Source organism: Dromiciops gliroides, chromosome 2 (genome assembly GCF_019393635.1).
Source record: "Dromiciops gliroides isolate mDroGli1 chromosome 2, mDroGli1.pri, whole genome shotgun sequence".
Classification (NCBI taxonomy): Eukaryota; Metazoa; Chordata; class Mammalia; order Microbiotheria; family Microbiotheriidae; genus Dromiciops; species Dromiciops gliroides.
In genome coordinates, this window is record NC_057862.1 from 321,660,859 (window position 1) to 321,805,037 (window position 144,179).

Consider the following 144,179-nt stretch of genomic DNA (forward strand, 5'->3'; position numbering starts at 1 on the left):
GTTAATTTTCTTGGACAGTGACTTGTATTTGGCCTTTTTGCCCTTGGAAGTGGAATGCTCTGGATAAATGAACCCTGCACATTTTTTCCTTCTATTTTTGTAAGTAATTTGGGCATTGCCTGAATTCCCCCCCCCCCCAATTCTGTACCTAACGATGGTTGCACTATTATACTGTAACTTTAAAGATTAACATCTATTAACTATTAAAGTGGTTTTCTTGAAAAGGTATTAAAAATGGATCTGAGGAAATTTATCCCCTTTTTGAAAAGGCTCATATATGTATGGGGAATGAACACTAATTTTAGAGAGGAGTGCAGCCATGTTAGTATGGGAGTTGCCTTTTTCTAAAACTTAATGTTTTAAAGTTTCAACTTTGAGGTCTAGACAGGGACCATGGATCCTTCTTAACCTAATCCACATCATTCAAGGAAGAAAGGAAACAAGCACTTATTAAGCACCTACTATGTGCCAGGCAATGTGCTAAGCACTTAACAAATATCTCATTTGATCCTCTTAACAACCTCAGGGATGTAGGTGCTATTATTGTTTCCATTTTGTAGCTAAAGTAACAGGTTATAACTTGCTCAGGCTCGAACAGCTAGTATGTATCTGAGGAGCCTAGATTTTAGCTTTGTTCTTTACTCCAGGCCCACTGTGCCAACTACCTGCCCCCCATGTTGGTAGGTAGCTTTTCCCATAAAGATCAAGGCTTTTTTTAGCAAGTACATAAAAGGAGCAGGTCCTGAAGTTGATCTCCAAGATTCTTTTAAGCTCCCATTATCTTTTGTGGTTGGGTTGGGTTGGGTTGGGTTGGGTTATGGCCTCTCTGAATTAGCCAGTAAATTCTACTCTAATCCTAGTTAGAGCAAATTAAACATTTTCATCCAATACAAGTTTGTTAGCTATTTAAAGTAGTGAAATAACTTCATAGCTCTTTGATGACAAGCCTGATTTTTTTTTTCCTTTTTTTTTGCTGGGTAATTGGGGTTAAGTGACTTGCCCAGGGTCACACAGCTAGTAAGTGTTAAGTGTCTGAGGCCGGATTTGAACTCAGGTCCTCCTGAATCCAGGGCTGGTGCTCTATCCACTGCGCCACCTAGCTGCCCTGATTTTTTTTTTCCTTTTAAACTATCAGATTTGTAACTTCAAATTAAAAATTTGTGAGAGGTGTTGGCAGGTAGATTTAGTAATTTTTTGTTTGGCTGTGGTCAAAGAATTTAAAATGTTCAAGCTGTTATATTTGGAGCCTCCTTGTACTTACTTACATTGTTCTCTGGGTAGCAGAAAATCTTGCTGGGACAATTTTTAGTGACCTCTTATAGAGCATGTGTTCTGCAGATACAGCCTTTTGGGAGCCTCCAAAATAGGAAGAGAATTTTGTGTATAAGTAGACTTAAAGTATAAAAATGTTTATGGAAGGAGTAATGAACATCAAGGATGCAGTATTGGGGAAAAAATAGGCTGAACAAGTGTCGTGAGAAAAAATGGATAGCTCTAGGGTCGCATTTATATTGAAAGGTTAAAAGACAAAGCCTTTCCTTGACTAGATTCTCCATTGAAGATTTTTTGAAGCATATAAGAATTGTACACAATAAGAAGGTATAGGTGGGTTGTGACATATACTGAATATAAGTGCATACCTCTGATTGAATTCTTCAGAGGATCTGTGCAGAGGACTGTTTTGGAGTTACAGGTATATTTTGGCCTCATTCCTTCCTGTGTATTGTCTTTGTTGAGTTAGGAATCAAACCTGCATTCAGGCAGGTCCCACATTACTAGTTTGCATATGGGCTGTTGATACATTTCTTAACCTGGGGAGAGGGTCCATGAACTTGTATTTAAAAAAAATTTTTTTTTGATAACTTTAAATATTGATTTCCTTTGTAATCCTAGATATTGCATTTTGAGAAGGTGTTTTGAGACTTCACTAGACTGCCAAAAGGGTCTTTGACAAAAAAGAACCTCTGGTATATAGCATTTAATCTGCTCGTTATTTTGATACTGAGGTAATGTATAAGTCTATGGGCTTTATTCTCTATTCACAAAGTAAAGGCATTGCTGTTACTGTTAACCTTTGGGCAAGTCAATGATTTTTTTTTCTTCTGGCAATGGTTAGGAAGAAGATAGAACTTTCACTAGAGGAAAATGTTCCCTTATGGAGAAAAAAGTCAGTGAATAGGAAATACATTGAGTTGTTAAACTTAAGTTTAAAGTCTAAATGAAATGAGTAACAGATCAATCACAAGGGCATATCTTTGCCATTTAAACCAAGGTGGCCTCTGTATGTGGCCAGCATTTGGAATGATTCTTGGTTGAGAACATTTAGGCAAGAATAAATGATAGCCCAAGCAGTAGGAATCAGATAGAATGATTAAACATAGCATTTGGTGCCTAGTAATATATGCCATTAACTGAAAGGACTCCAACATTGGTTACCACGTAACTGATTTTTCTGATCTTAATCCTTTTATAGGTTAGACTCTATAGAATACCAGTTATTTCACTCACTATTGATTGGGAACCCCGATGATTGGAGTTTATCAACTAGCTTTTGATAAACGCTTTATTCAGTTTGTCCAACTTAGAAGTGGTTTTGTTGTCATCTTTTCTCAAGACAGTGCTTGCTTATGTTGATTATAGGAATAGGAAGGAAAATATTGGAGGTTTAAACCAGGGAGAGGACAGGTTGATACCTGGGTCAAGGTTTGTTTCCCTACTAAATTCTTATTGTTAGGATGAAGTTCAATATTGTTTTGAACTTATTATTTAGACTTTTTCTACATGAAATTGAGGATAGGACTGTTAAAACATGTAATTACTTGAATTTCTGGCGTAAACAGGAATCAAAATGCTATAAAACTTTGAGCAATTGATTATGGAAGCACTAGATTTCCACACAGCTATTTCTGAGGATATAGGTTTGACTTAGGTATGTTGTTAGGTCTTCAAATGAGGTAGAAATATTTCTGATTAAGAAGAAATTGAGTTGATTAAATCACTAGCTACTGAAACATCACTTTTATAAAGGAGAACAAGACTTTCCTTTTCTGTCCCTCAGTAGTAAAAGAGAGCATTTCTCATGTTTCTCAAGACAGTGCTATCAGGCCTCTTCCTTTGAGAGACCATTTTCACTTTTCTGGAAAGCAAACTCATTAATAACTTCATGGCAAATTTATCTTCACATTTCCCCCTTTCATTCTATTCTCATTGATTCTCCCTATCTTCCATGCTATCCCATATTTATCCTAGGCTTCCACTTTCCAAATTCCTTTCCTTTGCAACCTCTTTAATCCTAAGGCTTGAGCCCCAGAGCAAAATCCAACCAATGCTCATCTATATACATTGTTACTTGTGCCTGACCAGCTGAAGAAAGCAAAATTCTCAAATTGCTTAAGGAAAAGGACAGGATTGTGGGAACATGAATTTTGTGAAGTTTGACTTTAGCTTTGTCTCTTGTTTTCCAGAGTCCCTCTTCTGTGAATTGAGACCTATGCAAATTTTAGCTGATTGATCATTGTTACAGCCACTCCCATCTCCTTGGTTTACAGATTCCTAGGAAGCAGAGGAGAGTATTGCTAAAAGCTACTCTCTTGGTAACAGTTATTTTGCATCCTAGTCTCCACCCCACTGTTGGTGATAGTTAAGATTTTTGGGAAATCCAATATAGCTATTAAACAGAGAGTTGGGAACACTGGGAAATGCCAGTTCATGAACTTATGCAAGACTCTACAGTTCGCGGTTCACCAGATGAATGGAACTAGGAATGTGCCATCTTGTAAATCCTCCTGTCCATGACAGTTGGCTCCCTATGTTGCTGAAGAAATCTACTTTGGACACCACACATGTAAGGAAGAGAAAAGTAAAGGAGAAATTCTGGATCTAGATAGTCCCTACCTCTGAATATGGCCTTTTTCTGAGACTCAGCTCATGTTTGGACAGGTGAAGCTGCCTTTATTTTCCCAGGTTTGGAAGATAGTCTAACTCAGCTTTGGTGAACCATTTTGAGCCCAGCCATTGTGATGTATATTCTATCAACTATGTCCTGAAATAGGGAAATTCACCCTGAGATTTTTGGAACTGGAAGAGACTCCAGCTTATCTTTGTCTCTGAAGCACACAAGTCAACCAGCTTTTCCTTTTGGCAGATTTCAGAGAAGACCATTTTTACCCCTCTACCAACTCTTCAAAGCTCATGTTCCACAGTCACTCAAACTTTACCTCAGCTTTCCCTATCTTTCCGCCCCACTCTCCCCAAAATGCTCAAAGACTAGGGTTTAGTTCAGATTCTGACTTACGTCAGGCTACTTTAGTGCTAGCAAAGTATGGATCTTATACATTCTTGGATGCTTGAATTATGTGAGAAACTGCCCATCTCTTGGTTTTACATTTGCTATACAGACTCAGAACATGAGGGAGAGGGGACTTTGGGACAGAGAATATTAGACTCAGAGTCCTCTAATCTCACGAATGAGGAAATAAGGTGCAGAGAAAAAGCAAAAACGAAGACTAGAAAGTCATTGCTCTTTAGTCACGACTCAGTCATTCTAGATAGATGTATCTCCTACTCAGTTCCATGGCAGGATTTTTCCAATTTCAGTTTAGTTTATTTTAATAGTTTGTGATCTTTATAGATGGCAAATAGCCTATGAAGTTTTACTCCTGCTTCTAAGATAAATAATGTTCTCAGAAGTTTTGGGGAGAGAACATGATTTTACAATGTAGTCCAGTCAAAATTTTTTTTTTTTGGTGAGGCAATTGGGGTTAAGTGACTTGTCCAGGGTCACACAGCTAGTAGGTGTTAAGGGTCCAAGGTCGGATTTGAACTTAGGTCCTCCTGACTCCAGGGCTAGTGCTCTATCCACCCCGCCACCTAGCTGCTCCAGTCCAGACAATTTTAAGGGATGTCTTTGAATCTGTGGAAAGGGCTGAGGAGGTTTGGCCCTGGATCTGGGAAACTCAACCTTAGTAACTGGACAACTATGGTGCTTTTGGAATTGATTTTTGGTAACTGCCCTGATAAAGCTCCTTGGGAAATCTCAATTCCATTGATCTGTTGATCATTGTACTGCATTTGGGCAGGTGTTCATACTTTTTTTAGTTACTATACGACGCCCAAGTTTTTGGTTGCTTAATCCTGATGCGGTGACCCTGGATTTTAGAAAGTTATGCCAGCAGTGTACAAAGTTCTTTTAAATACTGCCAAGCTGAAGAAGCTTTGAGTGTGAGTTTAGTGATGGACTATATGGCTGATGTCAGTGGACCATCATCACTCAGTGTATAAAGCCTCATCACCAGAAGGTTAGCCATCAGGTAATAATTTTTTTTTTTTGCAATAGCAGCTCATGAATATGATCTTCAAAAGCATGGGGGTAGGTGGAAGGAGTGCTGACAGGATGGGATCATAGACCTTTTGGAAATGTTAAAGAATAGATTTACATGGACTACCGTAATAAAATATATTTTGCTTCTTTCTTTCAAGTAATTTTCTTCACTAAATCTAAGACTCCTGTGAGGTCTTTATAGATGAAGAGTTGAGTTTCAGAGAGGAGAAATAATTTGCTCTTCACATGGGAAGTTAGTGGCAGAGCTGTCTAACTCAGGGTTTCCTGGTCTTGGGCCCTGAGCCAAGAGGGAATCTTGAGCCACCCATTGGTTTCTGAATTGCTACAGAAGTGTGAAACCCTCTTTATAAAAAGCCTCAATTCAGAAAAGGGCTCTCATGTCATCTAGCCAAGAGAAGAGTTGGGAAATATATCTAGAAAGGTGATTTAGGAAGCCTGGCCTTTTAGCATCAGGAAGAGGAGAGGTAGAGGATGGAACTTGTAGAGTGGGGCAGGGAACTACTTCTTATCCTGAAGCTGAGCTGAAGAAAGTTCTTTTCTGAGGTTGACTTTATATAACATTCTCAGTTGGCTGGTGGTTTGAATCATTTTGTGGGGTTTTAGGAGCAAAGAAAGAATGGGGAACTGAGAGCCAATTCACTATTTGGCTTGTATTTTAATATTCCTGGAAGAAATAACTTTTTCTTTCCAGCAAAGGAAAAGGTGTTCTTTTCAAAATCTCTTACCCTCTAATCCCCTTTTTCCTTGCTGCCAGATTGATTTTCCTAAAGCACCTGTCTTGCCTAAATACCTTTAGTGGTTTCCCTATTACCCAGAGTCCAAATTTTGTATGTAGCCTTGGCATTCAAAGTCCTTCATTGATAATCTGCCTTCTGTCTACCTTTCTGCCTTATCTCACACTACTCCCTTTACCTGCCCTATGAACAACTCTTATTGGTGATTTCATCCTGCCCTTTCCTGCCTCCATACTTCTGTGCATACTCTCTTCCCCTAACCCTTCTACCCCTGTTTCCCCATATGCTTGGGAAAGGTGTGTTGAAATCCTTTTCTTCAAGGCTCAGTTTAGATACCAGCTGCTCCAAGAAGCTGTTGCTGACTTCTCAATCTCCAGCTATATTATCTCTTCCTTCCTAAGCTATATTATCTCCTTTCTTGTAGAGCTGTCATATCAAAATTGGTATTATAGTTATTTGTTATAAAAGACTGTCGAGTCTTGTTTCATCTTTGTATCTCCAGAAACTAGAACATAGGGAATTTCACATATTAGGTGCCTAATAAATGTGTTGATTTGATCTGTCATATGTTTAATTTTGCAACCAATATAAGGGCAAAGGAAAAACAGAGGCCTCCTGCTTATATCAGACTAAAAAAAATGATGAATTTGCACTGTTAAAGGCAGGAGCAGGGTTTGCCAGTTATAAAGGCAGAGCTTCTGGACCAAGAGAATAGGAGGGTATGGGATTGGAAGCCATGACTTGTAAAGTTTTGTTCATCACATTTTGGCTTTGGGAATTGGGTGCTACTCTCACTCAATTCCTCTTGTCCATCCCTGGAGTTGTATATGCTGCCATAAATCATAATCATAGCTCTCAATTGCTATAGTGCTTTAAGGTTTACAAAATGCTTTCCCTATAACATTGTCGGGAGGTAGTTGGTACAAAAATTATTATCTCCATTTTATAGATGAGGAAAATCATATAAAAGACATTCTTGAAGGAAACAAATCATCTGTTTTAACCTTTTATAGATGGGAAAAGAGGTCGAGGGAAGAAATGACTTGATGAGGGTCACTTAGCAAATTAATAGCAGAACTAGTACTAGAACCCGACTTTTCCAGGGGTCTTTTTTTCTACATCATGCTGATTCTCAGCTGAACTATACAATACAAAAACATGTTCCACATATTTGACCGTGGACAAACCATTTAACCTCTTTGTGCTCTAAAGCTCTCTCTAAGACTTGGTAGAGGGAATACCCTCATCTAGGAGTTTCCTCAATGAAATCTGGTTTAGTCCCTATGATTGTGTATGTATGAGTTTATAAACGAGTCTTTACTCACTTTCTGCTTTTAAGAGTAATTAAGAATAAAAAGATTAAAGGATGATAGAAGTATCTCTCTGACCCCTTGATAGGATTAGTGCAGTAAAGACTCATTGAATTATGGAAGAGACTTTGATGTTATTCTATCCACATCCCTGTGGTTATTCAGGAGTAGAACTCTTTAAGTAAGCCCCCTCTAATCAGTATCTCACAAGTTCTTTAAAGAGCCCTAGGAAGAAGAGTTCAGACAACTTCCAGAGGAAACTAGTGTAGCCCTCACAGGTATAAACCTTAAATCCTGAGCAGAACAACTTCTGACTTTAATTTTTGCCTCATGAAGAGGACATGGTACCCCAGAGGCATGTTTTATAAATTTGATACACCTTGTCCTTGGTTGGAGGGCTGTTGACTGAACTGTTAATCAGAGTGCCAAAGGGACAAAGGCAACTTGCTAAATAAAGGGAGAAAGAATGATGAAAATTTGGACTTCTGAAGAATGTTTAGGCTTTTCCCTCCTACGCTAACTTAACTCTGTGTGTGTGTGTGTGTGTGTGTGTGTGTGTGTGTGTGTGTGTGTGTGTGTAAGTTGTAAATGATTGGCAGTCATTTTAACCATTCCCTTATTACCCCGAAGACAACACTATTTCCTCTTCCCTTTTTAGACTTCTATTTTTGACATTAATCAAAACAGGATCAATTGATACCCAGATATCAGTAGTCCTTTACTTGCTGCATTTATCTCCATATCTTAGAATAATAGACTCAATGTTAGAAATTGGAAGGAGTCTAAGAATATAGAACAGAGAGCATTAGAGCCAAAAGAGAGCTTGGAATATAGGAATTAGGAAGTTTTGTTTAACAGCTTCTTGTGGATCCCCAAGTTTGTGCTATAAAATAGTTGAAACTAAAGAAAGCCAGGACAACAAGAAGGTGACACAATGATTCAGAGAGCAGGAAAGGGAAAAGCCATTATGCTCAGAATCTGTATGCAGCTTGCAAATGTCTTTCATTCCTAGATTAGTTAGCTAGTGCTATACTGTAGCTAGCTAATGGCCTTCTGGAGAATATAATTTTCATCAGAGGGTTGTCTGAAGGGTGTATTTTTGGCTTGCCATTTTTTCTGCTCTGACTTCTCGACCCAATGTTCTGATGGAAAATTTCCAGAGCAATGAAATCTCAAAATGCGGGGGAAAGAGAGAGAAGCTCCAAGGCCCATTCCCGTTCCCCCTGGAAATAAATCAGCATCTCCAGGCGTAGGTTTGCCTGACAAAATGAGATGCTCAAATTGATGAAATAGTCGATGCCAACAGAGAAAGAAAGGGAGGAGGGAAAGGGGAGGAAAAAGAGGTAGGGGAGGGAGAGAGAGTGATGAAGAGAGAATAACAAAAAGGGAAGAACTAATGATTCAGGGCACCATCTGAAGAAGCCTTAATGATCCCCCAAATTATTGGGAAGTAATTTTTACTTTCAACTTGCTGTCCCCAAGAATGATCAAATATTTTAATACTTTAAATAACCACACATCTCCAGCATCAAGCAGTGCCTGACCATTAGCAGTCTTATATTTCACAAAGCTTTTCTTTACGGCTTAAAATCAGAATCATAGAGTTTTGGGCTGGAAGGAACTTATGAAGAGAGAACAGGGCTGTTAGAGTTGGAAGGGATCTCAAGGTGTAGAATAGAGAATGGGTAGGATATGGGTGGGGGGAACCTTAGGACATAGAGGATTAGGCCAGAAGGATCAAAGGATGAACAGCTATCATATAATGTACATAGAATATAAGATGCCAGAGTTTGGAGAGTTCTTGGAGTTGAAGTCCTTATCGAAATACCCTCATTTTATGGAGAAAGAAGTAGATGGTGGTGGGGAGGGTCTTCACCTAAGATGAGGTAATGGCAGAATTGAAATTAGAATTAAGCTTAAACAGGGCCAAGTGATACCAGTTGTAAAAGAGTAAAAAAAATAAAGGTTTGGCAAAGATGTATCATCTTGGGTGACTGAGGATCCATAGAATTCTAGAATCTTCAGACTAGGGTTTGGGGAATAGTGAGAGGTCATTTTGCTTATCTCTCCTCCCCTCCCCCCCCCTTGAAGTGGTGGGGGAGGGTGTAATTTTCTTTAAAATTTATGGGAAGCTAAGATACTATTCTTAATTCCTTCGTAGCCACTCTACTATCTTCAGGATTTTCATGAATCCTATTGCAGAAAATGTAATTTTCCCACATACTTAATACAGATGATTTAAAAAAGCAATACATCAGAAGAGGAAACTTTACTTATAGCCATCCTATTGGAAAGTGTAAGGGTTCATTCTTTTGACTGATGGCCTTGGAGCCCCAGAAGGTAGCAGAAAGAACTCTCATTTAAAACTCTTTAAATTGGTTTGTGAGAACAGAGGCAAGGTTACTTTTGGTGAAGAAACACAATTATATTGTTAAATATTCAGTTGCTCCCTTTTCAGAAAATTTTTGTAAGGTCTCCACAATTTATTTTAGTAATGAATTAAAACTGGTGAATATCTTGGAGTATGAGTTGATGTGATCTAAAGTTGCCCTCCATTTTTTGGAATACACTGGCCAGGTAGATTAACCCACTGAAGTAGCAGTTAAGAGGCTATGAGATTCCTTCTGGCCTACTGTCAAACCAACTGCTAGTAAGATGGAGTTAACTCTAGTGCTGAAAGCTCATTGTTAGTAGATTGCAGCAAAAGTATCTTAAGTTGGAATAGGGAGTTTTCAGCTTCTAGTACATTGGACAAGTTTGGGGGAAGATTTTTTGTAATCTTAAAATGTAAATCTAAATACCATGATATATGATATATAAAAAGAAGGGACCAATTGAAATTTTTTCTCAGCTACTTTTGGGGGAGTCTGTTATATTTGGAAAATGAGATGATTGGTTGAAGGAACTGGGGCTATGATAGCTATCTTTCAATATTTATAAGGTTGTCCTGGGGAAGAGGGAGTAGCCGTGTTCTGTTTGACCTCAGAGGTCAGAATCAGGAATACTAAGCACAACTTAATGCCAGGAAAGCCTTTCTCATAATTAGAGTTATCCAGAAGGGAAATGAGCTGCATCAAGAAATGGTGCATTTTTCCTCATTGGAGGTCTTCAAGCAGAGACTAGATAATGACTTGTGTGGTGTCATGTAGTGAGCTTTTTTGCTTATGGGTTGGACTAGATGGCTCCTGAGGTCTCTTCAAACTACAAAATTCTATGATCTTGTGTTTTTGTAATGTCTCTGTCCAATTTGATGAGCCAAATTTGGGTAAAGCCCCTATGTTTGTAGTGATAATGATATGGCAACTCTTGGGGCCATGTTTTTTTTTTTTTTTTAAGTGAGGCAATTGGGGTTAAGTGACTTGCCCAGGGTCACACAGCTAGCAAGTGTTAAGTGTCTGAGGCTGGATTTGAACTCAGGTACTCCTGACTCCCGGGCCGGTGCTCTATCCACTGCGCCACCTAGCTGCCCCCAAAGTATTTTAAGAAGGTTAACCCCTTAAAATGTGGCACTCAGGCCTGGATACAGAGAAGACAGATTTCCACATGGGGTCTGTCCAATGAAGAGAAGGATTCTCATTTCCTAGCTGCCCCGGGGCCATATTTTAAAAGGGATTTTCTCAGGATACTTTGCTCCCTTTTCCATCCAGGTCTTTTCCAGGACCTATTCAGAAGCTTGGGGCACATATAAAAAATGTAGGCTTAAGGATATGTCTTATTTCTTTGTAGAATCTCATACCATCTACATCTCCATCCCCTGAGATGTTTTACTGCTTAAATGGAGTGGGGAATGTGGATATTATCTGGTGATAGTTCTGTACTAGAACATAATTAATCCCTTTCACTCTCCCCTGGAGCAGTGGAGATTGTTGACTTCAGGTAATTGTAATCCTCTTTGCTACAGAGCTTCTAAAGACTTGCTCAGAAACAAGGAGTGAATTGCAGTTAAGTATTCTTAGAACCAAAGTAGATCTGGAAGTGGTTTTATAGCATAGAACAGTGCTTTTCAATCCCTGGGTTGAGAGGTGGAGACAGAATTATTGCAGATTCACATGGTACCCTACAACTAAGCAACTAACCTTTTATAGATTGAATAATGCCTTGCACATATACATTACTATTTTTTAAATACATATACAGAAATGCTATTGTAATTAATAAAATATAAATTCATTTAAAAGTGTTTTTAAATTCATAGTAGTTTTTGTCAATATATATTTTCTCAATCACTGGATTGTAATAGTACAACTAATTCTATGGGGATAAAATATTTTTTTAAATAAATTCCGGGAATTTGAAAAAAGTTGGGAATCACTTCATATCTGACATAAAGTGTCAGAGGTAGAAGAGACCTTAGAACATAGAATCATTGATCATTAAGAGCTGGAAGGGATTTTTAAGGCCATCTAGTCCGACCCTCTCATTTTACACATGGGGCAACAGGGCCAGAGATGGAAAGTTAATTGCTCAAGGTCACACCTTGGTAAAGCCTGAACTAGAACCCATGTTAACAAAATCTGAGAGGGCTCTTTCCCCAGTTTACTATACTTGCCTGCCACTCCTGCTTTCAGAAAACAGTCTCTTTAAATACAATTCACACCTCTCCAAAGATTTTTTTTTTTTAAGCAAGTTTTGTCATGGCTTAGGACTGTTGAACTGTTGTCTCTGGAAATCTAGCGGAGAGGAAATTATAGGAAGTCGTCCTTTCTCATCAAAACTGGCATAAGGTTGGGTGGTGGTGGAGGAAAATGGAACTCTGAATAAATTAGAAAGACAATCACTTTCCATGTAACTCAAAACCTAGCACCCAACTCAAAGATCCCTCAGATTGTTTGCCAGCGTCCTCAAGTAAGGATGTTAATACTGTAATTATAACAACACTGTCTCCTTTCAGTACCATTGCATTGCAATTAAGGAAGGGACCTACTTTCCATTCGGGAGGAGCTGCTGTCTGGATGAAATCATGTACTCTCTGGCAGCTGCCTATTCTGCAACTTAACATATAGCTGAACAATGCTAAAACATCCCCATTGCGAATGATGCTTGTCAAAGGCAAGGAATTGTCTCCAATGTACATCTTTCTTCCTCCTGAGAGCTGCATGTCTGCAACTTAGCAGTAGAATAGTAATTTTTTCCACAGTGAAAGGAACCTTGGAAATCAGCTCTCCTAACATCATTTTACAGATGACGACCAGAATGATCTACCCTTCTACCCATTGTTCCTAGTTCTGAACTGTCATCTAGCCAAGCAAGTGTATTTGCTCTCTCACATGGCTTTACTTCTAATACTTTGACAGTTATCACTTGATGCTTAGATCTTTTCTTCTCTGGATTAAACATCCCTAGTTACTCATGGTCTGGTTTCTGGTCCCCTCACCATCCTGCTCACCCTCCTCAGGACACAACCCAGTTAGTCAATGTACCCCTTAAAATGTGGCACTCGGGCCTGGATACAGAGAGGACAGATTTCCACATGGGGTCTGTCCAATGAAGAGAAGGATTCTCATTTCCCTGGTTCTAGATACTACACTTGTATAAATGCAGCCCACAATCCCATTAGCATTTTTGGGGGCCATATCACACTGCTGACTCGTGTTCAGTTCGAGATCCACTCAACCCCTCAAATGTGATTAAGCATTCTTGCCCATCCCTACAGATTCAACGAAAAGTAGAGTTAAGATCAAAGTATACAGCTATGTCCTTTCCTTATTTCTACTCCATTCCACTATCTTCTATACATGATACCCCGAGGGAAGTTAGGAAAGAACATACCCTTGATATTCAATAAAGCTAGCCAATCCAGTTTTGTTGACCTGAATGTTTTAACGCTGATCATGACTGATCTTCCTATTGGGATCTATTATAATGGTGAAGACCAATGAAATCATACAATTGGCTTTGCTAAGGAATGATTTACCAACACTTTGAGGACTGTGGCTATACACAGGAGTGTGCTCTGGAGCCAGGTCATATGTGGCTTTTAACAGCCAATTGTTAAATTTTCAGTGTGAGCATTTACATCTTGGAAATTGCCAAATGCTACAAATCAGGGTTTGGTATATGGTTTTGTTGATTGTCTAGACTTAAGAAAGGAATAGAGAAAAATAGTGCAGATTAAACTTAAATGTGTTGTGCGTTCATCTTTTTCCTTCTTGAAGAGCATGTTGTTAAACATTTACTAGCATTCCACTGACTACACATATGGACCGGTTTTAAAACAAACAAAAAACAACCCCATGGGTTTGACCTGATTTACTTCTCCCTGACCTTATTTTTGCATGTAGACATGCTGTGGTGTTCACATAACACAAGATGAAGTAAAGATTTAGCAAATAAGCTGCCTAGAAAAAACGGTTTTTGGCTCAACTTAACTAGTTTGGTCATCTACATCAGGGAAATGAATATAGCAGTTGATGTATCTCCCAAAAGCCTGAATACTTGGCCCTGGAATAATGCTCCCCTGTGGGTGCTATAGAACTTTGAAAAAACTTTTGAGATCTCCATCCCCATTGCTTCCTTTGATAACACAGAGGAACAAAACGTCCTGACAGATTGGACCCAGAAAAAGAAGTATTATTAATTATTAATTAATATTAATTATTAATTAATATTAATATTAATTAATATCAATAAATGGATATTAAAACTGGAAACAAAACCTAGAATTCTCAAATGTTAGGGCTGTTAGAGATGTTAGTTGCTATCCAGTCCTACTATATTTTTTTTTAAAGAAGGAAACAGACCCAGAGAGAGGGGAAGTGACTTTCCCAAGGTTACTCAGGTAGTCAAGCAAAAGGGTTTGAAAATGAAAAAGAAGCAGGAGCCAGGATTAAAGGTAAAATGAAATGTCCAGTCTGATAAGTTTTCATCAGACAATCCCAAGCATCCAGGTTTATTTTTTCTTGGCAGCCACTTCAGCGAAATAGTCCATGAAAGAGTCCAGTAGAATTCCCTCTGCTTTCTTAAAACAAGAAGCTGTTTCAGGTGATTTGTGTATCTGTGGATACAACCAACTCACATCTTTCCTGCTGGGCCCAATAATTCAACAAGTTAACTGGTGGTAGTCGTAACTTTTGCTGCTGTTTCAAGATCCAGGCAAATATCCCCCAAATTCTTGTTATTTCTGCCTTGAGATTCCAAGAGGCTCAGGATGGAAAGGGGGAGATGCGAGGAAGTATTATTTGGCTTCTAAGAATTCTAATGAAATGTCAGAGGTCAACTGGTATTCTCCCTTTACTCTGGGAGATTCCAGCTCCCTTTTCCCTATGGTCCAGACTTCAGACATAATGAATTTGGTGTCATGATGTGAAAGGGAACAGGGAAGGGCTTTTCTTTTTTTCCTTTCTCTTTTCCTTCTCTTTCCTTTTTTCTTTCTTTTTTCATTTTTAAATAAAATGAATGTAGTGCTGACGAAAGGGGCCAAAATAGCAGCTCAGCAGACAGATATCCCATTGCAGCACTAGAAGCATTGATTGCAATCTTTCTCCCATGCTTCTGATTCAAGGACCAGGGTGCAGGCAAGGAAGTAAGAAAGTCTTGGTTGAGAGTAGGAGTTGCAGATTGCTTTTGGAGCCTCTTGCCCCACTGGCTCAGACCTAACTTGGTTTATGCTCTAGGAGAAGGGGTTCAAGGTCTAAACCACTTGAACGATGGCAAGAGTAGAATTTCTCTTAGGTTTCAATATCTGTGTCTACGTAGGCTAAATGAAACCAAGGACAGGCAAATATTCAGAATCTTTTTGCATGTTCAGATAGACAAAAATTTTGCTGCATAGTCTATTTTTCTATTCTTATTGCAAGTCTGTTTTTCTGCTTAAATTTCTCAGTCACTTGACTCAACCCTCATAGTCCATGAAGATCTAGAAGTTCTGTTGCAGTTGATGGGAGAAATTCCCCAGAGGAAAGCTGATCGATCTTAGGAATGAGCCAGTTTCCTATGACGTCCTCCCATTTTGAGTAGGTTTTAAGGTCCCTATGCTCTTCATTGCTTGGGACTATTGTTTCTGCCTCTTGAGCCCTCAAGACACAAAGTCCTACACAGACTGATTGTCAACCACCAATCAAACTCGCTGCTGCTCTCATTAGAAGCCAAGATAGTAAAGTGCAAAGGAAAACATTGTACCCCAGCATCCAGGCCCTGACAGCCAGGCTGGAGCCCCTACTGCTTGAGGGCAAGAAGGCTGCAAAGACTGGTGCTATGCATTCTCTGCCAGACCTATTTCAGGTCTGGCAGTGCCAGGGGGTCAGATGGCTTCTATCCTTTAAGCCCTCACTTCCCACCATAGAACATCCCTGTGAGGATAACCCGTCTTTGGGCAGCAGTGCCCCCGAACTCTTTCCCTCTTGTAGAGAGAAATTCAAGTCTGACTTTCTTAGATATTAAAGCTAAATAAAACACCAGACTAAATGGAACCAAACAGAAAACCCCTGCCCCAAACCCAAACTGACTTATAAAAATATAATTGGGTTGTTTTTCCCAATTTCCATATTATTACTGATCTATGAAATGTCAGAAAATAATGACTGGCCTTTCTCTGCCAGGCCAGGGGCAATTTCCCCACTGCCCTTTCCTCTTTAAAGCTAATCTTCATAGAATGCCTATGTCATAAGCCTATTTCTTTCCAGAGACTTCATGCATACACCTCCTTGCAATCCAAAGAGACTTGAAGAAAACATAGACATTTACAAAAAATGGCATCCTTTTACACTCATTCTAGCCGCATTTTTTTTGGAAAACATTATTTTTAAATCATAAAAAATTGCATATTGGCCACATTTCTAAGGAGAAAGTTGTGACCATTACTTTTGTGTTTGTTTCCCTGGGGAGGATGGTGGGTGGGGTTATATGAGTATGAAACTCAGAGACACAGACAGGCCTTCTGCAGTCTTTAGCTATAGGGCACAAGGAACAAGTGACCTTGATCCCCAAATTTTCCCATGATCCTGGACTTCTCCATTCATTTTCTTCTTTTCATTCTAACACCTCCTATCCCCCACCCTGAGCAACCTTCCAAAGCAGAGGTAAATGACTTTGGGACATGACAGTTAGTCTACCGAAGTCCATTTGGAAATAAGAATGACCTTGGGAAGGGTAATGGGAAAGGTCATTTGCAGCTGTTTCCACGTTTGGAAAATTGTCAGTCACTCCAGTGACTTTAAAATCTAAGCAGTTAATAGGCTAAAAATTGAAAAGATCTTTTTGCATAATTAAGCATGAATATATAGCTTATATATTACACTGCTTTCCTGGGGCAAATGGTGCCCCCTTCTCAACTGGAAAACTAACAACTCCCCACAGTCCCTGGACTCTAGTTTGTAAAACTTTTCTTCTATCCCCACTCTTTCTTGCCAGTTCCTATATAGGAAAAAAATCTTCCCACCCTCCCTCCCCACCCCCCACCCCCCACCATCCCTCCCCATGTTTAAATAGATATTGCCACATTCGGAAATTCATGCATTTCTGCATTGCTATTGCACATGTTCTGGGAGAGCCCTCCCTCTCCCTCTGCTTCCCTTGGGTCTCTTCTCCTTGTGCTGTGCCCTCTGTGCCCTCCCATTCACTGGTTGTGGACGTCCTCCCTGCGGACAATCTTGTAGATGATCCAGTAGAAAATGTTGAAGATGAGGAAGGCCATGGGGAAACCGATCCGGGACATCTTGTCGATCTTCTTGGCCCTTTGGATGAAAAGCTTGCGCATCTCCTCTGGGGACTTGGAAGGGGGGGGTGGAGGGTTGCCTGTGTTGTTGTTGTTGGCACCCTTGACGGAGATGCCATCCTTGGCCTGTAGACAAGCTGGGCCCATCCCGTAAGCAGAGAAATTGAACCTCCCCTCCCCGGCTTCATCCTCCTGAAACAGATTCAGCATAGGGCTCTACTTAAAATAAGACAGTGGCAACTCACCCTCCCTGTAAGGCTCTCCCTGAGGGCCTGGTTCTGCCCCTTTTTCTCCCTTTCCCCACTCCCCTGATACCGGGCCACCTGAAAGCCCAGGAAGAGGTCAGCCTTACAGAGGGGCTTGGATGATATTTGGCACAGATACAAATCAGGAGATAGTATGGTCCATGGAAGATAATTCAATTGATTTTCCTAGGATTTGAGCAATTTGGTCATATCCCCTGTTTTGCCTCTGGCTCCCACTTCCCTCCCTGCCCCCTCCCTGCCCCCCTCTCCCATAGCCTACCTTTCAGTTTCACATTACTTTCCCTGTCCCTCCCCAATCCTCCTTACCCTTTGGCACTAGCCGAGTGACACAGACTTTAGTTGTTCCATCTCCCTTGTGACCACAACTTTTTTTTTTTTTAACTTTGTTTTTTTTTTTTTTTTTTAGTGAGGCAATTGGGGTTAAGTGACTTGCCCAGGGTCACACAACTAGTAAGTGTTAAGTGTCTGAGGCCGGATTTGAACTCAGGTACTCCTGACTCCAGGGCCGGTGCTCTATCCGCGTGACCACAACTTTTTAAGGGACCAGCATCACCCCTGAACATGGCCCATGACTTTATATAACATCCACCCTGCCTATGTGCCGTCATCATTCCTGACCTATTTCTTTCTCTGAGAGCAGGATGCCCTCACTGGAAAAAAAAAATGAGTCCCAAACAAATCTTGGACTCTTGAGATCAATTGACATTTTTTTTTTTTTTTTAGTGAGGCAATTGGTGTTAAGCGACTTGCCCAGGGTCACACAGCTAGTAAGTGTTAAGTGTCTGAGGCCGGATTTGAACTCAGGTCCTCCTGAATCCAGGGCCGGTGCTCTATCCACTGCGCCACCTAGCTGCCCCATCAATTGACATTTAAGAACTACCATAATTTGGTTGTAACCTATCCCTCCTGATTTATCTCTTGCTGATAACCTACATGAAGCTTTTGCTTCCAATGGGCCGGTCTCTTCAAACATCATGTGTGTTACTCCTATGAAGAATGTCTTTCCCTCTTTTCTCTTCCTGTGAAAATCTTACCTATCCTTTTTGGTCTGATTCTAGGGTAGCCCCCTATGGGGCAGTGTTCCTAGTGAACTTGGCTCTCATGGTGATATCTTCTTCTTTTGAACTTTAATAACACTTATAGCAAGGTCCACATATTGTTCCCTGTAGGATCATAGACTCCATTTGTGTGTCCTATGATTATTGTGTGTCACACAGCAATAGCAATAATTTCAGCTCACATTTATATAGTATACAAAGTGTTTTACACACATTTCATCATCCCGTTTGATCATTACAACAGCATTGTGGAGGGGGCATGGCAACATTATTATCTTCAGTGAGGAAACTGAGGCCCAGGGAAATGAGTTGCTCAAGGCTCCATTTTATATGAAAAACAACTTTGAAGGAATCAGGCCAAGGATGATTATGTTCATTTGACAGAAAAGAAAACCGAGGCCAGACAGGAGTGACTCATATTATGAAATGACATTATGGATCAACAGATCATCTAAATCTAAGTAGTTAGCTAGAAATTAAGAAATTTTTTTGCATATTGATTAGAACTTGTCTTCTGTGTACAAATGCTTTCTATGGTATTATATATGATATAATATCAGATTATAATACATATATCAATATGTATGTGTATACACACATATATGTGATATCTATATCTATTCTATGAGATCCTATTTTACCCAATTCTGGGTGAAAAGGTGAGAATATAGATTTGTTTCACCCATTACTGTCCCAAAGTACTTCCATACAACACTCATTCGGCTATGCTGATAATAATGTGATGTGTGTGTGTGTGTGTGTGTGTGTGTGTGTGTGTGTGTTCAGGGATTATGTAGAGCCTAGAGAGTGTGGTTTGAGAATGTTGTCCCTATTCCCTTGCATTATTACAAGGGGGTCTCAGGCTTTCTGTGTACCTTGGAAGCAAGCTAATAGTAGGTATGTATTGGCAATGTTAGGTACTTGTTTACATGGCTAGGCACAAGGACTAAAGACAGGAATGATGTAAAATTTTCATTAGAAGTGTTTTTGTGTGACCAAGGGCAAGGGATATCCTATTGTACTAGTCACTGAAATATCTTTCTCTGACTCAGCATATGACCAGGGTCATAACTAGGGTGAGATGATCAGAACTTTGCCGTAGGGTGCTAAATTTAGAGAGTACTGACAACATTGCAGCAGCATTGGAAAAAAATAGGGTTTAGCACTGAGTTAGCAATAATAATTAGTTAAAATAGGAAGCTACCAGATGGTGAGTTTAGGTGTGATCTTCCCCTTGCCTCTGTGATGGCATTCCCAGCAGCAGCTTTTGTTTCAGAGACATCATCACTCCCCTCTTGACAATACCCCACCTTCCCTGCCAGTACTATAGCTTGTCTCCTTGCCAAATACCATGGTATTTGTAGTAGGAAGAGGAATTCCTAGTTTTGACTCTTTGTATGAATGATGGATGTGAGAAGGACACATTTGTACTGGGGCAGATCATCATTCTAAATCTGAGATCTAAGAGTTTTTAAATGAAGAATTTCAGAGTTGGAAGGGACTTCAGAGGTCATATGATCAAACCCTTTTCTAATCAAGAATTCTCTGACAATGTAACCAGCAAATAGCTGGATTTGCTTGAAGATATCAAATCTATGAGATGATCAGGGCAAGGATTATTATCCCCATTTGACAGATGAGATGACTGAGGCCAGAGAAAGGAAGTGGCTGAGTGAAGGACAGTCCACTACTTCCTGAAGGGGCCTACTTGACTTTTGGTTAGCTCTAATTGTTTGGAAATTTTTCCTTATATTGAGTCTAAATCTCTGAGTTCTAACCACTTTTACTAGTTCTGCCCACAGGGACCAAGAAGATCAAGTCTAATCCCTTTTCTGCATGATAACCCTTCGAATACTTGGACAGGAATGTTACTTCCCTAAGCCTTCTCTTCTCCAGGCTATGTACTCCAAGTTCCTTTAACTGATCTTCATGTGGCATGGCCATAAGGCGCTTCATCATCCTGCAGTAGTCTGAATATCATATTTCTTTTAAGGCAGCCTAAGATTACAACAGCTTTTTTGATTGCCAAGTCTCAATGTTGTATCATATCGGGATGGCAGTCCATTAAAAGCCCCAGATGGTTTTTATAGCTGCATCTTCATCATCTTTTAATTGAGAAATTGATTTTTTGAACCTAACCACAAGATTTTACACTTATCCTTATTTTGGTAGAAAAACTAATTCTCTCTTTTTTTGGGATGTCATCTTTCAACTTATTAATTTCTCCCTTAAATACCAGTATGAAGGATTTATATTTTATTATAAAGACTCTGAGCTAATTCAAGTTTTTGATCCAAGCAAGTGACATGGTTAGACCTCTGCCTTACTTAGGAAAGTTATTTTGTCTGTTGTGTAAAGGGTCTATTAGAAAGTGGGAAGAGCCTGAAGGCAGGGAGACAAATTAGGAGTCCCATGAAATTTGGTTTCTTATTGCCTTTGGGGATACAATGAAGACAACTCTGCCAATTTCTTTATTTGATTCTCTGAGGAGAATCTATAAATCTTCTTTGCATTGACTTATGCCTCTGTGAGAATATTATTATGGATATAGTTCCCTATGAATACACATGCTTGGGGATGAGGGCCTTAACTAGAATTTAGACAGTGTGAATCAAGAGAAGAGGATGTGAGACAATGTGGAAGTAAAATAAATAAAACTAGGTCATTAATTGGTGAAAGATAGGGTCAAAGAAGGCCTAATTCTAAAGTTTGGAACTTTAAGTAATTGGATGGATGGTATTCCTCACAACTGAAATAGAGAATTTTGAAAGAGAAATGGATTTAGAGAAGAAAAAGATGAATTCACTTTTTTTTTGGGGGGTGGGGTGGGACAATGGGGGTTAAGTGATTTGCCCAGGGTCACACAGCTATTAAGTGTCAAGTGTCCACCTAGCTGCCCCCAAGATGAATTCACTTTTGAACATATTGAGTTTGAGATGTCAATGGGACCTGTTTGGGTAAATATCAATTTACAATCATCTGAATAAAAATTACAATGAAACTTATGGGAGTAGTTGAAATTGCCAAGAAATATAGTGGAGAGAAGAGGTCTAGGATAAAGCTTTGGAGGACACCTACGTCCAGTGCTGGGCAGTAGATGGATAGAGAGAGCATTTATTAAACAATTATCATATTCCAGGCACTATGATCTAGTAGCCAGTGAGTTGATATATTACCAGGGGAACTGAACTGCATTCAAAATAATATTCTCACTATGAATTAAACTTAAAGAAATGGAGAAGGCACAAGTCAATGCAAGGATGACTTACAGGTTTTCCTAAGAAAAACAAATAAAGAAATAGGCCTAATTGTTTCCATTGTTTGCCCCAAGGCAATAAAAACACAATTTCATGGGACATTTGATCATCATTGCAGTACTCATAATGAGTGTAAGCAAAAAAAAAAAACCCATCATGAATATAATTGTAGCTTTTACACTAACATCTGTTTTAGAGGATGGAGAAATATAGAAATCCTTATGAAGAACTTGACAAGATTCTCTAAATTTAAGTCAACACATAAGTCACTAGTTGATGACTTCAGCGAGAAAGTGGATCCAGGGGAAGAGGGCAAAAATTGCTTTGTAAAATATGGTTGATGATTAGGAAATGAAGGCATGAAAGGCCCACTCATATATTATAAACACTTTTGTCTAGAACGGGGCTAGAAGGTGCTGGACATGGTAAGCACTGAACAGCTTCGCAATAAATGAAATCGACTCTATCCTGACTGACAAGAAGTCACTTGTTTATTGGTATCAGAATCATCTGTCTTTGATACTGGTTGTATCAAAGGTGAAAATAAATGCCAAATCAGAAGAAAGGAGGAAGATAAGAAGACCGAATGCAGAGCTATTCAAACAGGTTTTTTTAAAAAAGAGGCCTAATGTATTCCTGGAATACATACCTAGGATGTGATAGAGAATCTTCCAAGACTGGCTAAATCAGATGGCCTTGATGATTAGGCTTTGAATACACCAAGGTACTTAAGGTCTTTAATAAAGATCCTATTTTCATCATTGTTTCCAATTGAAGTCAAGGACTTCAAATGAAAGTGTGATATATGGGCTAGAGTGCTGTACTTGAAATCCAGAAGACCTGGGTTTGAATTCAGCCCTGGAGACTAGCTGTGTGACCTTGGACAGGTTACTTAACCTCTCTCAGGCTCAGTTTCCTCACACTTGTAAAATAAGGGGTTAAATTTGATATAGTCTGAGGTTCATTTTAGCTCTGTGACACTATGGTAAATATTTTGGTTGACGATGAGTTTTTGGATTTCTGAACCACAGCTTAAAATATAGCAATTACGGGCCTTTGACTAGGGAGTCTTAAAATTTAATCAAAAGGGCTTTAAAAAAATGGAAGGGGGAAGAAGAAAACCACTTACATATATGTTCCAAGATAGCTATTATGAAGACTAACGTCAACATGAAAGCTAGCCTTTGGGTCAAGAAGACCTGGGCTCAAGTATCAGCTGTTTCACAAACTGGCTGTGGGACCTTGACTAAGTCACTTAACCTTTTGGTTTCATAGGCAGCTATCTAAACTAGTGAAGCTCTGCACCAGTTCCTCACTGGGAATTGCCTACACGGATGAAATCATAGGTATAGTGAATCAAAAGGAAAGAACACATACGAATCAACCATATACAGCGTAGGATGAAGACTAGCAATAGAGAATGCACCCATTTCCCAGAAGACAAAACCCAAGAATAGCAGCAATAAGGAGAAATAGAGAGAGGGAGAGGACAAGTGTTTATTAAGCACCTACCATATACCAGGCAGATAGATAATGCAGAAGATAGAGTGCCAGGCTTGAAGTCAGGAAGACCTGAGTTCAAATCCACCCTAAGACACTTGCTGGCTGTGTGACCCTGGCCAAGCCACTTAACCCTGTTTGCCTTAGCTTTCTCATCTGTAACATGAGCTGGAGAAGGAAATAGAAAACCTTTCCAGTGTCTTTGCCAAGAAAACCCAAATGGGGTCACGAAGAATCAGATATGACTGAAATGACTGAACAATGACATGTACCAGGTACTGTGCTAAGTGATTTTTATTAATATTGATCTTGTTTGATTCTTATAACAACCCAATGAGGTAGGTACTATTACTATGCTCGTTTTACAGTTGAGAAAACCAAGACGGACAGAGGTTAAATGACTTCTAAGATCACATAACTAATTAGTGTCTGAGACTGGATATGAATTCAGATCTTCCTGGGTTCACAAACTCAGAGCATAGAGAGCATAAAGAAAACAAAGAATGAATAAAAATTAAAAAGAAAAAGTGTTTAATCTCTATCTACTGAGCCACTGAGTTGCCATAAATCCCATTACTTAAGATGTCTATACACAAATGTATAAAATATGAGTAACAAGAAAAGTGAACTATAGCTCTGAATGCAAGGAAGGCCATTTGACTAATAGGAATCATTGAAATTTGGTGAAATTTGATAAGCTTTGATAAAATTCATGTCTCTGAATACTACATTCTAAAGGACAATAGGATAGGCAAAGGTAGGACCATGAAACATATTAAGAACATATAGTCATACAGGGAAAGACATTCAGGAATCAGAGTGGGGAAGAATGATGAAAATAGCATTTAGATGAAGAGCCAAGGAGCAAGGGATATTGTCATTGGCATATATTGCACAGAAAGAAGAAATTGACAAGGTGTTCAGGTAATAGTTTTTCACAAACCAAGACAATACATAGCATTAATGGTGGACTCCAACTGTGTGGACATCATCTAAAACTCTCTCTCTGTCTTAATGATAATTTCACCCATCAAAAGGTAGAGTAAGCAGCAAGGTGAATTACTATTTTGGACCCTATTCTGACCAACAAAAAGGAACTAGTTGATGGTGTGAAAATGAAAGGAATCTCAAAATGGGGAAAAGTGATCTAGTCTAGATTGTGTTTGGGAAATGGCCCAGTGCTTTTGATGACCTTTTTTACATTAATATTCCCCCACTTTGCCTACTGGGTAATGGAATTTTCAGTCACCACAATTCTCTAAGATCATTTACTAAGTTATGGATGGGTTTGGATCAGTGTTGATAGATGGAGTCCCCATAGGGGTATGCTAGAGTCAACTCATATTGGCTCACATGATCCGATTGTTAAATTTTCAATGTGAGCACTTACACTTGGGAAATTGGCGAATATTATAACCTGGGTCTTTTTATTGTATTGTTGATTGTCTAGACTTGAGAAAGGGATGGAGAAAATGTTAATAATACAGGTTAAACTTTAAAAAGTGTTTTTAAAAATCTGGTTGTTAAATATTTATCAGCATGTCCCTGGTCCCCACCCTGAAGAAATCACAGATAATTGAAATACTGAAATAATCTCCCAGTGATGTTATATGACTAAACTAGAGAAGAATCAACATTGCAGAGTAATAGAAAGAGTTAAAGGTTCAGATTCTGCCCCAGAAACTTTGAGACCATGGGCAATCAATAACCTCTCTGAATCTGTAAAATAAGGCTAATATATATGTCTAGTATGTGCCTCACAGAGGTTATGAGGATCAAATATGATGTTTGTTAAGTGCTTTGGAAACTAAGAAATCTACAGAAAGATGTTATTATTATAATTTTTATGAGTGTAATTAGCCTGTAGCATATTGTCACTGATCACTTGTATACAAGAAGTAGCATGAAACACACACACACACACACACACACACACACACACACACGTGCATATCAGGGAGCCTTTCCTGATTGCCACCCTCACCCTGGCTCCCACTCAAACTGCTAGTGCCCATCTTCCCTAACTACCTTATATCTATATATCTATCTAACTAACTAACTAACTGACTGACCGACCAACTAACTGACCGACTGACTGATGGTATACATAGACATATATACACATGTACACATATATAGATATACATGCACATGTACACAAACATGTATGTGTAATGACTGTAGTAATCATCATTTTATTGCACAGATTAATCATTCTTGAATGTACAAGCTCCAGAGGAGCAATTGGGTCTTTAAATATACACAAATATTTTTGTCAAATGAATTTTTACCCTTACACCCAGTTACATCCTAAGCAGTTAAAAGCATGAGAAAAAATTAAGAGCTATTAGTTATGTATTAACTACATAAATGACATACAAACCAAACTGAAAAACTGACATACAAACCAAAAAGTATGGGGGAGGGGAGAAGGGCAGTGATTGAAAAGAGCTGGAAACCCCCCTCCCCCCACCTATCATTTTATATACTAATAGCTCCAATCCATTTAAATGTTAATGTTAAACTTAGACCTTAAAATATAGGATATGGGTACAGTTTGATCTTGTTGGTCAAAACATTTACCTAAGATGTAGGTCCTTCAGAATAATTATGTATATGTATATATATATATTCATTTTATATTTATGCAGTATATATTTTTACATGTACTTGTCTTCCCCACTGGAATATTGTGAGAAGAGAGTTTCATTCTTTGTGCCTGTATCCTTCATACCTAGCATGTTGCCTGACACACAGTAGGCATTTAAATGCTTGCTGATTAATTGAATTAATGCAGACTTATGGAACTGAAATCAGCATGGGGCCTGCTTTTCCCTATACTCACCAGTAGGTGGCAGGTAACCCACACTAAACTCGATGACCAGCAAGAAAAGCTAAGGGAAATAGCCAAGTCCCATCTAGAAGAAAGTGTGTTTTTCTAGACTCTTTACAGATTAGAAGAGGGGAGGAGACTCCTACAGGGAGGCCCATTGAAAGTACTCAGTCTAAAAGGCAACAGCCTAACTGTCAGGGAGGTAGAGAAACAAGTCAGATAATCTCTCACAGTTATATGGCACTTTATTTTTCAAAAAGCCCCAAAGCCCTGAAATGGAAGAAGTTAAAGTATGATTTCCATTTTACAGATGGGGAACCTGAGGTTGAGATGGAGAAGCAATTGCTGAGGCTCGCACGGCTAGCAAGCCCCAGCCAAGTCTTTCAATCTTTCCATCACATTATTTGGCACCTCTGTAAATTAAATGGTTTTCTATATGTGTAGTTGCAAACTGAGAATGATTTTAAAGCCATTTATTCAATATTTATTTTGAAGCCATTACTGCTATGAGAAGTAACTCGGCATAGTGGAGAGACTTGGAGTCAGGGAGACCTGAAATTGAATCCTGCCTCAGATACTTCCCAGCTTTGTGACCCTGGGTAGGTCAAATAAATTTTCAGCCTCAGTTTCCTCATCTGTAAAATAGGGATAATAATGCTGCTACCTACTTCATAGAGTTGTTGTGAGGATTAAATGAGTTAACATATATAAAGTTCTCTGCAAACCTTAAAACACTATATAGATTCTATTATTATCATATTAGGATAATAACATCTGTCTCATAGGGTTGTTGGGGATCAAATGAAATAATGTATGTAAAACACTATATAAATTTGAACTATTATTATAATACATTCCTGTGATAGTAATTCCTATCTAATTCTAGGAAGGAAAAACTTTTTTTTTTGCCAAAGCAATCCATCCAACACTCTGTAATTGATAACCTCATCATGGCATAGAGGTGACTCTGGATTCCATAAGGCTTGCCAGTGAGATCAGACTCTTTTGTAGGTTCTACCAAGCTAGAAAGGCTTCAGGTCTAATTCTAGTAACAGATTGAGCTTAGCTCAATGTAGAAAGGTCCATCACCAATAAGGTGGCAATTAGCTAATGAATTCTATAGCTCTAGCAACATATGGAACAGATAGAAATACCAAATGGTCCTTGTGCCATAGCAACTTCTTTTTATCTTCTGCAGAATGGCAAACAAGAGGGTAGAGGGTGGTAAGAGTCATACCGCTTTTATATTATCTGTGAACATTAATTTAACTCTAAAGATATGATCTTTTCCCAATGATCACGTTAGCATTCAACTAGAGGAAATGAACCATATCAACACTGACATTTTTTGTTACAGATGTAATCAGAAGACATAAGGAAGTTGCTGCTAAAGGGAAGGATGCCTCACAGATTCTCTTTTGAAGAAACAGATAAAAGAGCTTGTGGAATGGGTTTCATCACGCTCTCAGAGGCAACAAGAAACATTTCCTAGGAAGGTTGGTCATCTTGCCTTGTAATGCTTGCGATTCACATAAGCAAAAACATTACCATGAAGATAATTACAGCTCATGTGCCAACAGCCATAGTGGAGTGTAGAGGCAGAGAAATCAGAAAAATTCAATATGATTCCCTTAAGGAAGTTAACACATATATAGATATGTAAAGATCAATGAATTAAGGCAAAGGTGTATTGAAAAATATAGTTTGGGATGAAGAAAAAAGAGGGTAAAAATATTTACATTACCCCCAAGCCTCACATTTATTTATCATGGCACTTTCTTTAGAAGAGAGTCTGGGGGTAGCTAGGTGGTGTAGTAGAGAAAGCACCGGCCCTGGATTCAGGAGGACCTGAGTTCAAATATGGCCTCAGATACTTGACATGTACTAGCTATGTGACCCTGGGCAAGTCACTTAACCCTCATTGTCATGCCCCCACCCCTCCCCCCTGCCAAAGAAGAGAGTTGGAAGATTTTAGGTATAGGCTTGCCACTAAACAATATCACAAAAAGTGAAATTGACTACATCTTAATGGACAGAATTTTGTAAATATACTTTGTGTACATGTTGTTTCCCTCTAGAACAATATAAACTTCTTGAGGGAAGGGATTATTTCAATTTTGTCATTCTATCTATCCTCCTAGCAATATATGACATATAGTAAGATGTTTAATAAATGTAGCTAGGTGGTATAATGGATAGAGTACCAGGCCTGGAGTTAGGAAGACTCATGTTCCTGAGTTCAAATCTGGCCTAAGATGCTTAGTAGGTGTGTGAACCTGGGCAAGTCACTTAACCCTGTTTGCCTCAGTTTCCTCATCTGTGAAATGAGCTGGAGAAGGAAATAACAAACCATTCCAGTATCTTTGGCAAGAAAACCCCAAATGGGATCATGAAGAGTCAGACATGACTGGAAAATGACTGAACATGTTCATAAATGCTAATTGAATTGAATTGAATATGCTATTTGGTAGAGAGTCCTAAAATGTTAGAGCTAGAAAATACCTTATCAATCAACCAGTTCAACTTTCTTACCTTATGGAGAAGGAAAACTATACTCCACAGCCTCAGAAAGTGGATTAAGTATGGGATCATTCATAATAGGGATAAACAACATATCACACAGTTTAGTAAAATGAGTGATATTCATAATTGTGAACCTAAGTCGTCAAGAAAGTGTCACATAAAAAAAGAAAGTGTCACATAATAATATATTAAGAGCTGGAAGGGACTTTAGACGCCATCTAGTCCAACCCCCTCAGTCTATGGATGAGGAATCTGAGCCCCAGAAATGTTAAATAATTTAACCAAGATCACAATAGCAACAAAAGTTATGTTTAGAATTCCAATCAGGGCTAGATTTGAATCAAGGTTCCTTGACTCCAAAACTGGCAGCCTTTCCACTGTACCATATTACCTCCTCCCTAGTTCATGTCCTTATTGCTTCTTTCTAGGACTTTTGCAGTAGTTTCCTAATTGATCTCCCACCCTTCTGTCTTGCTTTTTAACCCACCTTCTGTATAGCTAGTAAACTGATACCATATTACATGATGTTTGACATCCTTGTTTAAAAAGACAGAAAGTACATGACTCTTTTTAAAAGAAAATTTTCTATTTGATAGTTAAAACAAAACTAGTTTTGCTGTAACATCTATACAATTCACGATGGCAAAATTTTCTTCCCCTCCCCATTGTAAAGGGTCTCTAGGAAGCTCTGCAGAATGGCAGAGGTCTAACCCTTGCTTTCCTCTCTATCCAATACATATGTATGAATGGTGTGTGTGGGGAGTCTTATCTGACTTTAAAGCACCAGATTGTGCCAGACTAAATTTTCTAGCCAAATGGATGTCCTAGCACAGCATACTGATGGCATTAGCAACATCAATCCATTTTCTTAGATTCTCTTACTGGCCTATTTTAATGCCTGACATTCCATTGTTAGCAATTCATTCTTTTGGGTTAACATCTTGCCCCTGTATTTGGTAGTTCTCATTTTCTTTTTTTCTGTCATTTTGGGTGCCCTTTTAATATTTTCTGGGCAAACTGGGTCTCATGTCAGAGAGACAACAAAGAACAGCCGACATGGCTTTTAGTTCTGTCTTTGGCATTTCTCCTTCTTGAGCTTCACTTTTGTCATCTGTAAAATGGAAGAGTTGGGACTAGATGACTCCTTCCTTCTCTAATATTCTATGATTTTGTGCTGCCATGCTTAGTCCTAATGGAATAGGCCACCCTCAGAGTTGATGCATATCAGGTTACTTTCTATTGCCCTCCCTGGAGCAGTGACCTGAGTCTTACCTTGTGGTGTCTCCTTTTCCTCCTGAACCTGAGTAGCTCTTTGTGCTGCCTGGACACGAAGTTGACGGCAGCATACTCCAACAGTGCTGAGAACACGAAAAGCAGACACACCGCCATCCAGATGTCAATGGCTTTCACATAGGAGACCTAGTGCAGTGAGGTTGGGTACAGAAGTGGGGGAAAGAAAGAGGAGTAGAATGTTCTTTTTAGCATAATGGCATCTCCCCATACCTTTCTCTGGGTGAGATGGGGGTAAAGGTATGGGTGTGTGGAATGGGATGGAGAATAGTGGAGAGAGAGAGAGAGAGAGAGAGAGAGAGAGAGAGAGAGAGAGAGAGAGAGAGAGAGAGAGAGAGAGCGCCAATGGTATGGAGAAAAAGGTTGGATCAAATGGCTTTTTCTATTGGGTTATTGGATTGAGTGGAATGTTGGATCAAGCTGAGTGAAGTAACTATTGGAAGAGTGAATTGAGCAGAACACTGTGTCTAGCAGAAAGGTGAATTGAGGGGAATGATGGATTAGGCAGAATATTGGCTTGGGTAGAGTGTTGTAGCTAACAGAATATTGGAGTGAGCAGAATGTTAGATTGGAGAGGTGTTAAATCAAGTGAATTTTTTTTTTTTACTTAGTGGAATGCCAGGTCAAAGGGAATATTGGATCAAGTGGAATATTGTACCTAGTAGGCTGTTAGGTGTAATAGAGTATTGCATTTGGTGGAATTGTGAATAGTGAAATGTTGCATTGAGTGGGTAGTTGTGTGAAATTGAAGGCTCTTTGCCTTCCCTCCACTCTAGATTGGCATAGGAGATGGTGCAAAGGATAAGAATGGGTAGGATCCCCCTGTCAATGATTATGTGATCCAGTGATATTGACTTCTTTGCTGTTCCTTGCACATGACACTCCTGACTCCAGGCATTTCCATCATCTCTTCTCTGTGCCTGGGATTCTCTCCCTCCTCATCTTCACTTACTGGTTTCCCTGGCTTCCTTCAAACTCTACCTTCTACAAGAAGTCTTTCCTAGTCTGCCTTAATGCCTTTTCTCTGAGATTATTTCTAATTTATCCTATAGATATCTTACTTGTATATAGTTGGTTGCATGTTATCTCCTCTCATTAGATTATGAACTCCTTGAGGTAAGGAACTGCTTTTGCCTTTCTCTGTATCCATAGTATTTAGCAGAGTATTTGGCACATAGTAGGCCTTTCATAAATGTTTGTTGACTACGTTTCTCAAGAATTCTATGGCCAGAATGGGGAGTGAGATTTATTTGTTTTTACCTTGGGCAAGGATGCTCGAGAGCCAGAGCTCTGGGTGGTCATGGTGAGCACTGTGGTGATGCCTAAGCCCACCCGAGCAGGTGCTGCATCCATGTTGATCCAGAAAGAGATCCAGGAGAGGATGACAATGAGCAGGCTGGGGATATACATCTGGATCAAGTAGTAGCCCATCTGTCGTTCTAGGTGGAATCGAGCCTCTATGCAGGTGAATTTACCTGAAAGAAATTGTGGTGAGAGCATTATTATCTATCTAGGTAGGTGTCTTTTTTGTGGGGCAATGAGGGTTAAGTGACTTGCCCAGGGTCACACAACTGGTAAGTGTGTCTGAGGCCAGATTTGAACTCAGGTCCTCCTGAATTCAGAGCCGGTGCTTTATCCACTGCGCCACCTAGTTGCCCTAGGTAGGTGTCTTCTAATGGTAAGACCCTTGGTCTAGGGGGCAGTAGACTTAGGTTCTAATCCAGATTTTGCCACTGACTAATTATATAATTATATGATCTTGGACTCTTCTGGCATTTACATTCTACATAAAACTTGCCCATTCATTATTGATACATACAGTTGCATATATATATATTGAAATGTATATGCTTTCTCTCTTTATAAATATATCCTCTCTCTATGTATATATACATATGTACATACACACACACACACACACACACACACATATATATATATATATATATATATATATATATATATATAGAGAGAGAGAGAGAGAGAGAGAGAGAGAGAGAGAGAGAGAGGTGGTGCAGTAGATAGAGTACTGGGCCTGAAGTCAGGAAGACTTATCTTTCTGAGTGCAAATGTGACCTCAGACACTTACTAGCTGTGTGACCCTGGGCAAGTCACTTAACCCTGTTTGTCTCAGTTTCCTCATCTGTGAAATGAGCTGAAAACCCCAAATGAGAATTGGAAATCAAAGGAATGCCTATGAATTGGGGAATGGCTAAACAAGCTGTGGTATATGATGGTGATAGAATATTATTGTGCTATAAGAAATGACAAGTAGGATGATTTTAGAAAGCCCTGGAAAGACTTTTATAAACTGATGAAGTTCATGAAGTTATGAAGTGAGCAGAACCAGGAGAGCATTGTGCACAGAGACAGCAATATTGTTCAATGAAGAACTATGAATGACTTAACTGTTCTCAACAATACAATGATCCAAAGACAATCCCAAAGGACTATTGATGAAACATACTATCCACCTTCAAAGAAAGAATTGATATTGATGAAACACAGACTGAAGCATGTAATTTTTCACTTTCTTTCATTTTTTTTCTTTTATTCAAGTTTTCTTGTAGAAAACGACTAATATGGTAATGTTTTATATAATCATACTTACCGCTTCAGGGAGAGGGGAGGGGAGGGAAGGAAGAAGGATAAAAATTGGAACTCAAAACTATAAATACAAGTGTTTATTACTTTAAAAATAATTTGATACAAGGGGCAGCTAGGTGGCGCAGTGGATAGAGCACCGGCCCTGGAATCAGGAGGACCTGAGTTCAAATCCGGCCTCAGACACTTAATACTTACTAGCTGTGTGACCCTGGGCAAGTCACTTAACCCCAATTGCTCCACCAAAAAAAAATTGATACTATATTAAAAAACAAAAAAGAAATACTTTTGATGAAAAAATTAAATTCCCAAATTGATACTGTATTAAAAAACAAATTAAAAAGAAATGCTTTTGATGAAAAAAAATATTCCCAAATGGAGTTAGGATTAGTGTTGGGGTTAGGGTTAGGGTTAGAGTTGGACACGACTGAAATGACTGAACATCAAAATATGTATGTATATGTACATCTATATACACACATACATACATACGTATGCTTTTAAAGTACTTAAATAGTTTGTACCCTCAAGTAGGTGAAATATGATCACCTGAAATCTTGCCTCTATTGGTAATCGACTCAGCCAACTATATTTTCATATATCCTGCAGAGGGCAGCATTAGTTGGAGCCCAAGCATTTTTCTTCACTCTGAAAATGCAGGCTGGATGAATGGGGTTTCACGCTCATTTGGTTCTAGGAACACACATTCTCAGTCCTTTGTAAGGAGCTGCCTAGCGCATCGGAAAAGAGCTATGTGTGTGAAGCTATGCTTCAGGCTTCTTGAAAGATGTTGGTGGTTTACCTGACTCTTCCAGTCTATATAAATCTTCTAGGTGTGATCTAACAGCAGGGAACCAGCGCTGATGACTCTGCCTCTCTGAGGGCCTGGGAAAGGCACCCTGTGTGGTTTCTTTGAGAATATCACTGGCAGGAGCCTTTCATGTTCACCTTTTACTATCCAGGCACACGCGCCCATTAGTTATGTGTTGCGGCTTCGTATTCTCAACAGGAAACTGAACTAATGACATCTCCAGTCTTTCCCAGTTCTTAAATTCTATGATCCTTGGGAGGGGGTGAGGGAAAAGAAGGACAGTATTATTACTGGAGGAGTAAAATGAGAGACAGAACAGCGAATAAACTTGCTTGAGGTCACAGAGGAAAATTTTTGTATTTTCTCTGATGAGCTCAGATCTGGACATGTGGTATAAAGTGAATAAGACCTTGTTGAATGAGGGGAGTAAGAATTCAAAGCATGAGCTCTGGGGCTCTTCAGGAAATGGCCCAGGAGAGCCTTTCTGACTTACCTGTGTTATAATGTTTGGTGCAGTATCGCAAATCCTTTTCTTCTTTCAGGATAAACTGGGGCAAGGTTAAGTCATCTGCCACTTGCACCGCACCTTGCTCTTGCCACTGGAAGATGAGGTCATTCATGGTGTAACCAACTGTGGTCAGATGAGAGAAAGTGGGGATTACTCTAGGTGAAGCACTAGGCTAAAGCAACCCAGGTTTGGGGAAAACACCCCAGGACTGAATCAGGATCCAAAGACATTGGGGCAGGCTTAGGAGCATTGGCCAAATCTAATCTGATGAAATTTAATAGAACTGAATGTTAAGTGCCTCACTTGAATCCAAGTGTAAGGGTCAGGCTGGGGAAGAAGTGTCTTAACAGTGGTGCAGATGAAAAAAAAAAGATTCATATGGGGGTTCTAGTGGCTTCGAGCTCTTCAGTCAGGGGCATACCCTGGTGGCCAAAAAAGCTAATATGATTTTAGGTTACATTTATAAAGTACACAATGAGGGAAATGATAGTTCAACTGTCCTCTGCTGTGATCAAAGTCATGGTAGTTTTTTCCATCTTTGCTCAGTTGTCCATCTAAAGTCTGAATACTGGAATATTGTGTTCAGTTCTGGGCATGCTATTTTATTTTTTATTTTATTTTTTTGGTAGGGCAATGAGGGTTAAGTGACTTGCCCAGGGTCACACAGCTAGTAAGTGTCAAGTGTCTGAGGCCAGATTTGAACTCAGGTACTCCTGAATCTAAGGCTGGTGTTTTATCCATTATGCCACCTACTGCCCCCTAGGCATGCTATTTTAGAGAGGATACCCACAGTGGGGTGACCAAGACCAAAACAAATGAGGATCACTTTTAGGGGTTGGGGGTTTTTAGCCTGTAGAAGAGAAGACTCAGGAAGAACATGGTCATTGCCTTCCAGTATTTGAAGGGCTATGAGGTGAAAGATTGGTTTCGCTTGGCCCTGGAGGGGAGAGCTGGGAACAGTGACTAGAAGTTGTAGGGAGACTCACGATAACTAAATAAAACTTCTTGATTATAAGGGCCATTTGAAAGTGGAATGGCCCTCCTCAGGAGATGTTCTCCATAAGAATGTTAGGGATATTTCTTAGAGAGTTCTTGTTCAGGGATTTTCTGGGTTCCTTTCTAGCTCTGAGAGTCTGTGACCCTGATGGCAATTTCTCTGGTTTAAGTTTCAGTAATGTAGAAACTACAAAAACTTTTTTGTGTGAAATATAATCTCGGGTAGCTAGGTGGCACAGTGGATAGTGCACCAGCCCTGGATTCAGGAGGACCTAAATTCAAATCTGAAGTCAGACACTTGACACTTACTAGCTGTGTGACCCTGGGCAAGTCACTTAACCCCAATTGCCTCACCAAAAAAAAAAAAAAAGAAAGAAAGAAAGAAAGAAAGAAAGAAAGAAAGAAAGAAAGAAAGAAAAGAAAGATAATCTCTATGATTCTGGTCTTGGTTTAGTCCAATCCTGATTTCTAGAGCAGGATTGGGTAAGAGATGAGCAGAAGGTGAGTCTCCCTTCTACTTCTCTCCCACTAAGATTTTTGGGTTAAGTCTGAGCTGTCTATAGGTTCTCATGGCATCTCTCTCTAGCTCCTGTGGAGTAGAGGGAGGGAAATGGAATTAAAGGACCCAGGCCCAGGGGGCTTACAGCTCTCCAGTTGCATAATGCACGTCTGGACATCCATGGGAAAATTCTTCAAATCCATGGGGCAAGCCAGAGTCAGAGTAATCCTAAGGAGAGAAGGAAACAGAAATAAATGTTGGATTCACTATGCTAATGAGATACTTGGTACCTCAGAGAAACTAGGCAGTGGATGCCATAGGAACTAAATATGCATCCAAAGAATTTGGTCAAGTCCTCATATCACTTGCATCTCACTCCAGATTAGTTCATTGCTCTTCTTATCTTTCCATATTAGTGACTGGCATTTTTTCAATATTAGATTTTTATTTATATCTTTTGTTTTTATATCATGTATATTTTCCAATGCACCCCTCAACCCTCTCAGAGAGTTATTCCTTATAATAAAGAATAAAAAGGGGAAACTAATAAGTATATTCAAAAAGTTAGACCATATCTGTACTATTCCACATCCATAGTGCTTCACCTCTGCAAAGAAGGTGGTGGAGATGCCATCTTGTAACTCTTTGAGAAAGCTAGGACCCTGGGAAAGTCACTTAACCCCAATTGCCTTAAATATCCTGGGCCATCCAGTATATCTTGCCAGTATATCACCTCCTGATAGCATGGTCCTCTTCGAGAACAAGGGACAAACAGCAGCAACAACAATAACAAGGCGGTGCAGTGGATAGACTACTGGGCCTGGAGTCAGGAGAATCTGAGTTCAAATCTGGCCACAGACACTTTACTAGCTGTGTGAATCTGGGCAAGCTAATTAACCTGTTTCCCTGTTTCTTCAACTTTTAAATGGGGATAGTAATAGCACCTACCTCCCAGGGTTGTCAGGAGGATTAAATGAGGTAATATTTTAGCACAATGCCTGGCACATAGTGAGTGGTTCATAAATGCTTATTTCCTTCCATTTGGGGACAAGCTTGGCCATTTTAATTTATCAGCATTTCATTCCATTTGTTTTGTTCTTTTCATTAACATCATAGTAGCCATTGTATATATTGTTTTCCTGGTTCTGTTTACTTCACTTTTCATCAGTTTATATAAGTCTTTGCATACTTCTCTGTATTTTTTATGTTTGTTTCTCATAGCATAGTAATATTCCATTGTATTCACATATTACAATTTGATTACTCATTTCCCAGTTGGTGATTATTTACTTTCATTTCCAGCTTTGCTACCACAAAAAGATCTGCTATAAATATTCTGGTGTATCAGAGCCTTTCTTTTTGTCATTTGACCTCCTTGGGGTATATGTCTGGCAGAAGATTTTCTGGTTCAAAGGATATGGACATTTTAGTCAATTTATTCACATATTCCAACTTGTTTTTTAGAATAGCTGGATCAATTCACAGCTCCTCTGACAGTGCATTACCCGTGAATGGCCTTCATTTAAAAAAGTACCTTTTAAGTTATGCCTTGAACTCAGTATGTGACAATGGGCAAGACTCTTTGCTGGGCTTCAGTTTCCTCTTGGGTAAAATGAGGGAGTTAGATTAGATGGTCTCCAACATTCATTCCAGCTCTGGGCGATCATGCATTACATTCTTAGGTGACCTCCAGCTTTAACATTCTATGTTCCATAGTCCAAGTTTCTTTTCAGTTTTGAGAATGTATGGGCATCTGTAACACGGGGATGCTAATAGTATTTATCTCACATGGTTGTTGTGTAGATAAATTGAGCTAATTCACAGAGTGTTTTGTGCATTTTAAAAGGCTATATATGAATACAAGTTATTTCTCTTTGAATAATTACTATTATCTATATCACAACTTCTTTTGTTATCTTTTGGGTAAAGATTTCAAGATGATGCTGATAAAGGCATCTATTTGCTGAACTTATTATTATAAGTGTGGTAAGACAATAGAGTCCTCTCAGCAATTCGAAATTGGAATAAGGTGGCAATGCCCTGTCATGGATAGAAGACTTGGCTTTGATTTTGGGCTCTGACTTCCTGTCTATATGAGACATCAGACAAATCACTTTCTGTCTTTGAATCTCAGTTTTCTCATCTATAAAATCGTTATAATAATATTTGCACTACTTCTCTCACAAGGTTATTATGAAGAAGGTGCTTTGGAAACCTGAAAGTAACACATACAGTTTAGCTGTGTTAAGAATCTCGCTCTCTCACCAAGTGGTTGTGTGATCTTGGCACAAGCTCTTAACTCCTAACTCCCTTAGTCTTCTCTATAAAATGAAAGGTTTGAACTATGTGATTTCTGATATCTCTTTTCTAACTCTGAGTTCTTCCAGTTCTGATATTTAACCTTTCATGTTTTAATGTCCCTCCAGTTCCGACATTCTGTTTTATATGTTCTTTCCAGATCTGACATTCTCTGTCCTAAGATTTTCTTTTGAGGGGTGGCAGGGTGACTGGCCACCTCAGCTAGAGAAGGAATATCAGGAGATATAATTCTCATCCGGTAGCCGGGAGCGGGGTAGTTTGGTGGTTCTGTTCCTTCCCTCTGCATCTGGATGCTTCCTGTTTGAAGCTCCAGGGAATCATAAGTGAGAGGGAGAAGAGAGGAGGGGGTTGTCAACCTCCTGTCCCCTGAGGACAAGTCCAGCTGGGGAGCTCTGAGCATCTGGAGTCCCTAGACAGCTGGGGCAGGTGCTGTTCCTTCTCCCTCCCTTCATTCCTATCCCAGCCTGTCAACAGCTTCCCAAGAAGAGCATTTGACTTGCCTCAGGTTTGCAAGCACAGCTTATAGCAGAGGATGGAGGTAGAGTCAGTGTGTTGGATCATATATATGTGTGCTCTGCCTATCTTGTCTTCATACCTTGTGTACACACACACACACACACACACACACACACACACACACCTTGCACACATATACATCTTTCGTGTGCACACACCTCACACACCTCTCACATACACCTTGCATGCATATATGTTGCAGACACGCCTTGCATGCACACACACTTCGCACACACCTTGCAATACCTTGCACACACTACACCTTGCACACATCTTACAACACACACACACACACACACACACACACACACACACACACACACACACACACACACACACACACCCTTTGCATGAGCTATCCCTGCCTCCACACCACCACTTCTTCCATAGTTTCTTTCCAAGCTCAACTCAAGTAGCACTTTCTCCAGGAAGCTTTTCCTCTTCTGTCACTACTACCTCCCTGCCAAAATGACCTTGAAGTTTGAATATGTCCCCCTGGTACAATGGAAGCTCCTTGGGGGAGCAGAATATTTTATTTCTCTCTCTGTCTTTTTAGCCTCAACACTTCCCATAGTGTCTGACATGTCATAGGTGGTCAATAAATGTCTATTGATTGATGAAATATACACATGTGCACATCTATACCACATAATACGTACGTACCGTTCCATGTGCTCTTCAAAGAAATGGAGTCAGTTTGGAAGCTGGTCCAAAGAGACCCTGCCATCTTCATGTAAAGGAGGGGGTGGCTTCTTGCCAGAACCCTTGTGTTACACAAGAAGAGAATGGGGCCTAGTGTTCACCGCTACTTTACCTTACCTCTCCCCCTCTGGCAATGGTGCAGCATCCACTGACATCACACTATTCTGAGGTTTGGAAGGGGACTGAGTGATAGGGTGGGAGACAGAGAGAGAAAAGTGTCCTGATTCAGTTCCTAGGATTGGAGCTCCAAAGTGGAGCAGCTGTCGGAAGAGGTTAACGTACTGTTTCTGGACAGCCTTGCCCATCTCCCTGTCCCTCTGTTTTTAACCCGCTGTGCTTGGGGTTTGGCCTTTAAGGGAATGTGCAACAAGGAAGTCCTGAGGGGAGACCAGTGAATCTGGATAGGTTTGGATTGTGTGTGTGTGTGTGTGTGTGTGTGTGTGTGTGTGTGTGTAGGGGAGGAAATCTTCCTGGCTGATTGCATTTAGTTTTAGCCACCCTTGGGGTGAGTTTATCAAATCTCAGGAAAATTGGGAGGTCAGTGAAGTTAATCTTTCTGTGCCCTTTTCTTGCCCTCTCAGGTCTCCTTGATGAGCTCTAGATTTAAAGTCAGGGCTTGAGTTCAAGTGCCTATTCTTCTACTTAATATTTATGGGTTACTACCTATGTGACTATTGCCCCTTTCATGCCTCAGTTTCTTTATCTACAAAATAATAACAGCTACCTAGCATTTATATGGGCAGCCAGGGGGCTCAGTGGTTAGAGTGCAGGAGGCCTGGAGTCAAGAAGACTCATCTTTCTGAGTGCAAATCTGACCTCAGACACTTACTAGCTGTGTGACCCTAGGCAAGTAAGTCACTTAACTCTGTTTGCCTCAGTTTCCTCATTTGTAAAATGAGCTGGAGAAAAAAATGGCAAACTATTCTATTATCTTTTCCAAGAAAACCCTGGACATGCTGGACATGACTGAACCACGAGAAGCATTTATATAGTGCTTTAGGTTTTGCAAAGCTCTACATATGTTTTCTCATTTGATTCTTACAACAACCTTATTTTCATCATCATCATCATCATCATTCCTATCTTACAGATGAGGAAACTGAGAGAGACAAGTGACTTGTCCAGGATCACAGCTACTAAGTATCTGGGGAAGGATTTGAACTCAGATCTTCCTAACTTCAAGTCCAACACTTTATCCACTGGACAACCTAGCTGTTTCAGCTGGTGGTTTAAACCAGATGGTCTCTAAGGTTCTTTCCAGCTCTAAATCCTATGGGACATAAGTTGTAGTTGCTAGAGTTGGAATTCAAACCCAAGTCTTTGGACTCCAAATCCTCACCTCTTTCTCTTGTTGCTCACTAGGTCACACAGTCAGTAAATGACAAAATCTGTTTCTCTTTATTTTAAATTTTTTTTATTATTATTATTTTTTTTAGTGAGGCAATTGGGGTTAAGTGACTTGCTCAGGGTCACACAGCTAGTAAGTGTTAAGTGTCTGAGGCCAGATTTGAACTCAGGTATTCCTGACTCCGGGGCTGGTGCTCTATCTACTGCGCCACCTAGCTGCCCCTCTGTTTCTCTTTATTCTAAGTCCAGTGTTTTTTCTGTTGTCATGAATGTAACCAGCAGCCTGAACTTATATCCCGATTTCTCTAATCCGTGAAGAATGATACCACACAAAACACTTATTAGCTGTGTGACTCTGGGCAAGTCACTTAACCCCAGTTGCCTTAAACATCTGGGGCCATCTCTAGTGGTCCTGTTATATATCTTACCACTGGACCTAGATGACTCTGGAGGAAAGAGTGAGGTTGGTGACCTTAAAAATTCCTTCCTCACTTAAATACAATTCAGTTCAAATCATGACATCACTCTGATGTCATGGTCCTCTGAGAATGAAGGACAAACAACAACCACACAACAATGTCACTGGGTCACCAGACCCCCACTCCCCTCCTTGTTGATCCTGGTTCCTGTCTAATGAAATGTATGTATCACCCCGGCCGCATACAATGAACAGGTAACAGCCTCTATGCCAATGTAGACCCCACAGTCTGAGGTGTAACAATAAGAGAAAGGAAGAGCTCTCTCTATGACTCCAGTAAATCAACCTGTCTCCTTCCCTCCCTGAAGAGAAACTTTATTGCTGACAGTTCCCTTTCTGTGAGAAGCCACAACGTGGCCACAACAGCCCTGTCTTTTCCCCAGACTATCCTTCACAAATTACTGAAATCATTGTCCTAAGGTACAACTGTGACTGAGGCATTGGGAATTTTTCTATGCCTCTTCATTGGCCATAGGGAAAAATGGAAATTCCTGAGCTTTGCATTCAAGGCTCTTTGTGATGTGGCTCCAGTAGAGCTTTCTGAGCTTTTCTCTTTAGGAGAATGAATTAGGGAAGGGATTATGCGATGAAAAAGTAATACTGATAGCTAGCATTTATTCAGCACTTTAAAGTTTGCAAAGTGTAGGGGACGGCTAGGTGGCGCAGTGGATAAAGCCCTGGATTCAGGAGTACCTGAGTTCAAATCTGGCCTCAGACACTTGACACTTACCAGCTCTGTGACCCTGGGCAAGTCATTTAACCCCCATTGCCCTGCAAAAAAAAAAAGTTTGCAAAGTGCTTTGCAAATATTATTTCATTTTATCTTCACAACAATCCTGAGAGGTAGGTGCTGTTATTATGCTAATTTTATAGATGAGATTGAGAAAGATGAAATGACTTGCCCAGGGTCATACAGCTAGTATGTGTCTGAGGGAGGATTTGAACTCAGGTTTCCTGACTCTAGGTCTAATTCTCTGTCCACTGATTCATTTAGTTGCTTGCAGAACCTTTGATTGTCAGCATCACCATAGTGCTATTCCCAATTCATGTGAGTATGGTTAAGTCCTTTCTTTGAACAAAATGCATCATTTTCCTATGAACCTTCCCCTCTTTCTAAATTTCCTTTTTTTGTTGGTGATCCCATAATCCTACCTTTGTTCGGTTATCTTCCATCTTGGATTTAACTACTGGAGGTGATGGGAAATCAGTTGGTCCTACAAAGGAACTTGATTGGGGTGGGGAGGATATCCCTGGCACCTCACCTGATACTGTATAGAACATTGCCATTCCTGGAGATGCGCAGGAGCTTGTTGTCAGTGGTGATCTCATGGAAATGGGCTCCCTTCTCATTGGCAAAGAACAAGTCTGGCTTCCAGATAGAGTCCAACATGGATGGGTCCAGGTCCAGGGAATCATCAGGGTACTCATTGTAGGCCAATCGAGGGTCATTCCACTGCTGACGCAAGAAGATGTTGACCCTATAGTCCTACAAAGAAGGAGAAAGCAAGAACCTGGTAAATTGCCACTCCCTACTGTGATGAAATAATGGGATTTAGCAGATACTCAAAGACCCACCTGGAGATAAATCTAAACTGATTGAATCAAGTGAGAGTGATTGACTGCTGATTAGCCTACTTCAAAGTTAACTAGATTGTAATCACACCTGGCTAGCCCTTAATGGATTTGGAAGATGCCAACCAATCAGCTTGAAGCAGTGTGTAAGGACCACCTCTATTCCAGACCTATAAAAAGCTTCCACAATCAGTTTGCTAAAGAGTTCCTGATTAAAGCAGACTCTTGGAAGAAGACTTGAGGAAGAACCCAACCAGGCTGGAACTCTAGGCTACATAGGCTTTTTCTTAACTTTCTGAACTCCTTGTGAATACCTGTATGCTTTAATAAATGTTTAATGCCCAAAGACTAGTGCTGAAGCTTCTAATTTAAGGTGATCACACAATATAGATTTTAAACATCACAGTTTGGCGACCACAAAGGGACTGCTGAACCCCTCAACCTTCTGATCTTCACATTGGGTAAGAAAATGCTTCATTTTTGTGGACTTTCTATTTTGATTTATCTTTACCTGCTTTTGCCTTTAACTAATAACTTTATAAAGCATTGGTATTATGAAAGAGAAAATAAAGGGGTTGAAGAAAAACAAGAGAAACTTTATCATCATGATATTTCAAGAATCTGCTTCTATTGCCATGAACTGGGACTTATTTTGCTGAAATGCAGAAGTAGACAGCAAGATATTAATATGAGATGTGGAGATTTTAGATATCGAAATCAAAAATGCTCTAAATGCACTCAGAGAAATAATGTCAGTTCAAATGTTACATAAAGGTTTCCTTTTTATGCTATTGTATCTACATTTTGAAATTAATAGTATAAGTTTGTTTTCATAGAGATTTTCATTCTTTTAAGATTGTGGGTTTTTTTACAACTGATTATTTGATCAAATTATATAAAGTATTTCCTTGGTAAATTGATTACTATGACAAGTGTAAATTAATTATAGAAATACTATTTTTACAAAAAATATTATTTGGAATCATTGTATGTTGTAACTTATATTCTGAGGCAAAGCAAATTCACATTTTTTGTGATCATTATTATCCTCAAATTTTAAATCCATATGAGACTTGGATTATGGGAATTTACCATTTAAGACATTAATTGCCTTCACTCATGAGAGGAATACATACAAGAGCAGGCACTGAACTCTCACAGAAGGGGAGACATGTATGAAGTCCAGGTACTGAAATGACTGATGGCTGGAAGTTTTCATCCCACCCATCTCATTCTACACCTGGCTTCTATTCCCCCTACAATATGCCTGATGCCATGGATGTCTCAATCCATGCATCTGATTAAGCCTGACTCAGTTTCCTCCAATATGTTCAGTGGCATGGATGTATATCCCATCCACCTATTTTAAGCCTGGCATACTGCATGGGTTGTATATATTGCTCAAGTGTGGGAATGCTCATATCCCATCAGTTCTCTATTCTTATATGGTAATCCCCATAATTATCGAGTCTCATAATGGCATAGGGATAATTAGGCAGATGATACAAAAAGTGATGAAATGAAGATTTAAAAAAAATCTTGTCTTCTCAATTCATGTTTTTAAGAACTTTCATTGTTTGATTTGATTATTAGCAAAGCTCTTTAAAGTTGTGTTAAGCTCAATTTTGTAGGAAACTTTTCAGAGCTGATTACCAGCATCTACACATTTGAAACACCTGAAAAGACTTCCATTCCATGACTACACCCAGAGGACATCCCAAGAATCATCTGAGAAAAGACTTTCAAAGACTTAATTATTTTTTTACTGTTTCATCAAGGAACACCTATTCCTAGAAGAAACAAAGGGGGGAAATGTGATAAAATAATGGGATTTAGCAGATACTCAAAGACCCACCTGGAGATAAATCTAAACTGATTAAATCAAGTGAGAGTGATTGACTGCTGATTAGCCTACTGCAAAGTTAACTAGATTATAATCACACCTGGCTAGCCCTTAATGGATTTGGAAGATGCCAACCAATCAGCTTGAAGCAGTGTGTAAGGACCACCTCTATTCCAGACCTATAAAAAGCTTCCACAATCAGTTTGCTAAAGAGTTCCTGATTAAAGCAGACTCTTGGAGGAAGACTTGAGGAAGAACCCAACCAGGCTGGAACTCTAGGCTACATAGACTTTTTCTTAACTTTCTGAACTCCTTGTGAATACCTGTATGCTTTAATAAATGTTTAATGCCCAAAGACTAGTGCTGAAGCTTCTAATTTAAGGCGATCACACAATTTAGATTTTAAACATCACACTACAAAGGATGTCTGCCACCTCAGATCAGTGCACTGATACAGAGTTATTTTCATCCACAGTCACTATTTCTTGTGCTTTCTATAACTTTCATACTTTCTAGAATCAGGGAATTGAATATCTGAGCTGGAAAAGACTTTGGAATATATATATATATATATATATATATATATATATATATATATATATATATATATATATATATATATATATATATATATGTATTTGGTGGGGCAGTGAGGGTTAAGTGACTTGCCCAAGGTTACATAGCTAGTAAATGTCAAGTGTCTGAGGCCGGATTTGAACTCAGGTCCTCTGAATCCAGGGCCAGTGCTCTATCCACTGCACCATCGAGCTGCCCCCACATAGGAAATATCTTATCAAAGATGGATGAGAATTTAGGAATAATCTATTCCTAGGCTCCTAATTTTTAGGTGGGGAGAACTTGAGACCTGGAGAGGTAATCTGACTTGCTAAAAGCCACCCAGAGAATTATTGTCAGAGCTGATTTCCTGTTCTCCAGTTTAGTACCATTCCTAGTATCTTATATTGTTTTATTTATCTGGAAAATTTACAGAGAAACATGACATTGCTATATTCTCTTTCTAAGTTCTTAATAGGTTCCCCTTTCCCTGGTTATAGGTGTATAATTTTGAAGCAAAACAGAACCAAACCTCCAAACTCCTCCCTGAGCCTGCTGCGTCCTTGGGTGAGTCTGCAAAAATGTCAATAGATTCATAAAATGTGCCCAGGTATTTCATAGGATTGTTCTATTATTTAATTGAAGCCTCTCCCACCAGCCCTATAGAAAATGACATTTAGTCTCATAATCTCATGTCTTATAAGTCCCCTGGTAGGGGAGAACTACAGAATAGGACTGCATGTTATTTTCCTGAGCTTTCTTCTAATGGAAGTAGATGGCTTCTAATCTGACCCCTTCTGACCAGTGGGTTAGAAATATTGTCTCCCCCCACTCCTCCCGTGTCTTTTCTATGCTGCAGGACTAGGACACTCAGAAGTGGTGTCAGAAGGAAGGGAATGTGGATGTTTGGTCAGTAAAAAGCCTTTGGCTCCCAAAGCACAATTGTATTCCTGATGATTTGGGGAGTGTCAGGTCAAAGTCATTCCTTTGCCTCTGGCAGAAGGGGGTGTGCAGAGATCAGTGATGTTCTTTCCTCCCCTCCCCTCCAGAAATGTCCTCTCTTTTCACCAGTGACCAAAATCCCACCCATCCTTCAGAGCCAAGCTTAAGCCCTCCTTCCTCTTTTCCTCACTTCTCCACCCAGAGACACTTCTCCTTCCTCAGATCACTAAGGATGTGGGTGGTTTGTGCGGACTCCTTCACTTAACCACTCAGTGCTAACTTAGTTTTTTCAGCTATAAAAGTGAAGTAATATATCTATCATCCAGGATTATTGTGAGGATCAAATGAGTTATGTGTAAAAGGATCTGTAAACCTTACAAAGCTATATAAATGCTACTATGTATTCTCTAGATGTTTCTTGTATTTAAATATTGTCTTGTTAACTACATTGTAAACAATTTTAGGCTATGGACCACATCATTTACTTCCATTTCCCCAATGGTTTCCTACACAGGAGGAAGCATGTAGAATGTACTTGAAAAATACTTGTTAATTTATTGTTTAGTGTGAATTAATTTATCGTTACCTTTCTCTTGCTTCTTCTGCTACTTGGGTTGTTGTTGTTAAGTTGAATAGCATTTATAAGTAGAATAACTCCATAGCATAGTGCATGGAGAGCCTCACTCAGAACTTACAAGACCCAGATTCAAATCCCTCCCCTGACACAAACTGCTTGTATGACCTGGGACAAGTCAATCCCTCATTGGCTAGGCGATTCCCTAAGACTACTCATGCATCAAAGGTGTATTGGTGGTGGGAGTTTCCTCTCCAGGGAGTTCCCTGTGCTACTGAAATCATAGATCCAGATCCTTTCCATAATATTCTACATTGTTTGTTTTCTTCAAATACTTCTTCAATACTTCAACTTAGATCCCTCCTACACCAGACTGAGGCACCAGAGTAAGACCTGAATGGACTAATAGCAATCATATGAGGTTACATTTATATTGTGTTTTGAAGTTTATAGAGCATTTTGTTTTCATTGCTTAATTGGGTCTTCATAACAATTATGTAATGCATGTGGTATAAATCTTATGATCTCCATCTTCTAGATGACGAAATTGAGGTTCGGAATATTGAATTGGTGAAGTTGGTGAGAGTTGGAGCTGGTATTCTGACTCCAAGTCCCTTTATACTGTCCAGGAGTATTCATATTTTTACATTTATCTTACCTTGTTCCTCAAATTCAGTCAATTGTCATCTTCTGTCAATTTTTCCTCAATGGTATCTCTTGCATTTGCCACCCCCTACTCCTTCCATTCCTATGCTGCCACTCTAGTTCAGAACTTCATCATTTCTTGCCTGGACTATTGGAAGCAGCCTTCTACTTGGCCTCCTTGCCTTCAATTTATCCCTTCTCCAGTGCATTCTTCATGTAGCTAACAAATTTATCTTTTTTTTTTTTTTGCAGGGCAATGAGGGTCAAGTGACTTGCCTAGGGTCACACAGCTAGTAAGTGTCAAGTGTCTGAGGCCAGACTTGAAGTCAGGTCCTCCTGAATCCAGGGCCGGTTTTTTATCCACTGCACCACCTAGCTGCCCCTCCAAATTAGTCTTCTTAACGAAGTTTTGAGTATTTCAATATTCCAATTTTATATAGGACAAAATCCAACTTCTCTAATCTACCATTCAAGGTCTTCTACAACCTAGTTCCAATCTAGCCAGCCAAATTCTTGAATATATAAAAGGATTTAAAAATGAGCACTTGGATATGGATTTGGGTGATCCTTAAAAGAATTTATGAGTTAGTTCACCGTGAACAGGACAGTGCTAGATCAATTTCATTTACTTATTTAAAAGGGTGATGAGATTGGTAGATCAGGGTAATCCTGCAGATATTAATATATCTGGATTTTATCATAGCATTTGATAAAATCTTTTACAATATCCTTGTGGATAAGATGCAGAGATGTGGGCAGGATGGCAGTACCATTAGGTGCATTTAGAATTGGCTAAATGCCTGTACCCACAGTGTTATGATTAATGCATTATTGTTAACCAGGAGGGAGGTTTCTAGTAGAGTGCCACAGGGACATATACTTAGCTTTGGTTCAATTTTATAAATGACTTGGATTAGGGCATGGATGGCATTCTTCTTAAATTTGCAAATAACTTGAAATGAAGGCTAGCTAACATAATGGATGACAGTATCAGAATGCATAAAGATCTTGACAGGCTAAAATGATGGCTGAACCCAATATGCTGATGCTTTATATGGATAAATGTAAACTCCTATACTTAGATTAAAAAAATAAGCTGTGCAACTATAAGGTGGCAGAAGTATAGTTGGACTGTAGTTTGTCTGAAAAATAAATGCAATTATCTTTACATATGAGTTGTGTGGCATCTTTTTTAAAAAAAAAAAGGGATTCAGGAGAGGACTTGTGTCTTGTAGCCATAAAATCCTCACGAGAAAACACATTTTGATGGTATCATTGAAGAAAATATGAGATAGGAACAGGCAGGCTTTTGTGAATGATTTTTTTAGAGCAGACTATATCTTCAGTTCCACAAATGCCTGAAAAGTATAAAATCCTGCTGTCTTTGTCATTGATTATTTCAACTTATTAAAACTTATTGACTCTGTAGACCAGAAAACATCCTGAAAGGTTTATCTCCAGCTAAGTGTCTCTCATGAGCATGTCAACATCATACGAGATTCCTTGACAGATGCAAAGATAGAGTGGGCAGAGGCATCTGATGATCATCTGATGATCAATTTCAAATAGGAAACACAAAGATGTTTGCTACTATAATTCAGGATGTTCTGTACATAGTCCAAGTGGAAGAAGGGTTCTTTATTGATAATGGGATACTCAAGATGTTTCTATTTGTGGGCAATATTGTCTTAATTGCATTAAGACCTGTAGAGCTTCCTCAGTGAGACTCATGGTCAAAAAAGATCTAAAACACAAACACAAAACCTATTGATTAGACTAGGCATGCAATTTAATGGGCAGCTTATTGATGGCATCTATCAGGGTATGATACCCAGTCATTAACACCCCCCCAACTATTATTTTCATATCAATATTCTTTTATTGATCGTGGACCCAAAGAGTAAAAGAGAAATCCTTGGGAGGAGTATGCTTCAGTATATCATCAATGATGACTTAAATGCAAGAAATAGTGTAAAGAATATCTAGGAGATGTAATATTAGAAAAAGAATTGGACCAATTATGTAATAAAAGCAAAGGAAAATAGAAGCAGAGTACCAGTACTGCGGTTGGTATCTATGGAATGTCAAGAGCCTAGAGGAAGGCCTTTATGTGGAAGATTGATTGGAAGTTGAGGACAAGACTTGCCCAAGATGAGGAGACATGGATGGGTTAAGATCTGCACTACTGGGGAGAATACTCACAATGACGAGATCACACATCCACTGAGGCTCTGAAACACTAAAGTATGTTCTAGGGACCTTTTAAGCTCTAAGAGTTTATGATTATGTAAATGTCTGCCACCAATTTACCCCTCCCTTGTCAGGAAAGATCAGTGTAATTGATGTAATTGGCAGGAAACTAAATGTTGTTTTGCTTATTCAGCCATCGGCCGTTGTCTGTTTTCCAACATATTGGGTCATGTTTGGGCTGTGTGCTCAGGCTCACGGAGCCTTGTAGGCTGAGGTGGATGTGGGTATTTTCCCAGTGCCCTCCCTCTTCTCTCCTCCCTCCCACTCCCTGCCCTCCTTGTCACAGGAGGCTGACCATTCTCTGCTGCACTAGCAATCTGAGGCTTCCTGCAGAGTGCCAGCTGCCAAAGCCTTCAGAAGGAAAGGCAGCTGATGGGTCAACAGTGGTGAGGGTGAGATGACTAGAAGGGGGTGGTTGTTGGTGTGGGGGTGGAGAGGACTTAGGTTTTGGTGCCCAAGAACGTGGAAATGGGACCTGAACCAGCTTGTGTTGCCCAAGAGCTAAACATAAGAACAGGGGGTTTGTCTCTGCTGAGGGACTGACCAGGCCAGCCCACAATTATCTCCTTCTTCTGTAATTCCTAGTATAGAATATTATGTGGCATTACAAGGGGCTTCAGAGACTATCTTTTCCAAAGCCTCCTTAATTTCACTGAGGAAAAAACCTGAAGCATATGGGAACTCACAGATGGGAAATGGTTTGCCCAAGGTCACACAATAACTTAGAATCACAGCTGGAACAAGAATCCAGGTTGCTGGATTCCTAACTCAATAACTACTATCTCTATAGAATTTTCTGGTTTAGAAAATCCTTTCTTCATAACAGTCCTGTGTGGGAGGTCAAGTATTATTATGGCCAACTTACAAATGAGGAAACTGAGGTTGGAGAGGATGAGTGACTTGCTTGGGGCCACACATGTAGTAAATGGTAGAGAATGAATTTGAATCGAAGTCTCCTGACTCCCTGTCCAAGGCTCATTCTACCATTCTATCCAATTTTGGGTTGCCTGAAACATGATTTATCGGACCTTGGTATTTCCTCCCATTTCCCTACCCCCAAATCTCTCAGAAATGGTTTTTTTGTTACTTTGTGGGCTTCCTTCCTTTAGAGGCTCTAGATTCTGAGCTTCATCTTATCCTTCATAAGGTCAGTTGGCAGGTCCCTAGGAGAAGAATTTTGGGTCAGAGAAAGATCTTCAAGGGACCCCTGAAATCATATTATGTAGGTCAGCTACATACTTTATTTGTATTTGAGAATGGTGCTGATGCTAACTATCAGTCAAGTATTGTTAAAGTAGAACTTTTGTGGCCTTAGGGAATCTCAAATCAAACTCTAGAATGTCAGTGCAGGACATAGGACATGAATCTCAGGACTGGAAGGAAGTAGTCAGAACAAGGTTGAACATCTAATTGGAAGACATCTTATGACATGGAACACAGAAGATATTTCATGACCTGAAACAGATATCACCAGAGCTAGAACATAGAAGCTTAGACCTGGAAGGGACCTCCTAGAATCTAAAATGTGAAAGAGGTGGAAAGGATGATAGAATATAGATTTTCAAACTGGAAAGGACCTCTAAGGTTATCAACTTTTAGAACTCTTCACCTTCACTAGCATTTTGTAGAGGAGGATATTAGGTTCAGAGATATTGAACGACTCGCCTAAGGTCACACAGCCTCAGTTTTTTTTTTTTTTTTTTTGCAGGGCAATGAGGGTTAAGTGACTTGCCCGGAGTCACACAGCTAGTAAGTGTCAAGTGTCTGAGGCCAGATTTGAACTCAGGTCCTCCTGAATTCAGGGCCGGTGCTTTATCCACTGCACCATCTAGCTGCCCCACAGCCTCAGTTTTCAACTCTCAGGTAGGTTGTCTTTGCAATACACTGTGCCATTATATTGATGATAGCTCTATGTGTATTGCTTCCTTGAAGGGACCTAGACTAGATTACCTAGTAATGTCCCCATACAGTCTAAGGATTCTGCTGTCATCCACAATGTTCCCCATTGAGGAATGGCTGGGATTTGTGTGAAGGATCTTGGGGTGGTAGAAACAGGGTTATAGGAATGAGAAGAGTACATCCTGGAGAGGGGTCTTTAACCTGTGGCACTCTGGTGAAACTTATGCACTTCTTTTTCAGAATAACATTTAAAAAAACACAAAATTAAATACATAGGATTACAAAGGAACACAATTATATTGAAATACAATTATAAAAATATTTAAAACATTTATGAAACCCCGTAAGTTGGATTCCTAATTAAGAACTTCTGGGGTAGCTAGGTGGCATGGTATATCCACCAGCTCTGGATTCAGGAGGACCTCATTTCCCTGAAAAAAAAAAGAGAACTCCTGTAACAGCATCTAGGACTGGGGGTGGAGGAGAAAAAAATAAGTAGGGATGGTTGAAAATCAATTAGTCAATCAATCAATCAGTCTGCAAGAAAACAGATGGTTCTTAAGTGATGAAGGCAAAAGAAGGAATTTAAAGAAATATAAGTAGAATATAGTCTTAGTAGAAGGCGGGAGTTTATACAAAGGCACTGAGATGGGATGAATGTGAGGAACAGCAAACGGGCAGGTATAGCTGGATCATGGAACTTGCAAAGGAGAATAAGAGATGGAGTGTTTCTGTGGGTCTATAGTGGGCTGAGGGTCCCAAATTCACTTTTGAGATTGTGACCAATTTAAAACCTTCATAGAATCACAGCATTTCAGAGCTATTGGAGGGAGTATCAGGGGCCACATCCCCCAACCCATATCTGAAGTATGAATCTTTTTTACAGTATCCCAATAAGTCAGCCTCAACTGGAAGACCTCCATTGGGTGGGAAGTCACTAATTCTTTGGCACCTTATTTTATTTTTAGATTGCTTTAATTGTTAAAAGGTTGTTATGCCAAACTGAAATCTCTCCTGTAACTTCCCAGTCATTGTTCCTGATTCTACCAATTAGGGAACACTCAAGGGCCAACAGGGCCCATCAAGTCAACAAGCATTTAAGTACCTACTATGTGTCAGGTACTGTGCTAAGAGCTAGGCATACAAAGAAAGGCAAACCAATAAATAAACCATGTAACAGTTCCTACTCTCTTGTCAGACCCAGAGGGTTTCTGTATTCTTTATTCTCTCTCTCTCTCTTTTGTGGGGGCAATGAGGATTAAGTGACTTGCTCAGGGTCACACAGCTAGTAAATGCCAAGTGTCTGAGGCCAGATTTGAATTCAGGTCCTCCTGAATCCAGGGCCGGTGCTTTATCCACTGTGCCACCTAGCTGCCCCCAACAGTTCCTACTCTCAAGAAGCTTATAGTCTAATAGAGGACAAAACATGGAAATAACCATGTCCAAACAAGATATATCCAGGATAAGTTGGAGATGATCTCAGGAGGAAGGATCTCAGGTTAAGGAAAAGCTCCTTGTAGAAGGTGGGATTTTAGCTGAGACTTGAAGGAAGCCAGGGAATCAAGGAGGCAGAGGTATTGAAGGAGTATAAATCTAGGCCCTCTGCTACAGGAGAACCCTTCAGATATTTGAATACAACAATCAATCCCTCTCCTCCTCGAGCCTTCAAGGATTTGGAGTTATACAGTACCTTAAAAACTATCGAGTCCAATTCTCTCATTTTTTTGTGTGTGCAGGGCAATGAGGGTTAAGTGACTTGCCTAGGGTCGCACAGCTAGTAAATGACAAGTGTCTGAGGCCGGATTTAAACTCAGGTCCTCCTGAATCCAGGGCCAGTGCTTTATCCACTGTGCCACCTAGCTGCCCTCCAATTCTCTCATTTTACAGATGAGAAAATTGAGGCACAACGGATTAAATGACTTGTCCAGGGTCACACAGCTAGTAAGGCAAAATTGGAAATCTGGTCTTTTTGATTCCAAGTCTGGTGTTCCCATCCACTTTCCCATGCCTGTCTATCTTCTTTCCACAAAAGAAAGAGATAGCCACTGTTTATCAGAGGCTGGTGGAAGGGAGCTTAGAGGATGAAGGGGGTGATGGCTTTTCCCAGCATGGACTTTCAGTAAACTCTTCTAAGAATTCCTTTTCATGCATGTCTGGGAATCTGAGGCCTGGAGGGAGGTATGGCCTCACTAGTCAAGGCCTGTCGGATGTGTCCATGCAGCCCATCCACCCCTCTGCCTGTCTAGGCCCTCCTCAACCTGCTGCCTAGCAGCGGTCAGAGTCCTCTGACTTTCTCATGCTCAGTGTCAGGTGGGACTACGCCTTCTTGCTGAAGTTGTTTTTTGTGATTCTGCCTCGGAGAGTGGCTGGGGATTGAGCTGTCCAGGAGTGGATGCCAGGAACTGATTCTATAGGGTGACAGGGAGCTGTCATAGGCAACGCTGATTTGGCTTGGAAGTAACATAGCTCTCATTGCCGAATTTGTGCCAGGAGATTTCCCTGCTCCCCCTCCTACCTAGTTCCTCCTTCTGATAGAAGGTGTCTGGAAAGGATGTAGCCACTCCATCAGCTAAAATCACATTTTGATGGTGTCTTTGTAAATTTTTTTTTTTTTTTGCGGGGCAATGAGGGTTAAGTGACTTGCCCAGGGTCACACAGCTAGTAAGTGTCAAGTGTCTGAGGTCAGATTTGAACTCAGGTTCTCCTGAATCCAGGGTCAGTGCTTTATCCACTGTGCCACCTAGCTGCCCCTTGTAAATCTTTTTTAAAAAATAGCATTTAAATTTTTTCCCCAATTATATGTAAAAATCATTTTTCAACATTCATTTTTGTAAGCTTTTGAGTTCCAAATTTTTCTCCCTTCCCCTCTTCCCTCCCCCACCAAGACAGCAAGCAATCTGATATAGGTTATATATGTACAATCATGTTAAACTTACTTCCACATTAATCATGTTGTGAAAGAAGAGTCAGAACAAAAGGGGAAAACCACAAGAAAGAAAAAACAAACAAAACCCCTCCCAAAAGTGAAAATAGTATGTTTCTATATGAATTCAGACTTCATAGTTCTTTCTCTGGATGTGGAGAGCATTTTATATCATGAGTCTTATGGAATTGTCTTGGATCTTTGTATTGTTGAGAAGAGCTAAGCCTATCACAGTTGATCATCACACAATGTTGCTGTTACTCTGTATAATGTTTTCCTGGTTCTGTTCACTTCACTCAGCATCAGTTCATGGAAGTCTTTCCAGGTTAAAATCATAACATCCGGGAGGCAGCTATGTGGCTCAGTGGATAGAACATCAGCCCTGGAGTCAGGAGGACATGAGTTCAAATCTGGCATCAGACACTTAACACTTACTAGCTATGTGACCCTGGGCAAGTCACTTAACCCTAATTGCCTCACCAAAAAAAAAATCACAACATCTACACAAAACCTTTCCTGATCTCTCTTAATCCCAGAGCCTTCCTTTTGTTGATTATTTCCAATTAATCCTAATATTAATTAATTATTCAAATCATCAATCAAACAGTATTTAAACACCAATAAAGCAAATGTCTCAAACACTAGCAGTATGTTTCTGGGAAAGTCATATAACCTCTCTAAACTTCATTTGTAAAATGGTGATAATAATAGCACCTACCTCACGGGATTGTTATGAAGATTAAAGGAGATAATACATGTAAAAAGTTTTGCAAATCTTAAAGCACCATGTAAACAGTCATGATGCTGATGATGTATTAAGCACCTACTAACACTATGGTAAGCAGTAAGGATACAAAGACAAAAATTTAAAAGTCCTTGACCTTAAGAAACTCACATTCTGTTGAGGGAGACAATTAAAAGGGAGACACAGAAAAGACTATACAAAATAAGTTTATTCAAAACACATACAAATAAATATAAGGGTAATTTATTTGGGAAGGGGAAAGTCACTAGCAGGATCAGGAAAGGCCTCATGCAGGAGGTGATGTTTGAATTGAAATTTGACAGAAATTAGGGATTTAAGAGGCAGAGAGGAGGAGGGAGGGCACTTCAGGAAGGCAGGACAGTCTGTGCAAAGGTATGAAGATGGGACATAGAATGTCATAGGTGAGGAACAGTGAGCAGGTCATTCTGACTGGATTGCAGAGCACAGGAAAGGTATTAATGTATAGTACATCTGGAAAGGTATACTACTTCACTAGTTGATCTCATCAGTTCCCATAGATTGAATTATCATCTCTATGCTGATATTCTCATCTCTTATCCAGCCTTAATTTCTCTCCTTACCTCTAGTCTCACTGACTATTGGACATAATTCTAGTTCCTTCTCTGCTGATTATTTCCAATTTATTTTCTATTTGTATTTGTATATGTTGTTGTTGAGTTGTTTTGTTCATGTATGACCCTTCTTGATCCCATTTTGGGGTTTTCTTGGCAGAGACACTACAGTGGTTTTCCCTTTCCTTCTTCAGCTCATTTTACAAATGAGGAAACTGAAGTACACAGTGCAAAGTGACTTGCCCAGGGTCACACAGCTAGTAAATGTCTGAGACCAGATTTGAACTCATGAAGATGAGTCCTTCTGGTTTCAAGCCCAATGCTCTATCCACTCCACCACCTCACTGCCCTGTTTTACATAATTATTTGCATTTTGTCTTCTCCATTTGACTGTGAGTTCCTTGAAGGAAGGGATTATTTTTCTCTAGTAATTTGGCTATTAAAGGGAGGAAAAATAATGGGATAATAGATTGAAAGGATGGTAGGGTAAAGAGAGAGGGAACATGGAAATGTTTGTAGGCAGTAGGGAGGCAGTTAGTAGATGGAGGGAGATTGAAGAATAGAGAGAGAGGTGCATGGTTGTGGGAACAGTCTTCCTGAGGAGAATGGAGAGAACTGGTTGAAATGAAAATATGGACCACCTCTTTATCAGATGCTGCAATAAAGGACGCTAGTAGAAGAGATTATTACTAGTGACATGGCCAATTTTCTCAGTCCTTTGCTAAGACATCAGAAGAGTATTTTTCAGAAGCATCAAGGAGAGAAGGCTTGTATGGATTCTTCCAGCACCATTCAGCAGCATGTAAGTAAGAGCAGAGGAGGCAGAGGATGAGAATACTCAGCTGTAGGTATCTCATGTGTGAGAGTACAAGTCTGCAGAACTGTTGAGTTGGTTAGTGACAGTCAAGTCTGGGAAGGGAGGAAAGTAAAGTGGAATAGGGGTGATGGCCTGGGAAAGTACTTAAGAGCACAGGGAATGGAGGTCAAGGTAAGGATTAGGAAAAGGTTTAGGAACAAATGAGGCACAGGGGAATACAGAATGATAAGAGATTATTGTAGGAGAAAGGAATCATAGAATTCTTGATTGTGGAAGTGAAATGTTGATGGGTAATGGTGAGATCAATTGTGCGATCTTTGTGCTTGATGTAGAATGAAGGTGTAGTTTATGGGAGGTGAAGAAATGGAGGAACTGGAAGGTTAGGATATTGGAGGAAATATCAATGTGTGCCTTGAAATCCCCTAGTGGAAGGAAAGAGGTTGTGATGAAGAGGATAACTGTGAGCCAGGTACTGAAACCCTTGGGAAAGAGGGAGAATGACCGGAGGGCCACTAGATAGAAAGGTCTAGAGTGGAATCCTAAAGAAGAACAAGTTGCTGAATGATGGCAACAGAGGGAGGGGCTATGAACTGGAATGGGAAGAAAAGAGTATTAAAATTCCATATAGGACCATCAGGTTGGAGGGCGTAAAAGATCCATTGGTGCTACAAAAGATGGCTAGGGATGCAGTGTCTTTGGTGGGGGTGGGAGTGGGGAACTCAAGTCCCTATGATTACTAGAAAATTGAAAGAGTATGAAAGGAAGAGATCTCAGAAGAAAAATGTGTTGAGGATAGAATAAGGATTTAAGAGAGCAGAATGGAAATGGAGTGTGAGAGGAAGCTGGATTGAAACATGGGAGGGATAGGACTGTGATGGATGGGGATGAAAGAATAATAGTTGTGTCGGGGGAGTGGAGGAGTTTTTGATGGTCAGTCAGGGATTCTGTATCACTGGGAATGGAAAAATAAGGTGGGATTTTGCCAGTTGTTTTGCTCATTAACTTCAAAGCTTACACCACATTTCCCTCACAGTAACTCTGAGGCAGAAAGTACAATTGTTATTGTCACCATTTTACAGATAAGAAAACTAAGACTCAGAGAGTTTTAATAAATTATTCAAGGTTATACAGCTAATAAATAGTAGAACTCAGATTTGAGCCTTGGGTCTCCTGGTTCCAGGTCCAGGTCCCCTTTCATCACTCCATTCAATGAAAAACTATTGAGTGTATATGCTACACAAAGTCCAGTGCTATATCTAGCTTTGTTGTTGCTTGTTGTTGTTCAGTTATTTCAGATGTATCCAACTCTTCATGGCTCCATTTAGAGTTTTCTCAGCAAAGACATTGGAGTTTTTTGCTATTTCCTTCTCCAGTTCATTTCACAGATGAGGAACTGAGGCAAATGGGGTTAAGTGACTGGACCAGGGTCACACAGCTAGGAAGTGTCTAAGGCTGAATTTGAACTCATAAAGATGAATCTTCCTGAATTCAAGCCCAGCACTCTATCCACTCTGCCACCTAGCTTCCCCTCATGGTAATTATATAACAACAACAACAACAACATCTTAGTGTATGCATTGATTTAGAGTTTTCAAATTCCTCTCACATATTATCTTATTTGATTTTCAAATTATCTCTGAGTAGGAAAATGTTTGACAAATGGACAATCTGAGGCCTAGAGAGGTAACATGATTAGTCCAAGGTCACAATGTGAGATATTGGAAGAACTGGGACTAGATGTCAAGTATTTTAGGTTATTGCTCATAGACTCATAGAACTTTGGAAATGAAAGACTTTTGAATAAGGATGTGACATGGTGATACTTGTACCTCCAAAATATTGGCAGCTATGTAGGAGCAGGCAATAAGCATTTATTTGGCACCTTCTGTGTGCCAGACACTGTGTTAAACAGAAATACAAGCAAAATGAATCAGTTCTTGCCTTCAAGGAGCCCTGGAAAGAACTCATTAACGAGAGAAGAGAGCCAGTATGGCAGAGTGATATTACAGGGTGTGAAGGCTGTAGGCACTGAGGAAAGTTGCAGAGTGAGAAGGTAACAAAGCCATGGTGGTTTACAACCACGGAGTCAACCTCGACTCTTTTCTTTAGTACTCACTCCATTCCCATCCAACCCATTCCCATAGTCATCCATTTGTTAAGTCACGCCATTGTCCTGCATGTTACTGTCCTGCTTGAAAATCTTCAGTGTCTCTCTGTTGTCTCCAGGATAAAATATAAACTCCATAACCTGGCCTTTAAACCTCTGTGCAATCTGACTCAAATTTTCTATTCTGATTTCATATCACACTCATTCTCATACTCTAAATTCCAGCCAATCTAGAATCTGTTACTACTGTTTTCAGCAATCAACATGCTGTCCTTTGCCTCTGTGCACTTTCATGAGCTAGCCACATGGCTGAAATGAACATTTATTTCCACAAGCCAATCAATCAATCATCAACCAACTAATTAACCAATCAATAATCATTTATGAAATGCCTTCTATGTGCCAGACACCATGCTAGAGGTTGGCAAAACAATGAGAGTCTATTCCTTTTTTTTTTTTTTTTGGTGGGGCAGTGAGGGTTAAGTGACTTGTCCAGGGTCACACAGCTAGTAAGTGTCAAGTGTCTGAGGCCAAATTTGAACTCAGGTCCTCCTGACTCCAGGGCTGGTGCTTTATCTACTGAGCCACCTAGCTGCCTCATGCCTGAGGTGAGTCTTGAAGAAAGTGGGAGATTCTCTGAGGAAGAGGTGAAAAGGGAAAACATTCTAGGAATGGAGAAAGGAATGCTGTGTATAAGGAACAGTACAGGGGCAGGTTTGGAGTCAAAAATAATGAATTTTGTTTGGAGTTGAGTTTTAGATGTCTATAGTTCATCATGCTCAGCTCTGCCTTCTACATCCTTATCTTCCTCCAAGGCCCTGCTTAGAAGCCACCTATTATTCTGGAGCCTTCCTCGATCCATCTCTCTAATTGTTAGTACTTGCTCACTCTAAAAATTATTTACTTATTTGTGTTTATGTTGCATCCCCCCAGGAAAATGTAAGTCCTAGAAGTCAGGGACTCTTTTTGTTTTGACTTTATGTTCCAAGGGCTTAGCACAATGCATTGCACATTCTAATTATATGACTAATTACATTACACAAACAGTGCTGCCTCAGAGGTGGACGAGGGAGCAGATCTGAATAGTTCTACACATTCCAGGCCTAGGTTCTCTGCTTTTACTGAAATAATGTAATACCCCTTCAGTGGCCTGAGTGCAGCAGACAAAAATTGAAGCAGCCGTGCCCAACAGGAGAACAGAGGTCTAGTCTTGCCCAGTAGATGATGTATGCTACAGTTTATATGGCTTATTTGTATTTTGTCTGACAGATATCGTAGGTACTTAAAGAATACTTGTTGTATTGAATTGAAGAGACCTGAGAACATTGAACATGGAATTTCAGAATTGGGAGGGCCCTAAGAACATAGTACCTAGAATGTTAGAGGTGTAAGGGATTTTAGAAGATATATAGGCCTAATCTGTCAAGTAACAGAGGTCTAGATTGTGAGGGTAAAGATTTTGGTGGGACTTGACTTGTGATTTTATTGATGGAAGGAATTCCTAATTTTCAAACTTCCTCTACCAATGTAGATAGGTACTGGCTTGACAACTTATGGTTTTAGAGAGATGTCTAGAGTACTGAGATTTTAAGTGTAAGGTGCTGGCTCTCTTAAATGTGAATAGTTTTAACCTGCTGTCTAGGGGAGGGGGGACGGAGGGGAGGGAGGGAGAAAAATCTGAAATTGGAAAGCTTGTATGAACAAAGATTGAGAATTATCTTTACATGTAATGGGAAAAATAAATTTAAAAAATTTGAACAGTTTTGTTTGCGGAAGTAGGTGGACACACAGATAGCTCTGATGACTCGAGAGATAGGACGTTAGTTTAAAGTACTGAGGAGCTCTTAGACAGAACAGCTCCCATGTAAAAATAAAGTATTCACTGAGGCAAAGATGGATCATTTCCCAGATGTAATTTCTGCATAATTACTATAAAATCTTTGAGTTTGAAAGCTGGGAAACCTGTAACTAGAACTTTCTTATGACTATGAGAATATTATATGTGGTTTATTGGCATTGTGTCTGACTGAAATGTGAATTTTGTTTTTTGCCCTGAAATAACGGTGTCACTTCACACCAGGAGGCCCTGCTTTAAGGTGAGGAATCAATGAATTATTATTGGTTTCCAAAGATGATGGAGAAGAAAGAAGAGCAGATGAAGCAGTTGCTTTGACCTGACCTCAGCTGGGATCATTTGAGAGGAGGAAGACAGATTTTGTAGCTGCTGCTGGGAACTGTTCTGACTGGAAGAAAATAGGCTTTGCAGTTGCTGCTGGGAACTGATTTGTTTCAAGGAAAACACTGCTATTTGAAAGAGCTGATTAAAGTAAATAGTACTTTTAATTTTTAATTTTTATCAATTGTATGTAAAGATATTTTTTGAGTTCCCAATTTTTCTCCCACTCTCCCATCCCTCCCCACTCCTGAGGCCAGCAAGCAATTTGATATAGGTTAAACATTACTATCATGTTGAACATATTTCCACAAGTAATAGTACTTTTACTGGAATCTGGTTGGAAGGAAAGGAAGTCTTTTATGATCCGCACATCTATCTCGTATTCAACTATCTTGTATTTGTTTGGTATTTATACTGTATAGACTTATACATGTATGTAGGCTCTCCCAATAAAATGTAAGCTTCTTAAGAATAGACTCTCATTGTTTTGCTTTTGTATCCCCAATCTCTAGCATAATCCTCTGCTATGTGAAGACTGGGCTGAGAAAGGAAAGGCTAGGCTTCTTTACTTTTACTGCCACCTACATTTTGAAAGATGGAAATTACTCAGGGATTTATCTAATTTGCTCTTTACTTTCATTCATGGTTTGGGGTAGGGAGAGGAACCCCAAAGAGCCTATTGAGTAGACTTGAATAGCTCTGTATATTCCTGACTTAGGGGAACTGTTTTACCAAGAGCACTAATGCTGCCTTAGAACTTGGCTAAGCCAGCAGATCTGAATAGTGTTGTGTGTTCTAGGCCTAGGTCCTCTGCTTTCAGTAAAAGAATGTGATGCTACTAGCAACTGTGCCCAATAGGAGAGCAGAGAGAACCAGAAGAGGTATGGCTTTTCCCAGAATCTGATGCATATTAAATATGATTCCTTAAAGGTATCAAAGACTCAAGGTAATTGTGAGTTGCCCTGGGCACACTAACTTTCCTACTCATGTGGTTCCTTGCTAGTTTTCTACAAGTTTTTGCCCTCCTTCTTCTGGTAGAGGTTAGCACACTGCATTGATGGGATGCTGTGGCCCAGGTGTATGGGTGGGTTGTTCTGATTTTTCTTTTTTTTGCCTTGTCATTTAGTGTTTCATGATTAAGAATTAATGATATCATCCTGGCTTATTTGTTTAAATAGGAAACACACCGGTGGAGGCTAAAGATCTATAGTTGTGAGTTGTATACAAGTATTTCCACCATATCAGGGATACTTCTAGAACCTTGAGAGTGAGTTTAGTAGTATGGCTGCCTCTTTTGGGAACCATCCCAACCTGCCAATGTTAGTCCTGGTGGGTTATGTAAGCCTACTTCAGTTTAGAGAAAGAGAAGACTTGAGGTTTGAAGGCACAACTTTTAATACATAATTGATTTGCCCAGGGTGACTCAGCAAGTATATATTAGAAGTGGAACTTGGATCTAGATCTGCCTGACTCCCAAAACAGCTTTCCATCCATTGTAACACACTACCCTTCATACAATGAAATTGGAAGAACTGGCATTTGAATCCAAGTCATCTGACTCCAAGTTCAGTATTCTTTCTATTATTCCATGCTGACTCTGAATATGTGCTTGTGATATTCAATTTGATAAATATATTAATTAATTACCTACTGTGTGCAGAGAATAGTGCCAGGTGCTAATGTAGATAAAAGGTTTACTTAATACATGGTCCCTGACTTAATGGAGCTCTCAATCTAGTAAAGGGATATAATACATTCATAGATGCATAGATACATATGTACAAATTGCTAGAATACAAAATTATATATGAAGTGCTTAAGACAGATGTAGACAAAGAGCTGTGTGAAAAGGGAACACTAGTATCACAGAATCATTGAATTTCGGAGCTAGAAGTGACCTTTGAAGTCATCTGGTTTATAGCCTACCTGGAGCTTATTATAAATGACTAGTATTTATTTAAAGAATTAATGAATGAGGAAATCCATTTTACCAGTTGACTGGCATCCATGTTTTCCAATTAACACGTTAAAACACTGAAACATCACATTACACTTTCTGGTTGGGTGCTCAATCTCTTTATATAGTGGCTTTTTTGCAGACCTTGAAAGACCAGTGTTTATATACCCAGAAGGAGGGATATGGGCAGCTGGTCAAATTCTTTTCATATTACAAACTCAGCCAGAATCCTGCAAATCATCCTGAGCCCCTCTGTGGCCAAAGCACTATTTGAAATGTGGGAAAAACATATTGTTTTTGTGCCTTCTATGTTCTCCAAAGCTAGTTGCTAGATGTCCACAATGAAGCTTGGTGAAGGAGCCTTTAGAAGGTGTTGTGACTAGGTGGTTCATTGGTTGAAGAGAGGGCCCAATGAGGGGAAGGGGTCATAGGTTTAGCCATAGTTGGTCTAGTTAGCTTAACTGTGTTTTCTAGCTTCAGATTATGCCCTTGAACATCTGCATTACCCCTGCTTCTCACACAGCATCATAGAACTATAGGCTATCAAGGCTGGGAAGGAATTTAGAAGGTGTCTAGCCCAAGCCATACCTAATCAGGAAGTGCCTCTACAATATCTTTGACTCTGTAACGATTGGAATGACGCCACCTGCTGGAGACTTACTGTAGAAGAGTTCCGCCCATGAAACGAAGGTCTTTGAGGGCAAGACCAGGAGTCTTTTCTTTGGCGTTCTGACACGGACTAGTGGGAGGAGGAAGGAAGAGACTGGCGCTCACTCTCGCGCTCTTTCCTGAGGACTCTGGTGGAGAGCGGAGCTAGAAATGTGCTCTCCCTTTAATAGATAGGAATCTAGGCCTTTCTCTCTCTTTACCAAATTCTTATTCTCCTTAATAAATGCTTAAAAGCATAACTCTTGCTAAAGCTTATAATTTATTGGCGACCACTCATTAGATATTTTAGACAGTTTAGTTAGAATTTTAGCCCTTAACAACTCCAATATCTTTGAAGATGGTAACCCAGCCTCTGCTTGAACAACTACCATAATCGAGGTTCTATTAGCACTGAAGGCTGTACTTTCAGACAGCTCTCATCATTAGGAAGATTTTCCTCCCAGCAAGGCAACATTCATTACTCCTAGTTCTATCTTTTAGGGGCAAGGTAAAACAAGGTAAAGATAAAGTAGAACAAGTCTGAATCCTTTTTCATATTATTTTAAACCAACTCTGCATAAAGGGAGGTCTGTAGGTAAGAATAACTCTGTACCCCATAAGAGTAGGAAAGGGTGGGAATTTCAGAGGATGTGGGGACCCCACGTCCAGGAGCTGGCTTTCATTCTTTCCCCCAGCCCTCAGATTTCAGTCAGCTGCCACCTGTCCTTGGGCTTCTGACAAGTCTATCCGGGTAGACTCTATTCCTTTAGCCAACAAGCATTTACAGAACTTCTTCCTATAGAGTGAAGAAAGATATTCCAGGGGTAGGATGGGAAGGAAAAAGAAGAAACAGACAGGTGTCTAGGAAGTCATCATCTCATTGGAGAAATATCTAAATAAAGAAACATGAAATAACTTAAGAACAATGACAAGTATTATGTTTACAGGGGATGGGGGCAGGGACAAAACAATAATCAGAATATTAGGAGCATGAGCACTGAGGGTACCAAGAGTAACGGAGAAATCAAGGTGGGGGCATGTTTATCCCATGCTTATCACCTTCCTGGAGGTGAACCATGTCTGAAATGTATTGATAGAGAGGAAAGGGGTTTCTTATGTATAATAAGATCATGGCATTTTGGAGTTGAAAGGGACCTTAGAGAGGATTTACTTGGACCCCTTTATTTTATAGAAGAATTTGAAGCATATATAAGCAAGCAGCTTTCCCAAAGTCACACAGTAAGTGACAGAGCTAGGACTAGAACCCAGGTCTCCTGATATCTTGTCAGTCCTGTATGTTATACCATATAGCATATTGCCTTGTACAGGAGGGATGACAGACAAATTATCAGGGATGGAAATAAGGCTTTCAGGTCCACTTTCCCCATAAAATTGAAAACCCCTCTGTCTGCGGGATTACCTTTAATGAATGCAGAAAAAAACCACAGCACCTCCATAGCTCTGCTCATCTTCAATTCCTCTGTCTTACGATGGTTCTTTCCTAGGCCATGGCCTCCTTTGGGCCCCATATAAATTGGTTCTATCTGTTATCAATATTTCCTAATTTCCCCTGAAGAAATTCTGAGTCTTATACAATAATGTGCAATTTCCATTTTTAATAACATTTCAGCTATTGGGAATGATTGTCTAGCCTTAGCTATTGTATACCTTTCAAAGGTAATCTCTCTCCATTCTTAGATTTTTGTTTTCTCTTTGTTATTCAGGGAACTACCTCTTTCCTGGAAGTTCCTACTCAACGTGAGAGAAGGGGAGGGAGAAGTCAGGATGGGATTCAGAGCCATATTCACATATGAGTCCAGCCAAGCTACATCTGGTGCTGGTTCTCACGGGGGTCTACCGCCACCCCACCCCCAATGTCTTGAACAACTTGAACCAACCCTTTCCTGACTTCTGTGGGGACAGAAACAGACAATGAAGTCTGCTAGCAGGGGGCCTTTCTTTCTCAAGGACAGAAAGGATTAACCTCATCTCCCAAAGAGAAGCACAAACTTAGATTCTGGTCTAACTAAAGGCAGTTAAATGGCACAGTGGATAGAACACTGGGCATGGAGTCAGGAAGACCTGAGTTCATATCCAGTCTATGTGAGTAGGTTCTCTTTCTTTTCCCCTGATCAATGGATAATCCAGAGACAGAACCCCTATATGCTCCCTCATTCTAATTACACACACACGTAGAACTCTGTCATCAATCTCCAGTAAAACTGGGAGAGAGTAGTCAAGCTGGGGACCCCCTCCCTCATGTCAAGAATAACTCTGAAGGGCTACCCCTATACACAGAGTTATTCTTGGATGGGGGCTGGGACTGCTTTGTGGGTGTGGATGTGCATGGGAATGAATGAAAAGGGATTTACTAAGTGCCAAACCTTGTGCTAAACACTGGGATCATACATAGAAAAGCAACAGGGCTCCTGTTCTCTAGTAGCTCACATTCTGTTAGGGGAAAACAAAGCACATGGGAGGCTTCAGCTTCACATCAGATGGGAAGGCCCTGTGGTCTTGCAGTGTGAGGTACTTAGCAATACATCATCTTTAGTGTCATTTCCATTAATAAACTGTATCCATTTCTGATGTTGATCCATTTGATGGTGCCAAGGGCTTGGCTGGGGAGCACTTCCTTTCAGTCCCAGTGACTTCTGAGGAGGTGGGAGATGCAGCATCTGCAGAAGCAGTTGCCATATTCATCTCCAAAATCCCCTGTTCAGGAGTTCTTGGCCTGGGGTACACGATCTTGTTTTTTTTCTTTTTAAAATATATTTTGATAACTATATCAATAGAATCAGTTTCTTTTGCAATCCTAAATATTTTGCATTCAAATATATGCATTCAAAAACATTATTCAGAGAAGGGGTCCAGAGGCTGTAGCAGACTGTCACTCCCAAATGATCAAGAAACCCCTGGCCTCGCTGATTTTTGTGGGAGTGGATTGGGAGCATGACCAATGGTTTAGGGGAAGCTGTCCCCATGCTTCTTGGGCTTACTTGCCCACTGGTAGCAGCTGGTGGATAGTTACTATTATTAGTGGTGGTGGGGATGGTGGGTCCCTTCTTCCCAGGGGTTGCTTCCTTGGATGGTGGCTTTGGGTGACATACACAGAAAAGCAGCAGGGCTTGCTTGGAAGCAGGCTTGGTGACCTGGAGAGAGGCGCTAAGGTATGGGAGGGTGTTTAGAAGCTGCCCTGCCTGTGTCCCTGAGTCAGAATCTCTGCTAAAGAATGACAAGAAGCAGGACAGTTAGGAAGGCTCTGGGGCTATTGATTCTTAGGGCCTCTACCCCAAATCAGTGTTGGAAATATAGGATGTCCCAAAAGTCTTAGTCCAGTTTTAAGCTTTAAGAGCTGAAATTGGGGGCAGCTAGGTGTTGCAGTGGATAGAGCACTGGCCATGGATTCAGGAGGACCTGAGTTCAAATCTGGCCTCAGATACTTGACACTTACTAGCTGTGTGACCCTGGGCAAGTCACTTAGCCCCAATTGCCCCGCAAAAAAAAAAGAGTTGAAATTATTAGAAGGGAGGATAATAGCTTAAAACTGCAGTAAGACTTTTGGGATACCCTATACTGAGTCTCTATACTTGCTGTGATGGGGACACTGAAGAAACTTGCTTCTTTGCATATAGGCACATCTGTTCCAATATAGATTGAGAAAGACACAACCACTTGTAATAACAATAATAATGATGATAATAATAATAATGATAATGATAATAACTAGTGTTTATATAGTACTTTACAAATATTAACTCATTTTATCCTGAAAATCCTGGAGGTAAATGCTTTTACCCCCCCCCTTTTTTAGTTGAGGAAACTGAAGCAAACAGTTTAAGAGACTCTCCGAGGGTCTGAGGGTAGATTCAAGTTTTGATCTTTCTGGCTCCAGGTCCAGTCCCTGGCTGCCTCACAGTTGTTACTGTTCTTTTGTTTTGGAATCCTCAGTACCTAACAAAGGGCCTTGCACTTGATAGAAGGGACTTGGTAAATGCTTCTTTTTGTTTTGTTTTGTTTTTGTTTTTGCGGGGTAACGAGGGTTAAGTGACTTGCCCAGGGTCACACAGCTAGAAAGTGTCAAGTGTCTGAGGCTGGATTTGAACTCAGGTCTTTCTGAATCCAGGTCCGGTGCTTTATCCACTGCACCACCTAGCTGCCCCCAATAAATGCTTCTTGGATTGGGTTGAGAAGAAGGCTATGAGGACTGAAATAACTATCTTCATTATGACTTGGCTAAGCTACACTGAACAAGGCAGTGCCCTCACTGGAAGAGACTTGTGAGACATTCAGATCTTAAGCAATACACTTTCATGTTTAGAAAAGGCAAAAGAATAAGTTCTCACTAGGGCAGGGTTTGTTTAAATGGCCTGAACTTGTTCCTTGAACTTGGGCATTTAGAGACAGGACAATTTGTAAATAGACTGATTTTTCCACATGGGCTGTACTAGTCAATGGTTTGCTGATTCAGCAGTGTGTGTGTGTGTGTGTGTGTGTGTGTGTGTGTGTGTGTGTGTGTGTGTGTTCGTGCATGCGCACACACCCGTGCCTGTAGGGCATGGTGATGATACAAGATTATCTCTAACCCTAGCATCATGGACTGGAACCATTGACAATTTACAGCTATTTTCACTGATCACTTAGATCAATGCTGAAACTCCATGCTTACAAACAAACAGGATATTTCTATCAATGGAGCTGAATATTGTATCACCTTCCTGAGCTTTCAGTCCAGCTCCCCAGCCATAAGGTCATAGAATTCAGAGAGATTTACAGAGTCAGAAATGGAATCTTAGAGAGAAAAGAGCACTTGTCCAGGACCACACGGAGAATGAGGAGCAAACCAAGGATTGTGCCTAGGTCTTCTGACTTCAGAGTCAATATTCTTTCCTTATACTGTTAGCTTTTTCACATGACCAGTTATTTAATCATGTCTATACATTCCTGTACTTTGGAATTTTAATATTTGAACCAAAGTATATATAGGACTTTATGTTTTCCTCCCTGTAGCCCATTGTACCACCTTGTCAAGATCTTGGTGAAGGTCTCTTTTATTATCTGGTGTGTTAGCTATTCCTCCAAGTTTCATTGCATTTACATGGCTGATAAATAAATATACCATCTATCCCTTTATTCAAGTTATTGATGAAAGTGTTGAACTGGTCAAGATCAATGAGATCATCCTATTGGATTCCATTCTCCAATAACTTCTGATTCTCTGTCTCCTTTGGGAGACCAAATTGGAGGCTGCATGGTAGAAGTGAGACATACTGTATATATTGGGAAACAGAAAGAACTTTATATAACTCACCATAGTTGTTTCAGCGATGGAGCCAAAGCTGTTGATGAAAATGTTGCAGCTCACATTGACTGGGGGACCTGAAAGGCAAGAAGGATTGAAATTAATGTTCCACCCCATGGTTGCCAACCCAAAATGATGACTCCCCAACCATGTGGAGCCTTACAGGGCAGGGCTCCTTAGCTCAGCAATCAAGGCCCTCCAGGATCTTGTATCCAACTCTCTAACATTCTTTGTTCTCTGTTCTAAGATATCTTCCCATTTAAAAATTCTCTATTGTTTATTCTAGAGTACCTTCTATTTTTGACAGTCTATAATGTTCTATATTGTAACTCATGTTCTAGATCTGATTTTTTATTCTATGGCTTATGGTCTGTTCCAGTGAGAGTTCCCCTGACATTCTATGAGCTTTGACTCTATGACTTTTTTTCTCAATTGTAAGCTCCATGTTTTTTTTTTAATCTCTCAGTTTTTTGTCTTTTTTTTTTTTTGGTGAGGCAATTGGGGTTAAGTGACTTGCCCAGGGTCACACAGCTAGTAAGTGTCAAGGATCTGAGGCCGGATTTGAACTCAGGTCCTCCTGAATCCAGGGCCTGTGCTTTATCCACTGTACCACCTAGCTGCCCCAATCTCTCAGTTTTAAACATAAGAGTTCTGCAGTAGAGTAGATGCTAATATCATTAAATTTGTTGGCTTGTTGACCGTCCCTCAGATTGGGACCTTCTCCTTAGGAGGTTTTGGGATTCCTCTTCTTCTTGAGTACCTGCAATTCTTCCCTGCTGCTTTCTTGATGTGCATCAATTTTTTCTTTTGGTCCTGGAGAAAGTGCCAGGTACAGAGCACCAGAGGCTAAATTGGGATGTGTATTCATTAACACAAGATGATTCATTACCCCACCATATGGTCCCTTACCCAAACTCCATCATCTGCCTTGTAATTTGTGGCTGAAATGTAGTCACGCTGCAGAATTTGGAGGCCATCTTGGGAATCATGATGTACTCCTGCTGAACTTATGAACTGCAGTGGACTGCTTGCAATGGGGTTGATGGGAATTACCTAAAGAGGAACTGGGGGTGACTCTTAAGAATTGTCAACAGTAACTATGAAAGGACTAACACTTGTAAACCTTTTATATCCTCAGGGGTACAGGTAAAAGGGAGTTGGGCTAGGGATACAAGAAAAGTCTCTGTCTTAGCTCAAGCATTAGTCAGGGAGAGAAAACACACATACTTAAATCAATAAACTTTTATTAATTACTTACTATGTACTAGGTAACATGCAAAGTGCTAGGGATTCAAAGAAAAAGCATAAACAGTCTCTGCCTTAGAGGATCTTACATTCTAATGGGGAAGACAACAGGTACAAATAGAAGAATATATAAGATACAAAGTAGAGACAAGTTAACTTTAGAAGGGAAGGTACTAGCAACTGGGGTGAGGATGGGGAGCAGCAAACTCCTCCTGCAGAAAGTGCCACTTGAGCTGAGTCTTTAAGGAAGCCACACATTCTAATAGGTAGACATAAGTATAACTTTCAAGGCATGGGTGGAAGCCAGTGCAGTCATGGAGATGGGAGATGGAGGAAGTATCCTTTGTGAGGAATAGCAATGAGGTCACCACAACTGGATTGTAGAGTGTAAAGAGGGGATGAATGTGTAAGAAGCCTAGAAAGACAGGAAGGGGCCAGACTATGAAAAACTTGAAATGTCAAACAGAGAAGTTTACATTTTAGCTTAATGGTAATAGAGATAGTGAAGTGGTGCAGTGGATAGGGTCCTGGGCCTGGAGACTGGAAGACTCATCTTCCTGAGTTAAAATCTGGCTTCAGACACTGTGTGACCCTGGGCAAGTCACTTAACCATATTCAACTCAGTTTCCTCATCTGCTCTTTAAGAAAATGACTTTGATAGCTAGGTGGAGGATGGAGTGGATTGGGGAGAGGCTATTAGTCAACACTACAGTCAAGAAGTAATGAAGGGCTAAACTAGGGTGGTGACCACATGAATAGAATATATTGTATTGTGGAAATAGAAAGAATAAGACTGAGTAACTGACTGGCTACATGGGGGGGAATAAGGATGGTGGGGGAGGGAAGAAAAAAGGGGAAAAACACATAACCTTTTTATATTTAAAGGAATAGCAAGTAGCATAAAATAGATTTGCAGTTTCATATGCAATCTTTTTTATTATGCTATGTTATGGAAATGCTTGTCTGATTCCATAAATTAAAAATAAAATAAATAAAAATGTAAAAAATGAATGAGATGTCAAAGATGAAAATGGGATTATGAATCTGGGTAACTGCAAGGCTGGTGGTATCCTTGGCAGTAATAGAGAAATTCAGAAAAAGGGTGGATTCTTGGGAAAAGATAATGAGGGTTTTTTTTTTTTGTGGGGCTTAATGAAGGTTAAGTGACTTGCTCAGGGTCACACAGCTAGTGTCAAGTGTCTGAGGCTGGATTTGAACTCAGGTTCTCCTAAATCCAGGGTGGGTGCTTTATCCACTGTGCCACCTAGCTGCCCAAGATAATGAGTTTTGTTTTGAACATTTTAACCTTGGGATGTTTCAAGAGGAGATAATTCAGTTTGAAATGTCCAGTAGGCATTTCATGATGTGGGACCAGAGCTCAGGAGAGGGACAAGGGCTGGCTATAGATCTGGGAGTCATCTTTTCCAGAGCACTTGAAGCAAAGTTGATCTGAGGAGCTTCAACTCAGGATGACTGTTGTTAAAATTTTAAAAAGAGACATATGTAGAAATCAGTCTAAGACAATGCAGAAATGCTGTAGGGATTTGGAGAAGGGAGAGATCACTGTAGGTTGGAGTTGTCAGGGAACAATTTTGGGAAGAAGTAACAATTAGAAAGTAGTGATTGTAGTAAATGAGCTAGGCCTTCGTGGAGGGGGCAGAGGATTTGGAAAGGTCAATAAAAGGGGAAGAGCATTTTAAACCTGATTTGAGCTTGGTACCTCAAGTCTTGTGTCAAAAGGTTAGGAGTTAAGGGACTGGGGGAGACAGCTCCATGAGGGAGTAGAAGGGTTATGAAAGGGAAGCAAGTAAAACATAGACTGTCAGAGGTAGAGGGGTCCTTAGGACAGATTATAAGAGTTGGGAAGAAACTGAGAGACCATTGAGCTTCATTTGTACAGAGAAGCAAAGCAGAGAAGGGAAGTATCTAGCCAAATTTTTCCATCAAGTTAGTGGTAGATCTATGCTAGGACTAAGGTGTTTGGACAGCATTTCTTTTTTGATGAAGTTTAAAGAGGATTCCAGAGGCCTATGGGGGTGTGAGTAGACCATTTATGTTCCTTGTATTATCAGGATGAGATGTGGGAATCTGGTCCATTCCAACTGACAACCTATACCAAAACAGCCTCTGGTTATCACCCAGACTCTTTCAAAACTTTATGCTCTACAGTGGGAAGGGCCCTTGAGATTGAATGAATCCAACCCCCTCATTTTACATAGGAAGTAGCACAGAGAAGGAAAATGATTCCATTCAATTCAATACACATTTATTAAGTGCCTACTATGTGCCGGGCATTATGCTTTGGGGATACAAAGAAAAGCAAAGTAAGTGATGGGGCGAGGATGACTCCAGGTCACCTGGTTCCCAGACAAATGTTCTTTCCTTCAGTCCAGGACTGGATCAGGGAGGTGCCTCTAGGAAATGAGAGGCACTAGTTTCCTTTCTCCCATGAAATCTGAGCTTTTTGTCTTCACAAAGAGCCCCCTTCATTTGCATTAAGATGCTCTCATGAGTTACTACCAGTTTCTTTGAACCCCACTCCCGGAGTGTCTCATTGTCTGCATGTGATTGGATCTTGATTTATGTATGGGAAAGAAAGCCAGTAAACCAACCCCATGGGGAGGTGTGGTTCATTGAAATAAATCTGAAATTAAATTATACCAAAGAAAATTACAAACCGTCAGCCTTTGGCCAAAGGATAATGTATAGATTTCATTAAATATTAAAGTTTAATTTTGCTTTTGTGTATGCATTTGTGCGAGGGTGGGGCCCCTGGGTCTGGGAGGCTTTCTGAAGGGTTGCCAGGTTCTGCAGCAGCTACACTCCTCCTCCCACCTGGCCTGCCTCAGTGAACTGAAGCTGTCCAGTGATTAATTGCTCCGTGGAGTTTCCAACCTCCCACCCTGTGCTAATCAGAGAATGGCACCAAGAGTCAGGGTCGAGAGCTGGGTAACAGAGAGAGTAGCAGGCAAACAGGAAGGGCTAAGAAGAAATAGCCAGCATCCTCAGAGGATCATAGCATTTTAGAGCAAAAGGAATCTTAAAATATGTCATGTTAGAGCAGAAAGGGACCCTTAGCACAAAGAATGTCTTAGAACGTAGAATGTTGGAACTGGGAGGAAACTTCTAACATAGAAGCAGGATTTAGCTAACCCTAACCCTCATTTTACACTTGAGGAAACAGTGGGCCGGAGAAGCGACTTCACTCTCTCACCACAGACTGGTGTTGGAGCCGGAACTTTAACTCAGGTATCCTAACTTGTTCCACTGAACTGAGCTGCCTCTCTTAGATCTGACTATCATTTGAAGTGTAGTATATAGACAGGACATTTTAGGAAAGTCTTGGAGAACGATGAGAGAGAGGTGAGCAAATATTAGGAAAGCTGTTACCAGACAACAAATCCCCCCGGCCAGGTCTTGGGCTGGAGCCAAGAGAAAAGTCAAGGAAGGCGCCTGGAATCCCAAATCAATTAGGCGGGTTTGGAGGAGCAGTCGTTTTCAGAGAAGCACCTCTTAAGCTGCAGAGAGGGAATCCTATAACTAGCTTGGTTGGGGTTAGGCTGTTGGGGGAGGAACACACCATTCTGAAGATGATGGGAGTGATCAGGGCAGCTGTTTGGGAATGGCTGCAGCAAAATCTATGTCCTGGCTATCTTTTCCTCGCCTGGTTTTGCCACAGACCTCAGAGTGAGAAAACCTGTTATGGGCCTTATAAAACTTTTTTGGTGGTGATGTAGAGCTGGTTGGTGAGTCAGGAACAGACCGTAGTTCAGTGATCTCCAAACTCTGATCTTTATGGGCATTTATATATGATCAAATCCAGTACCCTTTCCTTCATATTACAGATGGGACAACTGAGGCTCAGGGAGGGCAAGTGACTTGTCCAAAGCCATGTGTTGTTGCTCATCCTCTGTTTTTGAAGAGGACCAATGACATCACATGTGATATCTTGACTTGCTAGTGAACTGTATTTAAGTGAGGCAGAACTGTGCAAAGTCATCAGCTCCACTCTCTCTTCTTGAGTCATTGAAGTCCAGTGGCAAGAGAAAAGCCAAGATGACTAGTGGAGGCCTGGGATATGGTGGATAGTAGATGACCTTGATATCTTTGATGTCTGAACAAGCTCTAAGTGCTCCACAGCACTTGCTCATCCACCTTTATGGCTGTTGGAACAAATTGCTCTCATTTTCCTATTCTACTGGGAGATGTCTTCTTATATTTGGGGCAGACATCCCTCTAATCCATCAGTGGGTTTGAGGCCCATTGGGTTTAGCCTGTCTGCCTAGAATTGGGTGACTGGTAGACACCAAAGGTGCATGAGTAGCCCTGAACAGGACTTGGCAAGTCCTCACACCAGAGCTGCAAGTCCTGGGGGCAGCTAGGTGGTGCAGTGAATAAAGCACTGGCCCTGGATCCAGGAGGACCGGAGTTCAAATCTGGCCTCAGACACTTCATGCTTACTATCTATGTGACCCAGGGCAAGTCACTTAACCCTCATTGCCCCGCAAAAAATCAAAACAAAACAGAATCACAGAACTGCAAGTCCTCCTGAACATGCTTAAAAGCCATCTAGTGAGTCAGTGGTAGAGTTGGGGACAAGATCTCAAATTTCTTGATTTTTAGTCAAGGGCTCTTTCCACGAGACCACACAGTATTAAGTGAAGCATAACCCCATCCAAACCCACCTTTTAACTGCTTCTTCTAGAATTGGACTCTTCAAGCCAGGAGGAATCCCAGAAGTCATTAGTCTAACCTATAAGTCCATGCTGTAATTTTCTCTACATCTTTCCTGAATGATAGCTATCCAGTCTTTGGCTAAACATGTTCACCAAGGAGGGGATCCCAATAACTCCTGAGACAGTTGACTGTAGGACAGATCTGTTAGGAAGGGATTCCTTATATTGGAATCTGTGAGGTGTAGAGGAAGAGTATTCATCTCCTTGACTCCTGCTTCCCTTTACCCCATCACTTCTCTGGTCTCCTTGACCAGAGTGAACCTGTAGTATCCAGTAAGTACCAAAGATTTAGCCTAACTTCTGGACAACATCCTGGGCTTGAGTAGGTGCCAAGAATAAGGGTTCCCATTTTACTAGTTTTAAGGAGAGACCAGCTGCATCATCCCATCTGCTGCCTCAAGCTATTTAAATTAGGCTCTGCTCTATTGTTCCCTTCTCACTGGAGCAAACAGACTTGGAATTAGAAGCCCTGACTCTGAATCCTGCCTCCAGCAATGTATAAAACCCAAAGGAATCAATGTCTAATGGTACAATTTCAGACACTACCAGGGGTGATATTTTGGGGCAAAGGGGGCTTTTCAGAAGCCCTTGAGTCATACTCTTGATAGCAATATAGCCTGTGCTGGCCTCAAGGCTAAAAGAAACTGACTCTTTTGAACTCCTTTTCTCCTTTTAGCCTGTCTCTTAGAGACATTTCATAGATCCATAGACTGTCGGAGCTAGAAATGACTTTAGAACATAGAATGTCAAATTCAGAAAGTCCCTTAGAGATAATTTAGTACAACCTCTCTTTTTTACAGAAATCTAAAGGAAGAGAAATGGCTCGCTCAAGGTCACATATGAAATAAGAAGCGGAATCAGGATTTGAAACCAGGTTTCCTGATTCTAGATATAGTACTTTCCTTACCATGCCATGTCAAAGATCAGAGACAGAAGGAAGTTTAAAATACACCCCAGTCAGGCCTGGATAGTACCTTATAACCTAGAACATAGACTGCCAGAGCTAGAAGGGACCTTAGAACATTGAATATCACCTGGAGCCTGGACTCCTAAGAGGCCTTCCCATCTCCATTCCCTCTCTGCTCTAATCCACACTTACTACAAATATCAGACGGATATTCCTAATGTCATCATTTATTTGTGTCATTCCTCAGCTCAAATACCTTCAACGCCCTATTTCCCTCTTCAATGGACATGTAATCTCATTGACTCAATGAGTATTTCTACCAAAGTATTCCCGGACAAATTGAAATCCATTCATATCTTCCACTCTGTGTAGTTCTTGTCCATATTCTCTTATCAATCCTCCATAGAGGGTCTGCTCAATGTACTGAAGCCTTTCCTTTAGGAACTCCCACATTTTATGGGTACCTGCTTTCTCAACATGTGACCAGCCCACCTCTTACTCCATGATGACATCTCTTTAAAGCATTTCTTGCACATAGGAAGTAATTTGTCCTAATTTGTGTCCACCATAAATCTTTCTATTGCCATTTGGGTCATTCACAATTGATTTCCTAATTCAATGGATTAGCCATTCAACTATATGTCAGTCTCATTTTCATCCATTTGGTTTATTCCACATGAATTGTTTGGCTGATCTCCCAAATAATTTTGGGTCTCATTGGAAAGGCCTGTAATCATCTGATTCTGAATATGTTATCTACACAATATTATCTACACACAAGAGAAGCTAGAAAACCTTACTGTTTCTAGGAAATCTTCTATTAGAACCTTAGGATCCTAAATTTAGAACTAGAAGAGTCCTTAGAGGTCATCTACTCTAATTCTCCAGGAATGAGGAAAGATGAGGAAAGATTAAGTGACTTGTTTAAGGTGATGCAGATATACAGATGATAAGTAGCAAAGTCAGGATTTTAACCTACATCCTTTGACTCCTAAACCAGTTCTCTTTCTCTTTTTTTGCAGGGTGGGGTGGGCAGTAGGGGGTATGGCAAGACATTGTAGTACAGGGGAAAGTGCTCTGACTTTGGAGTCAAGAATATAGGGATCTGTGTTCAAATTTTGTTTCTGATGTTTACTTCCTGTTTGACCATAGGCAAATCATAAAACCTCAGTTTCCTAATCTATTAAATGAGTGGGTTGGACTAGAGCCTTTAGCTGAGCCCAGAATAGCTCCAGAGGCATTTTCCAGATCTATGATGCTAGGATACAATGGTGATCTTTTTTGATATCAGTTATCCTCCCCACCAATAGAAGCCTCCCTTATAACATAGAAGAATAGTATATAATATATTGTATGTAAATATAGTAAAACAAATCAATGAATTGTCCAAAGCATGCTCCATTCTGCACTAAGAGTCCACCACTTTTCTGCTGAGAGTTAGGAGGTATGTTTCATATCAGTCCTCTGAAGTCACTATTAGTCTCACATGCTCTGCATTACACCATGCTGCCTCTGTCTTAGGCAAAATTTCTCCCTCAATGATAGTGGTGAACATTTTTGGTGAGCATGCATCTTCATGTTTTATGCCTTGAATGATATATACACTCAGAGGGTAATTGGACAAAATTATCTCCATAGTTGTAGGGATCTTGCATTATCAAGGAATCCTTATTGCCTAGCAAACAAGACTTTTGGTCTGACATTCAAGGCTCTCGATAAGCCAGTTCCATCTTTACATTATGTCTTATTTTTCTGTTGCTTTTCTTCATGCAATCTATGCTCCAGCCAAACTGTATCATTCTTAGTTACCCAAACACATTCTGGGTATCCCTGCCTCCTTGCTTTTGTTCATGTTTTTCCCTTTGGCTGATATTTCCCTTTTCTCTTTACCTCCTGAGTCATCTCCTCCATGGAGCCCTCCCTAATCCCTCGGTTGGTAAAGATTTTCCCCCTCTTCACATTTTATATAGCACATTGTATCGTGAATCTCTAATGTATTTGCCATACAATATTTTCATTGCACTTTTTTGAGTTTGTGTTCTTTCCTCAATATTAACATGATAAAAAGACAATATCTTATTTAAACTTTGATCTCCCCTAGCACCTAACACAGTGTTCTCTTAACACAGCAGGCACTTAAATATTTATTTACAGTTTCAATGAAGGAACATAGACTGTTCAGGGATACATGAACATGGAATGTTAAAGTTGGAGGGGATGTTAAAAAATAGAATACAGGACATATAGTTTTAGAGCTTGAAGGAACTTTAGAAAACAGGATATTCAAGCTGGAATAATCCTTGGAGAACATTGAATTCAATATCATTTTGCAAAAGAGGAAACTGAGGCTCAGAGAGACAAAGTGTGTTGCAGAGCTAGGGTTAAAATCTAGGTCTCCCAATTTTTAGTGCTGGGCTCTGTCAATGACAACAAAAGACTTCTACAAAACAAAGGGGAAAAGGATAAGGAAATAAGGATAATGTACCTTTAAAATTAGGTCTGATCCTGGCATCATATCCCGAGGTTCTCCCCATCAGCTTATCCAGGAAATCCGAGGGAGACATGGGCTTGGGTGCAGAACGGGCCGCAGCCTCGGCTTCCTTAGAAGCAGCCAGACTGGGGGAGGAGAAAGGAAAAGGAAGATTAGTTACCAATGTGCCCCCACTTTGCTAGGGGTGTTTCCCTAGAGGCCTGTTCCGCAGCTGAGAGATGTGACACATACCTCTCTGGTTTCTTAATAAGGAAGGCCCCAGCTAAATTGTTTACCCAGCCCAAACATCACCCTGCAGAAGGTCCCGGCAGCTGGCCAAGCGCCTGAGAGATGATGATCGGACAGAAGCTGCTGTCTAATTTAGGGACACATCCCTGGGGTCTGGGGGAATCACAGCTGTGATCTCAGCTCCTAAATCCCATGGAGGCTGTGATGGAAAATTAACCTTTTGTTACCTGGCTCTCTCCATGTGTTCCCCACCCCCCCTCCTCTTCCAGACACCAAAGCTTTACTCTTTAACTATCTTGGTCTAGCTAAGGTCTCAGTTCTAAGTACTCTCATGGGTACTGTTCCTTCCCTTCTATCAAAGCACATACATAGCAACACAGACATAATAGAAAAATATATACACACAGACACAGATCTTCATGAAAACATACTCACCAGAACTCATATATGTAGACACATAGTGATACAGTTTATATATGTGTATATATATATATATATATACACACACACATACACAGACATATATAACATCTATATAATATATCTATATACATATAATACATCTATATAAATAACTATATATACTATAAATACACATATACATAACAACCTCCACCATGAAAATAAGCATGCACATGGGCACACAGACATACATGGACACAGAGGTACACAACACACTTACACACATATATACCCAGGAATATACACATGTATACAAACATATACAAATACATATACATACACACATATATACATATACATATCTAATATGCCAACAGGTATACAATTATACATGTTCAACACAAGCCTTAGGTATACATACATATCTATGTATTTCTCTCCACACTCATATACACATGCACACATCTAGGTATACATCCATATAGCCTCATAAAACACATCTATTCATGTCTGCAAACATACAGATAAATACCACTGAAGTAATGCTGATAAAACATACTGCTAATATATGGCTTATACACATACATTTGTGTATTCTAAAAATGTATACACAAGAGAAGTAAACAGTAAGTTAAGAAGATGATGTCTGAGGATAGAATTTGGATTCCTGGACAACAGTTGGACCATAGGAATGTCAAGCTTCTGGCTAGGGATGGAACATATCTAATAAGGTTTAGTAAGCATGTATTTGCTTGTAACCTTGCAAATCCAATAAAAAGGCTTTAAATTGAAAAGAAAGGAGGAGGAAGAAAAATAGCTACAATGTAGCTACAATGTAGGAAAAAGAATAGTATTAGAGATGCCCAGAAATTCACAGGAAACCAAATCCAAGGAAGAAACCTGAAATAAAACTTATGTCCTTGGATGTCTATGCACGAATGTGTATGGATATATGTATGGATAGCAAGCAAGGAAAATGAGAGTTTCAAATACAAGTAGGTAAATTTAACTTGACAGGGTGAGACCCATAACTGGAATATGAATCTGGAAAGATCTGTTTTATTAAAAAAAAAGAACAGGATATGGCTACATGCTGTAAGAAGGGCAAAGACAAAAAGAAATGTCCCACATATGTCAAAATATTCATTTTTTTTGGTAGCAAAAGACTGTGAGCAACATGGATATCTGTTGAATGGAAAATGGCTGAACAAATCATGGTATAGGAATATAATGGAATATTTCTGCTCTCTAAGGATTGATGCATGTAATTCAGAAAAATATGTGAAGATTTGTATGAACTGGGGGCAGCTAGGTGTTGCAGTGGATAGAGCACTGGCCATGGATTCAGGAGGACCTGAGTTCAAATCTGGCCTTAGACACTTGACACTTACTAACTCTGTGACCCTGGGCAAATCATTTAACTCCCATTGCCCCACAAAAAATTATATGAACTAATGTAGAGTGAAGTAAGAGGAAAAAAAGAAAATAGGTATATTCAATACAATAAGATAAATGAACAGAATGATACAACAAAACTAAATGTTGGGTAACTAGAGTTATCAATTTTGTCCCCAGAGAAGAAATGTATTTCTCTCCTTTTGTCAAAGAGGTGGGGGACTAGGGGTATGGAATGTTGCATATGCTGTCAGATAAAGTTACCTTGGCTATTGATTTTTAATAACTTTTCATTTGCCACAAGAAATGCTCAGGGGAGAAGGGATTGATATATACGAAAATGACTGACATAAAAATGAAAGACATCAGTAAGACTTAAAAAAAAAGAAAACCTAAACCCTCAAGGAACAAGACAGAATAAGTGTGTGTATGTGTGTGTGTGTGTGTGTGTGTGTGTGTGTGTGTGTGTATGAACATGTAAAGTCACAATTTGAATTAAGAATGTATTTCCATTTGGGGAGTTCTGGGAACTTGGGGTATGGGTTGGGGGGTGTACCATGGAGCATGATGGTGAGAATTCAGGTGAAGGTTAGAGGACGAAGAAATAAAACAGAAATAATATTACAAAGCACTTGTATAGAAAGAAGAAATAGATGGATACTTTATGAGAGAGATCATAAACCTGGCATAGAGACATGACATACTGATAAGAGACTTCAATTGTTGGGATATCTTGCCAGGGCTCACTTTATCTTTTCCAAAAGACAGAGCTGCGGATAACTTCTTAACTTGTTTCAGTAATCATATAAAGTTAAGAGAACATGAGCAATTTATACCATGACCACCCATAATGAGGGGAACCAACTCTGAAAGACCTCAGAACTCTGACCAAAGTAATAGCCAAAGATAAGAGATTAGAGGTATGGAACAATAGATGCATTCCCCAAAATGGCCAATTTTTTTTATCTGTTTTGCCTGACTACATGAAGTTGTTATAAGAGAGCACTTCTACTGGATGTGGGGAGAGGGGAAGTGGCTTGGTGAATAATAGCAAGGAAAAAAGAAAAAAGTTATGATGTTTTATTCATTAAAGTTAATTAAAATTCAAATGGTCATTAAACAAGTTTAGTTTGTTATATTGATGTTCAATATTAAGCTTTCAATAAAACATTTAAGTAAAACATTGCTTGACTTTTTTTTTCTAAAGATAAAGATATCTTTAAAGATATCCTTTGTGACTATTGGAGTGACTCCCCCTGCTGGAGAGATACTGTAGGAAAGCTCCTCCATGAGAAGAAGGAGTTTGAGGGCAAGCCATGTGGCTTGGAAGGTCAGTTCCTTGGCGTCAGGAAGTGGCGTTTGATGTTTCTGGTTTAGACAGGAGGCTTCTGGGAGGAAGAAGGAAGCATTGGGTCCTTTTTGTTCCTGACCTCGTCATGGCAGGTCAGATGATGGGGTCTCTTAGAAATAGTTAGATTTTTACCTTTCTCTCTGATCATTAGATCCTAATGCTCTATAATAAATGCTTAAAAGTCTAAACTCTTGCTAAAGCTTCTAATTTATTGGCGACCACTCATTAGATTTTTAGACAGTATAGCTAGATAGCAACTTTACACCTTCAAAAGATAGAAGTACCAATGAAGGGAAATTATTTATTGGATATAGTTTTCACCAATGAGAAAGAACTAATTTTTATAGTAGGAATTATGCAATGACCACTCCATCTTGTAATTTGTGATAGTGAAGGAGAGGGAAGTTGGGTACAATCTCATATGAACCCAAAATTTTTTGCAAGTTCATTTCAAAGAGTTTGTAGTAAGGATACATAAAATCAAATGCATTAAAATTCTGTGAGGGAAGTGATTCCAGGAGGATTTCAAAGCCTTCAGGAATGAAATTTTGAAGAAACAAAGTCAAAATTCTGATAAGGATAAAAGGAAAAGTTGTTTAAAAAATCTGACATGGTTAAGGAATCCTTATTAATTGGGGAATGGCTGAACAAGTTGTGGTATATGAATGTAATGAAATACTATTGTGCTCTAAGAAATGATGAGCAAGAAAAACCTGGAAAGACTTAAGTGGACTGATGCTAAGTGAAGTGAGCAGAACCAGGAGAACATTGCACACAGTAACAGCAACATTATGCAATGATCAACTGTGATAGACTTAGCTCTTCTCAGCAATACAATGATCCAAGACAATTCTGAAGGACTTATGATGGAAAATGCTTTCCACAGCCAGAAAAAAAAAGAACTGTGGAATCTGAATTCAGATTGAACCATACTTTTTCTACTTTTTGTATTTTTTGAGGTTTTTTCCCCCTTTTGTTCTGTTTCACAACATGACTAATGAAGAAATATGTTTAATGTGATTTCACATATATAACCTATAACGGATTGTTTTCTGTCTTGGGGAAGGAAGGTAGGGGGAAGGAGAAAAATTTGAAACTCAAAATCTTATAAAAACGAATCTTGAAAACTATCTTTACATGTAAATGGAAAATAATGAAAAACTTTTAAGATTAAAAAGAATCTGATATGGATGAACAAGGAACTCATTGAACAATTTAGATTTTAAAGACATATATAGAAGATAGAAGTAAGCAGAGATAGAGAATGAATACAAATAGTATTCTATAAGAATATTCTCAGAAACACTAAAGCTAATCATGAACTAAAATTGGTGAGGGAAAGTAAGTACAAGAAGGAAGGTTTTCTTTTTAAAAATTGACATTGGGGAATAAAAGGATCAAAAAGAGAAAGGATTGCTGCCCTGGTAGAATGGGATGATGATAATAGATAATGGAGAGACAGATTTACTGAACTCCTATTTTACTTCTATTCCCCCCACTGTGGGGAGTTGATACACCAAATTAGTAATGAAATATTAAATAATGAACTCAAGTCACTAGGCCCAGATGGACTACATTCCAGGGGACTGAAAGAACAGACAGATGTGATTACTAAGCAACTATGAGTGATCTTTCAAACACTGAGAAGTGAGCAAGATATTGAAATATTGAAAAAGGGCAAATATTCTGATTTTTCAAAAAGAGAATGGAGTCTAAAAATTTTAAGCCAGATAACTTCACTTTAATTCCTGGAAAAATTCTAAAGTGTCTTATTAAAGAGTTAGTCAGCAAATGTCTAGAAAGGGAAGCAGTGATCATCATAAAGATCCAGAATGACTTTATTCAAGAACAGGTCATGCCAGATTAATCTAATTTCCTTTTATTGACAAAAAAGGACTGATAGATCAGGGGAATGCTACAAATGCAGTTAACCTAAATTTGATAAAAGCATCTGACAAGTCATCTCATCCTCTTCTTGTGGAAAAAGTGAAGAGATGTGGGCTAGAAAATAGTACCATTAGGCAAATTTGGAACAAGTTAAATGGCTGGATGGTTAATGATTTGATGTCAACTTAGAAGCCAATTTATAGGGGAGGAGGTGAGGGGTCTGTGCTTGATCTTATGCTATTTAACACATGACCATAGATTTAGAGATGGAAAGATTTCAGAGGTCATATAATCTAACCTTTTTATTTTATGGATGAGAAGTGGAGGCCAGGAAAGCTGAAGTCACTTATCCAAGATCAAATAGGTAGGAAGCAGCAGAGCTGGTATTTGAATTTATATCTTCTGAATCAAAATCCAACAGTTTTTACAATGATGTAGATAAGGGCATGGATGGCTTGTTTATCACATTTTTCAAAGGACACAAAGCTAAGAGAAATAGCTAACATTTTAGATATCAGGATTAAAAAAACCCTCAATAGTTTGGACCATCAAGCCAAGTCTAATAAAATAAAACAAATAGATCTTAGACTTGGATTTTTAAAAGATCAACTTTATATCCTCAGGATGAGAGGGGGTAGCTTGACAACAGGCCATTTGGAAAAAATATGATTCAATGTGAACTTTCAGTGTGATATATAAGCAAAAAAAGCTAATGTATCTTAGACTACATTAAAGACTGCATCCAGGACTAAGGAGGTGAGGCTAAAGTCTGCTTTGGTCAGATCACACCTGTAGTGTTATATTCAGTTCTGGACATCACATTATAGAGTAGATAATAAACTGGAGAATAGAGTAAGTTGAAAGTCTTTAAAATCATGCCATATGAACACTGGTTGCAGGAAATGGGGATGAAAAGAGAAGACATGGAGACAGGCATGATAATTATCTTTCAGTGTTTTTAAGGACTCTCCCATAGAAGAGGGATTAGATTTGTTCTACTTGACCCCAGTAGATTCAGAACAATGGGTGAGAGCTGCACAGGCAATTTTAGGTTTGAAGTAAAGAAAAGCTTCCTTACAATTAGAGTAAAGCAAAAAATCTAATGGGTTCCTTGTTAATGGAGATCTTTGAACAAAGGACCTCTGTATTGTGTGGCATGGGTTAGACTACTTGGCCTCTGTACTATCTTCTAATTTGATAAAGATTCTCTCTCTCTTCTCTCTCTCTCTCTCTCTCTCTCTCTCTCTCTCTCTCTCTCTCTCTCTCTCTCTCTCTCTCTCTCTCTCTCTCCTATCTTTCTGTGTCTCCCATTTGCCTCTCTGCTCTGTCTTTATGTCTCTTTGTCAGTCTCTCTCTTTCCACCCAGTCCCAAGCTTTACATACAGGCATAGTATACTTCTATCCAGGAAGAATAGTTTAGGGACTGTGAAAGTCAAGACAATTAAAAAATTATTCTATATTCATCAGCTGTTGCTTGAAATTCCACAATTGGAACATAATCCCTTTGGCTAAAAGTTTCAACCTCTGTTACAATAGCCATGACTTCTTCATTCACACTTAGAGTTTCTTTTGGGGGGAGATCAGAACTAAAGTGAGCAGAATCACATAAGATTGTGTATGCCTCCATATGCCATAGATTGTAAATTCTCTGTTATATACCATGGATTGAGAATGGATTCTTTCAGCTAATCTAATATTCAGACTAATAAGGAACAAACACATGTGCCAAACACAGGCTCTTTCCCACTAGGGGCAGGATAACCAGTTAGGAAGCTATTACAATAATTTAGATAAGCGACAATGAGGGGCTGGACTAGGCATGTATCAGTGAAAGGGAGAAAGGGTCATGAATATGAGAGATGGGGAAGTAGACTAGACAAGAGATTGGGCTCTGGATGAGAGAGAGAGAGACACACACACACACACAGACACAGAGAGACAGAGGCACAGAGAGACACAGAGAGAAATAGACAGACAGAGGCAGAGAGACAGAGACAGAGAGAGAGACACACACACAGAGACAGAGACAGAGAAAGTCAAAGATTCTCAACTCCTTGATGGTGGGGCTTTAGACCATAGCATGTTAGCATTGAAAGGTACTTCAGAAATGGAAAGGACTTAAGATGAAAGGATTTTTAAAAAATTCTGTGCACATTATTTTCATAAATATTGTTTTTAAATAGAAGAGATTTAAAATCAATAATCTAGCTCTGTGTTAATTTTAATTCATATAAGATCCAGACATGAATCTTTTGATGAAATTAGCTCTAATACAGAAAAAAAGTGTGCTTAGTTCCTTATAATTTGTATGGAAAATTTATTAAATGACAACTATTTTTGTTTGATCTTCCCTTTATAAAGAAGAAATGGGGGGCAGCTAGGTGGCACAGTGGATAGAGCACCGGCCCTGGAGTCAGGAGTACCTGGGTTCAAATCCGGTCTTAGACACTTAACACTTACTAGCTGTGTGACCCTGGGCAAGTCATTTGACCCCAATTGCCTCACTAAAAAAAAAAGAAGAAATGGGAAGGATCTGAGAACACAAAAGAGAGGTAGTATAACACAAAGGAACGAGCACTGGTTTTGGATGGAGAGGGTCTGGATTGGATTCTCAGTTTTGCCACTTAGAACCTGTGTGGCCTTATACACATTGAAGTAGCACTGAAGTGATGCAGTGAATGAAGCACTGGGCCTGACATCAGGAAGATCTGAGTTCAAATGTGACCTCAGAAACTTACTAGCTGTGTGACCCTGGGCAAGTCACTTAACCTTGTTTGCCTCAGTTTCCTCATCTGTAAAATGAGTTGGAGAAGAAAATGGCAAACCACTCTGGTATATTTGCCAAGAAAACCCCAAATGGGGTCACAAAGAGTTAGACAGGACAGAAAAACAACTGGAAAAACTGGACAACAACAAGACCTTACACATTATTCTCTTCTAAACATTCTATATTTCAGCCAAACTTGCCTTTATAATTAATGTGCTATCTCTATGTCTTTGTGCAGTTTGTCGTGATATACTCCCTCATCACTTCCACCTTACAGAATCCCTAATTTCCTTCAAAGATCAGCTCAGATGACACCTCCTACCAGAGCCTTTCCCAATCATCCCAGATGCTAGTACCCTCTCAAATTAATTTTGTATTTTTTTCTACATTTTTCAATACCTTTTGTCTTTACATCACAGTCATTCCTTGGCATGCCCCCCCCCATTCCCATATTGAACCTTCCCTTGTGACAGAGAAGACCACTGAAAACAATACAGAGATAATTCATACAACAATTTATCCTGGTAGCCCCCCCCCCATTCTACAATTTAGGATGAGGTATGGCCTTTGTTACTTCTAATATCTTCCCTCTGAGATTACCTCCCATTTATATTGCAAATCTTTCTGTCTCTGCCTGTCTCTGTCTCTCTGTCTCTCTCACACATGTACATAGTTTACATGTTGTGTTCCCCATTAAAATGTGAATTATTTGAGGGCAGGGATCGTCCTTTTTTCTTTCTTTGTTTTTGTTTTTTTGCAGGGCAATGAGGGTTAAGTGACTTGCCCAGGGTCACACAGCTAGTAAGTGTCAAGTGTCTGAGGTTGGATTTGAACTTGGGTCCTCCTGAATCCAGGGCTGTTGTTTTATCCACTGTGCCATCTAGCAGCCCCTTTTTCTTTCTTTTTTATCTCCAGAGCTCAAGTGGCAAAAAGTAAATGCTTAATAAATGCTTGTTGAATGATTAACTGAATAGTTTTGTCTCATTTCTCTTCTGGTTCTGTGGCTTTCATTAGTTTTTCCATTACTCAAAGTTCAATTTTCTTTTGCTTATTTCTTTCATTTACATTAATTTGGTTATTATGTATATTATTCTCTTGGTTCTGCTTATTTCACTAGTTCATGCAAATATTCTCATGTCTTTGAATTCTTTATGTTCACCATTACTACTGTAACGATTGGAATAATGCCACCTGCTGGAGACTTACTGTAGAAGAGTTCCACCCATGAAGCGAAGGTCTTTGAGGGCAAGACCAGGAGTCTTTTCTTTGGCATCAGGAAGTGACGCGGACTAGTGGGAGGAGGAAGGAAGAGACTGGCGCTCACTCTCGCTCTCTTTCCTGGGGACGCTGGCGGAGAAGGGAGCTAAAAATGTGCTCTCCCTTTAATAGATAGAAATCTAGGCCTTTCTCTCTCTCTTTACCAAATTCTTGTTTTCCTTAATAAATGCTTAAAAGCCTAACTCTTGCTAAAGCTTATAATTTATTGGCGACCACTCATTAGATATTTTAGACAGACTAGCTAGAATTTTAGCCCTTAACACTACCAAATAATGTTATAACATTACACTCATATTCCATGGTTTTTCAAGAATTCTCTAATCTATGGGCATCGGTTTTGATACTATTTTTTTTTGCTACCATTAAAAAGTACTAGTGGACAGTTTTCTGAAAACAACTCACATTGATCACTTATTTATTGAGGAATGGCTCTTAATGTTATATATTTATTTCTATATCCTGTGTATTTTGGATAGCACAACTTTATTAGTGAAATTGGTTCCAAGTGTTTTTCACTTGACCATTTCTCTTGGGTCTTCATTGACTTAACCACTCAAATACCTTGAAATTTCTTTGTATATGGTTTTTTTTTTTTTTGCTTATATGTGTACATGCTGTTTACCCAATTAGAACGCAAGTTTTGTGAAGTCAGAGATTGTTTTGTTTTTGTGTTTCCATCCCTAGTGCCTGGTCCATGGCAGATACCTAATACATTTTTTGTTTACCGATTGATTGACAGTTCCTCTCACCTTAGTATCCTCATCTGTAACATGAAAGACTTAAATTAGATAGCTCCTCCAGTTCTAAGTATAAGATTCTGTCACCTAACTTTATAGATGGGAGGGGCACTTAGGACACAGTCCATCATCCTATAAAGGAATTTAGAGTATAGGATACTGAGTCTAAAATACTCTAATACACATGCATTATCATCTCTCATAATGATTTGAAACACAAAATCATTGACTGTCAGAGGTGAAAGAAACATTACAAATTGATCTAGTCCAATTCCATCATTTTAGAGCTGGGAATACTGAGACCTAAATAGGAAAAGTGACTTGTCCAAGGTCATGAAGCAAGTTAGCAGAACAGCTAGGCCTAGCTAGAACCTAGGATTCCTAAGTCCTAGGAGTGTGGCAGGTATTGCTGGGGAAAATCACTTGGCAGGTCTCATTTGCTTTTGGGGGGTATACTCCATCCAGGGAAGACTGTAACTCTCCAGTGATGGCTACAAAGCTTCTGGCCACCCCAGGGATAATGAAAGGAAATTATGTCTTGGCCTATTGTTGAATTGGGCTGGCTAGGTGAAAGTTCGGCTTAGGAAGTGCTGTTAAGAATTGACTTTCCATCTGGGAACAATCTGGAGCTAGTAATGACTGCATTGTCTACCAGCTCATCTCCTTTTAAGCCAAAGGTCCTGGCAATTGAAATTTAGTATAGGGATTCTGGAACAGTCTTGTCTCGTTTCTCTTCTGATTCTCTGGAATGTTTGTTATTTAAATGAGATTTCCAAAAGGGCACCCATTATACAGTCTTAGCTGCCTCCTTGTCAAACCATTACCTTGCCTAAAATGTCCAGGACTTAAAAACATAGAATGTCAGAGTTTGAAGGGACCTGAGAACATAGCACTTAGAATAAGAGTCGGAAAGGAACCATTTAGTGCATTCCCTACCCATTTCATAGATGATGAAACTGAGGTTCAAAGAGCTCGAGGTCACAGAGGGCAGTACTAGAGCTAGCACCGAGGCCTTCTGACACCCAGGTCAGGACTCTGCCCTTTACATTCTATTACAATTGCTGAGAATTCACCTGTTGAGTCATTCAGTTGTGTCTGACTCTATGTGACCCCATGAACATTTATCTATGGAGTTTTCTTGACAAAGATACTAGAGTAGTTTGCTTTTTCCTTCTCTAGTGTGCTCCATTTTACAGATATGGAGCTGAGGTAAATAGGAGTTACTCTTTGTGCCCAGGGTCACAGCTAGTAAGCGTCTGAAGCCTAATTTGAACTCAGTTCTTCCTGACTCCAGGTCCCATGCTCTATCTACTGTTCTACCTAGCTGCCCTGAGAATTCATTTATAGCTTGGCATCTTGGCAGTGATATAAATGAAAAAGGAAAGGCAGTGGGATAGTCTAGGTTTTATGGGAGAAATAATGCATGGAGTGACTTAGGTCTTCTTCCCATTAGAGAAGAGAGTTGATCCTTATACCCAGTTCCTTGAGACAAATTGGTTGCAAGGTTTCATGTCATTCTGCTTCATTCCCTAATTCCTTCCCTAATTCATCCTGGCTGACCTGGAGGGAATCTGCATTTTTGGCTCTTTTCTCAGATCAGAGGATGAGTGGTTTGAGCTTCAGATATTCTGACTCATGGTCTGTTTTGTTCTCTCTCCTTGGTTGCCCCCAACCTTATCCAGAAATTCTAGTGTGTTCTTCTACACTGGATAGTCAAGGCTGGTCTGGTACCTCTCCATTTCCTTCTTCTCTCTTTCTCTCCCTGTCTTTCCTCCTTCTCTCTCTTTTTCATTTCTCTCTATTCTCCTCTCTCTCCCTTTATCTTCCTCATCCTCATTTCCTCTCCCTCCCTCCTCTTTCTCTGTACCTCCTTTCTTCCCACCACCCTCTCCTCTGTCTCCCCTTTCTTTTTCTTTCTCTGTCTCTCTGTATCTGCCTGTCTCATACTCCCACCCTCAATCCCACACTTATGAGTAAACACACATCCTCACCCTTTCACATTTACATGCATGCTATCCTCATCCCACCCACAAAATAATACACTAGTGTCCAACCTTATTGTATGTACCCACACAACCTGGTCATCTGTTCACATACATGGTTACCCACATCTGCACAAAGATAAGGACAGCTGTAGATCCACCTGGGCAGAAGGGACTGGAATCTTACTAGGTCTACAGATTCATAGGTTGTTAGAGCTGGAAAGGACTTTTGGAGATCACCTAGTCCTAATTTGGGATGAATCTGAATGCATCTCACCTCTCCCTGTCTGTTCTTGTGATTCTTCTTTCTTTTCCCCTTCTTGCCAACTTGTTTCCCAGGGGCTTGAGGAAAGGATTCAGGGGGAAGGAGGCCAGCTTGCTGTAAAAAACTGTAGCAGACTCAATTGGAAATGGGGGATCGATGCAAGCTATAAATCTGCATTTGGAATAAGCCAGAGCTTGGCACTAAGTCTGGGCAGAAACGATTTCAATTAGACAGCAAGTGGCAAAAGCTCTTTCTTTTTCACCTTCTCCACCCTAGTCAGCAAAACATGCCCCTCTAGATGGGAAACAGGTAAAGAAAGGGAATGAGGGAGAGACAGGGAAAGAGAGATAGAGAAAGACAGAGAGAGACAAGACAGAGGAGAAAGACAGATAAACAGAAAAGAGACACAGAGGGACAGAGAAAGAGAAAGACATAGAGAGATAAAGGGAAAGAGTAGGATGGGGGGAGAGAGAAAGAGAGAGAGAGAGAGAGAGAGAGAGAGAGAGAGAGAGAGAGAGAAGAAGAAGAAGAAGAAGAAGAAGAAGAAGAAGAAGAAGAAGAGGAGGAGGAGGAGGAGGAAGAGAGGGCCCAGGCATCTTTAGCTTTGTCTTGTTTTCCATAGTTTGCCTTGAACTCAAGTGAATTTAGGATGAGCAATAACATAACAATTGTAAGAGTAATAGGCTAGTAGGTCAATGCTGCCCCCAATTAGGGTGTAAGAGAAACCCTTTGCTGTGGAAGATACACTAGGTGGAGATAGGTGGAGATTAGTTTTTTAAAAATAAAACCTACTAGTGTTTCAAAGCCTTTAAGTATCCTGATAAAATGGGAAAAAGATGGATTTGCAATGAGCTGACTTGGACTCAAATCCTAGATCTGATATTTGCTAGCTGTGTGGCCATGGGTAAGTCACAAAACCTCTCTGAGCTTCAGTTTCCTCATTTTAAAAAGAGGGATAATGTTTTTCAGGTGGAGTACAGACTGGAACCCAAATGAACTCTCCAAACATTCCCCTCCAAACAACTTTAAAAAAACACCTCAAATCAAATTTTAGAGTTTCAGAGCTAACAACTTATCCAGTCTAAGACAACTTAGGAGGTCTGTATGAGAGGTCTGGAAAACTTGGGTGGGCACAGGCCCAGAGCATGGTGGGAACACCAGCTGTGGATGTTGAAGGCAGCTGTGATAGTGGCAGCAGTAGCTTTGAGAACTTACCAGAGATGGTAAGGGGGTCAGACAACTGGTCAGAAAGAGATTATAGGGGATCTTTTGCTAGCACTGGATGCAGCTGGAGATAGTTCTGGGTTGCAGTTCCAGGATGGAGAGGAGGGCTTGTGATTGCTTACAAGGTAGCAGGGACTCTAGTTATAGTCCCAGGGCCAAGAGGAACACTAGTATTTGTGGCTGCAGGAGAACAGGGGCCCTTCCTGGGTAAAGGAGAGCAGACCAAGAGAAAAGTAACTATACCTCTCCCCATATTACACCACCCTGGAAGCACTGAAAACTTGTAGATCCCCAGATGATGAAAATATCAACACAAAAAACCTGAAGCTTGGCACAGTGCCTCTCCACCCCAAGGTGAGCAGAGTCCAACTTTAACATAAAGTTCAAAGTAAAGAGAGAGGCTGGAAAAAATCAGCAAACAACATAAAAAAGAACTTGACCATAAAAAGGCAGCATGATGGCATGGAAGATAAAGACATAAACTTAGAAGAAGACAACAGCTACCAAAAAAGCCTCAAAGAAAAATGCTATTTGAACCCAAGCCCAATAAGAATTCCTGGATGAGTTAAAGAAAGAGATAAATGTGGTAGAGGAAAACAGAATGATGCAAGAAAATTACAAAAAGAAAATTAATAACAATAAAAGAGGCACATAAAATACCAAAGAAAGTATCAACTTAAAAACAAAATAGGTCAAATGGAAAAGGAGTTACAAAAATTCACTGAAGAAATGAACTCTTTAAAAAGAAGAATTGACCAAATGGATAAAAAGGTAAACATAAAAGAGTACTCATAAGGCACTCAATGTAGTTAAACTATTTATGTTCTTATATAGGAATATGATAGATGTAACTTTTAGAACTTTATTGTCATTAGGGCAGTTAGAAGGAATCTGCATAGATAGAGGGCACAGATGTGAGTTGATTATATTGTAATGATTTAGAAAAAAGTAGAGGTGAGAAAGAGATGCATTGGGAGAAGGAGGAAAGGAAAGGTAGAATGGGGAAAATTTTTTCACCTAAAGGAGGTATGCAAGGAAATGGAGGGGAAAATGGAGGGCAGTGTTTGAACTTTACTCTGGAATCAGTTCAAAGAGGGAAGAATGTATATGTGTATGTGTATGTGTTTGTGCATATGCATGTGTATAGATATAGGTATAGGTACATGTACATGTATACATACACGTCCACATACACATATCTGTATCTGTACATATACACACATTCAGTTGGGTATAGAAATGTATCTTACACAATAAGGAGATAGGAGGGGAAAGTGATAATATATATGGGAGGGAAGGATAAGGGGGAAGGCAGTGGTTGGAAGCACAAGGAGGACAGGATAAAAAGACACAGAAAGAAGGATATAAAGAAGAAAATGGGATGGAGGAAAAATGCACAGTTAGTGATCATAACTGTCAATGTGAATGCAATGAGCTAGCCCATAGGACAAAAGCAGATGGCTGAATGGATTGGAAACCAGAATCCAACAATATTTTGTGTATAAGAGGTATATTCAGGACAGAAAGACACACCAAGAGTTGAAATTAAAGGCTCAAACAGAATCTAATATGTTTCAGCTGAAGTGAAGAGGATAGGGTTGGCAATCATGATCTCAGGCAAAGGCAAAAGCACAATTAGACCTAATTGAAAGAGATAATCTAGGAAACTACATTTTGCTAAATGATATTATAGTCAATGAAATAATATAAAAAATTTACAGCAAGTTTCTCTGATAAAGCTCTCAATATATATGAACTAAGTCGGATTTATAAAAATAAGAGCCATTTCCCCAGTTGATAAAAATGCTCAAAGGATATGAACAAGCAGTTTGCAGAAGAAGAAATCAAAGCTATCTATAGTCAGAAGAAAAAAATGCTCTAAATCACTATTAAAAATTTTTTTTTTGATAATAAACATTTTAATTTATAGTTTCAGGTTCTAATTTTTATCCCTCTTTCCCTCCTTCCCCTCTCCCCTCCCTGAGGCAGCAAACACTCAGATATGGGTTATACATGTACTATTATGTAAAACATTACCATATTTGTCATTTTGTACAAGAAAACTTGGTTAAAAGAAAAAAATGAAAGAAAGTGAAAAATAGCATGCTTCAGTCTGTTTCATCAATATCAGTTCTTTCTTTGGAGGTGGATAGTATGTTTCATCTATAGTTCTTTGGGATTTTCTTGGATCATTGTTTTGTTGAGAATAGTCAAGTCATTCACAGTTCTTCATCAAACAATATTGCTGTCTCTGTGCACAGTGTTCTCTTGGTTCTGCTCACTTCACTATACATCATTTCATACATGTCTTTCCAGGCCTTTCTGAAGTCATCCTACTTGTCATTTCTTAAAGCACAATAATATTCCATCACCAATATATATCACAGTTTGTTTAGCCGTTCTCCAATTGATTGGCATTCCTTTAACTAAATCACTGTTGATTAGAGGAAGGCAAATTAAAATACCTATGAGAGATGACAGATGCTATAAGGGATGTGGAAAAATAGGTACACCAATGTATTGTTGGTGGAGTTATGAACTAGTCCAACCATTCTGGGGAAACAATTTAGAACTATGACCAAAGGGTTATAAAACTGTTCATATCCTTTCACCCAACAGTATCCCTACTAGGTATGTACCCCAAAGAGATCAAAAAAAAAAAGAAAAAGGACCTATATGCACATATATGGATATATACACACACATGCATACATACATACATATATGTGTGTATATATAGATATCAATCAGTTTTTTGTGGTGGCAAAGAATTGGATATTGAGGGGAATGCTCATCAATTGAGGAATGACTAAACAAGTTATGATATTTGATTGTGATGGAGTACCATTGTGCTATAAGAAATGATAAGGGGGGTTGCTACAGGGGAAAAACATGCAAGACATATGAACTGATGCAAAGTGATTTGAGAAGAACCATGAGATCATTATACACAGTAATAGCAATATTGTAATGATGAACAACTATGAAAGACTTGGCTATTTTGATCCACAAAATGATCTAAGATGATTACAAAAGACTCATGATGAAAAAATGCTATCCACTTTCACAGAGAGAGAGAACTGGTGAACTCTGAGTGCAAAATGAAGTATAATTTTCTCATTTTTTAGTTTTTTAAAATATGACTAATATGGAAATATATTTTCCATGATTTTGCATGCATAATTGATATATTGTTTGACTTCTTGGTGGGTGAGTGTGGGTTGTGAGGGACAGAAAGAATTTGGAACTCAAAATTTAAAAATAAAAAGATGTTAAAATATAAATAATAAATAAAAATATAAAAACAAAGGAAGGATAATAATATATATACTATTGAAAACAGTGGCTTGGGCCTTTGGACAAAGAAATATTCTATCTGGTCAACAATCAGTAGTGGTGACTTGTCATTTGGGGTTTTTCAAGCATGGAGAATATCAATAATGGGGGGAGAGAGAGAGAGAGAGAGAGAGAGAGAGAGAGAGAGAGAGAGAGAGAGAGAGAGAGAGAGGGCCCAGGCATCTTAAGCTTTGTCTTGGTTTCCACCATTTGCACTGGACTCAAGTGAATTTAGGATGAGCATTAACATAATACTTGTAACAGCAATAGGCTTATAAACCAATGCTTCCCCTAATCTAATAGCATTTTTGGAGGATAAGTATTCTTAAACATCAAAGCCTTATGGATATGTGAATTCTTCTTCTTATTGCAACTTGTGTCCTGGCTTTGCCACATATTATATGTCACCTTAGGTAAATTACTTTTTCTTTCCTTTTTGGGGGCTTAAGTTATTTATTCCTGTCTAAAATGAAGGTGTTGGACTGGAATATCTCTAAGGACTCTTTCTGATCTAAATTCTATGATCTCATAACTCTTATCCTACTCTCACAGTATCCCTGGAAGTGGAAGTAGCATTGTTGCCTGGGAACACACTTCATGCTGTCATGAAGGGGCACAATGGGGTAAAGGGATCTTTGGCAAAAGATACTCATGAGATAGCCAAGGGATCATTACCTTTATATCATCAGACCCTCCTGCCAAACACACTATCTTCCTCCCACCCCCAAATTCTACAAATTCCCTAACTTGCCCTTTCCACCAGACACCTGATTCCCATCATAAAAGAAGAATGCTCAGTGAGAGGTTCCACGCCAGATATACCCAGTCTCTGCTTAGTGCAACATGCAGTCCCCAGCCACTTGACTTTCATCTGTTTTTCTCTTATAATTATGATTCCCCTCCCCCCATTATTGATAGTCTCTGTGCTTGAAAAACCCCAAATGACCAGTCACCACTCCTGATTGTTGACCAGATGGAATATTTCTTTCTCCAAAGGCCCAAGCCACAGTTTGCAAGCATGTACTTTTCAAGAAAAATTTATCTGGTAAACAAGCAAATGAAAACCCAAGACTCTGTGCCTTGGAGGTAATGAGAGCCATTGACTGGCTTGACAGCTTCGTGAAGTGCATTCTGATTAGGCATTAGAGATTGCTGGGGATTGCTCCTGTCCCAGTATCCTAGGATAGCTGGGCTTTGACCAGGAGGTTTATTCAGAATTACACTAGCTAAGTGTCTAAAACTCAACCATGTGACCAAAGAGTCAGTTTTAGTTAAAATACCAGACTAGGAGTTAGAAGACCTTAGAACATAGTGGGTCAGAGCTAGGAGGGACCTTAGAACATATAATATCAGATATAAGGGATCTTGGAACAGAGAACAGAGAACATTAGTACTAGAATATGCCATAGAATATGGAACATAGAGTTTCAGATCTGGAAGGGACTTTGGGAATGATCTAGCTCACCCTTCCCCATTTTATAGATGGGGAAACTGAGGCTCAAATTGGGAAAAGCACTTGCACAAGGTTACTTCATACTTAGGACATGAACCCATTTCTTTCAGCATTAATCCAATGAATGTTTTACTATGTCATGTTGCTCTCTGATCCCTCCCCTTCACATGACTCATGACTTGTAACTCAAGGAAACCAATGGAGAGACCTTATCTCTGACCATCAGGGGCCAATTTAGATCCTGGACTTGTTTTTCAACAACATTTATAAATAAGGAGGATTAGAGGGAGAGGTGGGGAGGAGGAAAAAGGTGAATTCACATTTAGCATTTCAGAGCTTAAGGGTCTTCTGGTCCAATAGTTTCATTTTAGAGGTAACAAAACTGAGAGCCAGAAAGTAGAAAGGACTTGCCCAAGGTCACTAATGCATTTGTAGCAGATTATCTTAATTTGCATCAGTTTAGCACTTTTAAAAGCACAGTTTAGCACACATTTCCACTGTGTCTTCCCCTTAGTGGTGGCTCAGCTCTATGACAGATACTTCTATGCCAAAGGCAACATGAAGCTGTTAGCCCTACTCTTTTAAAAATAAGAATAAACAACATTTTTATTTATAGTTTTGTGTTCCAATTTTTATCCCTCTTTCCCTTCCTCCCTTCCCCCCTCCCTGAGGTGGTAAGCAATCAGATATAGGTTATACATGTATGATTGTGTAAAACGTTACCATATTAGTCATTTTATATAAGAAAACTTGAATAAAAGAACAAAATGAAAGAAAGTGAAAAATAGCATTCTTTAGTCTGTGTTCCATCAATATCAGTTCTTTCTTTGGAGGTGGATAGTATGTTTCATCAACAGTCTTTTGGGATTGTCTTGGATCATTGTATTGTTGTGAAAGTTCTACTCTTGACAACGTTTTACATTAGTTCTATTTCTTTCATTTCATAGGTTTTTTTCTTAAGATGAGCAGAATAATTGATCAAATGCTACTGCTTATTTTAATTCTGACATTTGGTGGCAAGTACCTCTCCAAACAAACTATTCTGTGGTCAATAAGCATACACAGTTAGGAGGGGAAGGGCATACACAAATCTTTATGTATCCAAATGAGATTTATTAGGGGATGTTCTACTGTGGACTCAGGTAGTGCTATAAATTTCCAAGTCTGCATCCAATACAATTCTTTGGGGATTAGAGGTTGTAGGGAAATTAGAAGATCATAAAAGATGACTTTCCAGTTTTCCCCTTTTGTACAGAAAAAATCCTATCTCTAATGTAAGCTGGTCAGTTTTCCTCTGTCCTTAAGGGTTCTTGCATGATAATTGGTGGGGAAGTAGGATGTCATCTCATATCTGTGCTTTAGAATCTTGGAAAATTATAATTCAACTGTTGTTGACTGGACTTGACAGGGTTAAAGCAAGAGAAAAGGAGAGGGAAGAGTATGACTCACTCCCATGGCTGACTTTGGACTTGTTCTCCTAGAGATAGGAGTCTGTTTTCTATGGCCTTTGCTGGACTTTGGAGATTATCTCAGAGCACAAAGGCTCACTCCTTTGCATGGTGATTATGAGTTTATTCAAAGAATAAAGGTGCCAAAGTTTGTTAGTTTATATGTGGCTTGAATTTCTGATTTAGTTTTTAACTCTCTTAAGCTGGTTTCTGGACTCTAAAGCATGCTATGTGTATGGGAAACAGGCTAATGTGCACTCGGAGCATTTTTTCAGTACTTCATATGTTGGACTGTCTTGAATGATTCAGCAGACCAAGATCCCACCACACAAGCCCCAGTGAGTGTTCTTAAGGCTAACCCTCCTCAAGGTATGAATGACATGGACATAGTCATGCCTACACTAATCTCAATCACTCTTCAATCCCTGGTTCTGTTTGTGCATCTAACTTTCCAGGGTGCTTCCTCCCCATGCATAGACTTTTTTTTGGGGGGGATCAGAGCTATGATATTCAAATGCTCAGGGTATGCCACCTGGAATTGAACCATGGGAGGGTACTGGGGACTACCATTCACTCAGTTCTAGTACGAGTAGAATGAGCAGCTTCTATTAGTCCTAATATCCATTCTATCCAGTTTCCTTCAGGCTCCCTTGCCTGGAGTTGCCCATAAATTGGGTGGGGATTCATGCCCAATCCACAGGCCAACAAATTAATGGAGGAATCTCCACTTGGACCCCCCCCCCACCATTTTGCATTTTCTCAGTTTCTCTATTGTCATGTCATTAATCATTCCTTTTCTCCATCTCACACCACTAATCACTCCAAGTCCAACACTGATACTACACACATATTTATCCTCCATAGCTCTCAATATTCTATATTCGAGACACTTAAGGGATGGCTAATAACCATGCTTACTCCACTGATTACTTGTATCAGAATGTCCTTACAATTCTTTATAGCCCTAGGGAGTGTCACAATCACTCTGAACTTGGAACAATCCTTTTCACCTTGGGGCCACAGTCATGCCCCATTCATACTCCTTATTTTGGCTTTCTCTCTTTAGGTGGGATGGGGTTGAATATACCATTAAACCCTCACCTGCCACCTCCCAGAACATTGAATCCCATAGCATTCTTTTAACATTTTACTTGTTTTTAATTTGGGGACAGCTGGTTGCTTGGTGGCTAGAGCACTGGCCCTGAAGTTGGGAGGACCTGAATTCAAATCTGATCTCAGACACTTACTGGCTGTGTGACCCTGGGCAAATCACTTAACCCCCAAATTGCTTAAACATCTGGGATCATCTCCAGTCATCCTGATCTATATCCTGCCACTGGACCCAGATGGCTCTGGAGGAGAAAGTGAGGTTGGTGACTTTGCACAGCCCTGACTCACTTAAATCCAATTCACTGCAAATCATGACATCATCCTAATGTCATGATCCTCTTTCAGAATGAAGGACAAACAACAACAACAACAACAACAACAACAACAACAACAACAACAACAACAACAACAACAACAACATGTTTTTAATCCTTTCTTAGAGGAAGTGTTTTGGAATAGAGTCCTATGCCTGGTATCAAGAAAACCTGGTTTACAATGCTTCCTCTGTTACTTATAAGCTGTTTGATCATAGACAAGTTAGTTTGTTTCTTTGACTCCTGCCCTGTTTCCTCATCTGTAAAACAGGGATGACAGTACCTGTAGTACCTACCTCACTGAAGTATTGTGAGGCTCAAATGAGACAATGTATGTAAACCACAGAATATTGGAGATGGAAAGGAACTCAGTTTGTCTACAAATTTTAAAGTGCTATAAAAATGTTGGTCTTTAAAAAAATGACTATTTGGGCTACTCTGAATTCTTTTTCTGACTCTTCTGAGCCATCACCTCTGTGATCTCTTGGCTTGTAGCTTTTTTCCTCACCAGACACAGACTTTCCAGCCTTTTTCTTTTTCAGTTAAATCTGTAGTTACTATTCTCAGCTCAGGGCTGCTTTTTTCTCCATATTATTCTATAATTACTTTAAAAATCATAATTATTTTTTCTACTCTTCCTTAACTGTTTCTTCTCTAGGAGGTTGAGGACTGCCAATAAGCATCCCCAACTTACCTAGGTGATTCTTCTTAGCCCAGGTCTATATGGAGTCGCCTGATATTCTAAACTACCATCTTCCTGATGTCTGTCTTGGGGCCCACTGCCTGCTGAATCATTCCTTTCCATCCCTCATCTCAGAACCTCATCCTGACCATTGACAGTCTTTCCTCTGATGACTCTGTACTTGTGCTTTTGATGCTGTAGGGGTGATCATAGGTGGTATTTTTGTTTTACCTTTCAGAATCTGGTCTAGAGCAACAACATACTCTTGGTCCCTCATTAAGGTAGGGATGAACTGTTTTCACCAATAAGCTAAACAATTCCTGGGGATTAGATATTTTACTATCACCCCCTTCACCACCTCCCCCACACTTCCTTTACTGTAGTGGATATTTCCCCCATTGCCATTTCCTACGCAAAAGAAATTGTGAGCACCTTTCAATTTAGGCACATAGCAATTGCTCCTTCCAATTCTGTCAGTGACATGGAGTGGTCAGAAGATCCCTAGAATCATGCTCAATGGTTACAATAGCAAAGGGGATGTTGTTTCTCCACCTCTGAAAGGTTTACTCTCCTCAAGTCCTCTCATCTGATGGGAGTTTGGAATTCACCAGTTATGACCAGAAGAAGTAGTTGGGAGTCCCATGAAGATGACTTAGAGAATCACGGAATTTCTGATCTGGAAAGGACCTCAGAGGCTACCTAGTTCAACCCCCTACCTTAGTAAGAATCCCTTCTGTAACATACACTGTAAATATTTAAGCTTCCACTTAAATACTCCTAGAGACGGGGAACTCATTATTTTCCAAAATGACTCATTCCAGTTTTGTTGTTAGGAAGTTAAAATAATAAACTGAGTGAAAATTTGCCTCTCTTTAACTTCTCTACATTGCTCCAAGTGCCACTTGGCACTTAGCCAAGTGATAACTCTTGCAAATGTCAACTCAGTGGTCATCCCCTCCCCCAAATCTTCTCCTTTCTGGACTAAGCTTCTTCCACTTATCCCTGTATGGTAGGGATGCTGTCCTGGTCCACTACCCATCCTGGTCATCTTTTTTTGGCCATAGTTTAGCTTGTCAATGTCTTTCCTAAAATGTGTTGTTCAGAACTGAATGTAGTCCTCTAGTAGAGTTTGACCATGTTATGGGACAACAGGATTATCAACTTTCTTGACCCAGACACTATGCTTCTCTAAGTGCAGTAAAATTTATTCAGCAGTCTGGTAAGACTATCGTGATAGGCAGTAGCCAAGGACATCTCTAAGAAAGCTAATGCTACAAGGGATGACATCTCTTTCCTTATCTGAAATTTTCCCCCTTGATGATACAGGAAGGTTTGAGACCAGATTGATTGACTTAGTGGTTGTTAAAATGAATATGAAGCCTTATGTTTGATATATGTGACCTTAATTTGCTCCCTACTATGTTCCATAGTTCCAGGGTAAGTTCTAACTACAACCACAAACTGAACCATAGCCTGAATCCTGACCCATACCACAGCCTAAACCCTGGCAAAGGCCACAGATGAGTTTCAATGTTGGGCATGGTCTGTCCTTCAACTTCAGTTAGTTCTGCCAAAGATGCATATTATTTGACTCAGTTGAAAGAGTGAGGATGGTTCATTGCTAATGATTAGTGTTGTCTAAAAGTACACTGGCTGATGGAATAGTGAGGTTCTCATAACTTGGGTGGGATTCTTCAAAGAGAGATTGGATAATCACTTGCCTGGGATGCAGTAGAGGATATTTCTATTGAAGAATGGGTATGGATGGCTTTGGAGAGCCCCTATAACCCTATGAGTCTTTGATGTTCTTTGCTAGAAACACAACTTGAAACATATCTCCTGGTGATAACATTTGGAAGAGAATCAATCATATCACTTTCCCTTGTGAGGAATAGTTCTTTAATGTGTGTCTATACAGTATCATGAGATTTAGATCTAGAAGGAGCTTTAGAGAGAATTTAGTCCAAATTCTTCATTTTACAGATGGAAAATGGGCCAAGAGAGATTAAATTACTTTCTTAAGGCCATATAGGAAACAAAGTTGGGGTTTAGTCCAAATATGATTATAATAAATCTTGTACACTTTTCTTTACACACTGATGACTTTCTTTATATGAATATCATTAGTGACAAGTGAGATATTAAAAGGATTTGCCATATTCTATATGGAAAAATACTGTTGGTCCAAAAAAAAAATACTAAACATTCCCCGCAAATCTGGCTTTTATAAAACCTTAGTGTGAATCAAAGTTGGTGTTATTTTTTAGTTTATTCATCCATTCATCCATCTATCCATTCATGCATCAACACATCTATCCATGCACCCACTTTCTTCTCTGATCTGATTTCCAAAGGCTGGTCTATATTCAGGGACAGACTATATTCCTACCCAGCCCTCTATACCTTCCTTCTTCTTCTCTGAAAAGAAAAAAAAACAGTAGCCTGCAGGAGTTATTATAGTCACAGCTGGGGGTTGGCGTGGTCAGGAAATGAAAGGGGAGGGAGGGAAAGATTTGAGGAAAACAGCAATGCAGAGCTGGCTAGACAGAGTTGATATACAATTTACTGCTTTACCTTAAACATTTGTTCTAGAAAATGCCAGCAGGAGAGGGATAGTGGCCCAATGGTCAGACCAGTTTTGATAAATTATCAAGTGAACCTTCTAGGGAAAGCATAGTCACATGAACACTGGTGTTACACCTGCTCATTGGTGTCATAGCAGTTGTTTTAATTAAAAGAAAGGAATTATCGGGTACTACTTTTAGGGAAGGGGGTATTGAAATCAGCCAATGAGAAATGCCATGTGCAACTGTGGTATGGCTGATACTCACTGCACTGATCAAGGTTCATGTACAATTATGGCTATGAAGTCTGGGGGGAGGAAGGAGGAGGGAGAGAGGGGGATCCTGAGATCAGACAGCATAATTTAGATCGTACAGATTTCTAAAAGTACAAGGATCATATGCACTAGTAACCATTTGATTTGTATAGAAATGCAATAATAATATTAATAGTTGTGAATTCAGCACTCCCTTTCCTCCCCACAAGTCAGCCAATCACACACACACACACACACACACACACACACACACACACACACACACACACACACACACACACACACCCCTTCCAGATTTCCCTAGGGCAAGCACTTTACAGCTTGTCTCATTGTGTCTTCAAAAAATTGGAAAGAAAAATAAGCATCTACACTTGGTGTGGTTGAAGGACCAGCGGACTTGAGCAGGGAGCTCATTTTTCTTTAGTTCTTTATAGTTCACAAAGTGCTCTCTTCCTAATAACCCTGTGAAGCAAGGAGGAATGGAGGACAAGTATCATTCTCATTATGTCCTAGGAAACTGAGGCTTAGGGAGGGGAGCTGACTTGTCCAAGTTTCCATAGTCAGTAAGTGATAGAGTAGGGACTTGACCCAATCTTCTGACTTGACATCTGATGCTCTTTCTGTTACATTAGGCTGCCAGATATCTGATAAGCTGCTCTTGGAAGTTCAGTTTCCTCATATGAACAAAGCAGGCAATAATTCTTACACTGCCTATCTCCCAGCTGATGAAGTTCTATTGTACGGATTAAATGAGATAACATAGGGAGGATGCTTTGTAACTGTATGGGACTATATCAATATTTGCTATCATTAATATAGTGGCATAATCATTATTAATGAAAGAATTTTGTGCAAAATAGGATTTTGTAAGTCACTCAGGAGGCTCTTAGCACCAGGGCCTCCTTTCTTTGCACAGTGAGGCCCAGTCAGGGTGGACAGAGTGGCGGGGGTCATGGAGAAGAATAGGGTCTGAGATGCTTAGTGACACTGCTTTTGTAAGCCAGCTGGCTCGGCTAAAGAAAGACTCCCGTGGCCAGTGTCAAACCTCAGATTAATGACTGGCAGTGACTCCCCGTTAAAACGGCAAACTCATTTAGCTCCTGACACTGAATAATATCTGAATTCAAAGGCTGAGAGTGGTAATCTAATTGGACTGAATTAGCCTCAGGAGAACCGGACAATATCAACTCCAGAAGACCACAATGGGAGCCTTTATGGGGAGTTTCAAAAGCTTTGGGGCCCTCGACCCCTTGAAGGGGCTTTCATCCCAGAGCCTGGCAGCACAACTGAATAAAGGACCATCCTTTGCCATTTCCCAGCCCTCAATCCCCCATGTTTGGATCATCATTCCACCAAGGGCAGCTTTTTTCATGAATCTGGGGGCTGCCCCAGTGGTTCAGTTTCCCATGGTGTGGACTTCAGCAGAAAGCTGCTGTTAGATCTGCAGGGAAGCCCTTTCGAGTGGGTGTGGGGACTCCAGCACAAACTGACGCAGTGCCACTCTCTATGCCCTTTCCTAACTGGGACTTGGATTGTCCAGGGGGGTTATTATATCTGAAAGTTCTGACAAAAGCTTAATGACCTCCCCCTTGCCTCCCAGTTGGTATTTCTTGATCTTTCATCCTCAAGCACCACCCTCCTCCATCTGCAAAATGGTATCTTTGACCTGGATTTGAATCCTTGTCTCTGACCCTCCCCATGTAGCCGTGGCCCCGGCAAGCCATTTAACTTTCTGGGCCTCAGTTTCTTCTTCTGAATAATGAAGGATTTGTACTACCTAAGGTGCCTTTTTGTTCTAAATTCTATGAGCCTGTGATTTTTATAGCAGATGAAAACAACAACAATAACTCACATTTCAATAGCACTTTAAGATCATTTATTATTATTTAATAATGGTTGACATTTATATATTGATTTCTGCGTTACAAAGGGATTTACATCTATTATCTCATTTGATGCGCACAACCAATCCTACAAGGTGGGTAGGGTAAATGTGATTTTTCACATTTTAAAAATGAGGAAAATTCAAGGTGGAAAGACTTGGATGAGGTCATGAAAGGTAATAAGCAGGGGGTCCAGGGCTCAAACCCAGATCCTCTGATTCCAAACTCAGTCCTCTTTCTACTGTTCCAAGATGATGGTTTATAAAACACACCTTCCTCACAACAATTTCAGAAGCATATTAGGGAAGAATATTATTATCCCCATTTTACAGGTGAAGAAACTGAGACCCAGAGAGGAGAAATACTTACTCAAGGCCACAAAGCTAGTCATTGGAACTACTGGGCCTAGGTTCCACTCCTCCCCCCAAACCCAGATTTCCTGACCCTCAGGCTAGTGGTTTTTCCATCTCTGAATGCTATGCAACCCTGAAGAATTGTTTTGAGACACCCCCCCCCCAGCCCAGAAGGCAGCTTCATCCATCTTGAAAATCATCCTGGTTCCTGCCAGCTGATGAAGGAAATAAAGCTAATGACGCCCGCATCAATGCAATGGTGTTGCAGGGCGCTTGCGCAAGCCACCTGATGGGGAGCTCTGCGGGCATCTCTGTTCTGAGGGAAATGATTTTTAGTGCACCTTTAATGCATCTGCATCCCCCTTTCAAACTGCCAGGGCTTTGTGAGGACCGAGAGTATGACATTTGCTTCCTTAACCTTTCCCTATGTCTAGCATGGTGTGGGTGTACACAGCAAGGGTTCAAAAGCTTGGTAAATGTTAAAAAGTGAAAAAATGTAGTATCTTTCTGCAATAGAGTCAGTAGAGCCATTGGGAAAAATCAATCCTGAGCTTTCTTAGCCAGGAACCTATACTCATAGAAGTATATCTTGTATTCTATAGAAAGTCAGAGTTGGAAGGGACCATAGGGACCACCTGGTCCAACTATCTTATTTTACAGAAGAGTTAACTGAATCTCAGAGAGGGGATGTGACTTGTCCAAGGACATGCAGCTGGTTATTGGAAGAGGCAGGCCTTAAACAATTTTCTTGAGTCTCAAGTGGCCTTTCCCACTACATTAGGTCACTGATGCTAGTCTTTTTATGGACAAGGTACAATTGATTTCCTAAAATCCTTCCTTCTCTGAACCATGACAAGAGTCATGCTAAGATGGGGTGACATCCTCATCTCTAACCCACACCCAGCCTTAAAAATGAGCATGGATTATTTACCAGCTGAAAAACTACTTTAAAAATAGGCCAAGCTCCTTGCTCAAGAGGTATCTGATATTATGTCTTCTTTACATCTCACAAGTCTAAGTCATAACTCTCTTTACATAAGTTTATCAAGCCAGGGGTGTTATTTGTAGGTCAAACTGAACATTATAGTCCAGAAGGAAGTTTGAAGGAAAGGTCTTCAGCAACCTGGCCAGTCCTAGATACTCCTGCAGCCATGGCTCAGCAAGGCCAGAATAAATTAGTCAGGGTTAAAGGAAGACTGCAGCTTCATTGGGAAGAAGGAATAAGGTGGCCACTAGTTAGTAGGAAGGACCATAGAAGGTGAAAGAGGATTTGCTTAGAATAGCTTAGAGCTATTGAACCACAGAGAATCTGAGCTGGAAAGGACATTAGAAAAGAGAACATAAAATATCAATGTGCAGGTGACCTTAAACCAAAGACCATCAGTTATAAAGGATCTTAGAACATAGAATGTTGGGCCTGGAAGGGACCTTAGAACACAGACTCTAGAATGTCAGAGCCAGAAAGGGGGGGGTGTCTTAGTGATGATACCATTGTCCAATCCTGTCATTTTGTAAATAAAGAAACTGGGATTCAGGGAGTTTAAATGAGTTGCTTAAGGTCATGTAGTGAGTTAGCAGTGACAGGATTAGAACCTAGTTCTTTTGGGTCACATATCCCTTGCATTATTCTGTTATTTGCTACACACCAGCAAACATCCCTTTTCTCTACAGTTCAAACAGTGGCAGCTTTGCTGTGGAAACCCAACAGTTCAAGGGGCTACTGCCTCTAGGGTTTTAATGGTTTCTTTGTGTGTCAGACTTATTGGAATATCTAAGAGAGCTTATGAAGTAGTAGCTATGGGGTTAAGAACATTGTCACCCCTGAGATTTCCTCAGAAGGGAAGCAGCTGACATCATTTAATGTCTTCCTTAGGAATTATGTAGTTTATCTGTACCCAACATGGTGCAAATAAGCAAGTATTGGCATGTTGTTTATTTCTTTCCCTATACCCCCAGTTTAAAACCCCACTTTTAAATAAAGATGATAATATTTACTACTTAGCCTAAATTATGAATCTCTATAGTCAAGTCCACAGAAGATATAGGGAATAACGGGACAAAGGGAACCTAGCCATGTCACCTCATTGTGATTCTTCTTTTCTCTCTCTTAAAAATGACATAACTCCCCTCATTTAATTCCTATATCTCCTATGTTATACATGGTAAAGAAATCATTGTTAATCCTAGTTGTTATATTCACTATCTGTGTGACCTTGGGAAAAACCATTTAACTTTGCTGAGCATCAGTTTTTTCATCTGTAAAATGTGTGTGTGTGTGGGCTGGACAAATGAATCTCTAAGCCCCTTTCTAGATACAGATACTGTCATCCTAGGAACATCTCACCCCTAAAATAAGGTAGGTTGTCCAGTGTATTAAATGCAGGCTTACTTAGCACTCCCTGCCACCACCTCCCACTACATAGGAGCATGCATAAGATGTGGCGTTTCATCCTCCAGGAGCACATGGAATCATATCATTACTCATACACATTGTGTATCACCTATCTTAAAGAGTGATGGGGGAGAAGGAAGCCGAGCATAGTAAGTATTTCTGTTACAACCAACAGAATGAGCTGGGTCCTTCCACAATCCTATCAAAACAATTAAAATGCAAATCTTTCTTTTCTGTGGCATGTCTCCCCTTTGTGAAATGCAATGTCTGAGACAGAAATATCAAACACTGCAAAGTGTTCATTAAAAAAGGGGAAGATGTGCTCAGTCCTATTAATTTGCTCTTTAATCTCTCTAGTTTAGTCCTACCTCCTGTAAGCCAAAAGCAGAAGCACATTTTTGCATACAAATGTTACCCACTGGCCTACCTCTTCAGCATTTTGCAGTTCTACCACATACTTTAGGGGAGGGAAGATCTGACATCATTAGTTGAGAGGACAAACTGAATGCTTCTTTTAAAGTCATAGACTCATAGTATGTCAGGACTGTAAGGAACCTAAGAGATCGTCATGAGGCTGATCTCATTTAACAGAGTGGGAAACTGAGGTCTAGAGAGGGGAAATGACTTGTCCAAGGTTATACACAATGAATTAGTAACAGAGATGGAACTAAAAATTCACATTGCTTGACTCCCCAGCCCAGTCCTTTTTCTACTGTGCTATGAATGCTATTTCACAGGCCCATATGACTCCATAATTTCTATGTGTCCCTACTACCCCCTCCTGATTAATTCATAAAAGTATCATTGAAAATAGAGGTTGGAACAACATATCATGAAAAAATTTGAAGTGTGTGTTCTTTCATTTTCTGTTACAGTTTGAAAGGAGGAAGACAATAAGAGGGGATAACCTGGTCAGGTGCTACCTCAGGACTGTACAATTCCAAAGGGTGGGGGAGAGAGAAAAAAAAACGTTCAACTAAAAGCCTACCAATTCATTGGCCAAATTGACAGATCATAAGCATAGTCCTCTGCTATTTAATAAACATCAGGGCTGACAATAACAAGACCCTGACACTTGTTTGTTGGTACTGGGGGAGAATAATATTCATTGGCTACTTATTAAAAACCCCAACATTGCTTGTTTTTGAAATGACTCTTAATCAACTGCCAGGTTGAGGCACAAGAGGCGGGCAGCCCAAATGAGGAAGATGAATGATCCCTGCGGGTTGAGAGGGAAGAATGATTTTTTCCAATTCGAGTATATGACATTTATCATCACCCTCTCTGAGCATGGGATGATTCACCCACTTACAACAGGGCTATCCGTTTCAAGGTTTCCCAGGCGAAGGGTTTGACACTTTTATACCACTCGTAGTCTCAGAGATGCAAGTCTGCAGGGCACTGATTTTTTAATCTAGAAGGGGATCTAAGCAGTGAGGGGGAAAGGATTTCCTATCTCTTTGACAAAATAAATGATATCAGTTTAAAAATAAAAAGAACCTCAAAATTAATCAATTAGGAATCTACTGGTATGATAGAATAGAATATGGGGAGGGGGGATAAGTATAAAGTTTCAGAATAGGAATCTACTTCCTAGCTATTTCAGCTCATAGATCATGGTTCCCATATATTTAGAACCAGAAGGGACCTTAAAACAGGTAACAGAATGTCAGAGTTGTAAAGGGTCTTAACAACGTAGAACAGAGATCATGAAGGGACCTTAAAATTTAGAAGAGAATGTTAGAGCTAGAGACGAACTCAGTCCTTTCATTTTATAGAGGAGGTAACTGCGGCTCGGTTTTCAAAGGTTTGCTCTTAAAAATAATAGAACTTGTGGTGTGCTTCCAAACACAAGGTGCTTCCTAAGCTGCATCACCAGTGAGACTACTCTATAAGCCCCTGTTCATTCTTTTATCCCCACCTCTGTCCCCCAAACAGAAACCAAACTAAGGAGCATATGGAATTTTCTGTGTGTCCAGTGAGCTCAAGTGCAACCTTCCCCCCCACCACTAGTTGTCTCTCCGCTCCCAGACCGAGGAGAGCTTGGGTTCTCGGCACTGCGGTTAGAGAGAATGCAGTCCTCATTAAACTCAGTAACTCATACTGCTCCCCCTTAAAGTCCTCAATCGTGTGTGAGCCAACATGCAGAAGGAGGTGGGTGAGCTGTAGTAAAGGGGCCATAAGACACGGCAAGCGGAACCATAGCTGCCTAAGGGACCAACAGCCCCCTACACCAATCAGACAGCATGCCCCGAATGCAGAGGTTCTCAGCTCCTAGCCGAAAAGGGAGGGGGACTTGGTCAGAGCCCGCCCCCAGTCCGCTCTCCCCACCTCCCCCTCCGCATCCCAGCACCACCGCGGTGTGGTCAGTAGAAATAAAATCGCATACCTGAAGAATACAATCGTCTCCCAAAGGTACAGCCTGAGTGTATTAAAGCTGCACATTTTCCCAGGTCCGATGCTTTTGTAGTCCACGAGTTTCAGCGCAGAAAAGATGTTTAGAATTGGCACTTACAAAATCAGGTGAATCAAGCACTGGGACTTTTCCACTGGCGATTAAAAAAAAGTACAATCCAGATGTTGGGGGTGGAACCCCCAAAGGAAAAGGAGGTGGATTTCAGGACCACGGACAGCGCCTAGCTCCCTGTCTTTCAGACCAGGGAGAGAGTATTGCCTTTTAATAAACTCTAGCTTGGCTGATCGCTCCCTGCCGCGGTAGGGTGGAGGGGCAGAGTTGGTGTATTTAGGGTGGGCTTGTTTCCTTTTATTGTTCTCCCCCTCCTCCTTTTTCTATTTAAATGGACAGAGCCCTGCAAGGTGAAGAAAAAAATTTCTCCTGCGGAGATCAAAAGGCTGGCCTTGGACGGCTGGACCCGGCAAACATCGTGGATTGGGAAAGGCTTTCGGCTCTGGCGCTGGCAGGAGGGTTGGGAAACGAGGTGAGGGGCTGGGAGGTGGTTGGCGCTGGGTGCTTGCTTCAGTTAAATCCCAGGGAATGTGTCAGGCAGAGTCCGGGAAGGCTCACTCCCCTACCTCCAGGCTGGCTGCTGTCTGTCGCCTCGCGATTCCTGCTTCTCCGTTCCCCCCACCCCCCCACCCGCCAGATAAGTTATGATCGCTGCAGGGCAGGTGTCCCATTGCTTGGGGCTGGAGACGCGATAGGGCTCGGGGCAAGTTTCAATGGTTGGGGGTGGTCCATGGCAGTCCGGTTGGTCAGGAAAAAAGAATTCTTCCAGCTGTCTCTCTCTTTTTTACTTGTCGGCGCTGGCCTCCGGTCTCCCCATCTCCCCCCAGACAGGACTCCTTCAGTTCCTCGGACTTTCTCGCTGCATTAATTTACTAAACTGGGGGAGGGAGGGGAAAGAGGGGGAGTAGGGGGGAAGAAGGGAGAAAACACTCCCTAGTCTCTTCAAACCCACCCACTAGCAGCTCTCATTGGCCTGCGGCTCCGAAAACCTGCTCTCCCCCTCCTACGGACCAATCGCGTTAGGCCCCAGGACGCATTAACTCGTGAAATGCTGGAAGATAGTCTGAGTTTTTTGGGGTAAGGGGAGGGTTGGATAAAGACATCTTTCTTTTTTTAAACCTCTAGGTCTTGGACACCTTCTTACAAGGACCTCAGGAATTTAGTTCAACCAAGACACGGAGCTGGGATGTTGGGAGAGAGGAAATTAATGTCACTTTGTTTTGTGGGTTGAGGTTTAAACTGAAGTTTCATTAAAGTGGGAGGGAGAGGCAGGAGGACAGAAGAGATTTAGCTTCGAATCTCGCCAGCGCTGACACTCAGTCCCCGTGACTGTGGCGGCTGGAGCGACAAGAAAAAGTGAGACTGGCCGCAGGGGCGACCCTATCCTCACTTGTCAAACAGGAAGTCTTCGGGTTCTGGTCTCTCAAGGGTCTCTCTCCTTTCCCTTGACCCTGTCTCTGCAGGGCTTCCTTCTCCTCTTCTTTGCTTCCTCCCTTCCTGACCACCTGAACAAGTTGAATTTTGGGGTGGATTGGCTTTAAAAACCTTTTCTTCTCTATTTTCCGCTTATTAAAAAAGCTTCCCTTCCCGTTCCTTCCCTTTTCCCTCTCCTCTGCTCACCTCACCCATCTTTCTCCTCTCAGGACCTCTCTTATCTTCCCCTCTTCTCCCTTCTAAGCATAGTAGAAGGAAGTGCAAGGTTAGGTGTAAGGTTAGGACACTTTATTTTTCGGGACTAGGGGTCCTTGAATGAATGGCTTCCCACACCTCCCTACCTCCTCCACCCTCCAAGTCTGGCATGCACCAAGTATAGAAAGCCTGATATCTTTCTTGCAGTGGCTCTTTTAAAGCTTCTCTTTTTCTTGGTCCTTAGATTGTGGCTGGGGACAAAAAGTTAATCAGATTTTTCCTGGAGCTACTGGGCTGCAGCGGGACCCACAGCGGATTAACAAATAGCCAGGATATTTTCGAGCCGGGTCGAACTCATGGGACCTCACCCCTACTCTCAAACCCTGGAGTGCTGAATTGGGAAGGCTCTCATCCCTATCCACATTCCCCTGAGATGGGGTAGGCCCTCTTGCTTACCCATTCCTCAGGTCCTTTGGTCTCTACCCAGCTGAGGTGAAGACGACCCCCTTTTCCTCCTTAAATAGGGACAATCTTCTCTCCTCCCCAAGACATCTGAAAGACTTCTGAATGCTTTCAACAGATCCGAGTGCACTAGAGAGAAATGCGGGTCCTACACTCTCAGTGGGGATGTTGGGCGGAAGAGAGGGGTTTGGAACTTTTGGCTCAGGAAGCATCTGTCTCTCCTCCCCATGCCTTTCCCTTTTCCTCTTCTCATCTCCCTCCTCCTTTCCCCCTCCTTTCTTTCCCTCTCTCTTCCTCCCCCCCTCCTCTTGCAAAACTCCTCCTCTTTCTCTCCTACCATCACCACACTAGCTACCTGGGTTTTCACCTCCTCCTCAGGCCCAGACCTGGTACCCTAGAATTATTATTTAGATACTGGGAGATTATTAAAACAAACAAACAAACGAAACCTCTCACAGCTCCGGAGGGAGCAGTGGAGAATCCGGGAGAAAAGGTAGTATGTGTATCCTGCAAGTAGTCATGTTCACCTATGTGTCTGTGGTGGTGTATTCATGCGTGTGTGTGTGAATGTATGAATGAACCTGTGTTTATATATGTGTATTTTTATGTAACTATTCTTTCTCTGTCTTTATATGTGTGTATGTATATATTTGTATTGTAGTATATGTTCCTAGGTATTGTGAATGTGCTTGGAATCTATATGCAATTGTGAGTGTAAATATTGTTTATATTTGTGTGTTCTGTATATTATGAATAGTTAAGAGTACATGCATATGTGCATTTCTAAAGATTTCTGATGGTTCATCATGTAGGTCGAAGGAGATTCTGGGTTTTCATAGTCTATGTCAGGGTATGCATGCTCTGATAGGTCCCATTAAGCCAGAAAGATTTCAAGTTTGGGCCTGGTGGTAGACTGGAAGTCTCTTACTGGATAGCCAACCTTGTTAATTTTGGAGAAGCTTATCACCAAGGGTGAAAGGTGGCCAACAGGTGATGATTTTTTCCATTCCTTTCCATTCATAAAGATAGTTTTATTAGGCTTACAGTGTCAGGTGGAGGGAGTGCCAAAAGGGATGAAATGTTAGAACCTTCAAATATTGAAATAAGATATATATATGTATGAAAAACATTTGTCTGAGGGTCAAGAGCTGGTTTCCATACCCATTTTTTGTCACTTAATTTGTGATATTTTGTGACACTGGGTAACTCAACTAAACTCACTAAGCCAGATACCTACTTAGTTCAAGGCACCATGATAGTCATTGGGCTAACAAAGACCCTCAAGAGGCTTATGTTGTTTTGGGGAAAAGATATGTGCACACAAAAGTAAATATAAGTTGAGGAGGGAGAAAGTACTAACAACTGTGTGGATCAGGAAAAGTTAAATGTAGGAGGTGGTACCCAAGGTGACCAATGAAAGACAATACAGATTCTGAGAAGTATAGGTGAGAAAAGAATAGATTGTAGGCATGAGACTGAAATGAGAAGGTCAAGGAACAGCAGATAGTAAGTCAGTCACTACTTCCAATTTCCCCTTCTCTAATTCAGTCTCCATGTAGTTGCCTAATTAATATTCCCCAAACATAGGTGTGATGCCTTTTCCTTTCTCAAAAATCTTCAGTGACTCCCTATTTTCTCTAGGGTAAAATATATCCTCAGCCTGGAATTTAAAACATTCCATAATCTCTATTCAGCCCACTTTTCCAGGTTTATTTCATACTACCACCCTTTATACATTTTCTATCTTAACAAAACTGGACTACTAGCTACTCCTTGAACTTGACATTTCACTTCTCATATCTGAACCTTTGCATGAGCTGAATTCAATGCTGAGAATTCTCTCCTTCCTCACTGCCTGTTCATATAATCCTTATTTCTCTTCAAGGCTCAATTGAGATTCCATTTTGTAAGTAAAGCCTTTCCTGATTTCCCCAATTGTTGGTGTTGTCTCTTTCTGGAGGAAGGTGAGGGCAGTTAGGTGGCACAGCAGAAAGAATACTGGGCTTGAAATCATGAAGACCTGAGTTCAGATCTAGCCTCTGACACTTTCTAGCTATGTGACTCTGTGCAAATTACTTATCTCCTGTCTGCCTTAGTTTCTTCACCTGTAAAACAAGGATAATAATAGCATCTATTTCTTAGGGTTTTTTGTGAAGGCAAAATGATATAACATTTGTTAAGTGCTTAGCATAATGCCTGTAACATTGTAGGCACCTAGAAAATACTTATTCCCTTTCTCAAATAAGCTTGGATTTGATTGCCATATCCTTCACAGTCAAAAGTAAACTCCCTAAAGGTGACATCTATTTAATTTTTCCCCGCCACTGTATCCCTATCATTAAGTACAGTATTTTGCATATGGTAGACATTTGTTGAATCAAATTAAATTGTAACACAGAAGACAGCAGCATAGAAACAGAAAGTCAGACATGGAGGCACAAAGATAAGTATAGAGACCAAGACACATAGATATGGAGACCAAGACATAGAGATACAGAAACAGACATTTAATTCAATTCAACAAACATTTCCTAAATACTAATCATGTATGTACAAAGTACTCTATTAGCTGATATGTATACCAAAGCAAAAATGAAACAGTCCCTCCCCTCAGGGAGATTACATTTTACAGTGGAAATATGATCTATATTTAGATAAGAACATACAAGACAATTTGAGAGGGAAGGGAATACTAGCAACTGGAAAAATCAGGAAATATCTTCCTTGGAAAGTGGTGTCTCAGCTGAATCTTGAAGAAAGCAAGATAAAGATTCTACAATCTGGGAATGATAGAGTGCATTGTTGCCTTCATTAAAACCACAGACATGGGAAGTAGAATGTTGAGCTCAGGAAATGACTGGCCAGTTTGCCTGGAATGTGGAGTATGAATATCAATCAAGTAATATGAAATGTATGTAAAGGTAGGTTTACTTCCATATTGTGGAGGGCTTTAAATAACAAACTGAGACATTTTAAGCTTATTTTAGAGGTAATAGGGAGTTAGTAAGATTTTTAAGCAGTGGAGAGACATAGGCTTAGTGTCTTAGGAAGCTTATTTAGGCTTCTATGTAGGAGATTGATCGGAAAGGGAGAGAGCAGAGAGAGTAATTAAGGAGGCTACTGTAATGGACCAGACAAGAGGTACTGGGGGCCTGAATTAGGATAGTGGCTGTTTCAATAGAGAGAAAAGGTATAGATGCCAGATGTTGTGAAGATAGAACCAATGGAACCTGGCAAATCAAGGATGCTGATGTTGTAACCATGAGTGACTGGAGGATCATTGTGCCTTCAACATAAATAGGGAAGTTTGGAGGCAGAAGAGGGCCTTTTTTGTGGGGCAATGAGGGTTAAGTGACTTGCCCAGGGTCACACAGTTTGTAAGTGTCAAGTGTCTGAGGCCGGATTTGAACTCAGGTCCTCCTGAATCCAGGGCCAGTGCTTTATCCATGGCACCACCTAGCTGCCCCCTAGAAGAGGGCCTTTTTAAATGGGAAGAGGAAGATAATGAGCTTTATTTTAGACATGCTGAGTTTGAGACATAGAGTCAACCTTCAGGTGGAGATGTCCAACATGTAGCTGGGAATGTGGGACCAGATTTCAAGACAAAGATCAGGGCTAAATATATAGATTTTTGGAGTTATTATCTGCATAGACATAATAGTTGAGCCCATGGGAACAAATGATTTCTCTGAGACTGTAGGGAGAAAATATATAGGATGCATAGCAGAGCCTTGGGGACCACCCACACTTAGGGGATGGGGGATTGAAGATGATCTAGCAAAGAATATTGTGGTGTAGATCAGATAGGTAGAAGAAGAATCAGGAGAGAGTGGAGGAAAAAATATCTATAAATGGAGGAGGAAGTGTTTGATAATATAAAAACTGAGAGGTTAGGTAGGACTGAAGATTGAGAAAAGGCTATTGGGTTTAGCAGTTAAGAGAGCATTTGCAACATTGCAATGATGGAATCAGAGGACAGATAAAAAGGGTTGTTGAGAAGTGAATGGGACATGAGGAAGTATGCATAGTAAGTGCAGATAATTCCTACTATGAATCTGTCTATTAAAGGAGAAGAGCTATAGGATGATAACCTGAAATGGCTGAATCAAGTGAATATATTTTTAAAGGATGGGGGAACTTGGGTTGGTTTGTAGGCATTAGACATGGAACCAGTATATAGGGAGAAATTTGAAAGGAAAGAGAAGGAATGAATAAAGGGGCACACTCTTGGAGGAGATAGGAGGATTGAATCAAGAACAAAAGTAAAGGGTTAGCTTTTGGAAAAGAAGGGTGACCCCTTCCCTTAGAGATGGGGGCAAAGAGTAAAGAATGAATGTAGAAGACACTGGAGGTGGAGAGTAGTGGAAAAGGAAGCCATATTGGGTGACTCTATTTTTTTTTTTCAGGGAAGTAGTTTCTCTGTTGGGGTGAAGAGGTGGTGGTATGGGGATGAGAAAGTTTGGAACAGTTGCTTTGGAGAATGTAATATTCAATTAGGGAAGTCTAAAAGGATTTCCATGTAGAAGTGAGGTTCCAGTGGAGGTAAAATAGTATGAATTTTTAGTGGACTCAATTGGCATGATTATGTGCCTTTCTCCAGGAAGATTTAGTAGAGTGGAGTAGCATCAAAAGGTCATTGGGATAACACTAGATTAGGGTTTATCAGAGGATGAGAAAACAAGAGGGGGGATGAGAGGACAAGTGAGAAAGAGTTTCAAGGTAAGTGAACAGTATAGAGACTAATTGTTCAAATATATGGTTGAGATGATGAAGAGTAGAGTGTATGGTTGAGAGTGAAGTTGGAAGAAGAGTGATGATGGACTAAGAACAGCAAGAGGTAAAGGGATGTGAAATCTTGGTAAGGCAAAGAATAGGTTTAGGAGTAGTGAGGTAGTAGAAGAGATGGAGGGTTATAGGAGATAATGATTAGAGAACAGAATTTCAGAATTCTGTATTATGAAGGTAGTCATAGGTAATGGCAGAGCCATAAGTAGGATTTTTTTTTTTTTGCCTAAGGAAAGTAGCTCCATGTGTGTTTGGGTTAAATGGATTTAAATATGCTCAGGGAAAGGGGGATGGTCTTCAAACATTTCTTGAGAAGGCATTGAAGGAGGGGTGGTTGTAGTTCAAGGTATGATCTCACCTGGGGTATGATCACTAGCATTTTACCTGCTGGTTTCCTATTTTAACTAATTATTCCAGATGACTAAGTATCATGAGTCAAAGTATGGTATAGAGGATAGAGAACTGGATTCTATGTTAGGAAGACCTGGATTCAAGTGACACCTTTGACACACACTGGCTCCATGACCCTACTCAAGGTATTTAACCTCTCAGTGCCCTAGGCATCTCTTTAATACTCAAAGTTTTTGATATGCTTTGTTAGAGGGAGTTTCCTCTTCTAGAACTTCCCTATTCTAGTGATATTACAGGTTCAGTCCTTATTCATGACTAGTTTTTACATTGCTAAACAAGAGTTATCATCACCTTAAAAATGTTGACACTTATAGGTAAAGCCCCTTCTACCCAACTCTAGTTGTAACCCTGGTGAGATCTAAGGTACATTCTCAGGTATTCCATAGGTGACTGAGGTAAAGTGAATATTAAGGAAGTTGATGAATTGGGAGGGCAGGGATTTTGAAGAGGACATCACCATGCATATTGAAGGAATGATGACAGTGGTAGGAATGGAGCTATAATTCAGGTACTGAACTCCTTGAGAAGGGAGGTAGATATACCTGGAGGACAATAAGAAAAATCTGGGTGGAGTGATATAGACAGAACGAGCTTCAAAAAGGAGAGGTTGCTGGGTAATTGTAGCAGATGTATAGCCTAGAAGTGGCAGTGAAGATCAGCATAGGTCTACTTTTCCTCTTGGACCAAGAAAGATGAAAGGGCATTAATCAATCAATAAACATTTATTAAGCACCCACTATGCATAGAGAGGGTGGCTAGGAATGCAGGAAGCAGGTTTCTATTGAGAAAAGGAATATTAAAAGAATGTGAGTGAGGGCAGTTAGGTGGCACAGTGGCTAAAGCATCAGCTTTGGATTCAGGGGGACCTGAATTCAAATCGGAGCTCAGACACTTGACACTTACTAGCTGTGTGACCCTGGGCAAGTTACTTAACCCTCATTGCCCTGCAAAAAAAAAAAAAAGAAAGAAAGAAAAAGAAAAAAAAAGAATGTGAGTGGAAAAGATCTAAGATAAAGGGGAGTTCTAAAGCTAGACCAGGAGTCAACATATAAAGGATACAATGGAAAAAGGAAGGAATAAAAGAATAGGAACTTTGAAGTGACAGAACAAAACTGGATATACCCAATTAGAGTGGGTCATAGTAGAACTGATGAGATTAGACAATTTATCACTTGTGGGAATGGAGAAGGGAGGGAAAGAGTGAAAGATTCTGAGGTTACAAATCTGACTGCAGGGGAAGGAAATAACAACAACAACAACAATTAGCATCATGGTATGGCAGCTCTGAATCACAAAGGAGAGGAAGAGGTGGAAATTTGCTAGTTATAAATTTATGGAAGTGGGGCAGTCAGGTGGTGCAGTGGATAAAGCACCAACCTTGGATTCAGGAGGACCTGAGTTCAAATCTGACTTCAGACACTTGACACTTACCAGCTGTGTGACCCTGGGAAAGTCACTTAACCCTCATTGCCCTGCCCAAAACCAAAAAACCAAAACCAAAACCAATAAGATTGTGGAAGTACTAGTTTGCTGAGCCTTCGTTTCTTAAAAAAATTTTTTTATTATGACCTTTACAGGAATAATAAATGTGAACATTTCAACATACAAAGAAGAGTAGAACAGAACTACATCTTGAATTGTGAATCTCTGTTATATATATAGTTTTAAAATGTATATTTAATTAAGCTCAATTTTAACAAAACTGCTTTTTTGTATATCTCATCTTGAGCATCATTTTGCTCATTTTTGTGTACTTTTTGAAATGTTTCATCGACACTCTTCTTTTCCTATCTCTATCATTACTTACCATTTCCCCCTGTCCCAGATAAAAGCTTTGCTTCGGAATAAACAAATATAGGTAAATTAACAAATCAGCATATTGGCTATGTATGAAAACTTATGTCTCATTCTGTATCTCTAGTTCATCATCACTCTACCAAGAGGTGGGAGGCATGTATCAGTCTTTTGAAATCATAGTTGGTCACTGTATTGATCCGAGTTCTTCCAAAGTCTTTCAGAATTGTTTTCCATTACACTAATTGTGATAAATTATTCTCTTGGTTCTTCCCACTTCACCCTGCATTAGTTAACACAGGTCTCCCCAGGCTTTTCAAAATCTACCATATTCATCAATCCCATTCTATTTAGATGCCATGAATTAGTCAGCTATTCCCCAGTTGATAGGCTTGGTCCTTTATTTTCTTGCCTGGAAAATGAGTTGGGTTTGACTAGATGGCTTCCAAGTTCTTTTAGCTAAGATTTAGTGATTTTATGACTTTTTTGACCTGGGATCCTTTGCTTCATGTTCTCATCAACTTTGGGGAAGGTATCTGACTTTATTGGGTCAGGATCAAGAAAAAGAGTCTCAGAAGTTCAGAGAATATTAGAGATTTAATATAAAATTACTCATATCCATCCAGCATTTATATTTAAAAAACATTCTTTTAAAATGATTGTTTAATTGTTTGAAACATTGTTTTGCCTATTGACATCCTTACAATGGTCTTATGAGGTAGGTAGGGCTGGGATATTTCTTTCCATTTTACAGATTAAAAAATTGAGGCCCAGAAAGGGAGGTGACTTGTCTAAAGTTACACAGCTAATGAACTTCAGAGCCAAGATTTAACTCTTTCAAGTGAGGCTCTTTCCATTCACTGTAGCATGGAGCCTTTATGTAGGAAGAACAGAGTTTAATGAGTAAAGGGAATTAGGTGTCAGAGAAAAGCTGGGAAATAGGGGAGAGAAACAAAGGGAGTGTCATTAAGTGACACTATTGATCACCTGCTCCTCCTGAAAGAGATTTCCTGGGTTTCTTTCTTTTTTTTTTTGGCAGGGCAATGGGGGTCAAGTGACTTGCCCAGGGTCACACAGCTAGCAAGTGTCAAGTGTCTGAGGCTGGATTTGAACTCAGGTACTCCTGAATCCAGGGTCGGTGCTTTATCCACTGCGTCACCTAGCCGCCCCCGATTTCCTGGGTTTCTAGGACACTTCTTTCTCCTTGTTCTCCTTCTGCCTATTTTAATGCTATTCATGTCCATTTTGCTGAGTCATCATCCACATCCCACTTCCAGTGCATGGATGTACTCCCAAGATTCTCTTCTCTCGACCATCTTATCAGCTCCCATTGGCTCCACCGTCATCTCTCTGAAGCTAGTGGAGCCCATGGACTTCCAAATCCACACAAACAGCTCTTACCGCCTTCTGTAGACCCAGTCCTGCACCACCAAGTGCCCCCCTGGACTTCCTCACCTCCATGTTTGGTAGGTAACTTAAACTCTCCTTGTCTAAAATGGAACTCATTATATTCCCCTGAAACTACCCCTCTTCCTAACTTTCCTATTCATATCAAGGGTATTATCATCCAACTTTAGAATTGTACTTGACATCTCAATATGTTTTACTCACCATTTCCCCCTTCCTAATATGAAAACTATTGTGAAGTCTTCCCTATTCTACTTTCCCAACACTTTTTACATCTGTCCTCTTTTCACTCACACAATTCACTTCACAACACTATCTCTCTATCTCTATTATCATCTCTCCTGCTGCTTAATGCAATACTTTCCTTTACTCTCTTCCCTCTCCACTTCATCTTTCATACAGATGCAAATTGCATCCTCCTCCCCAACACTGTCTAAGACCCAAGAAGCTGCATTGGCTCTAAGATAAAACACTCCCCCACCCCCCTTTAGTGATTAAATCCCTTTACAAACTGGCTACAACTTATCATTCCAGAGTGACTTTGAATTATTCCTCACTCATTTTACATTCCAGCCAAACATATCTATTTCTGATTTCTAATACACAATATCCCCTTTTGTAACTCAGTACCTTTTCACAAGAGGCAACTACATGTCTCAGTGGATAGAATGATGGACTTGGAATAAGGAAGAGCTGAATTCAAATCTGGCCTCAGACACTCACTAGCTGTGTGACCCAGGGCAAGTCACTTAACCCTGTTTGCTTCAGTATCCTCAGCTGTAAAATGAGCTGCAGAAGGAAATGGCCAACCACTGTAGCGTCTCTGCCAAGAGAACCCCAAATGGGGTAATGAAAAGTCAGACACTCCTGAAACCACTGAACAACAACAATCTTTTCATTGGCCATTCCAGGGATGCTCTCCTTTCTCATGTCTGATTCTTGGATTTCTTAGTTCCTTTCATGATTCAGTTCAAGTACCTACTTAATGTCCTTCCTGATCCAACAACGTTTCATGCTTCTCTACTCTGCCCCCACCGATTATTTTGTACAAATTCTGTATTTTTGTGTGTTCATGTTGTTTTCCCTCAGCTGACTGTACACTCCTTGGGAGCAGGAATTGTTTCACTTTTGTTTTTGTGTCACCAACACCTTGCATAGTACCCAGGAACATAAGGGATTAATAAATGCTTTTTGGATTGAAGAGAATTGAATTGAGAACCATCCTGAAATGACTATACAAGTCTATTGGGATTGGCTATCATGCCATTAAGCCCTTGTCTCAGGATGATGTTCAGAGGGAAGAGCCAGACAACTCTACATCGATTTGACAGGCTTCAATGATATTTTGTAAAGAGATAGATAGATACGTGGAAGAGCTGTGGAGACTAGCCTAATTGTTATGAAGCATTATGATGGATGTGGGCCTCTATGTGGGACAGTGGGTGGAGACATCCTTCCCAAATGCCCTGGCTTTTCATTGCAGAGAACATTTATGAGCTTTTCCTCAGGTAAGTCACCTTCTCTTAAGCTTTGGGGGTGGGGAGGAGAAGGAATATGCTGGGTTCATAGATAGGCAGGACAAGCTGGCAAGCTGGTACAATTGGTTTAAAGAATAATAACAATTTCTGACATCAATAAAGCACTTTACATACATTATCTCAATTGAGTCTCACAACAACACTGTGGAGTAGGTCCTCTACATATTATTACACACATTTTACATATAAATGAGGAAACTAGGAATCTCAGATTCACTTCATTTTCCCATGATCACACAGTTAATAAATATCAGCATTTGAATTTATGTTTTCCTGACTCCAGGTCTAGTACTCTGTCTCTTTAAATAATGTTGCAGCTAAAGAACACTAGATTGGTAATTAGATTATTTGGGTCTGAATCCTAGTTTGGTCACTAACTGTGACCTTGGGTGAGCAACATAAGTTCTCAGCCTCAATTTCTTTGCCTGTAAAATGGGGACAGAAGCATATATAAGTTTTAGTGGTGGAAGAAAACTTGGAGATTTTCTTGAGTAATACTCTCATTTAGCAGAGGAGAAAAGAGCACCAGAGAGGTGAGGTTTCACACAGCTTGGTAGTAACAGACCCAGGTCTCCTGCCTCTTCTTTCTCCTAATTCATACCCCTATATCCACATGATACTATGATAAATTTGGTACCTCTCTCACAGAGGTCATAGGATTTAGAAATGGAAGATCATTGGGTCTGACCTCATCATCTTGCAATTGAAGAAAATGGCCCAGAGAAGTTCAATGACCTGCTCAGCATCACACAGCAGAGCCAGAATTTAAACACAAGTCTTCCAACTGTGGTTCTATTGCTATTTATATAGTGCCATGAGAAGGTCAAATGAGATCTTGGACACACACACACACACATTAGGTATAGAGCTTTATAAGAATAAATCACTTTAGAAATATAATAATAATAACCTGCAATTTTTATAGAGATTTAAGATCAATAGTATTTCTTCATAATAATTCTGTGAGACAGGCAGTTCAAGAATCTTACAGATAAGCAGGACACTCAGATGTGAAGTGACTCGCACAAGGTCACAGGGTTAGTGGGGGATGGGCTAAGATAGTCACATTCATAGAAGAATTGATGAATGAATGAATGAATGAAAGCATTTATAAGATCAGTTAGAATTTGGTCAAGTCAACAAGAGAAGTACAAATGAAGTCCATTTGGGGTTCTGAAGAGGATGTTGACAAGGATGAAGGATCATGAAAGAGTTCATGGAGGAGGTGGTATTTAAGGTGAGTGCTGTTGGCCCATGGTAATGATTAGACAGGCAGAGAGGACAGGCATCTATGAATGAGGTAGATTAGGTCCTGCTATTTAAAAAAAGCATAGGTGGCTTTAGACAAAGGTTCATTTTGCATCCCTCTGTCCCTTATGTCCATCAATATTCTTCCTAAACAGCCTCCTGTATAGACTCTGGACCAATTAAAAAAATCCTAGTCTGTAAGAATGATAAATCAGTATGAGGGGTTAGTGGTACTTGGATATCAATTAGTAGAATCTTAAATGCAGGAAAACCTTGCTAACTCCACCTAAAGTGTCTTTATCTCTCAGGAGGCTGCCTTCTTTGAATGAGGCTTAGTCAGCTGGTAATACATTTGAGCTGCTGATCCCTCAGTTGATTATTTCTTACAGGATTATTTTGTAATAAGATGGTGCAGGGAGGATTTGCCCATCTCTTCTGGGGTCAGACACTCAGTAGCATGAATTCCCACATCATTCACTTTGTTTAGTTCCGAATCACTCATCCTGTTACCATGTCCTGACTGATTAAATTTTTTCAAAGACAGAGGAAGCCATCTCAAAGCCTAGCAATAATGCGGATGCTTCACTATGTAATGTTGAATGAGCCACTTCCTTATTCTAAGTCTCAGTTTCTCTACTTGTAAATTAGAGGGTTTCAGCATTGACAGTTTATACATGAATCAATCACCAAGCATTTATTAAGGCCCTAATATGTGTCAGGCACTGTTCTAGGTGCTAGGAAAACAAAGATAAAAATAAAATAGTTGCTTCTCCCAAGGCATTTATATTTTATCTAAGGCAGAGGTTCTTGCTCCACTTTTTTTTTTGGTATCATGGACCTCTTCAGTCATCTGATGAAGCCTATGGATCCTTTCACAATATTTTTAAATAATCAAAGGAAATGTTAAGTTTCAGTCAAAGGTTAGTGAGAATAAAGATATGATGTTTTTCCCATTCAAAATCACATACATCCTAAAATCTATCCATGAATCCACTCTTCCAATCAAGGCAACAGTTCTATTCCATATTCTATGAGAGGATTGGAGAAGAGGGTTTCAAAGGTCCCTGACAAAATTTCAGAACTGGACAAGTCCTCAGAGATTCCTTCCAGTTCAACTGCCTGGTTTTACAGAAGAGAAAAATTGAGGGGTCAGAGGTAGGGGTTAAAAGCATCATTTCTCTATACAACATGAACAAACTAACATGTACCTGGAAAAGAGGCGCCAGGACGGAAAAAAGACTGGGTACTAGGCCCTTAGCTTAAGGCGGTATGGACAAGATTATCGCCAGGTTGGCTCCTCAGTGATTTTTCTTTCTATATAAATGGGTGAAATAATTTACTAAACCATGTAAGGGCTTTTATTTTTCCTTAATTGACTCTGTAGTAAGGTCCAAGAAGTGACTGTTTTATAATTCTCTCTCTTTCAGCCATCAAAGTCCTTTTGACTCACCCATCTTTTATCAGATCGCCTTGCCTCTTTAGTGAGAAAACTGAGGACTTCTGTGAGTTTCCTAATCTTCCTTACTCTTTACACATTAAAAAATCCCTCCACATCTCCAGCAACCTTCTCTTCCTTTGTTTACAATTCTGAGGCAGTGTTGGTTCCTTCCTTTGTTAAGGATAACCACTCTACTTGTGTCTTTGCTCACATTTTACTTGGGCAGGGGGTAACATGTGCTGATAATAAGCACAAAATATAGGTATAGATAAAGTCATTTCAATGGAGGAAATGATGGAGCATGAAGAGTAAAGTTCAACTCTATGGTTATCATTGTGGGTGAAGAGAAGGGTTTTGGTATTGTGAGATTTAAAATTGGATATCAGATCATAAATCTCCCCTCTTTAACCTTTTCCTTAATTTATCTCCCAGACTAGTAAATAAAGAAGCCTCTGGTCTCTAGTTAGAGCTTTTATTGTGTGGTAGTTACCAGGTGATGTTGATTAGAGGGATAGGAAAGTAGAAATACAAACAAATAGTCTTAAGTCTAAGCTTAGTCTATATTCCGTATAAAACTCACCAAAAGCCCAAGGCCACCTTTGGGGAGAGAGAGAGCCTATTCAAGCACATGCTGCTAATGGCGAGCTGGCCGCATCCAACTCCAGTTCGCATCTGTCTGAGCAGCGCAGTCATCGGACCAGGAGAGCAGGCAAGAGATCCCACTTCCATTCTCTCCTTGCCTTTTAAGCTCGCACCCAGGAAGTGGAGTGCTTAGCAGCCGGGCTGGCATGCGTAGCCCATGCACGGCCGCCGTCGGTCTCCTCCCCAAAAGGGTGGTCCTTTAAAAACTGGTGTCTTTCCGTATTCACTAACTGACTGTTAAAAAAACTTTTTACCACAGTATCCTTGATAGAAATGACAGTTAAGAAGAGAGGTGGGTTTGGGGAAAGATGATGAGTTCTACTTTAGATATGTTGAATTTGAGAGGTTTATGATATGTCCTAGGGACAGGAGCTTCACCCTTATATAATTTTTTCTTTTGCTCATCTTCAGTCTTTACCTATTTCCCCATTACTTCTCAATTGTTTATAAACATCTGTCCATCTTCCCCATCCTTAAAAAGCTTTCACAGGATCATATCATCCTTTCAAGTTATCATCCTATATCTCTTCATCCATTCACAACTCAAATCCTAGAGTTGCCTCCACTTTTTCACCAGTCCACTGGAACTGATTTCTCTAAGTGACCAATGACCTCTTAACTGCTAAAGCCAAAGACATATCACCAGTCCTCATATGCACTGGCCTATCCAGCATTTGTGATTTTTAGTCAGCCCCTTTTCCTGGACTCTTTTTTCCTTTGGTTGTCATGCCATTGCTTTCTCCTAATTTTCCTTCTACCTGTCTCACTTGTCCTTTGTCAGTTTTCATTGCTGAATTAGGGAACATCTCTTTTCTTCTTTGCAGACCTCTCTTGGCTCTTTTTTCCCTATCCTATACCTTGGTGATTTTATCACCAAGCTCTCATGGATTCCATTCTCAACTTTATGCAGATGATACATTTATGAACAGACACACATATTTTTATATGTGTATCTATGTCTATGTAACCCTTCGCTCTCTTCTGATCACCAGTCCAGAAATGCTGACTGCCTGTTGGCCATTGACACATGGATGCCTCATCAGCATCTGGAATTCAACATGTCTGAACCAGAACCAATCATCTTTCCCCATCCCAAAGCTCTTTTAGACTTTCCTGAAGGTACCATTATTCTTCCAGTCATCCAGGTTGTAACAAACACAAAATATAGGCATATAAAAAGCAATTTCAATGTAGGAAATGATGGAGCATGAGGAATAAAGTTCAACTCTATGGTTATTATTGTGGGTGAAGAGAAGGGTTTTGGTATCCTTGATAGAAATATGACACTTAGGAAGAGGGGTGGTTTTGGGAAAGATGATGAGTTCTACTTTAGATGTGTTGAATTTGAGAGGCTTATGATATCTAGATAGAGATGTCTAACAGGCAATTGGCAAAGCTGCTCTGGAGCCTCAGAAAGAGATGAGGGCTGGATAAATAGATGGAGTCAATTTGCAGAGATGATAATTGAACAAGTGGGAGCTGATGAGGTCACCAAATGAGAGAGTGTTGAGAGAGATGAGTGCACAGGATAGAGCCCTGAGGCACATCTGTACACAGAATGAGACACTGATGCCGGTCTAGCAAAGCGGATGAAGAAGCAGTGAGTAGGAAGAGAATCCAGAGAGAAAAGTGGCACAAACTATCAGGGAGGAGAGGATGTGTAGGAGGAAGTAGTTAACAGTTTCAAAAGCTGCAGAGGGGTCAAGGATGAGGACTGACAAGAGGTCGTTGCATTTAGCAATGAAAAGATTTTTGGTATTTTTGGAAAGAGCAGTTTTAGTTGTATGGTGGTGGTAGAAGTCAGATTAGAAGACTCTGAGAAGTCAGTGTTAGGTAAGGAAGTAGAGGCAATGAATATAGATGGATTTTCTCTCTGATGATATTCTTTATGCTGGTTTTCCAATGAAACTTCACTTTGTTAATTGATAATGTGGAGTAGACTATTCATGCCTAGTTTCTAACTTTAATTATTTCAAGTGTTCCATGAATTACAGTATATAACATCAACAAAAGAACTTCTTTTTGGATTAGACCTGGTATTTCTTTGGCATTGGGAATTCTGGTGAGATTCTCCCACTACTCATGCAGACTGATATCATCTCTAGAAATTTCAGTCTGAGAGAGTTGCCTGGGACACTGAAGTTACCAGTCACACTGTGTGTCAGAGGCAAGCCTTGAATGCCAGAAGAACATTCATGCTAAAATCTGGGTCTTTGTTCTAGGGAGAAGTTTAGGGCTATTAAAAGCAATGGTAATTTTCCAAATTTGATCCAACCCCAAGTCAATTCTGGGCCCAGTTGAATGTTCATTTACAATATCTGGCCTGGATATATGTATTGATGGATGAGCTTTATGGGTTGGTTATCTGTACAACTGAATATTATAGTCTAGACAACAGACTAGACTATAGGCAGCTCATTGGTGCAGTGGATAGAGCACCAGCTGGGGAGTCAGGAGGGCCTGAGTTCAAATCTGGCCTCAGGTGTTTACTAGCTGTGTGACCCTGGGCAAGTCACTTAACCCTATTTGCCTCCGTTATTTGAAACACCTTGTTGGTCTTTGATAATAACTGATGTTTATTAAAGCATTTTATTGGCACAATCTCACCTGAACTTCAAAATGACCTTTTGAAGGAGGTACTAAGGTATCATTATCTCCATTTTACAGATGAGGAAATAAGGTCAGAGAGGTTATGTGGCTAATCTATGGTCACACATCTAGTAAATACCAGAGGTAAGATTTGAATCCAAATTGTCAATAAACAAGCATAGTAGAAATATATAGTTCCAATGACTTTCAGTCAATCATATAACTGAGTTGTAATTTAATATCATCTGCAAGAGCTTACCTCTTTTCATGTGCTTATCAACAATATTTTTCATAATTTGTAGATTATTTTTATCAAGATTTTTTGGAAATGGTAAAGTAAACATATGGGTCACTTATATTAATAATAATAAGGCCCTTCTGGGGGGCAGCTAGGTGGTGCAGTGGATAAAGCACCGGCCCTGGATTCAGGAGGATCTGAGTTCAAATTCGACCTCAGACACTTGACACTTACTAGATGTGTGAGGGTTAAGTTAGCTAGTGTCAAGTGTCTGAGACCAGATTTGAACTCAGGTCCTCCTGAATCCAGGGCTGGTGCTTTATCCACTGTGCCACCTAGCTGCCCCTGAACTTTCCTATTTTTGCTGAAGATCCCACCATCCTTCTAATTTCTTGGATTTATTGAGATTATAATCTCAACACTATCCTAAATTTCTCACATTTACTCCAAATATCCAATTAGTTGCCAAATCTTGCCATTTATGCCTTCACAACATCTGCTCCTTCTTCCTACTCACACAGTTACCACTTATTTCAGGCACTCATCACCTCTCACCTAGATTACTGAAATGTTTACTCAGTTGCCCTCCCTGGCTCAAGTCTCTTTCCATTCCAATTCATTCTATACATTGCTGCCAAAGTATTTCTCCTTAAGCTCAGATTTGGACATGTGACCCCTGTGCTGAAACACACTCACTGGCTTCCTATTGCCTCTAGAATTAAACATAAACTCCTCTGTGTAGCATTAAAGCCATCCACAATGTGGCCCAACCTGCCTTTCCAGCCTCACTGGGTATTACTCTTCTTCCTGCACTCTGCAATTTTAGATAAACTGGCTTTCATTCTGTTCTTCATTTGTGACATATTATCTCCCATCTTGGTGCCTTTGCACTGGCCGTCCCCATAGCTGGAGTGCTTTTTGTCCTCACCTCTACCTCACAGAGTCCAATTCTTCCTTTAAGATACAGTTTAGGCATCATCTTCTGAGGAAAGTTTTTCCTAATCTCTGCTTCTCCCACTTCCTCAAAAGGTAGTGTCTTCCCTTCCAGGCTGTCTTATATATTTAATGACATTGTATGTGTTTGTAATTATTCACTTTATATTTTGCTGTATAAATTTTTATATGTATTTGTTGACTCCCCCATTAAAAGATAAACTCCTTTTGAGCAGAGATTATTTCATTCATTGTATTTTTTGTTTGTTTTGTTTTTGTTTTTGTTTTCTTGTTTTTTTTTTTACAGGGCAATGAGGGTTAAGTGACTTGTCTAGGGTCACACAGCTAGTAAGTGTCAAGTGTATGAGGCCGGATTTGAACTCAGGTCCTCCTGAATCCAGGGTTGGTGCTTTTTCCACTGTGTCACCTAGCTGCCCCATATTCATTTTATTTTAATCCTCAGCACCTAGTACCATGCCTGGCATATAGAAAGCACTTTATAAATACTTACTGATTGATTGCTGGGTTACTTTGGCCAAAGTAATCCCCCCCACCCCAGTAGCCAGCCTGCTGGTATTGAACCTCTGGGACTTAGTCAATAAACTTTAAAATCCTACTGTGTGTCAGACACTATGTTAAGACCTTTGGATTCAAAGAAAGGCAAGAGACAGTCCCTGTCCTCAAAGAGCTCACATGCAAACAACTATGTACAAACTGAGTACACAATAAGTTGGAAATAATCAACAGAGAGAAGGCACTAATATTAAGTGGGATCAAGAAAGGTTTCCTGTAGGGGCAACTAGGTAGTGCAGTGGATAAAGCACTGGCCCTGGATTCAGGAGGACCTGAGTTCAAATACAGCCTCAGACACTTGATACTTACTAGCTGCGTGACCCTGGGCAAGTCACTTAACCCTTATGGTCCCACAAAAAAAGGCTTCCTGTAGAAAGTAAGATTTTAGCTGGGACTCAGTCAAGAGGCTGAGGTGATGATGAAAACATTCTGGGCATGAAGTGAAAATTCCTGTTCAGGAGAGGGAATTTCTTGTTTAAGGAACAGCAAGGAAGCCAGTGTCACTGGATTGAAGACTATGTGAGGGAGGTGAGAATGTAAGATATAAGATCAGAAATGGGTGGTGGTGGTGGAGTATAGGTTAGAAAGGGCTTTGAAAAACCAGAGAATTTTATATTTTATCCTGGAAGTGATAGGGAGCCTCTGGAGCTCAAGGTGTGTGTGTGTAGGGGTGGTGTTGGTAGTTTAACATGAGTCAGACCTGTGTTTTAAGAAGATCCTTTTGATAGATGAGTGGAAGACATGCTGGAGTAGGGAGAGACTTGAGTTAGGGAGAGTAACCATTAGACTATTTCAATAGTCCATGTGTGAGGTGAAGAGGGCTTGTACCAAGGTGGTGGAAATATCAGAGGAGAGAAGAGAACATGTGAGAGATGTTACAAAGGCAACATTGACAGGCTTTGGCAACAGGTTAGATGGTGGTGGTGGTGAAAGAGAGTGAAGAGTTGAGTATAATACCCTTAGACTGTGATTCCGCTTGACTGAGAAGTTGGTGGTATATTTACTAGTTAGATAGGAAGAGAGTTTTTTGGTGAAGGATGAGTGAAGTTTTGAACAGGTTGAGTTTAATATGCATACAGCACGTGCAGTTCAGGATGTCAAATAGTCAGCTGGAGATGTGAGACAGAAGAGAGGTCAGAAGAGAGGTTAAGGCTGGATTGGGAAATTTAAAAATCTCAGCATAGAGATGATAATGGGAGCTGATGAAGTCACCAAGTGAAATACTATAAAGAGACGAGAAGAGAGCCCAGGACAGAACCTTTTAGAACACTCACAGTTAGTGGCTGTGACTGATGAAGATTCAGCAAAGGAGACTTAGGTAGGAGGAGAACCAGGAGAGAGTAGCATCATAAAAACCTAGAGAGAAGAGAGTGTCATGGAGAAGAGAGTGGTTGACAGTGCCAAAGGCTGCAGAGAAGGTAAAAAAAGGATGAGGATTGAGAACAGGTTTAGCCCTTAAGACGTAACATTGTAGAGAGCAGTTTTGAGTGAATGATAAGATCTGAAGTGTGACTGTATAGAGTTAAGAGTGAAAGAAAACAAAGGAGAGGTGCCTATTGTAGACAGTCATTTCAAGAAATTTATCCAACAAAGGGAGAAAAGATATATGGTGCAATAGCTACAGGGGATAGATAAACCATATAAGGATTTTTTTTGAGGATGGGGAAGACATGGGCATGTTTGTAGGCAGTAGGAAAGCAGCCAGTAGACTGGGAGAGATTGACAAAATTAAGAGAGTAGAGATAATAGAGGGGTCAATCTGCTGGAGAAGATGGGATGGGATGGAGACATTTGCACATGAAGAGGAACTTAGCAAGGAAAAGAGTCATCTCGTTCTGTGAAACAAGGGTGAAAGAGGAGATAGTGGCAGGTGGTATCCAGGTGATATGAGATGAGGAAGAGGGAAAAAGAGGGAACTCTTGGTGAATGACCTCAGTTTTTTCAGTAAATCATGAGAAAAGGTTCTAAGCTGAGAGAATGGAAAAGGGGGACTGTGGGAGTTTTGAGGAAGAATGAGAAAGTCTGGAAAAGCTGTTATGATGAGTGGGAGAGTGAATTAATTAGGGAGTTGTAAAGGTATTGCCTTGCAGCAGTAAGGACCCAGGTGAGGTTATGCAACATAAATTTGATATGGACTCAGCACAGTTCAGAAGAGATGGTTTGTAGGGAGCAGAGAAAAGTCTGAAGTGGGGTCAGAGGGACTGAGGGGAGAGGAGAAACTTCCAGTGAAAGGCTGCCCTGGGACCTCTTGGGAATCCAAGTAGTATGGGTCTGTGGGTACAGAACATTTGAGGGGAACCTTATTCCATAGGTTAGTACCAGAGTGAAGCTGGTTTCTCAGAGCACCTCTAACCTATGGAGACCTTGGAACATAATAGCAGATCCAGGAGAGACAACCCCTCTAAACCAAAACAATGCCCCCCCAAACAAATACTCTAAACCAGGAGGGTTGTTAACCAGTCACATAAGCTTTTTTTTCCTATTTCATAACTATATTTTGATACAATTGTTTTCCTTTGTAGTACTGTGTATTTTGTTTTATTCATTAAAATATTCTTATAAGGGGTCCATAGGTTTCACCAGATTGTTAAAAGGGTCCAAGACACAAAAAGGATAAGCTGCTCTGATCTCTGGTTAGGTATGATTCAAGACTTCCCAGAATATAATGGATATAAGATGGGCCTCAGAGAGAGAGGGGTGTCAAAGAGAAGGAGAGGGCATGTGATGAGGGGAGACAGGGTTGAACTTGCCCTTCCTTACAGTCTTGTCTAGGGCTAGCCCTTTCTCTTTTCTTTCTCTATAAAGATAATTTCTGGCTGAGCCTCATAGCTGTTACATTGACTTACCAGTTACTTCCCTAGCCAATAGAAAGGTGATTGAGTTATCGAGCTCTCTAGGAGAGCTGCAAGTGGGAGGTAGCTGGGGAAAACTGCATTTGCTTCCCAGCGATTGATTACATTGTGGCGTATAAAGAAGGAACATCCCTATGTTTATGTATGTTTTAAAGGAGGACAGACCCAGGAAGTCAGAAACACTGTGTTCTGTTTGTTGTGGTGCCTCATGCCAGGACATTATCTTTTTTCTTCCATCAGAGTTGTGTGAACTAGTACCATTTGGGGTCCAGGGAAACCTAAATAAAAATCTTTCCTTTTAAAGATCTGTGGTTTCATTGGTGTGGCTATTTCCTCTACTGATGCAAATTGTAATCTTACAATAACAATCATGATGAAAACTCTCTTTCATCCCATTAACAGAATGTGCCAGCTACATCCTGACTGTTGTTAATAATGAATTGGTTGCATGTATTTGAATTCTCACTATTTGAAGTTGTAATTAGGCAAATATTCATTCTAGTCCAGTGGAAATACACAATGTGAAATCAAATAATATGACTCAGGGGATTCATTATTTGCACTAATCGGGAAGTTTTGGAGAATGCTTTCTTCGTGACAGTCTTGTAGGGTAGGTAGTGCAAGTAGTTTATAGATGAGGCTCTGAATTCATAGTGTTACAGCCATAGTGTTGGAAGGGACCTAAGAGATCTTGCAATCCAGCCCCCCAATTTTATAAATGCTATTAACTAAGGTCCAGAGAAGTTAAGAGACTTGCCTGAGGTCATACAGGTAGTTAAGTGGCAAAGCTAGGATTGAAACTCAGGACCTATGACTCCAAATTAAGTGTTCTTTCCACTAGTGTTTTCCACTAAAACACATTGTATTAAGTAACTAGTCCATAATCACTTTGCTAGTAAATGTCTGAGGTGGGATTGGAGCCCAGGTCTTATAGCTCTTTTTTTTTTTTTTTCCTGTGAGGCAATTGGGGTTAAGTGACTTGCCCAGGGTCACACAGCTAGTAAGTGTGTAAAGTGTCTGAGGCCGGATTTGAACTCAGGTCCTCCTGAATCCAGGGCTGGCGCTCTATCCACTGCGCCACCTAGCTGCCCCAGGTGTTATAGTTCTAATTCGATCCCTTTCCCTACTGCACCATAACTGGAAACAATCATCACCTCCCAGAAATCTTCCAGAAATAAGGTTCCTTGAATTTAGCTAGATTGATCCATGGTTAGTCCATCACTAGGCTCATCGTCTATTCCACCCATTTTAGTAATAATTATTGCATGCTTTTTATTTGTAAGGCCCTGTGTACATGGGATTGGTATTACAAAAGTAAAAAATAAACACGACTGTGCTAATCCCTGTCCTCAGGAAAGAATAAGACATGGGCATAAGTATGTATGAGAGAAGGTAGAATGTGATAAGGGCAAAAGAAAGATCCAAAGTACTACAAGATGGGAGAGATAACTTTCAGCTCTGAGGGATAAGGGAAAATAGAATTCATTCATTCATGTAGAATATTCATTAATTGACTAACATGGACAAAGATGAATGAGACACAGACTCTGCTCTCAAGGATTTTTTTGGTTTAAAATTGAAGAAACACAGGTATGTGAAATAATAATTTTTTTTTGTGGGGCAATGAGGGTTAAGTGACTGGCCTGGGGTCACATAGCTAGTAAATGTCAAATGTCTGAGGCTGGATTTGAACTCAGGCCCTTCTGAATCCAGGGCCGGTGTTTTATCCACTGACATGAAATAATTTTGATAAAAAGACAATGATGTAAGTGTAAAGGAGAGGCTCAGGAAAAGTGTTCTGAGAAATTTGAGGAGGAAAAGCTCACTTAAAGATCTTAAAGAGGCCTAAGACAGCCCTGGGAAATGGCTCAGATCTTCCTCAATTGTCAGAACTCCTTTTCTTTAGGAAAATTTAGACAATTCCTTCCCAGAAAAGGCTTGGGAGACCAAAGAATGGTATTGATATGAAGTGCCTTGCTTTTTATTGACTTGGGGGAAGTGAAACTGTCTCTACAGGACTATGGTGAATGTATACTTGCCTAGAAGAAATGGAATCATCTAGCTGACTTAAAATGTTGAGTTTCTGGATAAAGATGAGTCATTACCCCGATCTTGCAGAAGAACGGAGTAGTACCCTCAGGAGAAGCTACTGAAGGGGCAGAGACTTGGTGTTAATTACTCCTGGTGAGCAGGGTAACATTGACTAGGTAGTGGTGAAGAGCAAGTCTTGGTATCAGTCCCAAAACTGGGATGGCTTGTGTGTAAGAAGGTCATGACTTCTTAGTTATCTTAATGCAGATGACTCTAACCAATGTTGAGGATTAATGTCTATCTATGAAGTATTATCATCTGCGCAATAGTCCTGATGTTTATGGTGCTGCTGTTGCACATTATTATTGCTTTACATTGGGAGATCGACTATGAATTCTCCCTACCATCACCTATTACATGACTGGTTCTAAATGGAGGAACCTGTGATGTCTGGTCTTTGCTCTCCCCCATATTGTTACCCCAGTACTACATTCCTTCTAGAGTTATCCCATTGGTTTCTTTTCCTCATCTTTGTGTTTTTGCTTTTCTTTTTTCCGTGCTAAGATCTTCCTCTAGTGATACCTAATCAAGGCTTTTCTCACCTCTGAGGTCTAGAAGACCTTTACAATCTTGATACTAAGTAGATTAGGCTATTCTCTCCCCCCATCCCACCAAAAAGCAGGGAAGTTCTTCCTGAAACTTAAATGATCCAAAGGGCAAAAGGTTTAGCTATTAATATAGCTTCCTTATCATGTAGAACATAACTATAAGCCCATGAGAAGTTGGTGCTTCCTCAGATTTAGCAGATGTCCCATGGCCATTTGAATCACCATACCTACCACCCTTGGCTGATAAGATGTATTTTGGTATTGACATAAAGGGGATTATGGCATCTTAAACCAGTGCTATATATTTGCTAAATATACTTACCATGGTATGTCTAAGTAAGCCTTATTTTATTAGCTGTTAGATGGTCTACTAGTATTTAATTTAATTCTATTACTGAATCTGGAGCATAAGACTAGCCCAAATCAGGCCCACCTATGGTAAATAGTGACCTTGGAGAGAGCCAATAGAGTGGTGGAGAAGGAAGCAAGGGATTGAGAAATGAATAGGTTTTGAGGAAATGGGTGAATGAGTTTAGTCATCGTTTTCTAGAAATTTGGTAGCAAAAGAGAGGAGAAAGGAAGACAGTTTGATGGATTGGCAAAATCAAATCAAGGTATTTTTAATTGTTTTTATTTTAGGATATTGAAGACCTAAAGAGAACAAGCATTTATATAGTGTCTTGTTCCAGGCAATGTATTGAGCTTTTTATAAATATTATTTGATCTTCCAAATAACCTGTAAGGTAGGTGGTTATCCCCATTTTAAAGTTGAGGAAACTGAGGCAAACACATGTTAAGTGACTTGACCAGGGTCACAAAACTAGTAAGTGTCAGAGGCTAGATTTGAACTCAAGTCTTCTTGACTCCAAACCCAGCATACACTCTATCCATATACCACCAGCTGCCTCCTGGATATATTTGTAGGCTAAGGGAAAGTAGCCTGTAAAGATGGAAAGATTGAAGATTCATGAGAGAGTGGAACATTGGTAGAGTAAAGTTATGAAGGAGACAGAAAAGTATAGAATTACAAGTATAAACAGAAGGGTTAGCTTTGGCAGAAAAAGGCCATCTATTCCTGTAGAAGGAAAGGCTCAAGAGTACCATAATTAATTGGGATGTGAGGAAGAGTACAGATGGGTAGTTGAGCGAGTTCACATCTAATGACTTCAATTGTAGCAATATGGAAGGAAGAATGTTGTCTTTGTGTATGGCTCAAAGGAAAGCAGAATAAACTTCTCCAGCCTCTTCTCCCCTTGCTTTTCTGCATGGGAGACTTTTATTTCTTCCAGGAGGAGAAGCAGGAGGTTGGGGCTGGAGGCCATCACTCTGCTCTCCTCAGAGAGAAGGGTTATCAGGTTAGAAGTAAATATTATTCATCTAGGGGATATGATTGAGTTTAAGCTAACTTTTGATTGTTTTTTTAAAATTATTTTTGGAGGAAGGGGTCTCCCAAGCTTTAGATCCAAGGATTGACCCTTGTCCCACCAAATACCATTTTCACAATGAACATACATAGAGAATAACAAAGGAACCCATTAATCCAAATAACAAAACTGAAACCAGAGAAGGTATATATTGGAGAATACACACACATACATATATATATATGTATATATATATATACACATAATTACATATGTAAGTATGTGTGTATGTATGTATATATACGAGGCAAAGCAGAAGGAAGGATCTCTCTAATTGGGAGTGAAGTAAATTAGCTCAACCAAGAGAGAGGGTCCTGAGTCTCATCCAACAGGAAACTCTTTGAAGTCTCTACAGTAGCAAACTGGGAAGAGGGACGTGATGGAGACTGCCAGCTCCTCTCATGTCATCTTTTCCTTCAGCAACCTCAAGTAGAGCTGGACTCTTGTCTTTTCTCTCAGAGCTAGAAACTGACTTGACTCTACACTCAAAGAAGACTCTTGCTCAGAGTCCTAAAGGGGAACTCTTGTTTGGAGGGTCCCCAAAGAGAGAACTGGTAAAGGCTGGAACTCTCTGGTCTCTTGCCAACTCTACCTAGCTTCTCACAGAGTGTAGGACCTTTGTCTCTAGGGAGTCCCATATCAATAAGTTTTCGAACAGGGTTTACCATAATCTTTTTGGTAAAGGAGGAAGTGAGATCACATGACGGAAGTAACATGGTAGGAATTGACTTGGGAGAGGGAAAGAGGACTTGGAACAGCCATTGTAGAGAGTGTGATAGTAATAAGAGGTAAATAAAAGGATTGTCATTCAGCCCTAAGTCCCAGAGGAGCTTAGAAAGCATCAGTTTTAAGTGGACCTGGTCAACAGGATTTTGTGATTTTCTTTAGCAGTATTTGAGAGTTTGGGAATAGGAGTGGAAAAGGCAGGTGGTAAGAGCTACTCAGGGTTGGGGATTAGAAGGAAAGGGTATTAGAGGATCAGAGAGGCACAGGGATTCAAAGGTAGAGGGGAGGACCTATAAAGTGCTTTGAAAAACCCTTTAGAGCCACATAAATATTGGTCATTATTTAAGTGGTTGTTAGACACAGTGTCAAGATTTGATAGGAATGAAAGTGAGGCCAGGACAGGTTTGATAGACTGAGAGGATAATGAGGATTCTAAGGACCAAAAAGTTACGGTGAGGGCAAAAAATAGGTACAAGAATGAATTAGTGCCATTTAGGTCCACAGGGGATAATTTGGAAAGGCTTGGTGATTAATCTTTCCTGTCCATGTTATTTCCTACATTTAGTGGCAAGTACCTCTCCAAATGAATGATTTTGTGGTAAATCAGTTTCCATGCTAACAGGGAAAAGGAGAGAGAGGCCATGCACAAAACTTATATAATCAAATGAGATTTATTGAAAGATATTCTTTATAGCTGACAGAGACCTCGGGGAAGCTAGATATACAGGATTCTACATTTTTTTTCCCCATCTGAATTTGGAGTATGGAGCCTCCATTTGCAGTCTGGGTGGCCCCTGGGAAGTGAACATAGCATAGATGGCCCTCCAAATTTCTGTTTTTATATAGGAAAGATGCTGCCTTCTCTCCTCTGGCACCGTTATCACTCTGGTACAGACTGTCATCACCTCATGCCTGAGGTGGATATTGCAACAACCTTGTGTTGGGTCTGCCTGCCTCAATTCTCTTCTCACTCCAATCCTTCCTCCTTTCAATCACCAGTGATTTTCCTAAGCACAGTCCTGACCATGTCATTTCCCTATTCGATAGGTTCCCAGTGACTACCTATCACTTCTAGGATCAAATACAAAATGTTCTAGCATTCAGAGGCCTTTATAATCTAGCCTCTTCCTACCTTTCCAGTATTCTTACACCTCTCATCCCTCCTTATACTCTTTGATGTAGTAATACTGGTCTTCTTGTTGTCTGCCCCTCATGCCTGTAATATTCTCCCATCTCATCTCCACCCATTGGCTTCCTTTAAGTCCTGACTAAAATCCACATTTCCCAACAACCACTCTTTCCTGATCCCACAATTCTAGTGCCTTCTCTCTTTTAAATTAATTCTTATTTGTTCTGTATTTAGTTTGTTTATAAATATTTATTTCCTTGTCCCCCCCCCCATTAGATTGTAAGCCTCTTGAGAGCAGGGATTGTCTTTTGTCTCTTTTTGTATCTCCAGTGCTTAACACAGGGCCTGGAATGTAGTAGGTACCTCATAAATGTTTGTTTACTATTATTGACTATTGAGGAAAGGTTTCAGCTCTGATGTGTACTGGTGGTATGGGGAACCCGCTCCATTCCCAGACCTATGCTTTGTGATCTTTGAGTGTTATAACTGGTGAGGAAGTAGAAGAGGGAGAAAAGGAGGGGTAGGGAGGAAGTATGACTCACTTCGCGGCTGACTCTTAGAGGGACTGTTCTTAATGAGATAGAGACTCACTTTGATGGCTTTGATTTCAGTATGAGAAACATTCCCAAAGCCCAAAGAGGGTTTCATGGCAAAACAAAGAACAAAGGTACCATTAAGTTTGTTTATGGTCTGAATTTCTATCTTAACTCAACTCTCCTGAGTCGGTCTCTGGACTCTAAAAGCATGCTATAGGTGAAGAAAATAGGTTAACATTCACTCAGGGTCTTTTGTTTAGTATTTCATGTAGTAGGGTGTCAACATTTTTATTGTTCATAGGATTTAGAGCCGGAAAGGATTTTTAGCAATAAACTAGTACAATATCTCCTCTTTACAGATGTGGAAACTAAGTTCAGAGAAGTGACGAGATTTAGGCTCATAGGATCATGGACTTAAAAGGAATCACAGATATAATTGATTAATAATAATAACTAATGTATTTTTTCAACTTAAAAACCCTGTTTGCCTCAGTTTTCTCATCTGTAAAATGAGCTGGAGAAGGAAGTAGTAAACCACTCCAGTATCTTTGCCAAGAAAACCTCCAGTGAAGTAAAACCCCAAATGGGGTCATAAAGAGTTGGACACTATTGAAACAATTTTATAACAAAGAGAGAGTTGCTAGAGATATAGTTTCTTGAGGGAAAATCCAGGTTTTTGGTTACAGAATGAGTGAGACAGAAAGAGATCCTGGGCCTGGAGTCAGGAGGACGTGAATTCAAATACAGCCTCAGACACTTACTGGGCATTTGCCTTAACTCCATTTGTCTCAAAAAAAAAAAAAAAGATCCTGGATTAAGGAGAACTGGTTTTATAGAAGACCACGATTTCTAAAGGGTAAAGTAGAAGGAGCACAGGGCCTGGAAGGCGGGGGGAGGTGGAATAAGACTGGGGCAAATACAAATTGTAAAGAATTAATAGTTATTTGAGGATTTTATGCCTCGGTGCGCACTGGCCTGGGGCTCTGCAAACCGCACGGTGCTCCACCCAGTGGTTGTAGCCATTGCCATTGCCATCATCACCACTGCTGCCTACATGGGCCTGGCAAAATTATAATGATTGGAAGCCTAGTGAGGGCAGTCATGTGACTGTCAGAGTGGCCATCCAATTGGCTGGGGACTGTGTGGGGGTGCTGGGAGAAGGGAGTTTTTTTGCTTTGCATTCTAGCTGGAAGCTGGAAGGCTACAGGAGCGGGGCTGTGTATTCTCAGCTGATTCCTGGTCGGTGGTATTTTTCCAGGTTGTATAATTTCCCTTTCCCCATTTTATTTCCTTTCCCATGATCCTACTGATCCGGTTTGTGTTGGTTTTTTTTTTTAAGTTTGTTCTTGTTAAAATAAATCCTGTTCTGTTTTGAGCGAGGCTGCTGGCCTCCTTCCTTGCCCCAATATTGCGGTGAGCCGCTTAGCTAACACTCCCCAATTAAAAATTGGTCCCCACAGTTTTTGGTGAGACAGCCAGGAGTTGATTAACCTAGTGAATTTCTTTACAAAATGAAAGTATTGGGAGAGGTGGCAGCAGGGGTAGATTTGTGAATAGAATAGTATACCTGGGCAACAGAGTTAGCAGAAATCTGGGAAGTGAACTAGATAGGTTTGTTGTCATATAAAGGAAGTAACAAGTAAGCAAATATTGTTAATAAGGAAGTGGACAGAGTTCAACCCCTCTAGGTTCTGCTTAGAAAGTTGGTTGTGATGGAATGAGTTTCCACAGGCTGGCTGCTTACAGGTGAAGGACTCCTCAGGAGTTAATGGCTGGTCTTAGGGCTCTGGTGCTGATTGCTGAGGCTTAGCACAGTGTCTGGCAAATAGTAGTTACTTAATACATGTATATTGACTGACCAGTGTTGGTCACCTTTCTTGGAGTGGAGTTGAGGAGGGTCACAGATAGAGAGAATCTTCCTTAGATGATCCTGCATAAGTGAAGGAGAAGGTGGCTCTTGGACTGGACATTAAAAGAAGAGAAAGATTTCAATAGACAGAGCTGGACGGACTATGTTTTTCACATGGGGGGATGGCCTGGGCGGACAAAAGTGCAGAGATGTGAGAGGCTAGGACAAGAACTGGCAATGAGTTGGCCAGTTCAACCTGGAATGTGGAATGGGTGAAGGGTAGGATTGGAAAATAATGCTGTAAAGGCAGGTTGACACTAGATTGTGGAGGTGCATGGAACCACCATCACTTACCCCTCCTAAAATGGAAGTTACTCCTTGGTCTTGGCTCAATGACAGGACCCTGTCTCTAGAAGGCACCCGTGGAAATATATAGGTATTTCCAATTAGGGCCCTGAGCAACTTCCCAGAATCACAGAATTCATCAAGGGCAGCTGTTTGCTCTCTTATCTTCCTGAATTCACTCAGTGATTTGAATTCATCCAGGGCAGCCTAGGTGTTCTCTACTTAACAACTCACTTATCTTAGCCATCAACTCCCTATGGATAATATTTGTTTTTTCCTTTCTAGGCCCACAATTGTTCTCTTGGCCGAGAAAAGAAGCAAGAGTAAGTTTTGAACAGTGTTGTCTTTTCTCTGTCATTCATGATCATAGCTCCATCCACTCTGACCATTAATCCTATCCCTTCATTGCTCCTTGTCTTTTCGTCTTGTGAGGTTCTTAACTTGCCTTGTCACCTCCAGCTCATTCTGAACTATGGCACCCCTACAGGCACCCTTATGGGACCATGCCAAGGTTTTATATCCATCTTCAGACACCTGCCATTACTTCTCTCTTCTTTGTGTGCCTTTCAAAAGATGTAACTTGCTTGATGAATTCCCTATGCATCCATTTAAGACAATCTCCTTGTCTCTGGCAGCTAGGTGGCTCAGTGGTTGGAGTTCTGGGCTTGGAGTTTGGCAGAGCTGAGTCCAAATCTGGCCTCACATACTTATCAGCTATGTGCCTCTGGCAAAGTCACTTTAACCTTTGTTTGCCTCAGTTTCCTTATCTGTAAAATGGAAATAATAAGAGTGCAAGGTTGTTGTGAGGACTAAAAGAGATGATAATGGTAATTTGATTAGGATAGTGCCTGACCTATAGTAAGCAGTTGTCCACTGATTTAACACAGGTCACCCCTGAGATGCAGCCAAGGTGTTCATGGGCCTGTTGTACTTGGAAGGTGTGAGTCACAGCGATTGTGAGCACCTGAGGGAGCACAGTCTCCTTTTGTGTGAGGTGCAGTAGGGTGGGAGAGGAAGGACAGATCCTAATCTTGGCTGCTAGGTGATTCTCATGCTGGGAAGGCTTTTGGGAAAGTTTCCTCTAATTCTTTCCAGGATGGCAGTCACTGAAACCCTTGTAAGCTGGGGGAAGGGAACAGAAGGAAGGGTTGAAAGACTTTTCCCTGAAAATTTCCTTCCAGGAAATGGTCAGAAGGAGAGACCTCAGGCAGGGACAACTCAGGAAGGGAAAGTTAAAGGAAGGATGCAAAGATTTGTTTATTCAGTTCACCTGCTGTTAAATGACAAGCAATATGGTATCATGAAAAGAGCTGCCCTGGGGCAGTTGGGTGATACAGTGGATAGGGTACTGGCCCTGGAGTCAGGAGGACCTGGGTTCAAATCTGGCCTCAGACACTTAACACTTACTAGCTGTGTGACCCTGGACAAGTCACTTAACCCTCATTACTCCACAAAAAAAGAGCTCTGTTTTCAGGGCAAGGAGGCCCTGAACAATGGAAAGAACACTGTTTCTGGAGTTAGAGGGACTGTGTTCAAGTCCTGCCTCTGACACTGTGTGACCAAGTAAGTGACCTAACCACCCTGGTTTCCAGGTACCTCATCTATAGAATGGGGAAAGGTGGAGCAGATGGTTTTAGAAGTCTCTTCCAGCTTTAGATGCTTACTCAATAGATACAACCTAGGTAGTCAACCTCAGCTCTTCACTTGAACTCACCCTACATATCTGATCTGTTGTCAATTTGTTGTTTTTACCTGCACATCTCTCATACACTTCCCTACTCTCGCCTCACATAGCCACCACCCTGGCATAGGGCCATTGTCTTCTTGAACTGCTGCCAAAGTCATTTTTCTTTTCTTTTCTTTTTTTTGGTGAGGTAATTGGGGTCAAGTGACTTGCTCAGGGTCACACAGCTAGTAAGTGTCAAGTGTCTGAGGCCAGATTTGAACTCAGGTCCTCCTGAATCCAGGGCCGGTGCTCTATCCACTGCACTACCTTGCTGCCCCAGAGGTAAATTTTTTTGTTTTTTGTTGTTGTCATTTTTTGGTTTTTTTTGCAGGGCAATGAGGGTTAAGTGACTTGCCTAGGGTCCCACAGCTAGTAAGTGTCAAGTGTCTAAGGTCAGATTTGAACTCAGGTCCTCCTGAATCCAAGGCCGGTGCTTTATTCACTGCGCCACCTAGCTGCTCCTAAAGTCATTTTTCTAAAGGGTAAGTCCGACCATGTCTCCCCTTCACTTAATAAACTCCAATGGTTCCCTATTGCCTCTAGTATATAAAGGGTTGTGCTTGGCATTTAAAGACCTTCACATCTTGTTCCTTCTGATCTTCCTAGTTTAAGCCTTACTCCCTTCCATGTCCTCTACTATCGAGTGGCAGTGGTCTACTTGTTACTTTTTGACACTCCATCTCCTTACGCCTTGTATTTTCTCTGGCTCTCCCTCATGTCTCAAATGCTCTCTCTTCTCACCTCTGCCTCCTGGTTTCTCTGGCCTCCTTTAAGTCTCAGCACAAAATCCTGCCTTCTTTAAAATTCCTTTCCTAATCTCCTTCCTTTCTCTACCCCTACCCAGTGACTTTCCTCTGAGATTACCTCCCAGTTATATTGTATCTATCTTGTAAGTAGTGGTCTCCCCCACTAGAATGTAAACTCCTTGGGGACAGGGACTGGTTTTTTGCCTTTCTTTGTATTTGTGGCACTTAGCGCAGTATCTGGCACATAGTAAGCTCTTAACGAATACTTGCTGACTGACCAACTTTATTGGTTCTCCAGTCAACCTAATGATTTTATGGAGTATGAACCTTTATAGGAAGGGCACCTGAGGTAGACTCATTTTTAAAATCTTGCAGAGAGGACACTGTGTCATAGGATCATTGATTTAGAAGCTTAAGTGACCTTAGAGGTCATTGAGTCTAATACTTATGAGGAAACTGAGTCTCAGAGAGGCCAAATAATTTGTGCAGGCTCACACAGATAGTAACTATTTCAAGTGGAATTTGAACTCAAGTCTTCCCTGACTTCAAGTCAAATGCCCTACCCACTACACCATAACCATTCTTCTTCTTCTTCTTCTTCTTCTTCTTCTTCTTCTTCTTCTTCTTCTTCTTCTTCTTCTTCTTCTTCTTCTTCTTCTTCTTCTTCTTCTTCTTCTGGCAATGAGGATTTAGTGACTTGCCCAGAGTCGCACAGCTAGTAAGTGTCAAGTGTCTGAGGCTGGATTTGAACTCAGGTCCCCCTGAATCTAGGGCCAGTGCTTTATCTACTGTGCCACCTAGCTGCCCCACCATACTACTTCTGATTCCCATTGACTGGAACAACCTGCGGGATGATTATCTGTTGAAAATCCTGGAGACAGATTTGTTGGAAATGCTGTCTATTCCCCATAGTAAATAAAAGTCATCTATGAAACAGCTTAGCCCCTTTATTTCCCAGAACTTGATTTTCTTTCAGATCAGAGCACAGCAAGGTGAGTGAAGGAGCTTTTTTCCTCCCCTAAGTCCACACCCTTCCAGGAGTGAAAATGATGGCTTGCATTAGAGGTCTATAGGTAGCCTGACAAGGGAGCTCCTAGGCATCCATTTTTTTTCTGCCTTTCTGTTTCCTTTTCTCACCACACATCAGATATGAAGTTTCCGACAATAGACTTTTCCTTGTAAGCTTGAGAGTTACCAAGTTTGGTATGAACTAAGGAGACAACCTGAACTTTTGGGGTCAGCTACCAAGATCATCC

General features: G+C 40.3%; 1 protein-coding gene across 3 annotated transcripts; it reads right to left on the minus strand.

Moving 5' to 3' along the window:
• Window positions 1-16,801: 16,801 nt before the first annotated feature.
• On the minus strand, window positions 16,802-109,876 carry GLRA1 (glycine receptor alpha 1). 3 transcript variants are annotated; one of them, XM_043986348.1, is made up of 9 exons: window positions 109,187-109,876; window positions 77,466-77,596; window positions 68,102-68,169; window positions 41,807-42,030; window positions 35,328-35,410; window positions 33,673-33,810; window positions 31,025-31,239; window positions 29,747-29,893; window positions 16,802-17,226 (listed from the first exon to the last, which is right to left on the minus strand). In XM_043986348.1, the coding sequence occupies exons 1-9, from the start codon at window positions 109,240-109,242 to the stop codon at window positions 16,939-16,941; spliced, it is 1,350 nt and encodes a 449-aa protein (XP_043842283.1). In that variant the 5' UTR covers window positions 109,243-109,876; the 3' UTR covers window positions 16,802-16,938. The 3 variants fall into 3 exon arrangements, with proteins under 3 accessions (XP_043842283.1, XP_043842282.1, XP_043842281.1); XM_043986347.1 differs by having other exon boundaries at window positions 16,802-17,229; XM_043986346.1 differs by having other exon boundaries at window positions 16,802-17,253.
• Window positions 109,877-144,179: the final 34,303 nt, after the last annotated feature.

Bases quoted from the DNA above. Each gene is read 5' to 3' on its own strand.
- GLRA1 (XM_043986346.1), bottom strand. From the start codon at position 109,242: ATGTGCAGCTTTAATACACTCAGGCTGTACCTTTGGGAGACGATTGTA. The intron at 35,411-41,806 runs GTGAGGTGCCAG...TTCTCTCCTTAG, and splicing joins AATGTTCTATACAGTATCAG to GATTACTCTGACTCTGGCTT. The intron at 29,894-31,024 runs GTAAAAACAAAT...TCACTGCACTAG, and splicing joins CTCGAGCATCCTTGCCCAAG to GTCTCCTATGTGAAAGCCAT.